The sequence below is a fragment of the Gobius niger genome (assembly GCF_951799975.1).
Source record: "Gobius niger genome assembly, chromosome: 6".
NCBI lineage: Eukaryota > Metazoa > Chordata > Actinopteri > Gobiiformes > Gobiidae > Gobius > Gobius niger.
In genome coordinates, this window is record NC_136857.1 from 15,053,720 (window position 1) to 15,156,188 (window position 102,469).

Below are 102,469 nucleotides of genomic sequence, written 5' to 3' on the forward strand. Positions count from 1 at the left end.
CTAAGACAGCTCTGGAAAGAACATGCAGTGATGCAGGCAAGTAAAAAGATAAATAACCAGTAATTTGTGAATTGTGCCCTGAGGAAGACATTTGAGGTCTTGCTGCTTTTCTTATAAAATCTTTTTGTAATGAACAGCCAGTATGTAAAACAGTTATGCTCGGAGCTTTCACATCTTGACTGTTGCCTTTTCAATGAAAACTAAAATAATAAGGCCACAAACAGAGGATGTTGAGTGCAAACTTTTTTGAGGTCCCTGTAAATCCATGTAATTCTGTATAGTGTGTCATGTGTTTCAATGCAAGCCACAAGGAGTCACTATTCGTGGATGTACCAAGTCCAAATAAATTATGACGGTAGCGTTAAGACAAGCCTCACACCGTAAGGGTGATGAAGATTTGTATCCATAGTAGAAAATAAATATTTGTAATCATGCATTATAAAGAAAACATGTATTCTTTTCTGTGAACCTATTAATATAAGTGTGATGTACATATTTATAGGAATAAACACGTTGTTTCTTTGTTTACCAGGGAGGAAAAGCAAGTGTGTATAGAGACGTCCACAAGTCTCCTCTGCAATGTTATGGTAATGCTAACCCTCAGTCGGAAGAGCAAATCCAGCTGCTGCAAAGTGCTCATAAATTAGATTTGGTGAAACTTGGTGCAGACCCGGTCTCCAGCGTGTCGTTTGCTGTAAAATGCTAAGAGCCGCCGGAGCAATGCAGCTTTCATTAGCCTTACCCAAATCCCCTCAAACTCCAATAACGGGCCATCACAAACTCACTCAGCTTCAGTGACAATTGGAAGGGATTGTAATCGGACTTGCCTGGTCTGTAGCTTCAGTGCTTTTATCTCGAAAACGCTGAGACATGTTGCAACAGTGATAAAATAGCTTCTCCGGTGAAGTGTTTCTGCTAAGAGCAATTCCAAATCACACCGATATTGCCTTAGTTAGTTCAGAGTTCTGCAGCTGCTTCTTATTTGCGAACCTGCAGAGTCATCCAAAACAGTTTACTTTTGATCCACTTCAGCCCCCAAGGTTGTAAACGCTTTCCGCAAAAAAATCTCTTCTTTTTTTTTTTGGCCTGTTCTTCACACATGCTGACACTTCATTCATGTCAAGGTAAATGAGCCACAAATGTTAATGTTAGTAGTATGTTTTAAAATATATATTGTGCAGTATGTTCCTTCACTTATCTGAGGTGGTGAAATCATCCATGAACCATTTAGCTTGAAATGAAATAATACAGACAAAAAAAAAAGTGTCTATGATAAAATGTCAAACTGTATAATTCATTCTTCGACATGTTCAGACTATAATAATGGCTTTATTTCGATCCCAATGTCGTGGTCCAAGCTCATCCCTAGTTTAGAAAGAAATGTCTAGCATCCTCGCTCTTCACGGGAGCAATACTGCCACAGTGATGTAAACAAAAACAATTATTACTATTACTTACTACTGTCACTATTGTCTATTTTTCCACAAATGCTTTTACAATATATTGAAGGACGAAACCACTATGTGAAAAAAGGGCCTTTTTTTTGGAGCCTTTCACGTAACATTAACTGATCTAAAATGTCTTACCACCCTGTCGGCGACCATCGCGTTGTGGGTAAAGGGCTGCATTATAGCAGCGTCTGGGTGGCTGTGTGGGGTCGCGCCTCGTGCCCAGGCCCTCAGGCTCCAGTAGCAGATCGGACCGGAGCATCCGCTGAGAGGATGACCCCTACTTTATCCCAGAGTCGCGCTTGTACAGCTGCATCTTATTGGACACGAACAAAGAAACGCAGGGCCATCCGGGAAGACTGGTATTCAGCCGAGAACTCATCCTGAGACGAGACATAAGACGCAACAGGTTTGCAAATGGTAATGGGGAAACAAACGACATTACATAATTTTATTGTTTTCATTCCTTATGCAGAAGTATTGTATAAAAAATATGGTTTTCCTTCTTTCTTTCTTTCTTTCTTTCTTTCTTTCTTTCTTTCTTTCTTTCTTTCTTTCTTTCTTTCTTTCTTTCTTTCTTTCTTTCTTTTAAATAATGCTGCTTTGAACCTAAATAAAAGAGGACAAATTCTTGCAAAAGAGTTAAAATAATAATAATAATAATAATAATATTAACACTAATTTTGTCATAAATGTAGGAATAAAAAAAATAAAAAAAATAAATTAAATCAAAATCAATCAAAAAATAAAAAAAAACAATCAAATCAAAAATAAAATAAAATTTCAAATGATGAGAAAAGTGTTTGAGACCAAGGGCAAATGTGGGGTTTCAAAGTAACATTCCACCCTATGAAAAACTAAATAGTTATGACACAAAGATCTAAATGATATGAGACGGTGTAATAAGAACCATGTTAGACCCCTCCGTTTTTGCAGGCCTCTATATCCCACTGACGCACAAATCACCACATTTCATCCTCTTGTTCTCAGTTGTGTCTCAATTATTTAAGATATGACTTGGCTTGACTTTCAAACAGAAGCAGCGGTCAATTCAAACGTCACAAAAAGTAAAACCCAATTACCGGAGAAGCCACGTCCGTGTAAGGCCGCCTTATAGGCTACTTTAAAAATAAAAGTCTCTGTTGGCTCTGATTTAACTATAGTGTTGGACAGTGAACAAAAACACTTTTGTCAAATAGAAAACGAGCTGTCAATTTACAAGCAGTAGTTATTACTGACTCTGACGCGCTGCCTTTGCGCAGCGAGGAGCGGTGCCACCGGAGAGCTCCCGCGCGTCAGGACTCTCCGTGATCTGCTGGAGACACGAGCAGCTGCCAAAGCCGCAGTCTGTCTGTCTTACACTGTACATGTGGAACAAAAGCCAAAAATAAAGGAAGATCATCGATAAGACAGATTTTTTTAATGCTTAGACAGTGCGTAAAACATGCTTTTACGCATAAGCGCGTTTTAATGTTGATTCAGTGTTTGCAGTGCCATTTCGCAGTTGTTGAATTGTTAAATTGCTAATTCTTACTGTATAAAATATAAACACGCTACTATTACAGATGTTTCGCTGTTGTTACATGTCAATAAGCAAATGCAGAAAGAAAAATCTTGGAATGAGATACACTGAGCACTAACCGTTATTGTACTCTATAAATGTATGTCCACGATGGCTCTGCAAAAAGGCATTTATGTTAAGTCTCGGAGGAACTGTCAGACCGTCTAGGACAGTTGCTCGCGTGGGGTTTGAAAACGAAAGGGACCTACAAAATTTACTCACTTTTCTGTGATCCAATCGAGAACGCAACACGTTTTCTTTTGGAAAAGAAAAGACATCTTAGCCTAATATGATAGGCAGAGTCTATCAGCAGCGAAGCATATGCTATTGGAGCTGTTGTAATGAGCAAATAAATAAATGTGACATGACATGATGATTTTCACAACATGCTAACGCGTTCTAACTTATTACGCATGCTCATTGAGCAACTCCAGGCCATTAGAGCAGACATTGCCGCTTTCGCGATTCAAAATAAATGTTAAAATGCATACGCACTACGCACGCAACAAGATATACGTGAAGATCCTCGCGAACTCACGGTATAGTCATTCAAATCGAAGCTGCCACTCCACAGAAGACAAAGTAAGTTCAGGCCTATTTTATCTTGGCTTCAGAAAAGTGATTGTTTGCCACTAGATTCAAGGATGTTGTGCACGTGCTGCTTGTGCAAAAAGGTTTTGTCTTTTTTTCATTCTTTTTAGCATAGTCCATGTGTTTGTTTCAGACACACCTTGACTTAGCCTATACAATCACAGTATCTGCAAGAATAACATGGCTAACAATTTTGTACTTCAAGTCTATGGTGAAGTCATAAATAAGTGTTTGTTGAATTTGATTTATGTTTTCTTTCAGATTCATCTCCCCTGGTGTTGTGGCTATGTCCAACTCACTGCTGTCTCGCACTGTGCAGAGTGGGCTCCATGACGCCTCTCTGAGTTCAGGCAGAGGACAGTGGCTGCACTTCCCTTTCCCTTTCAAAACTAACCTCCATTGCTACAGCTTCCCAGAATGCACCTCTCCAGCCGCTGACCCCAGAGGTCGGCAGCTGTCAGTCACAGCCTCAGCTGGCTCTGCTGCTCCTGGACATGACTGGAGGATGTGAGGCCGGCCTGCACATGGGATCATCTCTGTGCATTCATGGTGCCTAATTAAATTAGCTATCCTTCTCCTTTTCTAATGCAAACCTCAGGTTGAATCACCGCCCTGTACGTGAGAGGAAGGCCCGAGGCGTAGATACTACACAAAGACAGACAGCCACACTTGTTCTCTTGGTTCAAGTCTGCATCCCAAAATATTCAAGAAATTGGCTGATCTTATGGGGCTCAGCAATCTACGCTTAACACAGATGTGAGCAAAAGTAGCATAGTAAAAAGATATTACTTTTATCATTTGTTGTTTGTTAGTTGTTAATTTGGGTTAGTGTACTTCACGGAATGATACGCTCGGTTCTAAAGTAGGATCAATGAATCAAGAGGGCTGTTTATTCTTCTATTACTTCTTTGTGTGCCAATTGTCTGTTTATGCATTGTTTAGTGAAGCGGAGTCATCCTCGGCATGTGCAGGCTATTTAGGTTGTTATGTGTGTCGGGCAGAGGTAAGGTGTAAAAGGGTGTGACAAAGCCCCACAGTTGGACGTCCCGGCAGAGAGGATGTATAGGAGGGTGAGGTGGAAGCAGGGCTTTGCCTGAGGGCCGCCGGGTGCTCAGTGAGAGTGGGATCACCTTTATCCTCTTGCCTGTGCCCAGCTCTGAGGGCAGAGAAGGGGGGGGGGGCCCGGACACAACAGGCTGAACTGATTTCCTGAGCGGGGTCATGTCTTGGACAGGTTGGGGGACAAGGGCTTAGACCCCATGGAGCAGAGTGGAGCTGCAGGGACAGTGCACTGATGGGCCTGATAAGGGCCAGATTAAAATAGAAGGAGCTGCCTGCAATAGAGCCATTAACATTGTTTTTAGATACATGCAGACATAGCAAACAGCAAGAATTTAAACAATTTAGGATGATTTTTCCTCTTTGTCCAGGTCTTAACAATTGTATTTCAACTTGAATTGATTTGAGAGTGTGCATATCAAACTGCCAGTTCAAAAGGTTGGTTTTTAAGGTCATTTCTAAACACTCATTTTTAGAAATCACCCTGCTTCTCCCAGTGTGAAAGCAGCGCAGACATATTGGAGACTCCTTTCCAAACAGTGTGTCCATGACTCCACATCATCTGCCTCTCAATGCAATATTCATATAAACACTCTCTACCTGCTGCAGCGCCCAGATCACAACTCTTCCTCTGGGCCACATTTCTGGAGTGCATTTATTCAGCTGGCTCTGTGAATTCAAGAACTCTGTGCCCCCTTAGGCTACACAGGACATGCTTGTCACGACATTTCAAAAACATATCCAATTCCCCCAACTGTTTACGTCCCTCCAGCGTGCCCTCCCCTCTGTGAAAATTATGAGGTTTTTAATGGTGGTCAGTCAGCCAGTTTGATAAATAGTGGCAACTGTAGCGCTGTTTATCTGTGGGACTATATTGAGAGTGTAAGGCTGAACGGTGGCTCAAATTAAGATGACAGTGAAGTCTTTTGAGCCCCACTGCCCTACTGACCCAAACATGCTAATCTAAGTCATGTTACAAGCTAATGTCGTTAGGCCCTATATCTACAGACACTAATCATCTGAACTTGAGTGCGCTCTTCCTCTCCATGTCGAGGTAATTCACAACCATTTCATTTGAGGAAGTTTATTGTCAAACCATAACATAAGTAGATTTCACACTTTGTATTGTATTTGTGATATGACTTTGATGTTTTGTACATTTAAAAAAAGACATGCTTGCTATTATAGCTAAAATGTAATTCCATTAGGCTAATAATAATGCACTCTATTAACATCTTGCCTGATTTGACTTATTTGTTATGCCTTGAACAAAACATCTTTTACACTGGCATAGCTTTACCTGCTGTGATATCCCATGTCTCCAGATTGAATCAGATGGGCCTCCAGCCCAAATGGACCTGTTGTTTACGCACTTGTCCATCAGCTGAAAGCGCGCGACTCAGGTATCCACAGAGATCCACAGAGATGTCGAGATGCCCCCGAACCCGCAGCGCCCTGACCGGACTCGGTAAGTGCACTGTGTTTAGATGAAGTCGGTCTAGATCACAGATAACAGTCGGAATAACAGTCTTTTATGTTTTTTTGCTGAGTCAAACCCATTCGGGGCGTGATGGAATCGATCACTTTGGGTTTTCTATGCTTTACATTAATATTTGCTAAACTACCGCACGTGTTGTTTTATCATCGTCACACGCGCCTGAAAAACTTTGGGGAAATTTGCAACAATAATAGGTCTAGATTTTCCTAAAAAAAAAAAAAAAAGAAAAGAAAAAAAAAATTCTTCGATGCTGTTTAATAGGCATATTTTGATTTTTTTTTCTTGATATTCGCGTTGCATCTCTGAAGTCTGTTTTATTATTTCAAAATCCCGGAAGTTGAAGCGAAACGTTTGTCAGGGCGCGTGCGTTAATTTCAAGCAAATGCAGCATTGTAGCGATAAATAAATGCTGCACTTTCGTTCCAAATAGGCCCAAATAAAGCCGTTGTTATTGTTGAACACACTCGCCGTTTTTTTTTGGGGGGGGCGATTAATTTATTAGATTTAAACGTGTAATAAACCCTATAGAAATGTTGGGCCTGGGCCGTAAATGTTTTTGCTCGTACAACTGCATTAATTTAATCTTATGTCCAAATTAGGTGCGCGTCTGAATCCTTCAAAGCGCTTCTACTACATTTTAGCAGCTTGGTTGGAGTGGACGCCGCACTGGCCTGTGGGTTTTATATTTTCGGGAGAGGCTTGATGCTTTGTAAAGTAGCTAAAGTCTATAAAGTAAAGGATATGCCCAATACGCAAATATCTGATGGTTTAACTTTGGCAAACTGTTCTGTTAGTTTATTGTCGTGCCGTAGGCTATGTACAAAAAAAGGCCTATATATCAGGGCATGATCTTCTTTAATTTAGCCTATTTATTTTCTAATCAAGAAATGATAATACGAGGGGAAAAAATGACATTCCCAAACAAGATGTTCGCGCACAGCCTTGTCCCGGCGCCACATTTGCATAAAGACCATAACGACAAGTGAAATGGAAATTAAATGGTTAATTGAAAGGACACAAACCACACGTGATTGAATTTTTGGCGAATTATAAGAGACTGTTGGAAGCTGGACGGGCCTTTGACGCGCGCACCTCCGCTCTCGCGCTCTCAAACACACGCACGCACACACTCACTCATGCACGCGGTTGGGTTTCACGGGTCTTTGTTTCTGATCTGGTAAATCCCACCCACTTGACTTTTGCAAGTGAAAAAAAAAGCCATCCGGGCGCCCACTCTGTCCGCGGCCAGTCGCCTCTTGCGCCGAGCTGGAGACATGGACACGGACACCTGCTTGTCTTTCTCTTCGCAGAGCAGCAGGCGGACTCCGGACACCCCCCCGAGCCTGGAGCACGGCTCCGGCTCCGGGACCTTCTTGCACTGCGATGAACTGAAAGCCCCGCATCTCGGCCTCCTGTCGCACCGCCTGAGCCTGCGCGGGGACCTGTACGCCACCGCCATGGCAGACTTTGCGCACGGAGGAGCTCAAGCGCCCGCGCCCGGATCTCCAGGAAAACACGGCAAGTTTCTGGAAAGTTTGAGCCAGGACCAAAAGGGGACTGTGATTAGCGGGAAACCGGGATTTTATGACTCAAACTCAGACGGTAAGTTTGATAAGTTCAAAAGTGATTTCGGATACAATGTTACAACGTGCGTGAATTAAACGATGCGTGAGTTAAAACAATAATGATTACATCCTATAAACAGCCTATGACTGATAAATATAGTTCAAAAACAATCTAGAACTAGCCTTTAATATTTGAAAAAACAATTATGGCGTTTTGTGAAGTTCATGAGGCATTTGCACTTTGCAACAAAAATAAAACTGCAAAAAAATGAAACAAAATTTGTTGAAAAATTCTTTGTCATTGAACAGCTCATCTAGTGAAATTGTTTTGTAATTATATTTTCTATATCAAACTAAATGTCAGACGTCTTTGAGCCGCCCCACAACCTGCACAAAATGTTTCCTATGGTATAAGCATTAACGGAAAGTATTTTATTTCACAGACATTGTAGGGAAAGTTCAGACAGGTCAAAGGTCATTGTGGATCTCTAAGTTATACAGACGGGACAGCGTCCGCCACCCGTCACACAAATCACTGCTTAATCACAGCTAAAATGACATGAGGGTAATTATACAGACTCGGCCAGGCGTGTGGTGAAAGCTGTCAGGCTTAATAGTCAATAAATGTCGAACTAAAAGGAAGTTGTATCCTGAATACATTTTGCCTTTCTCTTTATTTGTTAGTGTTGATGATTGTGCAGAGCCGAGCAGGATATGAGGTCTCAGACTTCTCTGTGTCCACAATAATATACAAATGATTCAAGTCCCGGCCAAAAACAACACTGTCACCGCCTGTTTTAATTCCTCTCTTTACTTTTCCATATTAAGTTTTTGTCAGAAAAATAGTTCCTTGTGTGTCACAGTGAGTGTTTTTGCAGTTGGCTTGTTACTTGTTATTTGAACAATTTAATTCATCAAGGCCTCAGGATCTTGGACTCAATAAAGTTTTTTCAAGTATCATTAACCACCGAAAATTTCCTATAACTTATCTATTTTATTTGAAATATTGCTGTCATATAATTTTTGTGTATGTTAATTGAATAAACTCTGATTGAATTGAAACATAATTTCTTCGCGGGACTAAATCTGATGATGGGAAAAGTGAGAAATATCTAATTATGTTTAAGCAATAGTTCAGTGTTCATAAACCCAGTAAATTTAAGGTGGTGACAGAGTTTGCATGCTTAAATTTACTGGCAGTTTGCTGAATTAATTTCGCCTTTCCCGTATGTCCCATAAGAGCTTGTCAGTGCAGCGGATGTGGCTTTTTGACTGAGCCATAGAAACTAATGTCCTGCGGCCCCCGTCTATACTGGGAATATTCGGAGCATGAACTGCAGTGTGAGGTGGCTCTAATGGACATGAGGAAATTAATGTTGCAGCGAAAAGTGCTCTGAGCAGGCCCCGGATTGAATTAGAGCAAAAGAGTTGTGTCTGCAGCCTCCAGAGAGAGAGGAAAGGGACTGAGGGCCAGACGTAATGAACACAGACAGCAACTTCCAAACAATGAGTAATGAAGAGGCCTTTCTACAATCTGAAGAGGTTTTTCTTTAAGATATTGGATGTGAAAGGCAACGTGTCCTCCTGCTTATTGAAGTGGCAAATTGAACTCCGAGCTGTAAATAAAATCGCCCGTATATTCAGTATGAAGAAATACATTTTATATTTTTATGTTTTCAAGGAGTGTCAGAGGGTGGTTCGCCACAGTAGAAGCAAGGTCAAGGCTAGTAGCTTGAAAGTGTTCTTAAAGCTACAAAAAAACAGGTGCTCTGAGTCTACAGGCCTCTGGTGTAGATAAACATAATGTAAAAAATGAGAGAGAAACTGAGGCACTCTGAATGAGCAAATCCACTATTGTATGATCCTGAACATGAGTCGAGTCTTTATCAGGGTACATTTACTGTACGTTTGAGAGTGAATGGTTGTCCCTCAGCCCGGTGACAGTACCGTAGTTGTAGAAAAACAACTATGGTATTGCATTAAAACACTCCACCTGAGAGACGCTATTGTGTTTTTACCTTTGCTCATTCCAACGCTGATCTTCTATCCCAGAGCCGCAGATGACGCAGATGAGCCGATGAGTTCTGCCAATTAGGGGCAATATGAAGAACTAATTAAATTATTTTAACCAAACTATGTGAAATAATAACCATTAACCCTATTGCCAATTAGGGATGGGACGGTATGAGATTTCCACGGTATGATTACCATGACCAAAAATACGGCAATATCCCGGTATACCGCCAAACTGCGTATTTCATACTGATTAACAAAAACAGGGGCCTTATTCAACAAAAAGGGTTCATTTACAAAGGTTTATGGTACATTTTTGTTAGTTTTTGCATTTACATGATGCGAATAATCAATCAAGTGGGATGGTATGAACCAATTAAAATGTTCTTATCCAAATTAACACTTAAAGGATACAGCATGAGATCATCTTGTGTTTTTATGTTAGGCCCATTTTAGTTAAATATGCTATTTTTTGTCTATGTTTTAGTTCTCTATTAGGTCTATATCCCACTTAAGAAGTTTTCCACTTTATTTTATAGTAGATTTAAGTGGGGGAGTAGTGGGGCGGCAGCAGTGAGTACAACTGGACATACTGTATAAAACAAGCGTTTTTTTAATAGCGCCGAACAACAACAAACATTTTAATACCACAGTATATCTCGAAACCGGTCATCATCCCATCCCTCAATACAGAGGACTGATTTGCATTAATTAGGGAAAATAAGCTCTATCTGTTATAAATGTATCTATATATATTTTTTGCCGCTATAATGTGCAAAAATGTCACCCTATGAACAGAAACCTATGCTGCACAATTGAACTTAAATGTTGCCTTTGGTGTCTCCATTAGTCAGACCGTCAGCCTGAAAGCTTGGCCCATGTCCTTAAAAGATGATAGTATTTTGTTTAAAATACTATCTTCCATAAAGAGTTATCGATCTCTATTTTTGGCGCATTGGCACCGAGTTAATCCAATTTTGTTTTCTTTCTATGACTGAACTTAGTAGGTACTTGTTTCTCAACTGTATTTGTCTAATTTGGCAAAATAAATGATGCGTGCTGTTTTGCTCAGACATAACTGGACAGAACTTCCTTTGTACGATGAGAAAAACAACCAAAAGGTTAATGGATGATTTGTATAAAATGGTTTATTTGGTGCTAGGTTTAATCCAATAAAACAAGCTAATGTCTACCACCAAGTTCTCATAACAGCGTACAGTCAAGCGTTTGGAGGTTATTAAGTCATTGGTGCCTTATTTTAAACACACATGACCCTAATTATCAATGTTTTCCAAGAATCACTACAAAAGGACTCAGTAATAGAGTGGATTATCGTGCGATTTTGAGAAGCAACAATAAAACAGTGTAAAGGTTAAGTGCTTTATTTGTACGTTTATCATTTATCTGTTTTTTACTTCAATGTCAAAGGGAGAGAGAAGGGAACACCCAAACCCATGGTGTATCCTGGGATTGTCTCGGACTGCTGTGCAAAGATGAAAGAAGCTGGAGGCATTATCCAGGGGGACTCCATCGCTGACTCCATCGACCTCTCGAGCAAAAACAAAAAACGCCGCAACCGCACCACGTTCAGCACCTTTCAGCTGGAGGAGCTGGAGAAAGTGTTTCAGAAAACGCACTATCCGGATGTGTACGCCCGGGAGCAGCTGGCCCTCCGGACCGAGCTGACAGAGGCGCGGGTTCAGGTGAGCGACGGGGGGGGGGTGTTCACCTGCTTTAAAACACACAATGCAGATGGAGTTCTAACCTGTTGGTTCTTGTTCGGGACAGGTTTGGTTCCAGAACCGCAGAGCGAAGTGGAGGAAGAGGGAGCGCTATGGCAAGATTCAAGAGGTCCGCAGCCACTTTGCTGCTACATACGATTTATCTCTACTGCCGCGCCATGACACTTATCAGGTAAGCACTTCTCTCATGGCAGTATTATTGAGGATTCACTAATACACGTATTTATTTATATATCACATTTACAAACAGATAAACCGCCCAGAACTGCTGTACACACAATCAGCAATAGAAAAATATAAAATACAAAAATATAAAAGATTTCGCTCAACTTGAATCAAAACCCAGTGCTAAAAAGTAGGTTTTAAGCTGCGACTTGACACTCTCCACTGAAGTAGCCGCTCTAATTATAAATCATATTGACTTTATTGTCTTATAATACACAGAATATATCACAGAAGAACTACTTTTGGCGATGAAACCTCTTTTTTCATTTCTGTGAAAATCCCTGACAGCAATAAACCAATTAATTTATGAGTTGGCCATTATTGTGTTAGTTAATCTTAAATTCATTTCAGTCGTTGCCTCTGATACGATCGCCATAGCCCAAGCGAGGTCAGCAAACTCTTTTAAATGAACCACTTGAGGGAGATTCTCCGTATACAAAAGATACTAATTTTGTTATGAGCCATATAAACATAAGAATGGACAGTGTACAAATACAGAGACAAAGGTACGTGCTGAATCAGTCCAATCTTTAAATTTCATACAACGTTCCGTTGCCCCTATAATTGGCAAGAAAATAATAATAATAATAATTTCGCTTGAAAAGGAGTGAGAAGAAGACGAGATTATTTACTCCCACCCCCATTCATATATTTAGATAATAATGTGTTTGCTTCAACAACACAGTTTAGTCCTTGGTGTCTTAATAAAGCAGTTGGTTACATAGGTTGTTTCCTATGTCTAATATATTACCATGTTAGTATTACTGTTCTTCATCATCATCATCATCATCATCACAATCCATATAGTATTATATTGTATATAAATCCGGTATCACTTTAGATTAAGGTGCGCTCATTAAGTATTAATGAGTATTAGTAATCATTTTTAGGGTTAGGGTTAAGGTTAGGGTTGGCTATGAATAAACGTATTATGGCCTATTAGTATGTTAACAGATAAAAGTATAATAAGCAGTGAGTTAATACTTAACAAGCATATTATTAACGCTTAATGCATAATTATAGTGCCTTATTAATACTTAATGAGCACGCCTTAATATAAAGCGTTACCAATTACGGTTATGTATATAGACAGTGCCGTTTTTTAAAGCACACATTTTCGTATTAGCTTCATTCACTTAATAATTGTAATGACATTTTTTGCAGAGAGGAAAATATGAACTAAACATCAAAAAGTAAAAGTAGCAAATATATATTTCTGTTAGTCTTTATTCACACACCAAGGAGAAATTAAATAAAAATAAAGAATATATCCATTGTGTTATACAGGTGCCAACATAGCTTTTATCCAAAGATCTAACCTGAGATCGTTTCTAATCATTAATTGAATTCTCTGTCCAGATGCAGGGTAATCTATGGTCCGGGGCAACCTCAGCCGGAGGAGGGGGTCCAGCCGCTGGTTGCGTCCTGGGACCCGATCCGTCGTCCTGCATGAGCCCGTACCCTCACCCTCACAGTAACTTGCAGAGCTTCATGGGGATGCCCACTTCTCCCACTCACCCCCATCACCACCACCCTCCCCACCATCACCACCCGGGCATCAACGGCCTCTACTCCCTCCACAGCTTCCCCGGGGGACTGGGCTCCCCCACCATGGACGGACCGGAGACGGAGTACAAGCCCACAAGCCTGGTAGCGCTGCGGATGAAAGCCAAAGAGCCGGGCAGCATTCTCTCCTGGCCCACATGACCACAACAGTGCCAGTTCTCCGTTATGCACTGACTGAGCCAAAGCATATTACATTACTGATCTAGTCCCAAATGTAAACAGCCGCGCGGCCTATGAGTCAAATATTCCCTCTTAGCATTTATATAAGCAACATGAAGACATTTCACAATCCAGAAATGACGAAGACTGTTTTAAGAAAAAAAAAAAAAAAATGAGGAAAGACTTGAGCCTCTTCTTGCACGCAAAACCAAACATAATGATAAAAAAGCATCTTTCTTCTCTCACTTTTGATATTATGTCCCCGAAAAGCAAATGGGGACATTATTTAAGCATGTACAAATGTAATTATCATGTTAATCCCTTTTGTGTCTCAGTGTGAAAGTAGTGTCGCCACCCGTAATAAAGTCTGTCATCTTAAGTGTTAAATCTCTATTATAACTTAGATGCTTGGTGATGGTTAACTGCAGATTCTGTATGCTCTGAGAACGGACAAAAAGTTGGTCAAAATGTCTAATTCATTTACAATATATTTGCATAACTGGCTGGATTGGAAATAAGGTGGAAAAGTATTATGTGACTTGGATTCGATAAGGAAATCTGGGCTTCTCCCGCAGACGAACTCTTGGAATTTGCTCACTCTTCTCCTTTTTAATTCCTATTGGTAAAAAACATTAACAACCTCCACAAACTAATGCCAACCTCGTATATAAGGCCTATAGCTACTTGGCTTTGTAAAATTTTCCTTTTGTCTGAAGAGTGTGCTACTTTGTCCTAGCATTGTGTGCATTACTGCGCTTCACCCAAATCTATTTACTCCCCGCTCATGGCAACAATGCGCCGCTTTGCACTGTCTCATGTGGTATCAATTTGGATGCCAACATGTTTGTCAGATTGGCAAACATTTCAATTTTTTTGCAACTTAAAAGACACATCTTGCATTCAGGAAAAATTCAAAAGTCGTGGCGGATAGAGGCTTCTCAAACTTCACATATCTCCCCTGCAGTTTTCAGCGCTTACGGGGGAATATATCGGTCGGCCGCTGTTCCCTTAGAGTCCTGTGTGATAGACCTGACATGTGGTTCCAATAGAGACGCACTCAAACGCCGTCAGAAACTCTCTCCACACCCACTGCCTCAAATTCCAGCTCGGCCCGGGGAGACGGCAGCCTGACTGCAGTTACATAGGCCCTGATTAAGTCCCAGATTAAGTGGACGAGATAAGGAGAGCTGTCAGTGGGGATGAGGGACAGAGGACATGGATGGAATAGTCAAGAAATTCAGACTGGCGTTCAATTTTATCATTCACACTTATACTGATCGTAGCTGCAGAGAGGGAGAATATGGCAAATGTGCTTTCAAGAGTTTTGTAGTTACATTTACTGCTCAAACACAATATTGCCTATACACAGCAACTGAATTATTTACTTTAAGGCAGGGGTAGTCGAGTTTGCTTGGTGGGGGGCAATTTTAGCCAAAAGTAAAGCACCACTTTCTACAAATGCCAGTGCTGTGCAGAATATATGACCTAATTTGGTGGACATTTTTAAGACATTTTTAACAGTACTTAATCCCCTGCCTTTACTGCAGTGGTGGAAAGTAACAAAGTAAAAAGAACAAGTACAAGTAAAGAGTAAAAAGTACAAATTATAATTTACTTAAGTAGATTATATGATGAATACGTTTTACTTATACTTCACTACATTTTAGAGCCTGTATCTGTACTTTCTACTCCACTACATTTTTAAATTGGGTTAAAAGTAAAAGTATTTCATTTTCAAAGTCACCTCTACGATGAATGCTGGTTTAGTCTCAGTTTAGACTTGGTTTAGTGGTTTACTTCTTTAGACCTTGTTTAGATCTGGTTAAGACCTGGTTTAGACCGAGTTCAGTTGGGGTTTAGAACTGATTTAGTTCCTGTTTTTGACCTGAGTTAGTGGTTTATTCTTTTAGACCTGGTTTGATTCAAATAAAAATTAATAAATCCTGCACATTATACTCTTAAATACTTTTACTTTTTACTTATAAACTACATTTTATAATGTATACTTTTACTTAAGTAAACATTTTATCAGATACCTTTACTTAAGTAAAGTTTGGTCCTGTATCTGTACTTTTACTTAAGTAAGAATATTGAGTACTTCTTCCACCACTGCTTAACCGAACACATTTTCTCCAGCTCGACTTTCCCCAAATCTAAAAAGCTACGTAAAAAAAAAAAAGCATCCAAAGAGCGACAAAAAAAGAAAAAAAAAACAGACAAAAAAGTGATGAAAAAGTAGCAAAAAATAACGAAAATGCAACATGAACATGACAAGAAAATCAACAAAAATGCAACAAACTCGCAGTAATAAAGATGACAAAAAAGTGACAAAAACATAAAAAAGTGAATCAAAAATCGTAGATCAGTTTTGTCGGTCTTAGCTTTCAAATGAGGCGTTGCACCTATGGGCTGTAAGCTCCAGTCGAGAAGCTTTTAGATTTGGGTAAAGCTGAACTGGAGAAAATGAACCATTACACCCACATCTTTTTTACTCAAGTACTTTTTCCTCCTATTTGAGTAACATTTTGAAGCAGCAGCTCACATTTCAGTTGGTTTTGATCTGCTTTGAAACATAGTAAAATATTCATACTTGTCGCCCCTTCTTTCTTTTCTGTGGAAATATATGTCCGTTACTTTTTTAATAAAGATACAACAGGCAGCCGCTGACTTTGATGTGCAGACGATATATCAACACCACCAAAATCAAGCCGAGTAAATGAAAAAGGTTGCTCACCGCTCCAGCCTTTTAATGGCCAAATGTCACCAAGTTAAGGGTCAGTGGGTGAAGACTGTCACTGGGAACCTGCTCCTTCCCTAATTAATGGACAGAAATATGATTTAATGCTCATTAAAACTGCAGAGCTGCCACTAGCCTCTTTGATCTGTGCAAGATTTATCCAGCTCTACTGCAATTATCATGGGCTGAAGGATTGCTGCATTTGATCTGGTTAAATTGCAGAACAGTGGTCACACAGCCGACCTCTTCCTTTGGCAATGTTTCTTTTTTAAATCAATTGATTTAATTGTGTAGTTTTCAGACGGACACCAATAAATAAATGAACAGGTTGGCACTATGTATGGTTGGCACTTCAGATCAGATGAGCCATTAACCGATAACCATTAACAGATAAGCCTTTATTGGTCTCACAATGGAGAAATTCACTTGTTACATTCAACTCTCAAAAACACTGTGCAGAATAGACAGGAAGTGTGCAAACAACTAAACAGTAAATAGAGGTATCTTATACACAATGAGTGCCAAAAACTTAAACGGGCAAAAAGTATAAACAATAAAAATAAACATACTATAATAAGAAAAATGTGAGTATTGGCAGAGCAGGCGTACAGTCATAGCATCTATGCGATTACTTGAGGCAGACTATAAAGCGTATACCTACATAAGTACAGCTACTACATGAGCCATAACCGAAACGAAAAGCCATAGGTTTGATTCCTAACCTTTTTATGTAGCCTGAGCTGTATGTATTTTACAGAGCTATTTTGTGCTATGCATGTTGAAATACTGCCACCTCCTGGTGTATCCGCTAAACACAAGATTGCAGCAAGCAACATTCAACTAGTTTGTGAGTGCGCACAAACTGCAGATTTTTTTTGACTATTATTGATATTTGTAAACTTGTAATTTTAAACCATATTTGACCAACGAAAGGAAAGCCTTTAGATTTGGCCAAGATGATTGACAGACGCAGTGTGGCTCCCCTCCCTCGTGTGGACCAATAAGGACAGGGGGCGGGCTCACAGGGTAAGCTTGACAAAATGGCGACTGTTGTTGTTTTGTCGCAGGGTCAGTGAAAAGCCTTTAATAGTTTCCTTTTCAAAGGCATCGTTTTTCAAGAACGTTTTTTTCATTTTTGCTCATACGAGACCCGTGTCGTGAAAGGGGAAATGAAAGGAAAGGAGCGATCCCCGATTAAGAAACGCTCTCGGGCCTTGGACGATATCCGTGACCGGGGAGGGTGCCACCTAAGCAGCAAGAAAATGGGGGTTGTCTCGCTATCCGGCAGCAGCAATAACGGCACCAACTCTGCAAAGGGCGAAGGCGGCTCCACCAGAAGAAGTTTAATTGGGGAAAAGCGAGACAGAGACTTTGATGGCCACGGACGGGCTGGTAATAGTCACGGCTGCCCAGGGGTCGCGAGCTCGGGGGCCAAAACCCCCAACCTGAGCCTCTCGCTGGATTTAGCTGCACCGCGGAGCAACTCGAGGGGGGAGCAGCGGGTCCAGCCGCCCAGCACCGAGAGTGAGTACAAAACTCTCAAAATAAGTGACCTGGGCAACCAGCTCAACGACGAGGACATTGAAGACGGACTCTTTCACGAGTTTAAGAAATTTGGAGACGTCAGTATCAAGATTAGCCGCACAAACGAGGAGCGTGTTGCGTTTGTCAATTTCAGAAAACCTGAAGACGCACGCGCTGCAAAGCACGCTCGAGGACGGCTGGTGCTTTATGACCGGCCGCTGAAGATCGAGCCCGTGTACATCAACAAGAGGAGAAGCAGATCCCCCGTGGAGAGGGACCTGTACGGAGCAGCGCAGGGACACAGACACATGCAAAGGCCGCTTTCCCCCACGGGGCTCGGGTACAGGGACTACCGCCTGCAGCAGCTCGCTCTGGGCCGCCTGCCTCCTCCTCCACCCCCCCTGCCCCGGGAACTGGACAGAGATCGAGAGTTCGCCCTATTCGAGGCCCGGGCACGCCCAGCCTTTCTCCCAGAACGGCCCGCATTTCGCGAGGAGGACTTTATATCTCCAGAGGATGACCAAAGAGCCAACAGGACGTTGTTTTTAGGAAACCTGGACATTTCCATCACTGAGGCGGACATAAGGAGGGCGTTTGACAGGTTTGGGGTCATCACAGAGGTGGACATAAAAAGGCCCAGCCGGGGACAGACCAGCACGTATGGATTTTTAAAGTATGAGAACCTGGACATGGCCCACCGCGCTAAGCTCAGTATGTCTGGCAAAATAGTGGGTCACAATCCCATAAAAATAGGCTATGGCAAAGCCACCCCATCCACTCGCCTCTGGGTGGGTGGACTTGGACCCTGGGTGCCTGTAGCTGCCTTGGCGAGAGAGTTTGATCGATTTGGCACCATAAGGACAATTGACTACAGAAAGGGGGATTCTTGGGCCTATATCCAATATGAAAGCCTAGATGCTGCACAGGCCGCATGCACACACATGAGGGGCTTCCCCTTGGGGGGTCCTGATAGAAGACTCAGGGTGGACTTTGCTGAGAGCGAGCACCGGTACCCACAGCAGTTCCTGCAGCCTCTCCCTCTTCCCCCCTTTGACATGGTTGCAGAGTCCTTTGTCCACCGGGCAACTCCCGAGCCCCTCAGGATCCGAGAACGAACTCCTCCGCCTCTTCACTTCAGAGAAAGGGAACTTTTTCCGGGCAATGACTGGCCCAACCCTGGTATTCGTGAACGGGTCAGAGCTTCGCCTTTTGAGCCTTTAGAGCACTTGGACCGGGAGCGAAGAGTGCGGGAGTCCTGGTCTTTGGAGCGAGAACTGCAGAGCCGTGAACAAACCAGGAAACGGCGCCTCATGGAGGACGGGCGGCATTTAGATCACTCTCCTGACAGCAGTGAAAGGACAGCGAGGCGCAGACGTGTCTCTCCAGAGGGTAGCCCTGGCGGCAGCAGCAGAGAGGGGGGGCGCTTCAGTGATTCAGAGCGCCCCCTACGAGCTGACAGACCCTCACCACTCAAAGAGAGGCACAGTAGTTTGGAGCGAGTCGGGACTGAGCGAAGACTCAAAAGTCACAGTGTCTCTGAAAAGTCCTCCAGCAGTGTGGCTCCTGTTGAACGCAAACGTAAATCTGGAGAGAGCAGCAAAGGCAGTGCTAAAAAAGAGCGCAGTGACAGCAGTAAAGGCCAGCTCTCCAAACAGGACAGTAAACAGAGCCAGGCCTGGAGCGGCATGCTGCTGCTGAAGAACAGTCACTTTCCTGCACACATGCACCTTCTGGAAGGGGACCACAGTGTGCCCAGTGACCTGCTGCTGGACGGTTCGGGACGACCTGTGAGTGAGCTGAAGATCACCCAGCGCCTGCGTCTGGACCAGCCCAAACTGGACGAGGTCTCCCGTCGGATCAAGGTTGCCGGACCCGGGGGATACGCCATCCTGCTCGCTGTTCCTGGGAGCACCGAGGAGTCGTCGTCTGACGCCGCGTCCACTCAACGTCCACTTCGGAACCTGGTATCCTACCTCAACCAAAAGCAGGCAGCCGGTGTCATCAGCCTGCCCGTGGGGGGGGGCAGGGATAAGGACAGCACAGGGGTCCTTCATGCTTTCCCTCCCTGTGATTTCTCCAAGCAGTTCCTGGATTCCTCTGCTAAAGCTTTGGCTAAAAGTGAAGAGGACTATTTAGTCATGATCGTGGTTCGCGGAGCATCTTAAAAAAAATAAATAGACCTGTCGATTTTGAAATTGTAAAAACAAAAAATAATCTGCTGTGTCTGAGTAACTATTGCATGCTGTGTGTTCTGCATTAAGGGGTGCACCATGATTCTCCAGTATTTGTTTCTTGCCATGACAAATGTTTAGGATTTCCCCCAAAGATTGTGTGTTTAGAAATACACTACCAGACGCGATTTGAAAGTGAGTCTTCTGATAGTTTTCAATATCATGGCTGAAAACCTTCCCGCCCAATAACATAAGATTGGGGTTTTAGTCAGCAAAAAATCTCAAATGACCAAGCCTAGCGTTAAGCGGGAGAAAACTTACTAAATCCAACTGATCTGTTAAGTTAAGTAATAAATCAAACTGGGACGGATTTTTAAAATGTTTTTAGTTTTTGTTTTGTGTGTGGCGTTGAGACAAGTTGAAGGGAACCGTTGAAGGTCATAGGTATAATTACTCCAAAGTTCACAAGTCCTACAGTTTGGTCATAATGTTTTGCATATATGCTCATGTTTTTTGTTCAAATTATTGTTGTTTGTTCATAAACTAAAAACACAATAGACAACGGACACTTTGCTGCTGGTAACACTAGACTGGGATCTTTGACCAGGCAGCAGACTATAACACATACACGATAACACTACACGAGAGGAAGTACTAACTGGTATTGTTAACAAGGTGATTTGTGCGTCTCTGCTCCTGACATGTGAAGTGTGACCTATAAAAACTGCAGTAGTGACTCATGCACATCTGAGGAGTTTGTGTTAATATCCTGACGACCTTGTTTTTCAGGTTTTTGAATAATTTTCTAATATTTGAGTAACAGTAACATGTCTGTGCAAAGTAACCAGTCCCTGATATTTGGTCATAAAGTTCAGATCGGTCAAATTTGATATTTTAGAAGTACTTTTTTTTTAATGTTTAGATTTAATTTGCAGAGAGACAGTGTTACATTTGCCTGTCATGTTCCTAAGGCCTGTTACAGGGGTTGGTTTCATGCATCAGAATGTCCCCCTGATTTGGAGTTACTGTGTTGAATTGTATTGAAGACACTGATGAACATGTTCTACTTGTTCTACACCAGCTCCACTCCGGACTCTGAGGAGACGACTGCAGTTCAGGCATCCTACTTTATGTTTGTTTTTCTGCTGACGAGGCTGCTTTTACTTGTGTTGCCCTCTGCACCTCACATGAGCTCTGTTTAAATGGAAAAGTGAGCACTGTACACTTTGATCTCATGGCAAAGGAAACCATGCCCTGCAGCTGTTCCTGCAAGTACACGTGGCACTTTCTGTGACCCATTATCAATAAATTGTTCATGTGAAGGAAACATGTTTCTTCGATGGATGTGATTGAAGAAACAGGCTGCCGTACCTTATTGTGTTTCGAGGAGTTGTCACTTGTTTCTGCTCAGGAAAAGGGAGACAGTTTGATTAGCTACGAGGAACACAGACCACTGTTTCAATAGAGGATCGCTTTTTGTTGCAGGCCTGTTTACAGCTGCTAACATGTTTACTTACACTGAAAACTTGTTTCACTGCTGCCGTGATGCTCACTGCTACTCCTGGAGCCGCTTTAGGAGGAGCCTCTGCTTCAGTCCAGTGCAGACGCACAGGAGGCACTGACCTGCCTCAGTTCTGTGCTCTGACCTTCTGCATCGGAGCCAGCGGCTGCCACACACTCCACACTGGAGACTGTGTGACACGGGCCCTCTGCATCTGAAGTTGTGTTTTTGTGCTGATCTGATTTGCCTTATACACCACTCAGAAGAGGATTGGCCCCAGACTCCAGCTAGGAATACGGTTTTCTTGTGATTGTGCTTGTTGTTAGTGTGACCTGACCTTTAGGAGCTGCTGCACTTCCACACCCGTCTCCGCTCCAGGACGGAAGTGATTTGAACAAACCACTTACTTTGTTTGTGCTCCTTTTCGCTGCTCGGAGGAATCCACGCTGGAGACCAAAGCCTTTCCACGAATCCTCGTCATCAGACCCTTTTGTTCTACCTAATTCCAGTTACACAGGAAATAGATATTTGAGTTACTGCTGCACCGTAATGTTGTAAAGACAGCACTTATTGAGAGGAGCCTCCTCTTCACACACGGCTGAGGACCACCTGCTCCACTCACTCAGGCGCCCCACACTCCTGACAGAAGAGCCCTCTGTTTCAGACGTCCTGGTGAGTATGAAGATGACATGCTGCGCTGCCTGCCAGCTCTGTATCGATGGCACAGGCAGCTGGGTAAGTGTCAGGTGTCAAAAACACATGTCCAACAGTGGGACCAAATAGTGACATTTGTTACAACAAGATCAAAGCATCAGTGACTCTAGCAAAAAACAAAACAATTTCAGACACTAAACTGTTGCTCTAATAGGTGTGGTGCCGACCAATGAGAGTGATAACACTAATATTCAGACTTTTGTGCATCAGTCACAAAAAAATACATTAATTCTCATTTTCTAAAATGTTGATAAGTGAAAATAGCAACGTTGTTGAGAAGAGTACAATAATAATGCTATAACTTAATTTAAATCACCCTTTTAGTTCAACTTGGTGTGTGCAGATAAGTAAGTCGATTGATTCGACAACAGTTCAAATGATTGATTGCGGCAAAACTAATGAAGTCCACTGTGCCCAATAGGTTTAAGGAGCCCTCTCTTCTGCTGAGATAACCTGACATGATCTATGTTTTGAGCTATGATCAGGAGCATTGTCTGCTGTGCATGTTGTTTTTTTAGGGTAAAATAGAGACCCACATTGACATGGGTAAAACATGTAAACTCCACACAGACGTGCACCACCTGACCTGAACCAGGGACCTTCTGCTGTGAGGCAAGAATGCTAATCTCTCAGAGATCATGTCAATATCTCATATCCACTGAACAATGTTTAATTGACATTAACCTCCCACCAGCACATACTGCACTTTGTCTCTAACCTGTCAAGTATTACTCCAGAAATGACTTTAGAGCCCAAGACAAAACAACAGGTGGGTAGAGTAGCAAAACATATTTACTCAAGTAGGAGTAACTTAAAAAAAAAAGGAATAAGTCAGTAAGAAGTAGCAAAAAGAAAATACTTGGAAGTAAAATACTGTTTAAGTACTGAGTGTAAAAGTCTGTTTAATGGTTTAGTATTGATGTTAATTGAACAAACAAAACATTTAGGAACTTGAGGAAAAAATAGATATTTTTTATATATAAGTGAGAACCAGCCAGCCAGTCAGTCACCAAAATGGGATTAGTCAGAAATGTAATTTTTACAGATATTGCACTGGAATAGATTTGGGTCTAAACCATGACTAATGATGTACTGAGCAATGGCCTCAAACACAGAACTTTACTGTATTTGCATAAAGATGAAATAATAATAGGCCCAAGGTGTAAAAAATAAATAATAAAACTGTAAAATAAAATATACCACCATTTGTTCAGGACCCACTGTCTGAAACATTGCACGTCTTGTATTTCTTAATTACATTTTTGTTAAACTAGGTCAAATGACATGACCAACCTAATCCCTACGAGATTATTAAAAAGAAAAAACGCACTTTCTGTCTAAACTGAGTTATCCAGGTTGTCCTAATGTAATTACCATGTCTTTACCTTTAATTAACAGATTGGGCATTGCTTCAGCCGGAGCAGAGAGACCACATGATGTGAAGAGACCTCTTTACTACGACCCCAAGCTAACAATGTATTTATCATTTGAATGTGATTTCAACCAATTTATAACTATCAATATTTTTCTATTTCAGTTTCCCTTCGGCCTGTGTTCGACTGTGGTCTGTCTGCAGATGCTTCGCTGAATGTAAGTAAAAGTCAGTACTTACTTTAACAATTATCTAAGTGCATGTAACTGATAACTGCATGGATTGGATTCATTATTTGTTATTATTTGTGCAATGTTTCCTTGATCTAATAAATGTGGAAAAAGAACAAGTGTGTGTGCGTTGTCTTTAGAAATCAGGGTTAAGAAATGAAAGGGCTCATGACCAGACATTGAGAAACAAGTCAGTTTATTATAGCTGACAATGCACTGTTATATAAACTATGGGAACGGGAGGCCTTTGATTGGTTGAAAATAATCTCTAAACTGTAACACATACAAAGCGGTAACGAAATATTGCTTTAATTCGGAGGTGCAACTTCTACAGCAAAAATAGTGATCATTCACAAAGAGAGGCCCTTGCTGTAGTATTGCTTCTATACCACTTTAACCAAAAGACTGACAAAAGATCCCCAAACAAGGCAAAGTTTTAAAGCATAATAAAGGTTTCAGAAATCGTATCTGTTACAAAAATATTCCATGGCCCTTAATGTCAATCAACAAATTAAACGGTCGAGCCAAAAGAGCTCTTGTGCTGCATGACCCCGTTGAAACAATGTACAGAATCCTGGTCAATATGAGCGGAGGGGAAACAATATGGTGCTAATTTAAACCACATTCTTTGTGTACAAGTCCATTGAGGCCACAAGAGGGCGCTGTCGTAAAACAGTTGGCCTTGTGTTACTCTTATCTCTCAGGGCAAGAGGGTTTGTGTCACAGACTTGACATGGTTAGCAACTATATTTCAAAAATTAGGCAAAGGTAAACTTAAAACAGATCTAACGTGTCTTTGGCTGACATCACAGGAAATTCAAAAAATATACAATCCAGTACTTTTTTAAGGCAAACAGTGGTGATAAACAAAACAAAACATTTACTCCTTTAAAAAAAAAAAAAAGGAAAAAGAAATCAACCTTAAGTAATATACAACATAATATGCGTCACTCAGCCACTTGATGGCTGCCTGCAGGCACTGAGGAGGCTGTGCAACAGTTCACCACAAAGAAGTCCAGTCTAGTCAGTGCACCATAGAGGAAACTACTAATGTTCAGATTAGCAAAAAACATTTTTTTGTTGTAAAGACAGAAAAAAAACATTAAGCTGGTTGTTGGCCACTGGTGTTAGATAAAATGTCATGAATGCAAATGGCCAAATGTGCAGTTGTGCGTCGCGTACCACTGATAAACCAATACCATGTCACATGATAACCTCTATGTCTTCAGTGTTACTGAGGTTCATCATCGCAAGTGTCATAAATGCTTACAGTATATGCCTCATTTTCGAGCAATGAGGCAACTTTTTGGCTTTTGCAAATTACAACACTCTATGTATTCACTACTAGCAGAGTGACAGAGCATGCAGCATTATCAAAGGTGGCCCAAGGTGCATAAGCACAGGCTTTCAAAAACGTGTGCTATCTGAGGTTAAAATGCATAGCTAGTCATCAGCCATATAATGTGCGTACAGGTTATTGTATGTTACCCACTTGCAGCTTAGTGACAGCCGTCAAATTGTGCTGATGTAAAAAATATTTCCATCCATGTGCCTTTGAGAATAAATGAACTACAAAGTTCATAGAGAGTAGACCCTTGCAAAAATGTTTGGCTTTTAGAGTTCAACCCAGACACTTGTGCTGTAATGCCCCATTATGTAGAGTATAATCAAAACAATCATGCCAGTAGAGTCTCATTGTGTGTTCATTTTGAGCATCACTGAGGGGTCTGCTCCAGCTTTGACCTTACAACTGAGCAACATTCAAGTTTCAAGTCCTCATGCCAAAGGAGAGGTCTGAGCTGGTTCCAAATCAAAGGCATTCCCTGGTTTTCAGAGATCTACACAGCCCCGTTCTGCAGCCGGTCCGGACTGAAGCAGCCGTTGGTCCTACAGCTGCTGCTCTCAGGTTTTGGGGTCTGGACTATCCTCCGGGTTTTCCAGCGCTGGGCGAGGGGCTCCAGGAAGAGAGACACAGAGGAGAGTAGGTAACACAGGCCGGCCAGGTAGAAAGAGCAGTCGTATGTCTGTGTGTAGTCATACAGGAATCCTGGAAAACAGGATAACAGACTCAATATGGCACTTTCCATCCCATTCATGATACTATCTCTATCAGCATTACTCAGCAAACCTGGGACAGTGAGTCTGCCCAACCCCTTTGTGACTTGTACTAATTGATCACCATGATACTAAACTACTCTAGCATGAATTCACCAGTACACAAGAAGCCCCCTTCATGTTCATTTTTGTTTTGTTTATATATTTATAGTCTGCTGGATGTAATTTAAAACTTCTGAGTCTGTATTGTGCTGTGCATGGATGGGCTTTGTGGTTCTGCAGTGTAGAAAAGACTAAGTGGAGATTTTCCAACATATGTTTTCAAGATATGTTTTAACCCCGCAGACTTCATTTTCCCCTGTATCAGAAATGTATAGTATTGCATAAAAGGGTGGGCGGGCATTCAGATTGAGATAGTCATTGAGTGACAGTCTGCGCCACTTGGGCCAGGTAGCTCAAACAGTCTTTGACAGTGGGGGAGAATTTGAGTGTATATGAACAAAGTCAATTTCAGCCTGTGTCCTCATTCCACCCAAACACAGTTTAACTTTACATCTTTCTGACACCAATCGAGGGGAACGTAAACAGACCGCCACGCTCTTTCCATACCATCCTAAAGTGGCTTTTTGGTCATGTTTCAACAAAATCCTCCAGTCTTTAGATTGCCTAATCCTGGTCATAAAGGACCTAGTCAAGAGGTTCAGGGGAGCCCCAACCACAAATATGTTAAGTGGGGCCAAATGCTGCTGAGAAAGAGCACACATTTCCAGGAAAGCCCTCTGCAGAAACAAAATATTGCATCAAGTCTTGCGTTAGGAAGTACCTGTAAAAAAAAACATTGACCACTGCTAAAAAATATTATGATCTTTTACTTCGACTGCTTGAATATAAAAACAAGCGTCATTATTCAAACATCACACATTAAACCGTTGTATGCATTTTTTCTCAGCAGAACTAAAACCAGCTTACAAAAAAGCAACGATTATTTATCATAGTAGTAACTGGTCTGTTAAGTTTCCCCTGTGTTTTTAGTGGGGCGTATCTTGTCTGAAACAAACAACAGCATGTAGCAAGTTTTCTTGCCTTCACCTGCCCATCAATCTTTCTGTTACAAGGTGAGGTTTGTTTGTCTTGTCATAACCTGTCTTTAATTTGTCTGGAACTAATCTGTGTTTTTCTCAGTCAAACTGACTTGCTAATGGGAAGAGGGAGTGAAATGTGACCCAGTAACCTTTGGGCTGCACCTAACGAAAGCTTGTTTTTCTCCTCTCTGTAGCATTTTTCACATATCACAGACGTGTTAAAACTGTGCATGGAATCTGGGGGCCCAAGACTACAGTGCTGCAGCACAAAAAGAAATGAATGATCAAAACAAAACAAATGGGCCCCTTTAATAGATTACTCAAACACGCAACCTAAGGCTGCAAAGTCCAACCTTACCTGGAAATCACAAATAATTTCCAAGTAAGTTATGGCTGCAATATAATTGTACACCACGTAATATTGGACGTACACCATGTAAAACTGATGTTTCCCTCCTGTCACTCACCTGCTAAAGGAGGCCCTGTGAGGCAGCCCAGTCCAACAAAGAACATGGAGAAACCCATAGAATTATTGAGTTTGTCAGCTCCCACCAGGTCCACCTGCAAGACAGAAACCAGATAAAAATGATCTGGGCTGAGATCAGTGTTCCTGTAATAATAAACAAGAATAATAGGAATAGTCACCTAAAACATATCTATTATGCTAATGTCAGAACAAACTCCAGAAAGCTTGTAATAGCACTCAAAATCATTCATTTAACATTTCAACATTCCTGCCTCAATGTTTTCACCTGCTATAAACTGTAAATTACACAATCATTTCTAATTTGTATAAACATATTGAACCTGGATTTGTTTTTCAAACACAGGTTGAAGTAAAAGTTATTCTGGCTGATCTGTCATGACATGATGTCATGAGTTTGTATTGAGAGGGTTCATGTGTGCCGTGTGCCTGACACTGGCTGGATCTGGTTTGTCCAGCTGAAAATACATGATCGTCGTGTCGCCGTTTGAGCCAGAGGCACATCCTGACCTTTGAGATCACTGCACTCCAGCCTTAGTTTGTCTACAGGAGATATGACCTCAAGACACTGGATATGTGCTGAAGTAATTCACGATCACACCCATAAACGGATGTTGAGAAGACTCTACAATGGTCTGTTCAGAGGATACCTTTCTCTGCCGTGTGTGACTGGGTGATGTAATGAAAGCTCCTCAACTGTACCTGTGTCCCACCACACGCAAACTAAAAATAATCCCTATTCAATGCAAGGACAGACATGTGCACCAGGGCTATACACTGAGGTCATGGCATTGGTCCAAAGACTGACAGGCATGCCACATAATCGTGTTTACATTTTAATTGCCATTGTTGAATGAATAACTCTATTTAAACTTTAAAAGAAAATTGTGTCCCAAAAACTGGCTGGAGGAAGGGAGGTAAATGAGTTAATTTGCCCCTACAGAACAAAACCAGTTTCACCTCTGTTTTGCTGTCATGACTTAAGGGCTTCCCACCTTCTACCTGACAGGAGTGGAGCAAAGAGGTGTTGGTTTGGAAACACTTTCTCATGATGTGACACAGGTGCTTCAGGTGATTTGTCGTAAATGTTCCTCAAAGATTTTTTGCTTTGTTTTGTTGTTTTGTTCTGTTTAGATTCCACTATTCTATTCTGTGCTTCCACATCAGACATCGATATAGGCAACACTCATCTCTATTGTTTTTTTCAACTGTTGATAACAAAATTGTAGAAACGTGGTCAATATAAATAACATTAACGTCCATCCCTACATTATAATTCTATCAACCTAGTTTGGACCTTTTTTGTCTTTTTAGAAATATTTGGAGCGTCAATTTGAGTCCTAACCCCATAGATCAAGATCTGAGGAAGCCCTGAATGTCTGCTGCTCTGCTTGAGTCCCCACTGTTTTCTTACAATGACAAATATGCGACACACCAAACATAGGTCAACGTTGGTAAACACTGTTGAACAATACCAGTATAGTATAGAAAAATAAAATAAAAGCAGGTTCCAAAAAAAAAATTAAATCTTTAGAGACCAAGTTTTGATGACAGTTGGTCCAGGGACAGCATTAAAGAAAGTGACTTGGTTGTTTCAGCTGAAATAAATTATACAATTTTAAAACAAATAATCTTTTATGGAATAAATTCTAGATGACAAGTATTTGTGTATATTTATAGGAAAAAAGTATTGGTATTGGTACAGGTATTGGTATCGTAAACGTAAGTATTGTTTAATGTAACAGTACCCACACCTTTATAGGTGCATAATTCTTTTTGTGGTATTGGATATCCCTACCAAACCAAAGCCTACCTTTCAGTGAAGTGATACTGTATTATAATCAAAAGCAAATACAAACTAAGGTATTGACAAATAAGCAGTCAACACAAAAGGGGTCTCCATATTTGATTTGGCAAAAAAAAAAAATGTTTCTTGCTTGATGGAGTGCAATTATTCAAGTGTGCACAACACAAACTCCAACAACTGCAGTATTTCATACACACAGACTGCTAATACTACTGCGTAAAGAGGAGTCTTACCAAGACAGGCAGCAGCAGAGCCATGTATCCCCCACAGAAGATGGCGAAGAAGACTGCATAGACCATGAGCAGGATGTAGGAGGTTGCCAGGGGCGACAGCAGGTTGACCACGCCGCAGAGGATCAGGTAGGCCTTGTGGTAGTGGTACTTGTGTAACAGGTTTTTGTCAGCGACCCAGCCCGAAGCCAGCTGAGCAATGGTCTCCGTGATACCTACAAAACACCTGGATTATGATGCCAATCTAATCCACAAACAGGTCTTTCTTGTTAAACACACCTTAAACGTAGACATTTTTGGCCTATGTTTGTTATCTTTGTCAATTGTAAGTTGATCAAAACTCAGCCCTCTCTAAACCGCTCTTACTGGTTGTTCATAAGTAAGTAAGAGTGGATCCAAACAAGACTGGATTGTCCAATAACAAAGCAACCTGCACTTTAGTCTTGAGCAGCCTTTCTTTAAATACAGTTTATAGGGTTTTGTAAGTACAAACTAGCATAATGACTGAATGGTATCTTTTATTTCAGTTTTAAGATTGAAATGGAGAATTGCAAAGTTCTTCTGTCGGTCTGTGAGCAGCTTCGCAAATGCAGCAGGAAGGGTCTGAAGTCACAGTGGGAGCGAGCACAATGAAATATTCAGGTTGTTACAGGAGGCTGCTCTGGTAATGGAGTTTGGCTGGTTCCAAAAAAACTGTGAGCGTCTGCACAGTGCCACCTCATCTTTAAATGAAGATTCCTTAAATTTTCCAACGGCATGTTCAGAAACTAGACGTAAGAACTACAGTAATATAACTATTCATTACAAACAATAGCAATACAATCATTTTGGTGGTTCCAATGGCCTATTGTAGCATTTTCTGGGGTCACCATTACTTGCACAGCCTCGAATATGCAAAGAAAGGCCTCATCTGACCTGGGAGGCAAACCCGAGACCTTCTAGCTGTGAGCACTAACCACTGTGCCATAGCGCCATGAGGATGACTGAGCTTAATGGACTGTATGTCTGCACAATGCTACACAGAGACTGGTTGGTGATTATAAATCTAGAGCAGCAAATATTATTATTGCGGGAAAGAGCTGGTTTTAAGGTTTTAAGCCTAAATAAAGGTGTGGAGCACGGGTTGAAACATCTGCTCTGGGGACTGCGATGTCCTGTGGCTAGTCTACATAACAACCTGAAAGTACACAAGTAGGAACATGTCAAGAGCGCACTTGATTTGAGCAATTATATTGGGTTCTTAACATAAATTATTGACATTATTCTCATCCCACTCTGTGTTTCCATGTTACTTACTAATGACATGGCAAAGGACAGAATGGCTGAACTGGCAGTGATGGTTCACATTAAGAGTCAAAGTCACAGAAAGTCAATGGTAGCGTTGCCCCCCAGGAGACACACTTTGAGCCTGGGACACTCATTTAATGTCAGTTTGAGATCATGCTACCCCAATGTGCATGCAAACTCTTCTTCATCTAAAAAACAGGTGTAGTCTGGTCTTTAGTTCAAGATCCCAGCCCTCCCCATCATGCGTCCCATTGCAGTCGGTGAGACGACGGAGCAGTGCACATAGAGTATGCTGCTTTCTCTGCTGAGGTCAACAGGAATGTGAGAGGCGATGCGGAAACTGCAGCGCTCTATTGACTGCTGCAGGAATAGCTCCAGGCATGCAACACTGAGCCTCGGATCAATGAAACAAACTGGTTCTAGGCAGCGCACTGTCACCCATCCCTTCAGCCTTTGCACCAAAAAACAAAAGCACATAGGCTAAATTTAGACACTGCAGGAGACTGGTCTGCTACTATTTTTATCCAAAGACTGGTGTCCTTTTGTGACCAACTAACAGGTAAGTATTAATTATCCATCACTGCACATTCATCTGAGCACAGCCCCTAAAACAGCAGGAATGTTGGTGGAAAAAATGTCATGGAAATTAAGTACGATTTTTAACAAGCCTATTGTTGCTTGTGACTTATCTCACTGGTTATTTTTCAAGTCATATTGCCAATATTTTGTTGTTTGGCCATTCAGTATTTGTAGGCTATAAATATCTTAGGACTGAAAAAATAAAATAAACTACACTGCTCACAAAAACTTAGGGCACACTCAAAAAACACATCCTAGATGTCAATCAATTCGATTTTTCGGATGAAAATCTTTATTCATAGTGTAGGGCAATGTGTTGAGAACAAAATAACATAAGAATGATCAAAAATCAAATTCTCAGCCCCTGGAGGTCTGGATCCAAAATTATAGTCAAAATCAAAGTGACAAATCAGGTCACTGGTTGATCCAAATTCTGTAGAAATTCCTCAAAACGAGTCTGTATCATCCTCAGTCGTGTGTGTGGCCTCCACGTGCCTGAATGCACTCCCTACAACGCCTGGGCATGCTCCTGATGACACCACGGATGTCCTCCTGAGGGATCTCCTCCCAGACCTGGATTAGAGCATCAGTCCGCTCCTGGACAGTCTGTGGTGCGACGTGGCGTTGATGGATGGACCGAGACATGATGTCCCAGATGTGCTCTATTGGATTTAAGTCTGGGGAACGGGCAGGCCAGTCCATAACATCAATACCTTCATCATGCAGGACCTGCTGACACACTCTTGCCACATGTGGCCTGGCATTATCAGGCATCAGAAGGAACCCAGGGCCCACAGCACCAGCATATGGTCTTACAATAGGTCTGAGGATCTCATCCCGGTCCCCAATGCCAGTCAGGGAACCTCTGGCTCGCACATGGAGGGCTGTGCGGCCTCCAATGAAATGCCTCCCCAGACCATCACTAACCCACCACCAAACCGGTCATGCTGGATGATGTTGCAGCAGCAGAACGTTCTCCAGGGCGTCTCCAGACTCTGTCACGTCTGTCACATGTGCTCAGGGTGAACCTGCTCTCATCCGTGAAGAGCACAGGGCACCATTGGCCAATCTGCCAATCGCTGTGTTCTCGGGCAAATGCCAATCGTGCTGCACGGTGTTTGGCAATAAGCACCGGCCCAACTTGTGGACGTCGGGCCCTCATATCACCCTCATGGAGTCGGTTTCTGACCGTTTTTTTTGAGGACCAACATGCACATTTGTGGCCCTCTGGATGTCATTTTGTAGGGCTCGGGCAGTGCTTCTCCTGTTTCTCCGTGCACAAATGAGCAGATAGCGGTCCTGCTGCTGGGTTATTGACCTCGGTCGCCCCCCCCCCCAGGTCTCCTGGTGTACTGGCCTGTCTCCTGGTATCTCCTCCATGCTCTGGACACTGCGCTGGGAGACACAGCAAACCTTCTTGCCACAGCACGAATGGACGTGCCATTTTGGATGAGCATCACTCCCTGAGCAACTTCTGTGGGTTGTAGATGCTCCTCATGATACCTCTAGTGGTGAGAACATTGGACAAATGCAAAAGTGTTCCAAAAATACGGTACAAAGGATGAAGACAGGGAAATGGTCTGTGGTCACCACCTGCAAAACCATTCCTCTTTTGGAGTGATCTTGCTAATTGCCTCTCATTTCCACCTGTTGTCTGTTTAATTTCCACAACACCAAGTGAAACTGATTCACAATAAGCGTGGCTTCCTAACTGGACAGTCTGATATCCCAGAAATTTGACTGACTTGGAGTTACATTGTGTTTTTTGAGTGTGCCCTAAGTTTTTTGTGAGCAGTATATAACAGGGTTAACAGGATGCAAACGTTAAAATGCCCAGACAGGATGGCTTTCCAAGATCAAATGTCAAGTAGATGAATATTGTGGATTTTTTCCTTTATTTTACCGCACTGCATCCAATATACTCATTGTACAGGCTTAAAGGTACTTAAATTATTATTTAGTTAACAGTTACCCACCAATGTTTACATAACATATTGGTTTTCCACTTTACAATACATTTTCATTTTGTTCAACTGTTCAGTAAAAGGAAATAATTCATCTTTATATTTATTTTGACAAAATATGTCAAAATCTCATCTCGTATTGTGTAAGTTATTTGCAAACAATATTGTGCTGCTTCATTGATTTGCAAATTGTAACAATTCAAGTTACAACTTCAATTCAGATAGCATTAATTGTGCAGCTCTTGATTTCAGTTTATTTTACATATGATGAAATAATGTCTGGTCTTGGCTTTGGTCAGCACCTCTGCATGTCTTATGTAATACAGCGGGACAATTCCTCCGACTGAGGTTCAGCTGTGCAGTGTTTGTCTGTGCTCCAGGCCCGACCCGCGACTGTGGCCTGTGGTGCCTCAATACACTCTGTTTATGTGTTTAAACTCAGCAGGTTCATCCGAGTCTGCAGCTGTCCCTGCAGCACAGCCCAACCACTTTCAAATGTGCATCTATAGGTAGCACACTGAGTCAACAATAGTGCACAAATATGAGCTTGACCTACACGTGTTTCAAATCATCACTACCAGAGAAGTGATCGATAAGAAATCACAAAAGTCTCTATTGGATTTGCTGGTAATCCCAACAGGACCACTAGGGCTGGACAAAAAATTAAATGAAACAAAAAAACCCCGAAAAACATAAGGCGATGATGTTTTGTTTAATCAAAAGGTAAAGGTGGTTTATTTGTCATTATACAACAAATGTACAACGAAATTTGTCCTCTGCATTTGACCCAGCTCCGACGCCGTTGGGATGACGTGTAAGGAGCAGTGGGCAGTGGCAGTACTGCGCCCGGACCAATCTCCAGATGTGGAGCCAGGCTGATGGTGAGAATCACCTGGCTGACACGGGGAGAGCATGCAAGCTCCACACAGAAAGGCCTTGTCCAGGTGGGAATCAAACCTCAAGCTGTGAAGCACGAGCGCTAACCGCTGCGCTACCGTGCCGCATAAAATAATATTACTATAAACTATAATATACTAGAATAATATATACTACAATTCTCATTATGTAATATACTATGGCATCATGGCTACGTGCAAACAAGCAGCAACCTCCTTCTCTCTTGGTTGAGCTGTGTTTTTTTGGCCTTTTTCTGCGAACTGCATCTGTGTTGCATTGAGTTGCCTTGTGTACGAAATGCGCGGTATAAATAAAGTTGCCTTGCCTTTATGTGTTCCACATAGTATTACTGGGTGATTTTGTACGTCTTTGCCATGTTTTTGTGGGGTTCGGTGGATTTTTTTTTGCTGCAAAGAGCCCATGGTGGTCCTGGCAAGGGCAGCTTATTTAAAGTAAACAAACAGCTAGCTTATGAGCCAAAGACATTTGAGACCTACACATTTATTTTTCTGACACACTGAAGAGGCACCAAGAGCCCCCACACCTGCTGCACGGAGGAGGTGTCACAATTGGTGCTACAGGAAACAAGAAAGAGACAAACGAGGAGGAGGTGACAGACAGACTGCTGTGGAACGGAGGGAGCTGCGCAGGAGGACGTGGAAGGAGGTGGAGCTGACTAGTGCAGGACACCACACTCTGAAATAGGGACAAACGCAGGAGGCTCTGCACCGTTTCAGAGGATCAGAGGAGACTGAAGGCAGCCAGACAGGTTTCCTCTGGGTGCTACAGTTTCCCCGACCTCTAAAAACATGCTAGCAGGTTGGCCCACAGAGGCAGCTTGGCTCAGTGGCAGCAGCTCAGGACTAACACCTGAACACTATCTCGTTGTACACTTTTACAATGACAAATAAAGCATAGTAAGTGTAATTGCAAAGTCAAACAACTCTTGTCCCAGTCCATAACATTTTCAGACCAAATCATCGCCTGTGTAACAAAACAGTTGGTGTTTTAGACCAATACTGAATATTGTGAGAATGTATTTCTTATATTGTTTACCGTGAGGAGTAGAGCTGGTTATAAATGTAGAGCTATGCCACACTGAATTTTCCAATACTACTTAGTTATCTCATTCATTATTCATAATACAACTCTCAGAGCTTAACTTTCACAAACTGGGATCCTTTTTTCTTGGTGTCGCAATAAAACATGGTGTCGGTTGCTTAGTGACAGTGGTGGTTTCACATTGAGTAGATGTGGCTTTAGGAAGAGGCCGCCCCAACGATAGCAGCCTGCCTCCATCAGTGACACACAAGGGCCTCAATGATGAGAGCTCGCCAGCTAGAGAGGGTGCACAGCAGGGCACTGGAGAGGAACTTTGTGCTGGAGCTGCCCCCTGTGTCTACAGCCCTTTTTCTCTTTTTTGTCTTTTGAAAGCTCACATGACAACACCAGCATGTCTGAATTAAAACTGGCTTAGTCCCATTGACACCCCACTGTCAATGGGACTGTGTCGAGTGCACATATAGAATATCCTTATATATAGCACCATGAGGCTTTACCTAGACGTGCAAGGGCACCATTCAGAATAAATTGTGTTTATTTTTGTGTAATAAAAATCATGTCTCGATTATGTACAGTTGGCTTTTAGAATCAAAGATGAGTCTGTATAACTAAAAACAATTGTCATATAGTTTTAAGTCGTTCTATATGAAATTTATTCTCAGATGAGGCTGTTTTGTAGACGTTCACCTAACTTCCTGTTGATGTTTGTAGCTTTTGAGTTCCTCAACACGTGTTCGCACACACTTAATGCACATGTGGTCGAAATGTTTTCTTTTTTCATTTGAGTGGCCTCATTGGTGGCATGCAGCTAAACTCACTCGCTCTGACCAGTGGATCAAAGTTCAACATTTATGTAAGCAGCACATTCATTACATAAGACTGCAGTCTGAGCAGCTCACAAATTATTAATGCCGAGAAGTTGAGGACTTTTTGCATGGCTTGTAGTCTCGAGGGTCTCAAGGACCTCTCTCGGCCACTGTCTCTGCACAGAAACCCTGCTCTGTTGGCACACAGCGGTGAGTGCATAACACTTCACGTTCAGAGAGTGAAGTATGTTTGAAATGGCTAAATATTTGTTCTTTATCAAATGCAAGTGTAGCTATGAATGTTGACTGTGTGGCTCACCTGCAACGGAGATGATGAATGAAGCATCCATGGCGTCAATGCCCAGATTCCTGGCGCGTGCTGATAAGTGGAAATAGGGGATGAAATAGGCCAGCTGACTGAAGACTAAGGACCAGGTGTAGATGCAGAAGAACGGATCTTTTAATAGTGACCAGTCCAGTACTTTGGCTCCTGTGGTAGACGCCTCTGTGGGTGTACTTGCATGTGAAGATAATCCAACTATTGTCGACCCGTTCAGGCTGCCGTTGAGTTCAGAGGTGTTCTGAGGAGAGCACTTCTCCTGATGCGGCTCGTACCCATTCATTCCATTCAGGACCAGTCGAGTCAGCTCAGGGTTCACCTGGTCAGGAGGGCCCTGTTTCTCACAGTCTGTGGTGGGACAGGGGGGAGGTGGGGGGCATTTGGAGATGCCGTTGGAGGACATACCATTTGAGGAGATGCTGTTTGAGCAGTTCCTGTTTGAGGCCACACCGTTGGATAAGGATCCGTTCATGCAGGTTTTAGAACAGCCTTTATCCTCTGCGCTTCGGAGAGACACAGCGGGGCTCCTTTGGACTGTGGATGTGGAGCTGGGGACGGCAGCTGGCTTCACTTTGATGGGCCTCAGTAACATCCCAGAAGCCACCAGGTTCAGCATCAGTCCCCCTAGGATTAGTAATGCTCCTGTGGGATGAACACAGCTAACATTCATATGCAACATATACAACATTCATGCATTATGTCAATGACATAGCCATCAGATGTGATACCTTGCCAAGCATACTGGTCTAAAAGCAGCTGTGTGAAAGGAGCCAGAGCAAATGTCAGACCCATCCCTGACCGGCCAATAGCATATGCCGTTGCCAACCGCTTCTTGAAGTACATTGCTGTGACCACTGAGAAGGACTGGTAGAGTAGTGCAAAGCCCATTCCTACAACAGTAAAAGTATTACTACAGCATTACAACAGCATCAATAAAAAGTGCCATCTTTTATGTTTTTCAACTCACCAACAACAACTCCCATGCTGATGTAGAGGTACACGACGCTGTTGGCAAAGATACTCAGGAGGAAGCCCCCACTGACCAGAAATGCTCCAACGATAGAGGTTACCCTGGTCCCCACCTTGGCACAGGCCACAGACGCAATGGGTGCTAAAGGGGAGAGTATAGAAAGATTATTTAAATTACATGAAACAAAAATCAAAATGCTGCATTCTGCAAATAAATACTGAAATAAAGCGTAGATTTACCTCCAGACAGTCGCAGGCTGGACATGATGGAACCAATCCAACTGATGCTCTCTGAGGAGCCTCCAAACTCATCTTGAAATGCCACAAAGAAGATCCCAAAGCTCTTCAGTGTTCCCATAACAAGAACATTCACCTGTATTGTGAGATAAGCCACACAGTCAGTTTAAAGACCAAGTTTGATCTAATCAGCAAATGGACAGACACAAAACACAGACCAAGAAGCAGTGCAGGACCACGAGCCATCCCCAGCCTCCATCTGGAGGGTCCTCATACTGAACCACCTTCTCCTTCTTAGTGCTCATGGCGTTTTTCCTGAACAGGTTCATGGCCAGCCCCTAGTAGCTGAAGAAGCACAAAAGCGGTCACATGACAACTTTGATGTCTGGCCTTTCAGTAAAAAAACGTTCATAGCGAGTAGTGTTAAAATACTATTATTCATGCATGCTTTTGTCACACCTCCGTTTTCTATTCTAGGTAAATCACATGTCCATCGTAGCCCATGGAGGACAGCGGAGGAACCTCTCACATGCAGTGACCTCGTGTTGCTTGTTTTGTGGGAAAAGATCCACTTTATGAATATAAAAATTGTGTGATTTTACGGCATTAAATATTTGCGCAAATACAGGTGCCTTTGACACCTGCATGGCCCATGTTTGAGTTCTAATTACTTTGCTTTACCTGGGATTCCAGGCTCTACCTCTGAGGGTAATGCAGCTTTGGTCACTAGAAACTCGACATGAAACTTTCTTTTGCTACACAACTGTGATTAGTCTTAACACCAAGAAGTCTAGTTTTTGGACTGGAGAAGACTATTACAATAAAGTATTTATTTGACATCTTGTGCTTGCAATCATTTAGGCAGTACACAGAATATTCATGCATTAAATCTTACTATCTATAAAAAGCTGCGAACGCTAGATAAATGTGATCAATGTTTTAGTTTATCTGTTCACATAATAAAACATAAATTGCAAATCCAATGGCAATCACAATCCCTGTATGCGGGAGAAAAAAAGCCATTAGATGCATTTCCTGTGCAGCCCTACAATAAACTAATCCCTGCTGAAAAGGGTTTACACACAGTTTACAGTAGTCAGATTGCACTCTCCGCTCTCATTTTATCGGTGATCTGCTGCCCTCAGCGGAGCAACAGACACAAATGCTCCACAGCTATCAGCTCAGTGGCACAGTCCAGAGATAATACAGTGACAGTGTGAATGGGCCAAATCTGCATCAGAAGGCATGGCTTAAAAAAAAAGTACGAGAAAGGAATGTGTGGATTAATTTTGATTGAATGTGTCAGTTCTCTGTCAAATACAAATTGAGGGTTACAGGTAATATTTAGTCGACTGGAACATATAATTTGGGATTGTTTGGGCTGTTTTTGCAGTCTGACTTAGCCTGGAAGAAGAAAAATATGTGCATTTACTGGCCCTTCATGAAAACCGTTTAAGAAAATAAGAGTGAACGTTTTTTGATGGCAAATGATTCAGGTAAAAAGTATAAGGATAGGAGCGCATGTTTTAAAGTGCCAAAAGCTGCATCTCGGCGTGACTTAGAAATACATAAGGAGTCGGGACCAAAGCTGTCAGGGAGAACAGAGCGGATTAAATGTGAATGAATTGGGCCAGTGTACTGTGAGGAAACTATTTCCCCATGTGCTGTTCAAAGGCTGTCCTCAGAGTTCAGGTTTGTGAGTGCGTCGAGGGTCCGTGCCTCTGTGCCAGGCGTAAAATAGACCTCGCACCCCAAGACACCAAATACCGACATAGCTCTGCTCACCTGGAAACCCTCACGTAAAGTCGATTGATGTGACAAGTAGCAAACATTGTAAAAAGCTTATAATGAAGGCTGAATCTGCCTGTTAACTGTCAAAATGGTTTATGGATTATGTCACTGTCAATAAAACAGAACAATAGTGAATAAAATAAATGTGTGGATTTTCTGTATCGTTATTTCTTTCATAGTTTCTCATAATATTCACGGGTTTGAGTCACATTTCTTTTTCAAAATCCTGGAAATACTTGAGCATTCACTCGATTCAAAGAAAAGAGTCAAAGCGATGGAAGGCTATAACTTAGGCCTACTAAAACCTTTGTAATTATTAGAGATGGCAGGGCAGGCCTGTGGCAGGTCTGAGCCAGGGCTAAACTAGGACTTGGACTAAACCCAGAACTAAATCAGGACTGAGTAAGAAACTAGAGACAAAGAGAAGAGCACAACATGGCATTGACAACCAGAAAGACTTTTAAAAAATCTAAATTCTTACCTACACGATGCAGACCGGCGGAGACATAGAAACCTGACTGTTGTTTATCAAACACCATGCAGCATCGGTATTAAGAGAAAAACGGTATAGGTCGCAGTGACATTAAATGATGGGAATGGGGACAAATAACATTAATATAATTAATATCTAAACCAGTTCCTCCACTATCAAATGGCATAGGCTCGATGAATAGGCACGACGTGCTTATTAAGCCAGCAGCAGGCGTCAAGCCCAATTGTGCCTGCTGCAGCCAACTACAGACTTTAATGTAAGTTTCAAACAATCCCGGATGTGGGTGTTAACAGGCCAAATGACACAGTACTAAGCCAACAGGATTTGTTGCAGGTCAAAGCCTCAGACTTGACCAGACTAGTAGAAGTGGATATTATTCTGCTCTCCAGGGTGTGAAATATGGCTGTATTCATATCCTGCACAGCGTGAGGTAAGTCATTAGTTCATTAAAATTTTACAAAGGTCACACAAGCACATTTTCGGCACCTAAAAGCATCTGAAAGTCATATGTTGTCTGTAGTAGACAGCCCAACTTGTTTGACCTCAGGGGAACAGCATGTAACTATGAAATGACAAACAACAAATCAGTCATCACTGCCATTCATAAACGTAACGGCTTATGCTTGTAAAACCTGTTGAGAGCTGACGGAGACACTGATATGAATGTAGGTCATTATTGTTTTTTTTTAATGTCAGCTAGTAGTTGGTAGTAGAGGTTTTTTAGACCTCTTTTAACCTCTTTACCCCCACCAGTGATGATGAAAAAGCAAAAAAACGCAACAAAAAGAACAAAAGAGAACAAAAAAAAGGTGCCGGAAAAGCAACAATAACAGAATGGAAAGTGTCAAAAACACGACTAAAAAGTGATAAAAAAAAAACGTGACAAAAAGTGCCAAAAAGCGAGGGGAAAAAAAGCATTGAAGAAAGCAACAAAAAATGACAAAAACACACACACAAAAAAACTATGACAACACAACAAAAATAGTACTAAAAAAATGTACTAAAAATGTGGAGATCAGTTTTGTAGGTCTTTGCTTTCAAATGAGGCGTTAACACTTAAGCTTAAAGCTTTAGGATTTGGGTAAAACTGAACTAGAGAAAATGAGCTTCGTTAAGGCGGGAGGTAAGAGGTTACTTATGCGTATTTATTACGTAACAACGGCAGCATACAAAAATCCTATTCATATATTTTGAATTGGTAGAAAAATCCATACGTTCATAAAACACTATGAAACAATGACAACCGTGTACTGCTGCAGAACTATACCAGTGCTGCCAAATGATTAAGTGAACTTTCATAAGAGTTTAGGGGTGTGGGAAAATGAATTAATTACCGATGATACAGAAAGCTACAGCCACTATATAAGAGTGTCGATTTCTTAACCTGTTAAGTGCCACCTTGGGGTTAGGGTAAGGGTTAACAATCATTTATATCCAAATCTCAAAGCATATTGACTGTAGAGCTTACAACCTAGATACTGTACCAGTGTGATACCTCATTTGAAAGCCAAGACCTTCTAGTTTCTAAAATGATGTGTGAGATCTGTGTGAAGTGAAACACAACTTACATTACATTTGCCTCGGTTTATCTAAACCTAGCCCCCTGATCGGGGGGGACAGCAGGTAACAGGTTAAGATTGATAATAATCACAGCAATGATAAAAAGTCAGCATCAGAATTTAACGTAACATAAAAAGCGGGTTGCATAAATACATTCATAAAAGATTGTAACTGGACATGAACGCCAGTTGAGGAAGCTAATATTGACCACGTTTCTTTTGGAATTTTTACTACTTGCTTTACTACTACAAGTTGTGCTAAGTGAGCAGCATCCCGGAGTCTAAACGCTTCAGGGAATTTATGGGTACTCCTGTAACTGGTTACAAGCTTTTAACTCACTGTTCAAAGGCGACCTGAGATAGTGTGGTACAAAACAATAGTTACCCAAAGACTATGTTCTCAATGTTTGTTCTTTCATACCTACAATGACAAGTTAAGACACTGATGATGAGGACGGGACCCAACACATCTGTTTTAACAGGCCGTATGAACTTACATAATTGTCATTCTAAACAGAACCCAGTCAACAGTGCCACTCAAACAGATTTTGGATGCTTTCTTACTAACTTTCATTGTTTAATGCTTCTGTCATCATAAATCAACCTTAGAACACTCAGATATCACACTTAAAATACAACCACTTGGTTTCAATCATCATCTTAACCTTGAATTCTTTGCCTGCGTTCTGACAAGTACGATTACTCGCTGTGCACCCTGAGCGCGCCGATCTACACGCTCGACTAGTTAGTCCCAGATGTTGCTCCCTCCGTCCCAACTCCTCCACACCTGCTCCCGCCAGGACCCCGTGCCCCTTCCTGCATGCCGCACATGGCTTTTTTCACAGCTGCGCATTATAAAACTTTCCAAGTCAAGCGATTTCGGGTCAACATGTTAAAGAGGTGACGAGTGAACATTTCTTAGGAGACTTTGAAAAAGGCTCATACTGTCTTCTTAGATTAAACTATTGTTTACCTGCTTTACTAGTTTCAATCACTAGTAAAGCAGGTAAACAAACCGTCTGTCTTACTAAAAGAACAATCAGTAATATTTCTTAGGAGAGATGCTTTACTATGTGTTAGGTCAGGAGATGTATAAATGCAAAACTTATGGAATCAGTTTATTTATTCATTTCTTGTGACATAGTTTCACATTTTAATTAACTCCAGAAACATTAACTTTTGAGAGAAAACTGAAATACTGTCAGTCATTTGGCTGATCCAGTCGTGAAAAAAGCCAAACCAGTTGTTTTCACTGGACGAAAATGGGATGCATCACAGGCAGTAGGACAGGCCGCTACCCGACTGAAACACCAGGAGGTCGTGGGAATGGTCCAACACGGCAGAGCAGGCCTCGGATGGGGAACAGCCACCAAGATGTGGTCAAAAGCCAATGAGACAGAGCGGAAAAAGATGATTGTTCTGGAGGTCACAAAGGAGGAGGAGGAAGGCTACAAGCTCAAAGCAGTGAGCCAGTCTGTGCAAGGAAAATGGACGACATGGGAGGGTGTTTTGGAAAAGACCATCACTTGGGCAGAACTGTGGAAGCTGCCCCAAGCAAGGCTAAGCTTCCAGATTAGGGCTACATACGACACTCTTCCAAGCCCACAAAATCTGCATCTGTGGTATGGCACAGAAGAGCTTTGTCAACCCTGTGGCCACCAAAACCTAGGCCTCCATCACATCCTATCCGGCTGCAAAACAGCCTTGACACAGGGTCAGTATGGATGGCGTCACGACAGAGTCCTGCGAAAGTTGGCTGAAGTGATTGAGGTGCGCAGGCTCCAAGTGAACAAGGCCAAACCAACATCCTCATCATGTCAGCCCATCCAGTTCATCAGGCAAGGGGGAGAAGCGCTCAGCAGCTTGGTTCGTGACAGGTCTCTCTTGTCACCAGGAGGGGAATGGGAGCTGAGAGCAGACCTCGGTCGACAACTGAAGTTTCCTGAGCACATTGCCATAACAACGCTTCGTCCAGACATCGTACTTTGGTCGAACTCCTCCAAGTGTGTCATTATGGGAGAACTGACCATACCATGGGAAGACGGGATGGAGGCAGCGTTTGAGAGGAAAAAGGAGAAGTATGCCGAGCTTGCCTCAGAGTGTCGGGAAGCAGGATGGAAGGCATACATTTTTCCAGCAGAGGTCGGCTGCAGAGGCTTTACTGGATGTTCCACTCAGTGGTTCCTCAAGACGTTAGGGATCAGAGGACCCATCTTGCTTAAGGCATTAAAAGACCTGGCAGGAGAGGCGGAGCAAGGGAGTTTTGGGCTCTGGCTACGCAGGAAAGACAAGTCGTGGGGGAAAAAACGGGTCCTAGGGCAGCTGCAGGGGGCAGTGGGGAGACATCCCTACTGCTGCTCCACCACCCAGAGATGTTCCAGGATTAAAGGAGTGAAACACCTATAAAGGGTGGCTCCCGGCTGATGACCCTGCAGCTGTCCAAAAGGCACTGGCTATGCTATGCAGGTGGTGACACCTGTGCTCAAATCTGGATTCTGCAACCATTAAAATTACAAAGTGGATTTGATTGAGATTAATTCTGTAATATTGTAATATTTAGAATACTATTTCTCTCCTTGTATCTACAGAAGTCATCTGGGATTGCATCGCCTCCATAAATATGCTGTTCTTACATAGTGTAAAACAAAGCTGCTGGAGAGAAAAGAGGCTATTGTTACTGTAATAGATCTGATAGACAGTGTGCCGTCATTGATACTCATAGTAGCCTACATCTATTGCACCAGGAGTATTTAGTCCTTACATGTGCTCAAACAATGATGAGATGAAAACGATCTTTCTTACATTAAAGGATCAGAGCGTTCAGTGGCAGTCATTTACCACAGTGTAGACATACAGTAGATGGCTGATCGTATAAGTTAAACAATGCCAGATGAAGAGTTTATTCACTGATATAGTAAATGTGTAGAATTACTAAGTGTCCCAGGTCAGTCATTGGCCAAATTCTGTCAACTTCCTAATAAACTATAACACAGACAATATTAGAGGTTTTGACCTTTGGGATTATAACAGGAATTTTGACACTTAAGATGAGATAAGAATGTATCAGTTCATGAAGTGTAAAAAAGTTGTTGTAACATCATGTTGTAGGATACTAGACTTCTATGGATGAATATTACAGAGAAAGAGGATGAAAACAATGTAAAGCTGAATAATTTCAATGCTGCAAGCCACTGGTTCTCAAACTGGCTGTACTTCTTCTGGTAGGAGATGTGGGTAGAGAAGCCAAAACATTTATTCAAGTAAGAGCAACATTTACACTAGTATATTACTCAATTAAAGGTACAAAGTAGTGTAACTTTACTTGAGTACTGTTAAACTGAGCATAAAAGTCTGATGTTTTATTTTTTTAACACAAGCTTGAAAACCGCAATACAAGTGTAACATTATGATGATTAAATGTAACTGAGTACTACCCACCTCCTAGATACTGCTTTAGGAGCCTTCAGAGGTGGGTAGAATAGCCAAAAGTAAGAGTAATGTTAGAGTAATGTTAAATCATCAATCATTTTACTGAAGTATAAGTAAAAAGTAGTGACCACAACTAGGTCAAGAATAAAAAAGTACCGTATTTCTGGAAAATGCTACTTGACTTCTGATTTATGTTTCAGTCAATCATAAAGAAAAAGGAAATTATGTGAAAATTAATATGAAAGAAAAATATATTATACATTATATGTATGTAATAGATTTCCATATCTCTGCAGTTTGAGCTTTTAGACCTGCCTGTAGGAAAGTGATAATATCACTCTTTAGTAGAGTTACTTGAAGAAAGTTAGACAAGTCCACGTACTAGAGTAAATGTGACTGAGTACAACTCATCTGTTTCATACAATTTCATGGCTTTCGTAGCCTTATTTATTAAAGTTTTGCCCTTTCTTGGCTTGGATCTGCTTTACAGTTTAATTATGAATCATGATTCAGTCCAAGTTTGCTTTAGTCCAGTCTTTGTCTATTTGGAAAGAAACATAAGAAATGCTATTTGGTGTAGAAAGTTTGAAATCCACTGCTGTAGGAGTAGGCCATACAATGTGTGAAAATGTCCCAAATGTGTTGCTTTTTTTTGTTGCTGCTGTGAGTGGAGGTCCAGAACTGAGAGAAAGCCACATTTTTTAGTTCATGAGATTATGTAGTAAATGCTGAGGGAGCTTTTGGCTTAGTGAAAGAACGCACAAAACTGCAACACTTGTGATGTAGTAGAGAGAAGTAAAAGGCGTCCTTACCTTATGTCACAGGGCGATTATCTCCACTTGACAGATCTGTTGCATTCTGCTACCAGATAAATTAACCCTGGGATAGAAAAAACAATAAACAAACATGTGTTAGATGGTTTGACACTGTTAAGAATAATCAAAATAAGTCACTAACAAGATCATATGGAAAAGAAATACTGTAAACTTGCTTCAATTTGACAAAAACAACAGCATCATTGGCTACCTTCAGTTTTTGACCAAATAAATTGGCTCAATTATAGCAAACTTGTGCTTTTCCGGCGTTCAAGATCCTAAAAACACCTGAACTTCAGCAGTCGATGGGGAGATGATGAGCGCTGGGACTTGTGGCTCGAAGAAAGAGTCCAGGGGATGTATTCCGGGGATGAAGGAGCCATAACTTGCCTCTTTTCGCGAGTGTGCGCTCTCTTCTCACATCTTAAGAGCCCCCATCGTAGGCTGCACTGAGGAGGCGCTCGGAGCAGCGGCAGCATAGAGGGGACACGTGACCTACCCGAGCAAACTGCTGCTGAACTTCATCCGAGGGCCCAGGGGAGAACTAGAGAGTAGAAAAAAAAATCTCCGCAGTTTGAGCTTTTAGTCCGGACCTGCCTGTAGGAAGGCGGTGCCCTAGCAAGATGCAATGCTGCGCGCTCGGTACCGCAGAGGATCATAGAACTATGCACGACAATTGAAAGCAAACATCAAAACACGCAACTTTGAAAGGGTGTTTGCTTTCAATTGGACTGTTTCTGAGTCAGCGGACAGGCCACCGTTGATGCACAAAACAAACACTTGACAGGGGACTAGTTGACCCACCAGTGGATACGCCTATGCGCTATCTTTGTACGTGTCAAACTCAGGCACCAAGGTATCAGACAGTTGACAGCAGAACCCCGCCCTACAACAAATAAACAACAAAGCTTTAACTAAAGCCGTGTCAACTTCTGTTGTGCAATGCAGTGATGACTTGGACTGCAGCAAAAATTTAAATGAATAAAAAGTAGTTTCAAAGCATTTAATGTCAGGTTTATTACACACAATCACAGGTAAATCTGTTAGACTCCAAAGTACTCACTGAAACAGAACAGTTAATCAGGTGTTATGACAAAACATGGCCCTGATTACAAATGAGGATTGTTCAATACACACCTGTAACAGATATTGCTATTCATATTTACAGAAAAAAACATCTTTTCCCCGTGTGTTTCAGGATTGATTTCAAGGTTAATGTTTTTTTTAAGATCTTAATGGTCTTGGTCCATATAACACAGCGGACTGGATTCAATTGAATCATTCAAAACTGCTTTTACCCATTGACCCTTCATTCTACATGCTCCTCTAGCAACTGTCTCCTTGTTGTTCCAAAATTAGGACAGTCACCTACAGCAGGATATCTTTCTGGTTACAGCTGCAATTTTCACCTTTTCTTTTTTTTTCTTAGGTTTTCATGGGATTTGTCCAAAAAAAGTAAATAGAGTGGAGTTATTTTTAAATCTAGAAGATTAACCGTGTGGGTGATGGAGAATTTGCTCCATCTTAGGTTCTCCCAATGTTTCTTCTAAGGGAGCCCTCTGTGTCGGGGGCAGTGTGTTGGCAGTGGCTGCCTGAGTGCTGTGCTGTGGGTGCCTGGGTGGTGATTCGATGTCTCTGCTACACTTCCTCTAGGCGTCTTATGTCGGTGCCCTTCCGGTTGCAGCCGATGTGCTCCTCCCGGTGCCGATGATTCCTCTGGTGGGGTTTCCTCTCCTGGTTCCTCTGCACTCAGCCTCATGACCATTATCTTATTGTGTGTGTGGATTTGTGAAAGAGTGACTGTAGGGACAGGGATGGGGTGAGTATTATCGTGTGTTCTATATTGCGTTACAATGCTTGTGTGAAAAGCACTTTATAAATAATAGTTTTATTTGATTTTGCCAACAGCACTCAATTATATTTGTCTTTTTTATAACACAAAACAGGTGTTCTTGACTGTTTCAAGATGCAATCTTATGTACTGCCACTGTGATGGTACCGTGACTCCTAATCAGAATATTCCTGAAAAAAAAGAAAGATAACATATTGATTACTAATAAAAATAATGATAATAATAATAATAATAATAAAAAAAATAAAAAAAATAATAATAATAATAATGATAATAATAATGATAATAATAATAATAATAATAATTAATAATACAGCATTAGTCTTAACTAGCTTTTCCAGACACTCAAAGTAGCTTTACAATTCTGTGCATTACTCATTCGCTCCATACTCTGTGGCGGTAAGTTATACTTGCAGTGAAGGCAGTATGGTCTTGTGTGATGCATAAATAAGCAAGCGTTTCCATTCACACAATTTGTCAACCATGAAATTGAACTACAGTTTGAGGTAATGATCTTCATTACACTATTTCAATCCATGTTCAAGATAAACTGAGTAACTTATTGAAACAAAACAAAAATGTCCAGTAGGTGGCAGCATGGTCACACTAACAGTCATGATTGATCATAGACTCTATTGTGAATTAGTGGTTACTCGTTTGAATCAAATCAAATCTTATCTAAACTGCAGATGTTGTAATGATACTGAGATGTGTGCCAGCTGTGCCTTACCCAGACTCAGACTCCAAACACACTGTGGGGCTGTCCGTGGGGTCTCGGGTCAGAGCTGAAGCTTGTTTGGCCAAAACTGAGATTACACCTCCATGTTCATCTGACAGTGAACCACGGCCTGGGGATAAGGGAGAACAAAGAGGTGTTTCATTTATCTTTTATTTGACATGAAGCAGCAAAGATATATTGCATCTGTTTATGAACTACACATTGACTTAAAAAAATAAAAATAAATGTGAGAATGATGATGCCTGTCTACCTTACCAGAAAACATTGTGAAAGATTTCTTGACACAAACGTTGCCAATGACTCTAAATAAGATAATGAAGTGGATAATCCAGTTTTAAAATGCACGTATTTACAGTTCAGGACGGGAGAAAGTCATCTACAAACCGCTGAATTACTGTTACTTTGTATCTGTTTTGATTGAAACAACATATTAAGTTTAGCTTTCTATTTTTCCATGACGATAAGTGGAAAAAGATACTATATTAAAATTGAGTAGCTAAATGCATAGTGTCGAGCCGGCTTCATAACAATCAGCTGGAAGACATAAAATTGTATTATCGCTGCTCTGTTGTGTTGAAAGGTCAAAGGTTAACTCATCTCGGTAACTTGGGCATCAAAATTATCTCCCGGTTTGAGTTCGGGAAAATCTACAGTTACCATGGAGATCCGCCATCTTTGCAGCGGTTAGCATACATTTCCATTGTCTAACATTAGCTATAACAGTATAAAAAGTGGAGAAAATAGCCGTGGAACAACTCCGTAAGCTGTTGAGTAACTGCTGGTAAAAACATCTAACACACTGTGTTGTCCAAGTGTTTTAATGTGAACAATGACTCCAGTATTGTAACTTTAAAAATCTCCATTAGTTTACAATTGCTGCTAATAATGATAATTGCTTAGTGATATGACGTCATTTGCAAATTTTCTACTAGGCCAATGGTATTTACCATATTACCAGATGAAGGCAGCATTAGCAGTAATAATAAACGAATGGAGATTTAGCTTTTGTTCACGAGTGAGGGACGGATGGAGCGTGAGATCGATAGACGGATCGGTGCGGCGTCAGCAGTGATGCGGTCGCTGTATCGGACTGTCGTGGTGAAGAGGGAGCTGAGTCGGGGGGCCATGCTCTCGATTTACCGATCGATCTACGTTCCCACCCTCACCTATGGTCATGAGATTTGGGTAATGACCGAAAGGACAAGATCGCGAATACAAGCGGCCGAAATGAGTTTCCTTCGCAGGGTGGCTGGGCGCACCCTTCGAGATCGGGTGAGGAGCTCAATTACCCGGGAGGAGCTCGGAGTAGAGTGGCTGTTCCTTCACGTCGAAAGGAGCCAGCTGAGGTGGCTAGGGCATCTGTTCCGGATGCCTCCTGGCCTCGTGGAAGGCCCAGGGCACGCTGGTGGGACAATGTCTCCGAGCTGGCCTGGTGTCGCCTCGGGGTCCCCCAGAACAGCTGGAGGAGGTGTGTGGATCGGGAAGTTTGGGCATCTCTGCTGAGACTGCTGCCCCCGCGACCCGGCCCCGGATAAAGCGGAAGAAAACGGATGGATGGATGGAGATTTTAAAGGTGAAATAGAGGAGTTATCATTCACATCAAAACACTTGATGTATTTGCCAGCAGTGAGTCAACAGCCAACTGCGACGTTCCAAGGCTCTTTCCTCCACTTTTCAAACTGTGTTTTGCCCATATAAGTCTGACGCTACGCTAACAGCCACAAACATGGCGGATCTCCATCGTAACAGTGGATTTTTCCCAAACTCTATAAATTAATGGGGTAGTTATACTTTTTACTGGTTACTGTTTTTGGAGAAGTACTCGTGAAACTACTTTTACATCTATAATAATATTTTTTTTTAAAACATACAATAACAAATACATAAAGGTAGCCTCGTTTTGCAAAAGTGTAGCATATAAAAGAGTAAAAGAACGCTTACATCCGAGATTATGTCCCTGTTGGTCCGTACAGAGCACTCCAACGACCGATGGGGTTTTCATGCTGCAAGGAAGTATAAATAAATGTTACAGTTAAAGTCGAGATAACTGCCGTTCAGATTTACCGTCAACTTACGTGTCGTCTAGATGCTGTTCAAGCGTCCACTCCATCTTAAAAAGGCTAATTATTCCCTTTATTAGATATAAAAGGATGATTTCTATGTTGTTGTTTATGATCCGCGTCCTCCTTCCTTCCGCTTGGAGTCACCTGACTGTCATGTGATCTACGGAGTCCGGGAAGGTTCCTCACGGTTGGTTGAAATGTTGATAATTTCTGCTCAAACGAAATAAGGAAACATATTTTTATTTAAGGTTTATAAAATTGCATGGAAATAGTGCAATTATTTTGCTTTTAAAAATGATTAATAGGCAGTTCAAAAGTATAACTTAGTATAATTTAACCATTTATTATGTGGGCTAATATCCAGTCATAAAGACCCAACAAAATATTCCTTAGAGTCATTTATATACATCCATTCTAATTCTTATACATTCCTGTGTGTACTGTGACGCTCACATTTATGGCTGAATAAGGTCATTTCGTCATCTCAATGTGTTTTGTCATTCGCATGCCACTTTCTGATTCAATTATTTAGAGCTGCATAAATATGAAATGAGATTACAGGAGCTATTTTTTCCTGTGAATATGTGCTGATAATGATCCGGGCCAGAGCACACAAGGTCACAATCAAATGAGTAAAGGGCCCTCAGAGAGCTGTGTGTCTTAATCTGTCAAGTCCTTCCTCCAGTATCCGTTAATAAAGTTTGATGTTCTGCAATATTAAACTAAGCCTATAACACTATCTACAAGATCATGTGTGGACACTGTTAGCTGTGTATTTTACTTATCAGGATCAGAGATAGCCTGCATAATTTATCCCCAAAGGGAAATGATTTTTATTTCAAACAAAAAATATTTTCTTTGACACTAGGCAAGTCAAGAAGAAAGAAAAAAAAGAAAGAAAATAAAATAAACATTTTGTTTAATGTTAGCACTTGAGGAAGGTAAAGGTAAATACTGTACCAGGCAAATAATTGATGTTATATTTTTCCAAGATTAAAAAAAGTGACAGTCTAAGTGTTATGATGTGTATTTATTTTTATTTACTTTTGTTTTATGTATTACAATTTTCTGCTGAACATGTACCGAAATTAAATACACTTCAGTTCTTATTTGTTTTAATCAAAATGTGCCTATAAAAACAATTCTTACATCTTGTGGGTGACCCGTGTCTATAAAAATGTTCATACTAATTCCCCTTTCCCCTTAATGTCAAAGTTGAAATCTTATAGCAGTATTTTTGTGTAAATAACAGTCATCGTCAGAAACAAAACTCTTGTTACAGACATTTGTGGATGTTTTTAATTTAATCAAACTTATGTTCAGGCCCCTCTCCTTGTTGGATGTCTGGTCCTGAGGCTGGTGCTGACGGTGCAGAATTGAAGGGGTGTAATTATGGGCTGAGGCGCCACTGAGATCCATCACCTTAACACCAGTGTAAAGCCCGCTGACTAACCCACGAGGTACACTCTGCTTTATACGCTCCTCTCTCATATTTCTCCCTCACACCTTAAATCAGAGTTTTGCTGAGGGTGCTGACAGACCCCTCCTCGTCACTGTCCCATGCACGTAGGCAAGCACTGGGCCACAGCAGCCAGCTGCACGGGCGTATTAACTGTCCAATGTTTCTCTTCTAATAGAGGCGTCCCATTCAAACAGATGACTAAATCTCTTTCAAGTGGAAAGCTGGCATACATTAAGTGGTAAAATTTACTGCAGATGGCTTTTGAAAATGACCACAAACCTAAAAGAAGTGCGAGCCAGATATAGTCATCTCTCCAACTCTGTCCATGCTCAGCACTGTAACCTTTTCTATTGGAATTAAGCAGAATACCAAAGTTTAAATTTACAATGACTGATTGTGTGTTAGGGTATTTCATTTTAAACATAGCAAATGTGTAATTTTTAGTATGCACAGCATAATATTTTAATTAGAATTTAATCTCAAATATAGTACAAAATACTTCATACTTTACATTAATTGTTGTGTTTCTTCAGATTCTATAAAAACTCATATTGGCCCACAATTTGCTGAACTGCATCACTTTTGAGATGCTTTTGGGTGATGCTTGTGAACTTCAGTTTTGACTCTGTGTTTTAGAATTTCATTTTTAAAAAGACCCCCTACAATTATAAATCAGTCACAGATTAAAGTATGTTCGTAATTTAAACCCAGAGTACCATTTGTCTTGTGCTGACTTATTGACTACAAATGACGCAAATTTGTGACGACTGAGCTCCAACCATCGTCATCAGTTTGAAGATGAGGGATCTTGCTTTGAGATGACCCAGGAGATGGCGAGGGGCGTGGGGAGATGAAGCAGCAGGGTGTGGGGGGTCTGAGGTGGATAAAGGCAGGGGAGGGGAGTGTGGCTACCCCTTTAGGAGGAGTTTTGGAGAGCCGTATGACACAGACAGGATCAGAGGTCCGATAGAGCTGAACCAGACGAGTCCTCCTCCTGTTGCTGCGATGGGCTTCAGGGCCGCGCTGCTGTCCGTGCTCCTGCTGTCCCTCCACTGGAGCAGAGCGGCCGTCATCACGGGGGTGAGTCCACAACCTCTCATTCATGCATGTACAGGGAGCGCACATGCTCAAGAAATATTAGTTATGACAAGTTTATTGGTTAAAGTCTGTCAGTGCCTGTGTTTCTCGCAAATTTCTAATAAAGACCAGTTATATTTATTTTCTCCAGTAAATATATAGTATATTGCAATACTATTTTCTGCATGGAGCAAAAAATGTGACCGACTATCAATAATATATATTTTTAATATATACATATACAGTATATACACATACAATAATATACATTTACAGATACTTTATGTGTTTTATCTATACTGTTCACACAAAAATTCTTCAATTATCTTCCAGGATTAACATTGTTTGACAGCAGTATTAACTAAGTGGTACATTCTTCAGTTAACAATAGAATAATGAACATTCTCTAAGCAGCAATATCAGAAATAAAGTGTAACATCTACAAATTATTTTCTTCTTTATGCTCATGCTTACCTATACGTAGATGATGCACTGACGTGGTTTGAATTCTCTATCGCTGATATTTGAACAGTTTAAGTTCAGCAACTTAATGTAACTGCTGATTATTTCTAATTGGAAAATAAATGACTTTGACGAAGCCCACATCCTCCTCCACTTCAAGGACACAGGAGGAAATAATGCCATGGCACTGAGTGATTGTCATTACTAACTGCATTACAGAGATGACAGGCAACGGCTCACAAGTATCTGTACATAAGTGCTGTTATTTCATTATGTTGAAATGATATGCGTGTGCTGCAGGCTTGTGAGCGGGACATCCAGTGTGGGCTGGGTCTGTGCTGTGCCGTCAGTCTGTGGCTGAGGGGGCTCAGGATGTGTGTCCCGAGCGGAGTGGAGGGCGACGAGTGCCATCCCTTCAGTCACAAGGTATGGACAACTTTCCATAAATTTTAATTCAATTCTTAAAAACTTAATATTCAGAATTAATAGCCATGCAATTTAACATTTAGCCCAGTAAACTGAATAAGATTTACAGATATATTTATCATTGAAAAATCCCCCAAAAATAAACAAATATCTGTGCATGCGGCTCATCACTTCTTAGACCTGACTTTACTGGGACTGGGGATGTGTCCAGCTCGTTTCCATGGAGATGTTGACTGAGGGAGGCAAATATGAGATTTAAATAGGTTAGTCCTCATCCAAATCTATTCTGTGATTACCTACTGCAAAAACAGCCTTTTCTGTGTTGAGTTGGTCATTAGGAGCATGCTTTGTATTACTGGCAAAGATACAATGTAAAATGTTTCACAGTGTGCCTTTAATGGGCAGCACAGAGACAGTCATGTTGAGGTTTTGTGGAGATAGATAGAAGTGTTTTTTTGTGTGTTTTTTTACAGATTTAACAGAATCTCGGTTTTCAAGAGGAACAAACAGATCAGCAAACAGATTGCATAGAGTCGAGGCAGCTCGCTATATACACCAGCATGTTGATACCATAGGTTCAGTTAGGTCAGCTGTATCTGATCAAAGGTTGAACCAAAACATGATAAAATGTAGTTCTCTAAATTGAATGAATGTGAATGAATGCTTGTACTGTATGTATTCATATGTTGCATTTATATATTGTTGATTTCATAAGATACTTGATCTATCAGGTAATCCATACAGCGCTGGTATCACAATGTTTATTGTAATTTACAACACAAGTCCATTGTCAGTCCACTATCACTATCACTAACTGGTTCCTCTTTAAGGGTCTCAAAAACAAACTAACAAGAAAGATGTAATAATTAATGTATGTATGATTCTATTGTATCCTGAAAAAAGGAAGAAATGGCAAAGCTGAGTGTAAGGAATAGACACCTTACAGCTATACACAGTACAGTACGTGTAAATAGAGCTGTTTGAAATAAAATTAAGCGACAATAGTTTCTGTCGAAACTCCTCTGGCCCATGCTAGAGTTGGTGCTGGCAGGATTCTGCTAAAGCTTGAGAAAACTTGCTGATAACTGCAGAGGCTATTGATCGTCCCGGGGCAATCAGTGCTATGAATCAGGAGTAACACCACATCCGTCTCTCAAAGGCGCCGTTTAAAGAGCTGCTTTCTTAGATCTGCCTCTCTGCCTCTCTCTACACTTGATGAATGGGCTTTAACTGCCAGATTATACGTCACCATATTGGCTTTCTGTATTTCAGGCTCCCTACCATGGGAAACGACTGCATCACACCTGCCCCTGCCTCCCTCACCTGGTCTGCACAAGATACGGCGACAACAAGTACAGATGCACCGAGGACTTCAAAAACCTTGACTTTTAATGCAAGCCAATCTCTTAGGGAGGCTCAAAAGACCATTCCATCTAAACTAATGACATGTCTCTATGCACTAAAGTTTTACTGTTTTACTATAATTCAGAAGTGCCACACATTCAAACTATAGACACTTTATTTTTGGTGTATAAATATACCTATCCTTGTTTTCATGATCACTTTATTTATTGAGAGAAGTGTATAATTAAACTACAATAAAATATTAATAATATTATACAATGTGTGGAAAGTCTTTTTATGAAATGAAACATGGGATTGATAAGTGTCTGATTGTTACAGAAGGAAAATCATAATGGCATCCGAATGTATGTGCATGCACTGATGTCCACACATGAAACACTTGGTTTAGAGGCTTTTGGCCATTACCAAAAGCCTTTATCATGAAAGATTATAGGTGGATGCTGAGAAATCGAAAGTGGCATATAAATTGAAAATTTGATAACAAAACTAGGAATAACATTTAGAGATGAATGTATCTCGTGCAATTATAGCAAGAACGAAAAAGTAGCTGTCATTTAAATATTTTAATAAGATAACACTGACAATGCCTATGCTGTAAATCATTAACGTTAGCATTCAGCTAATGTTTAAATACTTGCATAACATTTAAAACAAAGGCATGCTGTACAAAGAAGACTTTAGCTCAGCTTTACAAGCTGCCCATGTGAGATGAGCCTAATCTTTTATGTGTTCAATTAGCTTCTGTATATTAGTTCCTTTAGAGTTACTATCTGTGCATGCTAATGAACTGAAATAAACTCCCCCCTTCCAAAACAGAACAGCAGCACCAATTTTGCGCTTATTTTAAAATAAATTATTTGTGATAAATATACTGTATAAACCATAATAAGGTTTCGGTTTCTTTGTACTTTGAAACATTTGTGTAAAGTCAAACAAATTCTCTCAAAGTCAGATTGTGCCTTTATATAACTTCTTGTAAGGTTTGGTACACTTCCAATTAATAAATATGTTTTTTTCCACTAAGCTGACGCTTAAACAAGGTGACCTGTTCAGTGAGTTTTGGTAAGTGCTTTGATAAGAGCTCATGTTTTACCTTATCACGTCTCTAACTGATTATGTATCAGACTGGATGGAGACCTCACGTGTAGATGCAACATTGGTGCTTTGTATAAAAGGCCTAAAGCCACAATAGACTCCATCAGTGTCCAACAATGAAGTGTCTGTTGATTGTCCTCTTTGCCCTTGTGGCTCTGTCCGAATGCCTTTACAGGTCAGTACCACATATTTAATATTTAATATTATCAATTTCTTATTGCAATATATTTGTGATTAGAATGCCACTGATTAAGGGGAAGACTGCCCGAGAACGTCTGATGGAGACAGGTAAATGGCATGAGTATAGGACGAAGCATCCGTTCAACCCGATGGTCAAATTCTACCAGACTGGAAATGAGCCAATGACCAATGATGCCGATGTGAGAGCACTTTTATATACAGGTAATACTTTTCAATCTCATGCAGTGGTTTGTGGTGTGACCGATATGTTTTTGTGCAGCTGTCCTACTATGGGGTGATCTCCATCGGCACCCCTCCACAGTCCTTCAGTGTGATCTTTGACACTGGTTCATCCAACCTGTGGGTCCCTTCAGTTTACTGCAGCAGCTACGCCTGTGGTAAGCACTCACTCTTACAGAATACGATTGAGCTATTGTTAAAATATAGCAAAAGTTAATTGTTTTAGTTTTGTCTTAAGTTCATTTTGCATTTTCTATTCTGCTTGACTAATAGTTAGATGTGAAGGTCCAAAACAATACTGGAATAGAACATACATGAGCTACAAAACAACCCAAACTATGAGAACAACATTTAAAAATAAAATGAACTTGAGCTGCTAAATGATAAATTACAATGAGTTTACTTGGACTGGACTGGTTTCTTTTCACTTTTCTTTTTCTCATTCCTCAGAGAACCACAAGAAGTTCAACCCCTCTCTGTCGTCCACCTTCCACGGGGGGAACGAGCCTCTGTCCATCGAGTACGGCACTGGGAGCATGACCGGATACTTGGCCAGTGACAATGTTGAGGTAACAAATTCACTGAAAAGACTTTCAGCGTAGGACTGTAATATATATCTATAACAAGAAAGAGAAACCAGGATCGATCAGATTAACAAATACTTGACACATTATCTCAAATCTATTTGTCTAGTATCTTGTAATTTTGACATTGTAATTGATGTAAGTTTTTGAACAATTCATTAATTACCAGTAATTGATTAATACATTTATTTCAATATATAAATAAAAACATACACAATGCAAGAAAACAATGAAAGCAGTGAAATGATCAAGTCCTCTCCCCCATCGCTGGACAAATGACACAGTATTGCGATAAGTGAACGAATTGTGGCCTTTTTTACAACATATTTAATAATTAGTGCCCCTCTGAAGCAGTTTTCGCATCTCTATGTTGCATATCCAGGTTGGAGGCATCACGGTGAGAGGTCAGGTGTTTGGGGTGAGTAAGACAGAGGCAGACTTCATGGCACAGATGACCGCAGACGGGATTCTGGGCCTTGCCTTCCAGACCATCTCCTCAGACGATGTGGTTCCGGTCTTCAAGAACATGGTCAAACAGGGATTGGTGTCAAAGCCGCTCTTCTCTGTCTATCTGAGCAGGTGTCCACACACTTGCAGCAAACACTTTCCATTACAATAATAACACAAATCATGCTCACTTCAACATCAGTCAAGAAAATGAATGAATGTGTAATTGATTATCTACAAAGCATAAATTCATCATCAGGTCATCAGTGTATTGTTGCAGTGATACTTGAGGATCTATAATGGTTTATTCATAAATCATTGTTCCTTAAACTGTATGTGTGTGATTTATAGGCTGCCAGTCACCCACTCTGGCCTCTACAAACTGACATATTTGATTTGTTCTGTGTTGGTGACGGCACTTCTTTCAAATCACTACAGTGCATGATTGTCATTGAGTCACTGTGGCAACTGTAAAATATTATTGTTGTATTAGATTTAAGTACATAAACATGCAATTCATTTAAACTGTGATCTTTTTTCCATTTCTAGCAACGCCCAGCAGGGCAGTGAGCTGGTGTTGGGAGGAATTGACCAAAGCTACTACACTGGAGCGATCACCTGGATCCCCCTGAGCTCTGCTACTTACTGGCAGATTAAAATGGACAGGTATACACAATGAAAACCCACGCCTCAAAAGATACCCATTAATCTTACTCATGCACTCTTTGTGTCAGTGTGACCGTTAATGGGCAGACCGTGGCCTGTGCCGGCGGTTGCCAAGCTATCATCGACACCGGCACCTCCCTCATCGTTGGACCAAACTCTGACATCGGCAACCTCAACTCCTGGGTCGGAGCATCACTCGACCAGTACGGAGAGGTGAGTCATCCCATTATACCAGAACGCTGACCACATTTTCCAGCTTTCCCAGCCCCAAAATAAGCAAAAAATCTCTCCTTTGACGTCAGAAGTTTCAAATGAAAATAACTAATGTGACCTGGTAACTTGTGGTGGAGCTGGAAACTTGAAACTACAAATAAATACGACAAGTGCTTTAATACAGGGATCTTCTGTGCTCCATGTTACAGGCCATTGTGAACTGCCAAAATATCCCGAACATGCCCGATGTCACTTTCTCTCTGAACGGACATGCCTTCACTGTGCCTGCCTCTGCCTACACCACCCAGGTAAAAACATGTTCACCATCAATTGATTTCATGTAATTTGATTTGGATTAGTTTTTGCAGTGCTGGTTAAGATCTGGTGGTGCTGTTTTAATATTGTACCAGACAGACTATTCCCATTTGATGCTTACAGAGATAGTTAAAAAATGCTTATGCTATTTAATTTAACTTTGTCTTTTCTTCAGATTTCAGATGGCTGCTACACTGGTTTTGGCCAAGGCGGATCTGAACCGCTCTGGATCCTGGGAGATGTCTTCATCCGGGAGTACTATGCTGTCTTTGACACTCAGTCTCTGTCCATCGGTTTGGCCAAGTCTGTGTAAAGTGTTGATTATTATTCATATCACCAAAGTAAAATTCATCAAATAAAAGCATTATACCAAGCCTGCTGTCTGTTTGAATGTGAAAGAGATACTAAGGAACGTCTTTTGAAATCTTTTATCACATTGTGTTGAAATGTCACACAACAATAAATTCAGTCTGGTCCAAAGAGACAACCACCCTTCACCTCAAATACATAAAGCCCCGCTATCAGATGTTTGCTGCAAAGAAAGACAGACCAAGAAAAGACCATAGTGTGTTGCTTTACGAAGCAGCTTCCAGTGCATTTCAATGCTGAGATTATAGATAAGTCAGATGACTGAGATATATACTTTATCTCATGCCGTCTTTGCTCTGCCCGATCCCGCCAGATAGCGGAAGCTAAGGAGGGCAGGGCCTGGCTGGTACTTGGATGGGAGACCATTTGGGAACACCAGGAAGCCTGGGGGAATGTAGTGTGTGAGGTTGGTGGTGCTCGGAGGGGCCGATGGCACAGACTAGTTGCCTCGCTTCCGTCAGTTTACCCCAGGGCAGCTGTAGCTACAATAGTAACCACCAAGTATGGAGTGAATTAATAATGACTACAGTCGAGCGCTTTGACAAACCTGGTGATAAAGGCTTACAAGTGTACAAGTGTAAGGCATTATTATTATTATTGTTATTGTTATTTTTATTATTATTATTATTATTATTATTATTACTATTATTGTTGTATGATTATGATTATGATGATGATGATGATGATTATTATTATTATTGTTATTATCTTGCCCTAGAGTGGTCTTGCCTACTTCAATACATCTAAACAATACTTCCTTAAAAATGTCGTGGTTAGTCGTATATGATGTAGAATACTAGTATTAGTAGATGGTGGTGCATGTCAAGTTTCGGCCCCATATAAATCAAAAGTAAGAAGCTCAACAAAATGCATTCGGAAGAGGATTTAATTAATTCAAACCTAATGTTTAGCTACTAAGTATTAGTAGCTTGGTATTTTCACCAACAAAAACACCTGTAATAAAATGCATAATTTTATTTCATTCCATTAACTGGGTGAAATGTTATGCAGAGTGGCTTTTGGACCAACTTAAACTAAACCAGTAATTGTCATCCAAAAATCCTCTATGCTTCCACAAGAAAGTTCCTTAAGAACCATGGATCCAGAGACAACACAACTCATGGATGTCGATGGAGGGCTAGTGTAGAGTACTCCACGTTGCCAGTTTGCTGCGGGACATGGTGACCTTGTTTCTGGGTCACCCTCAAGTTTTCATATATCTCTGAGGGCTTTTGGTGAGGTTTGAAATCCACTGTAGTATATAGGATTGTACTGATCTCCTGAAAGAGACATACGGTGTTGTCAGCTGACTTTTTGAACTGTAAATATAGCACTCATGCATGTGTTTTTTGGTCAAATGATCGTGACTCCCACAGACCACATGTTCCTGTTTCACACTTACCGGGGCTCTGTCTGTCGGTGGTGACTCAGCGTGTTTGGTGTCTAGAAAAAAAAACAGAAAAACAGTTCAGCTGCATAAGTGCCAATGGAACTTGAATTATTTTGTGACAATCTTCAAACTATGAGTGTACGTTTTGCTTACTGGACTGTTTCTGTTTTGCCTTCACGCAGCAGAAAACCAAAGCAACCAATGGAGAGATACAAATCACTGCAGCCACAGAGACAACAGCAGGCAGTGGGAAGCTCCAGGGGTCTCTGCGAAAACAGGACTTTTTAAAGACAAACACAAATTCACATTTGGCCAATATTTTGTACAACATTCATTTATAAACACACACAAACAATCAACACAATTAATTAGATGAATCAACAACTATATAACATAATGGTATCAAATGTCTAAAAAGTGTATGAACAACATTTGCAAGCTGTGATTGGACATTGGGTCTTTTAGCTTTCAGATTTGCTGGACTGTTTGTTATTGACTGAAGGTTCAAGCTTAAATGGTAGGCAGTTCTAGTAGTAGCTGTAGTGGTGAGCAGTGGTAGTATAAGTAGAAAAACAAAATACCTGGGAGTGTCACTGTAATCCTGTTCCAGAACTGGATCAGTGGGATTTAGGAACACTGCAGAGCTGCCCTGAGATTTAGTGGTTGTTTTTTGGGTTAACTGAGTATGATAAGCCTCTACAAACAAGAAAGATATTAAACATGCAAAATAAATGAGTAATTGCACACACACATACCCACCTTACCTTTAACTTCCACGTAATAGTCGGAGTAGATCGGGGTTCCCATCACAGTGCACCTGTAAAATCCCTGGTCATTGAACTGTGCCTTTGAAATGTTGAACTCAACCCATCCATCTCCGAGGCTCTGTGTCACTCTGCCTCTGAGAAAATCACATGTGTATCCATTGCTGTGCAGAAGCAAGTAACAGCCGCCTGGATACAGCTTGCAGCAGGACTTGGAGTAAGAGTTGTATAATGGAGGGAAGATCAGTCTCAGCAAAATGTTCCTGGACTCCTCAATGCTCTGCTGTCCTTGTGTCTGAGAGACATCTACGCAGGAAAACACAAGAGACAAGCGTGTACTAGTACCAGATAAAGAATTAAATAGGTTCTGTTTATAATCCATACATACCCAGTAACAGAAGTAACGCAAAGGCAAACTTCATCTTGATGCTTCTGTTTTTCTGTCCCTTCTCCACTGCCTTTAGTCTGCCGAGGCCCCTCCTAAAAAGATATTAACAGAAGTACAGAGAGCACAACCACAAAACACTGCAGAATATTGCTGTAAGACAGAGTAAACAAGAGAGTACTTTTCATACAATTTTAGAATCAAGTTTATTTCCCACAAAAAGGCCAATTATTGATGATGACCATTAACAAGCAAGACATGTCTCAAAGATAATGCCACTACCCACAAGGCACACTATTGTGAAAGCTCAAGGGAAGGTTGTTTTTTGTTTTTAATGTAGCTGTCCTTGGTTATCAATTTAAATAACTACTACTAACTACTTAAAAAACTACTTATCACATGTTTTGCCTGAAACTTCCTGAATCCACCATGTAACCAAGTACAAGAGTGTAGGTGTGTGTGATCATATAGACCAGGGGTCCCCAACTAAATCAGCTCGAGGTCCACAAACTTTTCTTTCATAACTTTCGACATATGTCCAGACATATGCAGTCATTGCTCTTGAAAATGTTAATATGAGCACAGGTTGTCTATTTACATAGCAGAGCTGTTCAAGTAATTAATTATTTTGCCATTTTATTTCAATGTTATTCAAATTGGTTAGATCATTTTTTATTCAGCCATAGAAATTAAGTACAATGAGAGGATGAAAAGCCTTTGTGTCCAGCTCTGGACCCAGGCTCGCCAGTTGGGGACCCCTGATATAGACTATTACAACATGTCATAGTATTAATAATATAATCAGTGTTTTATAAAATATTTGTGATGTGCAGAACCATGCGTTATACAATACATAGAGCCATTTGTCAACTCTAAATGGTTTATTTGGTGCCAGCTCTCACGCTTCAGACCAGTATGAACTAACTGAAAATGTAGACTCTTATCTGAGATAAACCAAAATGCAAACAGTATGTACATGATAATTATTAGACAAAATCAGTGCTTAATGTGATTTGCCATTTGGGGGAATGCGTTCCCTTTCTGAGGGTATAGGATGCAGCAAACATTATATAATCCTGTTTAATAGGAGCAATCCCGCAACTGTTCCCCTGATATGAAACCACTAATTACAAATTAAGCACTGGACACATTAATCCTTTTGCACAATTAACATATATATTCTTATTATAAATCAAAAATAAACACTGAAACCTTTTCTCTTTTTGAAAACTAAAAAATCTTAAATAGCCCATTTCTAAAACATTTAATTTCCATTCAAAACATTGTCTTGCAAATTAAATCCTGAGGCACGTGAACACGTCATTCATTAAAAACAGATTAAATCATTGAGCCCCATGATTTAGAGAAACAGGTTCAATCATCTAAACGTACAAAAGGCGATTTATGTCGTAACCAGTGCAAAGCCCCCACAGGTGTGGAGGAGACCAACAGGTTCACAGTTTATTAATGCATAAATAAGACAAGCCCGTCGCTCCAAATATTGATCATTCCTCTGTGAAGGTGATGACGTCGTAGTGGATGCCCTGCTGCTGCAGCTGCTCCAGCTGTTCAGGAGTGGCTTCTGTGTAGACAGTCTGTGTCTGAGCCATGGCTGCATCTGCCACTGCTGCAAATACACACAAACATCTGATTGGCCATCGAGCATAACAAAGTGCTCCCACTGAGAGCAAAGATCCCCTCTTTTCTTTTAGGGTTTCCATCCTGAGACTGACCCAGACACAATTTATCTGCCTCATCGTAAATGGTCACGTTTATATAGTGCCTTTCTACCTACTTTAGGCACTCAAAGCGCTTTACATCAAGGAACCAGTCACCCATTCACTCTCTCATTCATACACCAGTGTATGCAGAGCAGACACTGGAGGCAAGGTGGGTGAATTGTCTTGCCCAAGGACACAACAACAGTGTGTCCTTGGGTCGAGACAACCCGCTCTACGCTCTACACCGTCACCTAACATTCATTTGACTTCATAAAAGTGCATTTATTGCCACATGTCTTTCATTATATTTTTTTCTCAGAATGGGATTGGCTGAAAGTACTTGCTGGCGTCATAGTGTGATTACAAGTCATGTCTATTTTTTGTAAAAAAAAAATAAAAAAAAAAGATCCATGAAAAAAAAGACCGATAATTTAAATGAATGATTCAGGCCAAATTAATAAAACAAACACTGCAGCTCTGATAAGTAGCTGCCATAACCCACCAGTGACAGCAGAGTGCGCGGCAGCCTCCAGATCCTCTGCACTGATGATGTGCTGCTCGGTGCTGACGGGGAGATACTGGATCTGACCGTTGTGACTCACAGCAATCTGAACACAGCCACAACAGCACTAATGATGATTTCACTTACTTACAATATTATTTTTAGATTTATTTTATCTAACCTTCTGCTCTGGTATAAAAGCCCCTTCATGTTCTGAATATTGAATAATCTGTCCATCAGGCATCTGAGAGACAACAACACAGTCAAATCACAGACACTTGACACTGAAGTGAATGTTTCAAGATTAAGCCTAACCTGTATGTGGTTCCCATCAGCTACTACAACATACTCCTGAGGAAGTAGGTGTGAAACTCCGTCTTGTGCAATAATATACTGGACCTGTAAGGAAAAACAGAACGTTTTTAAGTAAACATGTAGAGCAATTATTTTCTACCCAATGAGGAACAGTTACACACCTCAGTCACTTGGTTGTCATCAGTCACGAGGTGCTGAACTGCCTGTCCATCAATAGTTATCTGCTGGATGTATGTGCCCTCCTCCTGATCACAACGACAGGATCAAAGAATTTCATTGCATTTACAATTTTTCTCTTTTTTGCTACGTGTTAATAATGAGTTGTTCCATACCTGGTCAGATCCAGTGTGTTCCTGAGAAACAATGATGTGCTCCTCTCCCAAAGTCTGAAGCCGCTCCGGGGAGATCACGGTCTGACCCTGCAGCGCTGTTTATGACATGACACAGATCATCATTCAAAGCAGATTATGGATCCAAGTTATTTAAAGTAATAAAATGCCTTTCACTGTTCTTACTCTGAAGAGTGGCCAGAGCTTCCTCATCGCTATTAACAATTATTGTCTGCGAAGTACTGTTAGTGCCCTTGCTTTTGGGATTGTCTTGGTTGTGGAGACGTTCCATGTGAAATTTGAGATGACCATTACGTTTGAATCTGGGGGACCAAAATTCATATTAGCATTTTGACACTTTTATTTTATTTATTTCATGTCTGTTCGTCAACATGCACTCTCTCAATCAACTAAATACATTAAATAAAAATCATGTTGTATAATATTTGTTTAAACTCTATTAAAGTTTTTTTTTTTTTATAGCAGATATTTACCTTTGCCCACACTGTTTGCAAGAAAAGGGTTTCTCATTTGTGTGAGTCAATATGTGTCTTCGTAGGTCTTTCTTGTTCTTGGAGGCAAAGCTGCAATTGGGACACTTGTGAGGGCGCAAGTAGGAATGGAGCTCCATGTGACTCTGAAATCAGCAAAATACCAGTACATTTTACTAATTACCTAATCATAAAAAATAGCTACAAATAATGAAGCCAGACCTTGACTTCTTCCCATGAGCCAGATGTGAAAGTACAGTCTGGACACTTGAATGTACTGGGGTCTATGTGCGCCCTCTTGTGGTTCTCCATGTCAGAGCGCCCCACAAAGGTCTCCATACAAATGCGACACGAAAATCTTTTGATGTTGCAACCTTGCGAGCTCACAGCGGAAGGCGAGGCTGGGGCATCGCTGCTCAGCTGTGAGAAGAACATAAACAACAATGAGGTTAACAAGTTTGATCTACACACTCTTGAACAGACTTAGGCTTGAAACAATTAAATTACCTCAACTTGTTGCAAAACACCTTCTGGCAAAGCTGAGGTGATGTAGTACTTTTCACTTTTTACATTTTCAGACCCAGAGGTTTCAGATGGAGTCTCCTCAATTCTACTGAAACAATATAACAGTAAAAGGTTCATAAAATAATAAACCTCCATTACATCTTCAATGAGAGAGGCGGCTCACTCCTGACTGTGGACATCCTCAGCTGCTTTCTCCACCACACTGTAGTTTCCTTCACCCTCGTAGTCTGCAATGGTGATCTGAGTGACTTGTCCAGACTCAGGGTTTGTTGCTTCATAGGCTTCCTGTAGCACTGTCTCACCATTCTCTGACACATGGACTGTAACGATCTTTGGTGCTGAAGCGGAGTCTGTCTCGGGTGCTGAAGTTACTGTCCACGTCCCCTTTTCTTTACCATCTGGATTTAACACAGCTACCTACAAAAGAGCGCCAGCATTACACAATGATGCCCTTTATATAATTGTAAACAAAAAAATGTGTCTGTGTGACCTGTAAGGAGTTTCCCACCAGCTCTCGAGCATTACTCATGTTCAACAGCAGGTCCAGGGCGTTCTGGGCTGAAAGTTCCCCAGATTCACCTGAAAATATTGCTATATTAGAATGTACCCGTATATAAGACTTTTTAAAAGATTAAACATGTTTTTAAGCACCTTGTTCATAGATAATAGTGTTTCCTAATGCGTCTTGAGTAACAGCTGCATTCTCCATGCCTTGTATTGCCTGAAGTGTAGATGGATCTACTGCAACCTACAAAAAGGTAGAAATATGCCATTTAAATGGGCAATTAATTAAGAAATTTCTGTTGGATGTGTGCACTCACAATGGTATTTTGCAGACTTTGAGTGTTCTCGTGATTTTGTTTAAGCTCCTCAATCTGCTGGACGGTAAAGGGCTTACGGCGTTTTCGGAGGGGCTCTTCGGGGTGAGCTTGTGACCACTCTTCAAACGCCTCTGGGTGACGGCACTGCACATGCAGACGCAGGTTCTTCCTGTGTCTGGTCATGAAGTGGCACATGCTGCAGGAGAAAGGTTTCTCCCCTATATAAAAAAAACATTTTGTTACAGCATAAACAAAGTAAACAGACACTTTTTAATCAGCAGAATATTCCATGCACTCACCTGTGTGTTTGATAGCCATGTGAGACACCAAAAACTCCTCTTTAGCGGTGGAATATTTGCAGTAGTCACACTTGAAGGGTTTGTCATTGGTGTGGGACAACTGATGATTGAGAACCAGCTTCTTGTTGTCACACATGTACTCACAAAACTCACATTTGAACCTAAAAAGAACAGTCAAAGGTTTGGAGCATTTAAAAAAAAAAAAAATATATATATAATGCATTTAAATATAAATATATATAAAAAGTCTAACTTGCTGTCTCCAAGAGTTTGGATGTGTGTCAGAAGGTGCATCTTAAATGTGTAGCGTTTCTTAAAAGATTTTCCACACTAAAAAGATAGACAAAAGACTAAACAAATGTCGCATTTGTAAATGCTAAAATGGTAAATTTGTCTTATTGGTTATAGAACCTTATCACACATATGAGGCTTCTCAGAGCTGTGAGTCTTCATGTGCTGAGTTAGTCTCTTTTGCAGTGGATACACCTTGTGGCAGATAGGGCAGGGGAACTCGGACACCTTTGGGGCCTGTCAAGGTTTGGACAAACATGGCAGGAATGTTTTAAAACATGGTCACATAACAAGAGAAGCTCTGATATTGCTGCAAAACCGAATCATCTTACCTGATCTGGTCTCTTTTTTCTGTCAAAATAGACACAAGTGATCAATGCCAAACAAAATAAAGTGAACATTTCTAAACAAAATACTGGTATAGTTATATAATTATGTTATTACAATTTTCTGTGGACAGCTGCGTGCCGGATTACATCCTTTTTGTAGACACTTGTATAATCACACTCGTCACATTTGAAAGGTTTCGTGCCTTCATGATTAAACATGTGCTCCTGCAAAACAATGCCATGTTAGATACTGTTTATTGAGCACTTAAAACAGAGGGAATTAATGGAAGACCTTGAGAGATGCCCAGCGTTTGCTGTGATAGTTGCACTGAAGGCATTTGAACAACTCGGGATCATTGCCTTCATGGGAGTCTACATGAAAACGCAAATCTTCTTGAGTCAGGAACCGCGAGCCACAAATCCAGCAGTTGTGAGGTCTCAGCAGGGGTTTTAAAGATTTGTAATAGCGACTGGAAGATTGCAGAAGTAGTCAAAACATAAACGTCCCATGAAATTTGAGTTAAAACTTATCATTTTAAACTCACCTGCGATTTATATACTTTTTATATTTCTTTCGCAGAAAACGTTTTGAGGGGCGACCTCGTTTCCTTAGATATAACTCCTCATCTGGCTGTGCGTTGGAGGAAGGGTCTTTGTTCTCAGAGTCAGACTGGCTTACAGCTGTATCTTCTTTAATTAGTGCAGCAGAAACATTTACACCAGAAGAGCTGGCCTCCTCGGGGGCACTACCTTCTGTATCTTTTGGCAACATAACAATACTTCCTGTTTCTGTAACAAAGGCAACAGGTAAATCAAACAATGCAAAATAAAAATGTAAGCTTATTTGAAACCTTAACTTACCATCACTGTTGCAGCCCTTTTCCAGTGGTGTGTACTTTCGTGGTCGTCCAACTTTACGTTTAGGCCGGCCATCAGGGGAGGATAAGGGAGATGTTGGCCTTTTTAGGAGAACAGGCGGTCTTCCTTTACCATCTTCATCAACAGGGTTATAGTCACTATCCTCTGAAAGACAGATTTATGTCATATAGACATGTGTAAATGATCAAGTCACATTAGGATACAGAGTCAAAACCCTAACCTTCAGAATCATCGATGGCACCAGCATCCACAATGTCATCATCCTCCTCCTCTGTGGGCTGAGGCTGAGCTGCCTGCTTTGCCTTCATCTGCTCCGCTTGTTCCAACTCGGCCTGACGTCGGGCCAAAGTCTCGCTCTTTGGGGGACGCCCACGTTTGCGTTTCTTTGACATGTCTCCTTTATATCAGATATGATAAAAGAGCATTAACAATTGTGATGTTATTATCTCATACAATATATAATTGCTTGTTTTTACCTGTATTGTTGAAATGCTTGTCACGCATGTGGTTAATGAGCGTGTTTCTGGAAGTGCTTTTGTAAGGGCATATTTTACATTTAAATTGTTGTACAATCACAACTTCCATCATGTCTTCAAGGTTAAGTTCGTTGTATGGCAATCCCTGTGTTGCTGTGGATGTGTCCATCTCCTGGTGTACACCAGCTTCATGCTGAGGTCTTTGGGGGTCCTGATGTCCATCTTGACTGTTTGAGCACTGAGGGGTGGCCTCTAGCTCTGTTTGAGAGGTATATGTGCCACTGCTGCTGATGTAAGGCCCTGACTGACTCTCACTGCATTCAAGTGCCTCGGGCAGGCCAGAGGAGCCGGCCGTGTCAGCCACAGGATGGTCTGAGGAGGAGCTCTCGTCAGCATACAGTGAAGCCTCTGGACCATTGCTATTCTCAGTGTAGCAGGAGTGCTGTGGCGGCTGCTGCGAGTGCTGTGGTTGGTCAGGGTCTTCAATTTGCTCATCATCATCATCATCTTCATCTTGAGCCCCGTAACGTGAGCAGCCTGGCTGCTCTGAGTCCACACACCCCACACCGTATTCAGATCCATACTGCTGCGTAGACTGGGCATTGTGGTCTGCACTGCTGTCAATGTAACTGCGCAAAGTCTGCTCTCGATACCCACCACTACAGTCTACTATATAGTGACTGCGGCTAGTTGGGTTTGAGTCTGCTCCACTGCATTCTACATATCCAGGCAGGTCCTGGTCACTGTTGTCTCCGCTATAATCTGCAAAACCAGACTGGGAGCGGGTCTGGTCTGGCTCCTGACCTGAACACCCCACATAAGAAGAAGATGACTCTCCAGTCTGATCAGGGCCATCGATGTACTGGGAGGGGTGAGAATGTTCCGGCTGGTCTGGCTGATTACTGCTGTCCTCTGGGTAGCTTGAGTGTCCCGGCTGGTCGTCTGAATGGTCAGGCTCCAAGTTTCGCTGCAGGTCTCTCTGGTCTAAACATGTGGATGTTGGACCTTCACTGAGAGCTTCTATGCTTATGCGACCTGATAAGGCTGATGATGACATCTGGGCTGCCATAGGAGCACCTGAGTAATTAAAAACATGAAACAACATATAGCTATCAAGGTTCCCAGAAGAATATCACATTGATACAAAAGAATAAATCAGAAAGTGTTACGGAAAAAATAATAATCACACCATCATCGGGTCCTTGTAAAATTAAATACTGGGTTGTTTCTGCAGCACCATCTTCAGCACTAGTGACAGCAATGCAGCCTTTAAGACAGAAACAAAAGAAAACAGAAAATATTGAGATGAGAACAACAAAGACCCATATTTAATCTCCTCATACCATTCATAATGTCAGGGCCAATAGTGGACTCAATGATCTTGTCAATGGCAGAACCCAGGTCTGATGAGGTAGAAGCAGTTGAGTCTGAAACCATCATTGCGCCATCAGACACAGCACTGGAGTGGACAAAGACTTGGGGCGACTCTGACACCAGCACTGACTGAGTAACAGTGGAGACACTGGACACACTGGTGGACTGGGCGACCGAGGAGGAGTCTGGGAGGTGCACTGATGACACCCGGGCATCTGTACTGGAACTTGTCTCTGGTATAAACACCTGCACAAAACAGTAATGATTTAGCTACACTCACAACAACCCTGTAATATACTGTATTTTTAAGCAAATGATTTGCTTACCACAAGACCCTCTGAGCTCTGCCCCACATGGCAGTCGGACTCTGGGGCTGGTGTATGAGACGCAGCTGCATCACTACTATCAGCAGACATGGCTTCTGACGACTCAATGCCCATGCCACTCTCGGATGGCTCCTCCATCCCAGAAGGGCCTGCATCACTGCTGCTCTCCACTTCATTCTCCTCTGAATCCATCTCTGTCAGAAAGAGTAAACCTCATGATTATTTCTGTGTGTTGATGTGAACATAGCATATATATCACGTGCCATTTGATTTATATCTGTATTTGTATTGGTTTCACATTTTTAAAGCAACTGAACTTCATAGAGAAGTTTGATCACACAGCACTTTTATTTCTACTTGAGTTCTACATGATGAAGTCCTCTTACTTGAGAAAAAAAGTCACCCTTATCCACTGTGAGTATATCTTTGAGAAACAAAAGCTTTTATGTTGACATAAAATAGATGTAGCTTATGTTTCATTTCTTCTACAATAATAGGATTTTCAATATTATTTCATGTTTTGTTTGTTGTTTTCACTACTGAGACACACATCCGACTTTAACGCTGAAATAGTTAGTCATTACTCAAGTAAAATCACTACTTTTTACGTCTACTTGAGCAAAATAATTTTAAAGTGACGTTGTTCTTGCTTGAGTGAGTTAATAGTTTTGCTACTCCACGGCCATAGTTTATATGGATACAAACTTTGAGTAGTGTATTGTAAAGTCTTCATTACCAGTAAATTGTTCATTTGTCTATTGGACAACAACATGGGTTTGATTCTTTGTTTGTCTGACGAGACCCTGCTATGACACCAGTACAGTTAAAAGTGCTAAACGGATGGTTAGCCTATAGCTTTTAGCAGCTTTGTTGTTTTGCTGTGTATCGAGAGCTCGAAACACGATCGGATGATAACAAGCAGCCAAAGACAAACACACAATATATTTAATGTCTTGTTCACGCTGTGTGTGCTGCTGTCTGTGAGGAGTCAACATACTGACAGACAGTGCGCAGAGAAGGGGCCTAGCTGCCCTTCACCCTGCCTGCTCCGTGTCGCCATTTTACGCAGCGTCTTTTACACTCAGGCAATCGGAAAGCTCTACTGGGGACCTCAAGGGCCCGAATGAGACAACACACCGCCCAAATTCTGCCCCTGATGAAAACGAAACGCTCTTCTCTTGCGGACACTATAATCACCAGTCTTTTATCTTACCGTGTGTGCAAAGCTCGGGTGATCCGTTGAGTAGAAAGGCGAAATCCCATGGATATTTGTTAAAGAAAAAACTTGCTTCTTTCTAGTCGGGCGCCATGAGTATCTCCTAGCATCCTCCGTGCATGTAGCCGGATCTTATTTATGACTTCTACTTACGCCGCCGCAGTCATAAATACAAGAGCTGGTTTTAGCACATGGTTCGTTAAAACATATGTGTATGAAACGGAATGCTTCTTACGGTTTTGAGAAAAGGTCTAAATACAAAATAAAGGAATATCGAGCGGACTATTGTTTTTAGTGGAAGACGAATGACGCAATTGTTTGCGGAGTAATACTACCATAGAGCTTTACATCCTAAAGTCAGGAGGCAACTTGTCTGTTTCGGCTGTTTCAGGTCGTTTCCCTTTTGCATTTTTTTTTTTTTTACAACCTGCGCCCTATGCCTGTGCCGGACAGCATTTAGAAATTCATACATGACCATAATTTAAACTAACACGGGTAAGGATTGTATACAAAGTTCAGGAAATCACATTTAAATTCATTCCAGGGAGAATTATATAGTAATAAGGTTTTTTCTTATAGACTTTGGACATTTCACATTGTTGGATCAAATGCAGAGAAGAAATCACGTATGGGGACAATAAAGCGCCTAGGGTTTTTTTAGGCCCACACTTTTTAAGGCTTTGAGTGATGGGGAGGTGACCTTCTACAAACAGTAGGAACTAATAGATGCATATCATAGTCCTAAGGGGTCTTTGGCAGGGGGCAAATTGAGTGGCATGCTTTTCTCACTAAAAATGTGTGTCCCAAAAGCACAAAAAGTGAAATATTTTACATAATACAAAATGGAAAATTTATGGTCTAGCTGTCTGTGAAATGTGACCCAAAGGATTTATTTCCAAGTAAAAAAAAAAGAAAATGAAGGATTTATATATTTTTTGTAACCTTTTCTGTTTTGATAGTCTGACTCTTCTCTTTTCATGCATATAAAAACTATTATACTTTAAAATGTTTAACCCTTTCTGACCCAAAAAACACACACAAAATAATATTTTCAAATGCAAAATGGGATGACCCAAAGGATGAAGTTAAAATGTGTTTATGTAGTGGCAAAAACTCCTGTTGTGGGTGCTTTGACACACAAAAATGTCTTTGTAAGCTATACATTTTTTTAAAGAACAATATTTTTTAAAACTTCCTTTTTTATAACAAAGGTTTAGCTCTCCTCTTTTCATACATACAAAAATAGTATAACTTTTTAAATATTGTAACACCCATTTTGCGCCTTTTATATGATCAATGGAACAAGCGGCACCTTGAAGCCCATCTGCTACACTGCACACGTCATATGTGTTATGAAATACTCCCCCCCCCCCCATTTATTACACCAGCACTTGTCCTTTCTTACCCCTAAATGGTCTTTTTTTTTTGACATGTTGGAATTCTCCAGTCGTCTCCATACCCCCATACAGTCATCAAGTCTGAAAGTCTTTGCCTCTCCAAAAGTTCCTTTTTTTGTACAAATACAGTTGAAAAAGCTCAGATCCACTCTGATGCATAAAGTCACAAAATAGGTAGATTGAGTAACAATTAAGTATGCAGTTGTTTACTGTTTACTAACATGCATTTTCTTCCTCTTGCCATACAAGGCAAAAATTACAGAAAATATGCAGAAGTTTTATACAGTTTTATAGAAGCGGTTTGAAAAATAGTTTACAATTATTATAATGTCAATCTTTGGAGTCAAGGGGCCCACAATGGCAATACATTTTTAGTGACTTTGCGACAGAAAGTTGGCAAGAATTCAAATATTTAAAAAGTTATATTATTTTTATGACAAGAGGAGAGGTAGACCTTTAAAAAATAAAATAAAACATTCCTTCATTTTTTTTTTATGGCTTACAAGCACTTTTATTTTGTGTCGAAGCACCCACAACTGGAGTTTTATTTATTTATTTATTTTTTACAAAAATTGCCACTACATAAACAAATTTTAACTCAGAAACAAATTATTCGGGTCATATTTCACAGACATCTGGCCACACCAGCCAGATTTCATTTTTTGCAGACTTTGGGTCTGAACTTTGGCAATGAAAGGGTCAAACAAATTTAAAAGTAATATTATTTTTTATATGTATGTATAGAGGAGTGTCAGACCTTAAAAAATAAAGAAAGTTTATAAAAATGTCAATCCTTCATCTTTTTATAGCTTTCTAAACCTTCAAGCATGTTTTTGTGTCAAAGCACCCACAACGGGAGTTTTTCAAATGGGTGTTTACAATGGGATAAAAGTCCAAATGACATCAACTTATTTTAGATCACCAAAAGATACACCCCCTGAGAAAATGTCACTCAATTGGCATAAAAAATGTGTTGCAAAAAATAAAACTCCAAAAGCACAAAAATATGCGTTGGTGTGATTAGAGGGTTTGCTGTCATTTACAATAAGCTGACCAGAAAGGGAGCATAAAAAAAAAAGCATAAAAAAAAGTAATTATTAACGTTATAGGGTTTTTATTCATCAATGTTGATGTTCATTAATTGAACACACTGAACTTGTCACTGTTCTTTTACATTTTTGCCTTGCATTATAGCCTAAGTATGAGAATATTCTGAATAAAATATGAATAGGCTATTTAGAGCTTATTGTGCTCCTGAATTAGAGGGAGTTTAGTTAAACAAGTTGGCATTATTTGTGCTTTGAGGCTGTGACATGTGCAGCGGCTCCTCAAACTCTGATATCTGTTGTGGCCGAGAATTGGTTGGTCTGCTTTTTCTTGCTAATATTAATATTATTATTAATATATAATTCAGTATAATTCAGTTGAATGCTTGGGATTATTGCGTTCATAACGATGCAGTATTTCACACTGTTGGATCAATGGCTGTGTTAATTCAGCTGTTTCTGCCGTAGCCTTATGTTCGTGAAAAAGATTGTTACATGGTGAAAACTGACTGAAAGTGCATGATGTGTAGCGTGCTCTTATAGACTCCTTACTGTTCCCACAGCCTTTTATTTCTTGACATGATGCTGTGAATGATTATGGATTCAGCCTCTGCCTGTCCATCTAGATAAGTCTCTGTAACACCCTCCATGGCTTTTGGCAACAGCCTGGTCTGATCATAAAGTTAAATAGTCGTAGGCTATTTGAACAAAAGCTCAGGATGCAGAGCGGCTCGATCTGTCAGTTTACATTCAACTGTCCCACTCACATGTGAGAGAGTCTGAGAGGGAGAGGGGGAGGGACAAGGGGAGGAAAAGGTAGTGTAAATCTTGGTAATCTTGTGTTTTATAAAAGGAGTGCTGGACAACTGTACTCATTATAAAACTTTTATTGCAGTGAAATGTTTCATTTCATAGAAAAAAATGTTTCATAAATACATTGAAAGGAGACACACACATTGCCATCCAGTGCAAATAACAGGCATCTGCCAGAAATATACATACAAAACACAAGCTGCAGAACTCAATAATATTAATAATTTCCTGTTATAAATATTATAAATCTTTCAATACTGTTTAGTCTGAACCTGTCAGACAAGTAAGTCCAGTTAGACCAGCATTTACTTTATATAAATAAGGGTTTGGAATTGTACTTTAATGCAGCCATATCCATTGGCTTCACAGATGATCAGATAGTGGGAACAGGAATTTGTTCACCTGAAAACGTGTTTCTTCTCAGTTTCAGTTCTAGTTTTAAACACTTTGTCTGTTCACATCTAAGAGTAAACACAAACACACACATAGAAGTGCTTTACATTAACGGCCGTACATTCTCACAGTCTCCTACTTATTGCAGAGAGCTACACAGTGTAGACAATTGGTCTGTTAAGCCCCCCAATATTGTCTTGAAGGATCTGGGCACTGGAGCAGGTCATACTTCACGTAGCCTACACGGTCCACCTGTCTACGGGAGTTCATGCGCCAGTAGAAGGTCTGGCGGCAGAAGTAGAAGTGACCTAAGAGGGAAAAAAATGAATTTGTTTTCCGTGGACATGTACATTACATGATATTCATGATTGGCCAAAGAGAAGCAATTTACCTTTGTACAAGAAAACATCATGTGCGTCATTGGGAACACCACCAAAAACTGAATCAGTGTAACGTGGGTAGCCTTTGTCGATCTTCTGGGCCTTAACGTCAAGCCTGGAGCACACAGCAAAATAACATTTCATGCAGCAACACATTTTAATTGCCATTGGGATATTTTACAACATTATAACAACTCCTTACCTCCAGAAGTTTTCTCCACTGAACAGCAGAACTTTCCCTTTGCCCCTCTGCAGTGCACCTTCAACCTTTTGGATGCTGTTGGGAAGGCCGAGTTTCTCCAGGCTCCGTGGGCCATGACCTTCCTTTCCAGTGTACACCCAGAACTGCTGACCTACACGCAAAAGGGTTTATATCTTTAGATCCATTATGTAGCGAGCCTTGAGGTATACCAGATTTGTTTTCCTTTTAATCATTGTACCTGAGAAAAAGTAAACTTTCTTGGTTGTAATGTCTTCAAAGGCCGAGTCAATAACAGCTGGCAGTTTCGACCATCTTTCAGAGATACGAAACGGTCCCATGAGCTTTCCTTGTTTACTGGACATTTTCCAATAATGTCTGTAAATAAATAAAAAACACACGTATCACAAATCTGCAATGCTGTGTTTAACGTAAGAAGAAGTTGGAATAAGTTTTCTCACCCATCGTTAAAGAAATGCAAGTCTCCCTCGATCACAGTGATGGTGTTGAACTTGGTGAGCTTGCAGGCGTCCAGCGTAGGATCCACGGTGGAAGCGGTAGTGGTGGGCTCTGTGGGCTCCTCTGTGCCCTCCGTCTCGTCAGTCCCATCTGTATCTGGGTAGTCTGTGGTGGTGGGTGTCGGCTGAGGAGTAGTGGGCTCTGGGCCTGTTCTACCGCCTGGTCAGGAAACAACACAATTAAGTTTACATTACAGTGTTTAATTAATTGTATTTTGATATAGGTGTTCTTGAGTATACCATAGAGGTACTGTATGCCTTCGATATCATCTTCGTGCAGTGAAAGGTCCTCCACGTAGCTGTACATGGGGTACATGAGTGCCTCCCTGATGTTGGAGTGATCCAGACCTAGAGCGTGCCCAAACTCATGGGCTGCCACTAGGAACAAACTGTAACCTGCAAAAAAGAAAAATCCCACAATCAATATTTCATCCTAAAAGTGAAGGACAAATGACTTCTAAACAAGGTATGACATGTGTTTTTAAACTGTACCCTGATCTGGACAGAAGCCCCACTTCTGGTCTTGGTCATAGCTGTTTGTGGTAGCGCACCACAGTTTACCATCAGAACGGCCTTCACTTGTGCAGGAGTCATATTCTTTTCCCAAAAATACAAACGGGAAGTGGCATGGCTCTCCCTCAGCATTTCCGCCGATTACAGCAGTGTCTGCCAAAACAAAGACATCAACATAAAGCAATTTAGCAACTGTGACAGCCCCCAACTGTGTGTACATGTTGTGGTTTCTGGCACTCACCGCGATTGGGACAGAACCCGTATTTCTTGTCCTTGTCAAAGTTGTCAGTGGTTGCACACCAGCGGTAGCCATCACTGCGCCCCTCTGTGGTACAACTGTTGTACTCTTCTCCCAAAAAGACAAATGGAAAGACACACTCTTTCCCATCTGAATTCCCTCCAGTTGTATACAACACTGTCAGGAAAAAGAAAGTTCAGATTGTTTGAAAATGGCTTACGTATCATCCATAAGACCTCTGATCGACAAACACTTACATTCACTGGGACAGAAACCATATTTTTTGTCCTTGTCGTAGTCAGCTGTGGTGCCACACCAGGGCAGATTATCTGTGCGACCGTCAGTGGTACAAGTACTGTATGGTTTTCCTTCAAATACGAAGGGAAAATGGCACAAGGCACCATTGGCATTTCCATAACTTGTCTTCACCACTAGAATGGAAAAATTTGTAAATACGGTTATTTTAGATAACATAGATGGATACACCTATTTGTGTATGTTTTGTTCTCTTGCCTGTTCCTTTGCCCAGAGTCCAGAGCTCATCATCATCAAAGTGTGCATCTCCTTGCACGCCTTCACCTGGAGGATAAGCATGAGCCAGCAGGCCGTCCTTTCCATCAAAGGGATATGGGTCTCCATGGTCTGTGCAAAAATAGCCTCACAGTTACAATTATCCCCAAGAGTAATGAAAAACAAAATAGTCTCATCACCAATACATACCTTTTTTCCCAAATGAGATCATAATATCTGCTGTCCCATCAAAGAGCCGAGTGAAGGTCAAAGGGGTCACAGCACTCCACACCTTAAAGGCTCGAGCAAACGCATCATCGATCAGAGGGCTCGCCATATCCGGGGAATAGTTCAGGATTCTACGGGTTAACAAAATCATTTACCTCATGCCTGAATAATACTGTTGTTGTTCAAGATGCAGTGGATAATGATTTTCAAATATTGAAAGCTGTCAAATTATGTGCATGCTATATTGCTGACCTGTAAGTGATGTCGTGATGGTCCCATTTCAGGTCTCCGTCGAAGGTCTTGTAGTTGGCAACATCAGGAACTCCACAACGGGGTCTCTTCATGCTGTCCATTGTGGCTTTATCCAGCTCTCCTGTCTCTTCCAAACCCATCTGCCTCTGCATCCTCTTCAGAGCTTTTGCTGTAGACACTATCGACTGGAAACCACTGCGCTGCAATGACTCCATGTAGCCAAACCGGTTCAGGTAATTCTGAGGAATTTAGTTAACGGGCGTTAATGTAGATTTAATTTGGGGCAAATTAAATCTATTTTCTGCCATTCTAATGCAGCTTTGCCTGTTGACACTTGAAGTATCGTCTATCTATGCAAACTACTTTTGACTAACTCCCCATATCCTATGTCCTACTTACCTCTGCCAGCTCCATATCCGTCATGTTTTTGACGATGTCTCCAGGGAACTTCACAAAGACAGACTTGAGAGGAATTGTCCATCCATTCTGCAGACACGCTCCCAAAACTACACACACAACTAAAGCAGAGCACCTCATGGTGAGAGGTAAGGTTCACCGCTGAATGTTCAATATCAATGTCTTCTGAGTTTAACAGTTGTCTTGACTTGATGCTCTGCTTGTGAATGGGGTTGTGGTCCTTGTATTTATGCTACACAACATCTTAGTCACTTTACACCCTCCTCCCACAAACCTCAGTCCTCCCACTGCATCTCAAACACTTCAAGAAGTGAGGGAATTTCCAAAGTATCCACATAATGCTAAACCAGGTAGTGAGCGTCACAACTGATTTAGCATAAATTTCATTGGACAGGAAGCTGTACACATTTGAACACAAGGTGTTTTGACCAAACATGGCAGAGTATTGCTGCTTCTGCAGAACCTTAGTCAACATTTATTTGGAAATGGTTGGACACAAAAAACATGACGAAACATTCTGCTTCTTGTGAAATTAGTAGGATTTATATTAATTTCACCAATTAAATCAAATTCCTTTGATAGATAGTGGCCATTAATGGTCTAAGTGTGTCTTATGATATGTCTGTTATGTCTACGACTTCATTACTGCTTACTTGCAGTTGTTCATCAGCCTAATTGCAGGTAACAATTATTTGCAAACGAATCTAAATTCTCAGATCTCAAAGACTGCAAATATTTAGACAGCACATTATCTTCTGAACATGTTGTCTCCGTGTGGTTTTATTATGTATAACACCTGTATCAAACCTGCACCCCTCCATATTTTAGTCTGCTCTCAAATATTCATAATTTTCAGTGATGTTTACACTGTTCTCTGAGATCTAAATCTTTATTTTAAGACATACATTGAATCTCAATAGCTGTACTTGTAGATATTTTACCAAAATTGTGGAGCAAACAGAAAATAATAGAAATGCAGAATGTATTAGTAAAAAATGTCAGGCTTCAGCTGCCTGATTTGGCAATCCAGAGCCCTAACACGGTGGAAGTGGCTGCGTGTGTTGATGTTTTGAGGCGAGCTCCAGCCTCTCTGTGGGCTGTGACGCTGAAGCCAACACACCCTGAGTCACTCTGACATGAAGCTGCACAACGGGGACTTTTCAATGAGCACACTGCTGATCTTTCTATTTCAATCTCAAACATGCTCAAACACGGGTTTATAGCTTTTGAACAGAAATACATTCAGCAGCAATCAACTTCATTAAAACCTAGCTTTGGCTTCTTTCTTGCATATACAACTAGAAACCAAAATCTTATTGACGAAAGGTGTCAGTTCTCAGTTGTTTTCTTTCTATAGTCCCTTCCAGGAATGTCCAATCAACCTGCATTGGTTTTTATGCCAGACTCACCTTGTGATACAGCCATGTTTAATCTGGAGTTGAGATCTGAATAAATGTTATCACAACTGTTAACTGAATTTCTGCATTTGTTACGACAGTTAATGCTTAATATGTACATACAGTATGTTAAATTGAGTTTAGATCTGTTGACATTTGTGCAGAGGAAATCAATAACAGTGATTTATCTCTTTTGTTTTGTTTTATCTCTTATCTTTTGTTTTGTGCATTCGTGGATTGACATTTGGATTGTTAGTCATTGTACATTTTGTCACTATAATGCACTATTTACAGCGACCACTTACAAAATTAAAACAACAGATAAAGGAAGTGATTCAAAGCTTAATTTGACATAAAATGTATTCTTGTCAGTTGCAGAATAATTTATCACTCTTGAGTGTTTTTCCACGGAGCTCAAATGACGTTTATACGCACTAGATTAATGTCCTAATAAAGCCTGTTGTGAAGTAATGGTCTGCGGTGTTGTTGAAAATGGTGTACTTCCTTAAATTTGTGTGGCTTCCCTATGTGGTCTGATTCTTCACTGTATGGGACTAAAGCGTCACTGATTGCAATTGTTGACTAATTTGAGATGATGTCATTATTGGATTATGTACAGCCTGACCACAAAAGTTGTTTTACAGCCCGTGTGAAAATGATGTTGACATATCACTAACTCCTCTAACTTTGTAGCAGACACTGAGACGTTGATACTATGTCTCATTCCAACTATTTTTTAGGTTATAGTATAATTGATCTTAAACAGCGTTATTCATGTCTTTTACCAAGCAACCAACTTTAGCAGCAGCCTCCAGAGAAGCTCCAGCCCACCTCTATAATATGGCCATATTTTTAGATTGACAGACAATATTTGACACCACTCTTTCCATCTTCAAGCACTCACACAAGCTCCTTTTCCTTTCCCTGCCCTTTTACGCTTATTCAGACACAATCCTAATGTTATGTATGTTTATTTTTGGCTGCTCTGAGGATCCCGAGGCACCCTTTGAAAACATCTGCCTCTGATTTTATATGGCGTCAGCGCCTTAATGAATACGACTCCATGCATTTTAACAAATGCCACATTTCATTTGCCCTCAGTGCCTCACTCCCAGAAAGACGTCTGGCACTAAAGTGGCATTCCTCCCAGAATCATATGTGCTTTCTTGACAATCCTCACTTTGCTAATAAACTGGTCCACTCCAGCTCTCTCTCCATGGACTCTGATCTCTGCCCCTCCCTCTATTGTTTATGTTGTGTGCATACTGTATTTGTGGATGTTTGATTTTGCTCTACTTTTTCACTAATGGTTTCTATCATAATTTCAATTCTTTGTGTCCAAATTAAAATAAAATCTATTTTTTGGTCTCTTAAGCACTGTAACTCGCCGCTCCCCTAGAAGAGACATACTTGATGTTTCAGTTGATAAAACTTTAATCAACATCATTTGCTGACACAGCATAACCAAGTCTAACTGTCCTTTTTTGGACTTGGCCTTTGAAGTATAATCAAATGAGTCAGCACACAAGCGGCTCACCATGCTTTTATTTGATCCAGCAAAGATACTGGCATGTTTTTACTTAGTGACTCATGCAGTAGTAGTAATAATAGTAGTAGTAGTAGTAGCAGTAGTTGTAGTGTTTCTCTATTATTTTCCTCCGCCCTGTTGGCACATTTCCATGGTAGTGCTGTGAGGTAAATGCCTGTGTAGAAACCACACGGTTGGATAAGATCAAAGTTAGGCAACAACCACTGCCCAAGTTTCGCTGATCTTCATGGATTATTACCCCATAAACATATCTAAAAGCTGTCATCTTTAACCTTTTTGTTTTCCCTCAGGCGTGCGTGAAGAAGAAATACTGCTGTACAGTGATGCAGGGTTTGCGATAAAAAAGTTTTCCTCAAGACTTCCCACTAAACTCCTGGCCTTGTTTTCTTGGCCTACATTTCTTTGTTTGTTTGGCAACCTCGGATCCACTTTTGCAACGTTGTGCTGCTGCTGCTGCGCATTGTGACATGGCCTGTTTAGATTTAAAGTGTCTCGTTAAAGAAAAACTGTTTTGGTCTCATGGTATGCTGAGAGCAGCCACTTATAAATGCAAAAATCACTTCCTGTGTCTGCCACAGTTGATGTGGTTCTCGAGCCAAACCTGCTTCCTCAGCTGCGTAGTTTTACAGTGACTGGTTTGTTGACTTTGTGGTGGGACACAGAGACTGGATAGTAAGGGATTGTAACTGAGTTAGATGTGGATTAAATGACAGCAGGCAGGTACTTTACTCATGCCCTGCAGTCATGAAGGGGACTTTTGGACCCATGTGGTTAGCAATCCTCGGTCCGTGGACTGACCGGTGGTGGATGAAACTCTTCTGGTCTTTTCTGTCTTTGACTGTTTTGATCATGGATTGTAGCCCTGATATTACAGTTTTATGCATGATCTACTTTTGTGATAAGCCTGCCATTCTTTTAGTCTTTTTCTATTTTTTTGTGCCGTCTGTGCTACTTTCGTCCAGTGGAGTCCTGTTTTGACACTGGTTTACTCCAGATTTAGACCTGAGTTACTCCAGCAAAGTTCCCTGATTTACAACAATTTTAACAAAATTTGAAGTTTAATCCAATGATAGACCCGTTTTAATTATTTTTTTGGTCTGGTTTGGTTATTTACACGAGTTCATGCATTCATTTTTAAATTGGGGGCTTTTGCCTGTTATAAGAACTTTTTTTCAGTTCTAACGGAGTGTATAAAACAATTAAAAACAACCAAATTCAGATGACTATTATAAACCCTTGAAATGATGACACGTGTCTTGATCATGGTCATACCGCCTTTGCGATGCCCAATCCCGTCAGACCTTGGAAGCTAAGCAGGGAAGGGACTGGTTGATACTTGGATGGGAGACCGTTTAGTAACACCAGGAAGCCTAGCAAATGTAGTGTGTGAGTGAATGGTTGGTGATGGTCGGAGGGGCCGATGGCGCAGACTGGTTGCCTCGCTTCCGTCAGTCTACCCCAGGGCAGCTGTGGCTACAATAGTAGCTTACCACCACCGGGTATGGAGTGAATGAATAATGCAATGTAAAGCGTCTTTGAGTGTCCAGAAAAGCGCTATATAAAAACGATGCATTATTATTATTATTATTATTATTATTAATGAGGCCTTTAATTTGTTCTTGTTCTGCCTCTTATTCATAATCTCAGTTATAATCAATTGATTGGATTCATTGTACATAACTGTTACTTAAAGGCACACTGTGTAACATTCTGGATTCTACTGTTGCCAAAACAAGTAAAGTTATGGTCAGTTCTGAGGAGCTGAGCCGCTCACAGCAAACACACAGGCTTGTTTGTTCATCTTTCCATGATAAAAAAAATCTGTAATAAAATAAATACTCGCATTTCCTTCTATTCTTTGGGTGAAATGTTACGCGGTGTTGCTTTAAGGCCTGGGCGCCCCGTCATAGAGTTAACGCTCTTACACTTGGTGTTTTGCATCTGTTTTACATTATTCAGTTTGACCATAAACAATGCGACCAAAATAGATGTGTTTGAGCAATAACTCCCTCATAACATTTTAATTTGTCGACAGATATGCAAACATGTGGGCGAGGCCGTTGGCATACAGACAAAACAAACACACAAACCAAACTATTCAGAATCTTTGGCCCTACAAATGTTACTGTCACCCATATGGAGCAATGTCTATTAGTCATAAGCCGGCATGATAAATGTCCCATAATGCAAAGGGCAGTCATCTGAATGGGAGACGGATTCGCTACTTCTGCTTGACTGTTAGAGCGAGACTGTTACTCACATCTGGAAAGAAATCAGGCTAAATGTGTTCGACAGTAAAATATGTGCCACAGAATAACAAACCGTAAACAGCTTGGCACAAGAGACATCATGAAATACACGCTGTAATTCGTGAATTTAATGTGTTGGGGTATTCTTGGGGGGGATGCTTGCTTGCTGCTGTAATGATGCCTAAGTGACACAGACGCAGAGACTGTTGGTAAAATGTTGAATTAATTTAAACATCACAATAAGATCCAACCATTTTATTTACATTTAGTGTCCTTTCAGTTTGCAAAGTTATTAATGAGTAGTGTCTCTGTCATTGCAACCATTTTTCAAACAACCACATATTTCCTTTTCTTTGGCATTTTTAGAGCAAAGTGTAAAAGTTAAAAACATAAGAAGCTGAACAGTGAGAATACATTTGTCACATCATAGGCCAAGTTCATCTGTACTTTTTGTGTGATAATCTTTGTTTGGCAGCAGGCTGAATACACCGATCCTGTGGAGGGGTTTAAAGTGTATTTGACATATATAACACACAATATTTTTTGCTTGAACATAGTTAACACAATTATATTTAAAATTTTGCTTAAGATTCTACCCAGCTTTCTTTAGTTTGGCCATTTTTGTGATGTTTATAGTTTCACCTCCGCATCTCTGCCCATATATGGTCATGTTTGAAAAAAGTTAAGGGGGAAAACAAATTGGAAAAAAATCTAAACTTTCTCTAATTATTGAAAAAATACTTTAACAAAGGCCGAATTATGAATGTAGTTTTATACTAAATACAGATATTGAAAGGAGTAAAGTGGTTCAACACCCCATAATTACATCAATAAGGGAAAAAGAGATGCTAACATGATACTAATGCTAACGCTAGCTACAACTGTTGTTTTTTCGCTTCTACTGAACAATCTGCTGAGAAAAAACATCCATATGGACCCGATTTAGACTTTACTTTATTTGTATGTGATAAATAGCATTATATCTCGCTAGAAAATAGCTAAAAAAGAGTGAAGAATGGTGTTTCCCAAAAGATTGTATTTTCCCCCTCGGCGAGGCCACGTCCCCTCCTATGGCGCGATGCCGTCTGTATCTATTGGACACCGACAGGAAGTGACATAGAAGAAGGTAATCAATTTTAAACTGTTGCGTGCCAACCATGTTAAGTCACTGGGATATCAGTGAGTCTAACTGCTATGTACCTTTATCTGTCACTTTCTGTCAGCAGCTGAAAAATTCAAATAAAAATGACTTTTCTGCCCAACATTTCTTCCTTAAAATTGCTGCTTCACTGAAATAAAATGATAATTATGGAACTGATACCTGTCATATGCACTTTAACATGCACCTATAGCTGAAGGTGAAGGATAACCCTATACTGTGTCTGTTTTGGATTGTTGGGAAACCTGCCCAGACACAGAGAGATATTGCCGGATATCCTAATGTAAGGTACTCTACAGGTTTGGCACATTTTGGAAGCCGGGCCTGACAGGATATGACTAAAGGGACTATGCATCCTCTGTATATTGCAATGCCCTTCAGTGTGTGCTTTATGATGCTGCTGTTTTTTTTTTATGTTGTACTTTAACTGATATAGCAAAATATTGTACAATCGAATCTGACCTTAAGTTGATAAACATGAAACCAAGAGGCGGTCTGAATCCAGAAAGAGCACGGTCACGCTGTGGTTGGTCTTTGACGTCAAAATCCAAACCCACAAGTGCACTCCAGAGACATGTCATCGGACTCAATAATACATTTGTCAATCGTACGAGAGATTTTTTCTTTTTTTTTGGATTATGTAACATGGGTGAGAAGAAGCAGGCGCGGAGCTGGAGGGCATGAGACGTGGGCTGGCTCAGCTCCGTGTTGACTTTATGGACTGCCATCCCTCACCAGCACTGTTAAAAGCTAATTACCAACACCCTGCAGCAGTGGTCTCTTTAGGCGTGCCCTCCAAGTCTCCGCCACAAGGCCTGATGGGAAATTTGACTCGACCAAATATTGTTATTGCCTTTTAACTGCGCAGAGAGCAACGCCTTCAGGGGTTTGCAAAGTTATTTTTAAATCAGACACAAAAAACACAACATTACTGTACGCCGAGGCACAAGGCAAGTTCAAAGTTGGCATTGCAACTTACTCAAAATACTGGAAGATCATGTGCACAGACGTCCGTTCAAAAACATAGACAGAGAAGTGGGATTTTCCCTGTGTGATAAGGAGCAGCAGCTGATAGCAGGAGGAAGTGACTCAGCCTCCGCGCTGGAGACATGTAGAGACCAGCACTTATTTACCTTTGATGTGTCTATACACTGTGGTTTGGGCTCATCATAAATGAGGTTCACCAGAGGTCAGCTTACAGTAACATCAACTCTAACATGATTTGTCCTGTGCTGGTGGGAAAATCTTTGGTCATTAAAAACGCAAAACACACTGTCATTTTCCTGTTCCGGATCATAGTCACTACGTAGTCATCACTTCTGATTTGTATCTTCTGAGGATAATTTAGCCACTAAAAAACAACTCTCAAGAATGACTACAATGAACAAACAATTGATTAAATAAAGCACACATAGATACTGTTTAGAACTTTCTGTCTTTCTGTCAATGTCAGCTGGAGGGCAGGGACAGACAATAGTTCATGAATGAATAATGTAGTGAAAACATATTTCACCTTGGTTTTTTTCATGTGGAGACCAGAAACAGAGTCAAAACATCAGCATTTTGATGCAAATTCAAACTGTATCCATTCCTCCAAAACAAACAAGAGGTTGCTTTAATCCTGTCGTTATTTTTTGTTGTTGTGTTCATTTATTTAATTCTGTATTAGAAATAGGCACAGGATGTGACTTAAATGGGCCTTGACCTTGACATAAGGGCCCTAAGCGGGTCCCTGTTCTGTCCTTGGAATATGAAATTCCCCCTCTACATCTCTAGTGTCTTATACATGTCTAAATAAAAACTCCAAACTTTCTAAATTACATTTGCCTCTTCGCTGGTGTAAAACTGTGATAATTTATTTACCAAAGCTCAGCCAATCATTCATATTAATAATGTAAACCATATGCACATAAGGCATAGGGCCCTAAGTGCATACGGTTTATATAAGGGTGACTTTAGGCCAGGGGTGTCTAAACTTTTTCGGAGGGCCGCATATTGAAGTGTACATGGGGTGAAAGGCCGGTCAGTAGCGTGAAACCTTCAACTACGTGTGTTTAGCAGAGGTTTAATTGTGCCCCACACCTTTATTAATGCCTAAAACTTTAATGTCAGCTTTGTCTCACAATAAAATGTAACTTGTTATGATTGTGTAGAAAAGGACCATCTTAAGTGAAGTGTGCTGATTCAGCAAGAAGGCCAAGGGCCACCAAAAATGGCTCATTAATCCCTGTAATACAGGTTTTGTTTCACTGAAAAAGACTCTTTGATACAATTATGAATAGATGATGTTATGTCAATACATGCAGTTCTATTAGCTGAGAATCAAAACCTGTTAGACATTTGCACACTACACATACCCTGTTTAGATTGCATTCAATATTATTCTGTTTCCTAATGTTAAAATAAACATAATTGTTTTAAAAAACACACACACTCACACACCCATTATAATCTCGTTTTTGTTACTGGCTGCATTGTCATTAAGACTGCAGAACACAATAGAGGCCACCCTTTGAATTGCATTTGATCCCAGCTTTTGACCCATTTCTCAGAAGGCCACAATTATCTTGCCTAAAATAGCCAAGCAGTTGTTTTTCTGCACCATCAAAGGCCCCTCTGAAGTTATAAAGCAAGACTGACCTTGCTGGTTCTTTCCTGTTTTAGGCATCATCCGCAGAAAGTACACCTGTCGGCCAGCAGGGGGCACCCGGCACTGTTAGTTGCAGTGTGTGAAGCAAAGCGCTGAGGTGGAGGGAATTACTGTCAGGGGAAAGAGAGCATTATCAAGCCCCAGCAGCTACAATGTATGCCGAAAATCTCCCACATTCCTCAGGAAGCAAATAATGCGACTAGCACAACACAAAACCATCTGCCTCATAATGGCTTTCTTCTTTGGCATGAAATTCAAGGAAGATTTTTTTTTATAGCCTTTTCTTGTTGGGTTGCAGGTTCACATAAAAGTCACTGTACTCTGCGTCTGACAAGCGTGCGTCAGTGTTTACGTCCCCGGGCAGTAATCTGATAATAAAAGCAGATAAAATATTGATGTTGGTCTAAGTTTGTTTTATTTGTGGTGCTTTACTGAGTGTTCAAGGGTCGGTTATTTTACAAAGCCTCACTGAGAAACAAATAGCAGAGAATTTAAGATAATTGATCTCAAGGTCCTTTAGGTGCAATTCCCAGTAACTGCTCTGAAAACATGTGCAGGGTTTATAGTTCTTTTTACTGCATGTGCATAATTCTAACCTGTACTACGTCTTGTAGATAAATGCATGTTTCACAACTTTTAATCACTTAAAGAAAACGATTTCGATTAAAAAAACATGATCCATTCAACTCTGTTCAACCGATACAGACAAACAAGACTTATTGAAAGGTGTCATGTTACAACAAAATAAACACGGCAGTGAGAAACCAGTGGAGATGGTGTTTTTGTGTTATGGAGTAGAGCGGACTTCTTGGTTGATCAGTGCTTCATGTGATCTGTGAATCAGAGCGTTGAGGCCTAATTACTTAAAAAACATCTCCAGAAAGGTTTTTGTGTAATGAACATCATAACTTGGTTGTTATTGTGAGCGGTAAGGAGCCTGCTGTTCCGTGTGTGCCCGTGATAGTGTTTTTCTTCTTGCATGGTTGCACTAAACTGCCAATCCAGAGTCATGTAAGAGCTGTTACCTAAGACACTTCTTTATGGTACAGTGTACAGCGCACTGACAGAGAGCTTGTAGTTCACCGCACTGGAGGCACTAACCTGGTTGCTTATTCATGACCTCTGATCAGAGCTCAGGTGGATCAAATTGCTCTTCCATAAGAGCCTTCTGTGTGACAGAAATATCATAGCGTGCATTTCCTCTTGAGCATGCTTCATATGCTTCAGTGTCTCTTCAACAGCCTGTGAGGGCCAGACTGAGCGGAGCTGCTGCCAATGAGAGCAGGACATTGAATAGAAACGAGGTTGAAGCACAGGTGCATTTAAAACGGGGGAGGTCAGGCTTCTACAGAAACATATCCAGCTGGTTATCAAAACAACATATTCTAATTAGTAGTTGGCAATGTATCATCTTTGCAAAGTTACAGTATTGAAATGATTATTGATGACAAGAAACAGGGGCGTCGGACTGGGGGGGTAAAGGATACTGTGTACCCAGGGCCCATAGCAGGGCCCCACCCTGCCCCCCTAAAAAGTGTATTGTACTTTCTAAGTTTCCTCATAATTGATACTATAAGAATTGAACACAACCGGGCTGAAATACAATGGTTGCTAGACAGAATTTTGCACAAACAATAATGATGGATGAATTTAAAAATGTGCCAAATGGTTCAGCCGGCTTCAAATATGGTGCAAGACTAAATGAGGCTGAAGCCCTTGAGCTTTTTTGTTCATGAGACAACATATAGTATAATATTTCTGCAAAATAGCATTTTAATGCCTACTTTAAAGTCACACATTTGGTATTCCCTGCACAAATATCCCATTTCCCTGGTGCAGTCGTCCTGTTTAATGTGGTCTGCTAATAATCATTATGCATGCAGAATATTCCACCACCAATTTAAATATCTATATCACTACCGGGATTGAAGGTAATTCAATTTCTGTAACTGAAGCCAATCCAGATGAAATTTCAAGTCAAACTTCGAGTACACAACAAACAAAAACAAAACAATGAACTAAGTATCCAGGACTAATCTAGATTTTAAGGTTGCTGTATATAATAAAGTTATAATAGAAAATAAATCAACTGCACTGTCAAACCACTGTGATGTGGTTAAAGAACAAGAAATATGAGGGGGGTCCAAAAAGATAGTTTGTACGTAGGGCCCAGAATTTGGTGCTACGCCCCTGACAAGAAATAAACCAAAATTAAAAAAATTAAAAAATGAAATATGATGAAAAATACTTGCTGCATATTCTTTGAAAAAGGATTATATTCCTGCACTTTTGTCATTAATGTCTCTTTTTGACCAATATACCTCTGAGACATTAACCTGCAGTGCACATTTTTTGCACACTTTATCAATTCTGATGGTTTGCAAAATAATTGTTAATGCATTTATTAGTTGTTGCTGGTATTGCCCACTTATGCACAATTCTAATATCAAACTACAAAATCGTGTGTAATGATTTGTGGTTACTAATTGTTTTAATATTCAATAGGTTTGTAACATACACCATATGTGCCACGTTGTGGGCGTTTTCATTATTTGTTATGGACAGTACGAGCTGCATTTGTCTGGCAGAAGCTATTTTCCCTGAGGATCTATTGTTAACACCATCTAGAGGCGCAAGGACAATGGGTGGCAGTGAGGAAAGGTCACCTCTGTTACAGCAGCAGCAAAAGTATTTTCTTTCCTCCTATTTCAACTCCTTATCTCACTCTGTGGCCACTTGATATTTAATCCAGCACCTCAGCATCTCTTCCCGGAAAATGCAAACGGTAATAATAGCTTATAGATCACCCCTGGGGTCAAACAGAAGCAATGTTTTATACTTACACAGTGAGATGTCTGGGCAGCATTATGTGATATGGGTCGATGTGTAGAAGTGACGGAGTGGTACAATTAAAGATGTTAAAGATTGTGAGAAAATGCAGGACGAATGTGCATCTGGCCCCTGGATTTAAGTCTTTACAAGAATTTTCTCCAAAAACCCCCAAAACAAAACTACTAGAAAAGCAAAGTTTTTTTTATACAGCAGTGATGACTCTCGGCGTTATCTGGAGAGCACTCACTGCATTATTGCACACAGGTAGTAATAAGGAATCCACTTCCTGAGCCGCTTTGAGAGCCTCGAGCACAACGGATACAGGCCTGGTGGAGCTATCACGGTTTGGTGAGCTTGTGGCCAGTAACAACTCACACAGTAATAGTGTTTTACCTATAGCTTTTTAGCACAAGCGTTCCCTCTTAAGTGCAGCTTCATTCAATATTAATATTGTATACCTTCTTGCGGCAATGTTCACAAATCTTTTAATATATTATAGGCTTCACAAGCTTACTCGTGGCCAAGGATAACTACGGAGAATTTATTCCAACAATCCTTGCTTGGAGCTCTGGGTGATGCTTTACTTGTGGTTTGGAACCAAAAAATGGATTAGAGAAGTTTAATGTTGTTTCAACCTTCAGTTTTAACACAAACGTGGGTTATGAAGTGGGTATTCATTTACATCAATAACTATGGATTCTTTATGCTGTTGTTTCCTCTGGATATACAGGGTGCAAATTAATCTGGGAGATTTTGGCATGTACTTATATCAAATAAATGTAAACAAAGACAAAAAAGATAAGGAAAAACATATGTGGGTGACATTTAAAACAATAGAGGCATTAAATCTTCTGAAGTGATTTGGGCTTGGGAACTGCACATTTACATGAGTTCAGAATCATATGCCCCCGGCGTGGTATTAATGTATGTTACTCTACAACCACTATGGCTTTACAAGACACAGGAGCAACATGGCATTCATAGTATCTTTTCCCAATAAAAAAAATCTAAATCTATTGTCCGGACCAGTGTTACTTGCAGTCAGACTAAGACGTTCAAACAGAAAAGTGCCAACCTCCATGTTCTTCTTATCAAGCCTTTTTAGTAAGACGTTTAGCTGCAATAAACTAATGTACGCCAAATTAGCATACACCTGACATCTGTTTTTTGCCCACTTGGGAATTCAGTCGTCAACCCCGAAGCCTCATTAGTTACCTTCCTGGCTGCAGCACAGGCAGTCCGTAATCTGTAAAGCTTTTCAACCTTTGTCCTCTCTCGGGAACAAAAAGGAAAGAAAATTCCCAAATACGGCAAGCTTATCGGAGCAGAGGAGGCTGTCAAAGAAAGATATTTAGCCAAGCTCCACAAACCAAATCCAGACACAAACAGAGAAAGGCGGTGCAGGCTGTTCAGTGTGGCTAGGAAAGCAGCGGCTGGAGACAATGGAGACAAGGGCAGCCACTGCACAAGAGCGATGGCCCAGTGGAGTTCAGACAGGAGTGGAGGCAAGACTATACACTGCATGCACTTTTATTACGCACGTGAGCTGAAAGGCTGTTGGATTGAAGTGTTCCCGGTGATGCCGATGTTTGTAATGAAAGGAAGTGTGGTCCACTCTCCAAATCAAGTGCGCAGAATTATTAGGCAGCTAGTTTCCCTCACACAAAATGGGAAGGGAAAAACATCCGAAAAGTCACAAATTGTTGAGAGCTGGTCAGAGAGAGAGAAAAGAAACTGGGACGGGTCATCAGAACCATCAGACGTTTTGATAGCAAGAGCCAACAGGGTTATAAGAAGTGAGTTGTCAGGAAAAGACGCTAAGTAACGACATCAGGAATCCATTATCTACCAGTCATTTTCAGGAGCTGTGACCGACATGAAGTGTCCAGATGTACAAGGTGTTCAGTGCTGCGAGACTGAGATTTCCAATATGATCAAAGTGTAAACTAACACAACCACTATTGATCAAGACACATAAGCTGACATGTTTAGACTGGGTGATAGAGACCTATCTTTCAAAGGTTTTGTGGACCTTTGAGTTCAGAGTGGATGGACTGATGAACGGGCGCATGGCTGGATCAGTAATGTGCATACAGCTTTACTTTGATTTTGGCGCCAGCAAGATGGAGGAGACACTCTGGGGTGGGCAGATATCATTGAGGATCTCATCAGTCCATAAAACCTTTGAAAGATCTGGCTTTAGATCATTCCTTACCCAGTCGGAACATTTTAGCTTATGTCCTGATCAATAGTGGTTGTGTTTACACTTTTCTCACATTTTACTTCTTGCTAAAGAATTTTCTAGCCCCCGCACAGCCTAGGACCCATTTTGTGCTGCGGCATTGTTGTTCCTTATAAAAATCTCCATCTGTGCCCGGCGTCATCATCACAAACACTTATCCGTTTCCCTTGGCATAACATAGCCTTACAGCTTTCTGCTATGCACTAATTAAAGTGCCTCGACCAAGTTGTCTCTTACATCTTGGCCTTCTTTTTCTGTAGGACTATTTACACCCTCTTTTATGATAGACTTGAATGACCAATATGTAGGTACCACCACAAAGTGTTGAGAGTTCATGTCTTCAGGTCTCATACTAATGGTAAATAAACTTCGGTAACACTTTATTTTACTCATTGTACCTGTCAAATGTCATGTACAATGTAACAAAGTGTATAACTTGTACGCGTGGGTTAGACACACAATGGAATAATATGTGTTTGTGGTTTAGAGGTACATAATGTAATAAGACATAAGACCCTAACTCTGCAAAATGTTATTAGGTACAATATATCAAGGTAGTGTAATATAAAGTGTGACCTAAACTTGTGTTAGACATCCAGCGTCTCCTGCCTCTCTTTGCAACTTATCGAATATCTCCACTTCTAGAACCTTGAGACTGGTTACAGCTGCTGAAAATGGCAGCATGGATTTTTTTTCCCCCTGTCAAGTCACTTCTTTCAACCCTGTTAGCTCTTGGCAACAAAGCGTTTCTGTGGTTCCATTCCAATTCTTTTTTCTTCAATTCTTTATTCCACTGACTGGCTTTTGACATTTTTTTTTAAGTACCTTTTCCTTCCCATTTTGTGTGGGAGAAAATGGCTGCATAATAATTCTTCCTTATTCCAAGCACGGCCCTTTCTTTCGACCACACTTCCTCTCATCACAAACATCGCCCTCACCTGGAACGCTTCAATCCAACAGTCTTTCAGTTTTACACCGTTTGTAGTTTGAACATGAAAAACTAAACTTGTGTAATAATTGTGGACGCAGTGTAGTGGAGCTACATAAACAAGTGACATCATATTCGTTTCTGTGTCGTTTTCCTGTACATTGATCAACTTAAAGGAATTGATCAAAGGTCACAAAGAATAAGAACATCACAATGAATCACCATTGAATCAATTGCAATTTGTACAAATGCAATAAGCGAGACTGCATTTACTTGCATTTATAAAATTGCAAATGTATTTTTTTTTAAATGCAATAATAATAATAATCATAACTTTCAAAAAAATGTGCAGCTGTACGAAGAATGACCCAAAATAGATCAACAGAGAATATTTCAGCATGTAAAACTATATTTAGTATTCATATAGCATTACATGTACAGTAGAAAGCACATTGTTACAGTATCATAATACAGTGAAATATCCAAGTATTCATCCTTTTCACACTCCACTCTACACTGTGGTAAACATCCGAGTACAGCTAGCTGCAGTATAGATTTTGTAGATATACAAGCATAACACAATCCCTGTCTGAACCTGCCAGAAGTTTGATTAAATTTAAAATAAATAAATCCCCCACGGAGATTGTCTTATACTCAATAGAACATGAATTGTAAACTCAAGTCCACACGAGAGACGAACCAAAAGTAATGTACATTCTTTTGAGGTGGCTACGTGACTACAACTAGATGCCCTATGTGGCACAATGCAAAATTAAATGGATATACTCACACAATCACGTTTTCATCTCGGGGCTTGCACAAAAGAGTTGAAAAAAAGTAAATGACAAAGAAAAACGTCTTGTCTATTGGTAAACAGATATTTGGAGCACCGCGTCCACTCGTATAATTGGATGGATATGATCAGCAGTTTCGACAGTCCCACGGGTCCATCACTGAACTGCCTTGTAAACTGCAGTCACATTTCTTCATTTGATGAGTGTTTTTTTCTTCATTCGCCATAATGAGATAAAAGGTGTCGGCTAGCTAAAAGAGATGTAGCATTCCTGTAAACGTCCACGGTCAGAAGTAGATTTTGTGTTACGGTAACCTTTCCAGCATCGCGGACCAACTTTCCTACCAAAACAACTGGCAGCCATATTGGATCTATCCTCCTGTTTTATAATAGACTCACGCTCTTACCGCCAGCTGGCACCAGGAGTAGATAAATCGAGTCTCCTTAAGTGCATCTTGTTTGGTGTTTCCCATGAGTAGCTGTCATCCTTCCAGGCATGAGTCTCCCGCACGCTGCATCTACAATATAAGCGCCAAGGCAGTTGTAGCCCCCAGCTGCCACATCCTTATCCTTGTCCATCTTCTCCATAATGGATAGAACGCTGGGAATTCTCTGCTCCACTGGTGTTTCCGGATTAGACCTTTCCATCACCCCCCCACCCTTTTGCTAAATAATCTTTGCCTTTACATGTGTTGTGCGAATAGACCCTGAAAAAGCCATTTGGAGTCTATTTACATAATTACGACATTCAATCCGCTCCAACCTCCAAGTGTAAGACCTTCCAAAGTGCAAGCCATGTAAATCGTTAGCATTTTAATACTGACTTCACGCTACACTGCATCTGACTTGGGTTTTTAGTCTTTTACTAAGAATTGCACACATGGAGATTGTACAAAGCCACTGTTGGAGGAAATCCATTACTCCTGAGTATTGGCAACTTTTCATTTGCTTTATTTGTCATGCCTGCAGACCATGGCAGACATTTTGCCACCCCCATTGTAACAAATGAGGTGTTGATCAATGCACCACCGATAATGAACCAGCTGGTTACAAAGGCCTACACTGCATTCTGCTCCAGTACTGGTTCTTTGGACTCTTGTGCCTCCTGGACCATCTTTTCTCGCTGCCCATTCTGAGGTGGACTATCCAGTTTGAGCATTGGTTTCTGCATGGAAGGAGGCGACTGGGGCATATCCTTCCTGTCACTTGGCTGGATATCCAGTGCTGGGAGGTCTTTGCAGCAGAAATACTGCTGCCAAATTTTATGGAACGCCGTGCGGAACTTTTTGATCCGGAATGCGTAGACGATGGGGTTGACTGCGGAGTTCCCGTGAGTTAGGAATATGGCGACATAAAGCAAAGCGATTGGCTTGTTGCACTCAGGACAGAAGAGGGTGATGCAGTTGATAATATGTAAGGGCAGCCAACAGATCGCAAACAGGAATAGCACAAGCGCTAAAGATTTTGCGAGTTTCAACTCTTTGTCGTAATACTTATTGGGGTCTGAGTGGCTGGTGTTGATCTTCTTGTTGTTGAGCTGCTTGTGGATCATGTAGAAAATCTCTGCATAGATAACAAGCATGAGGACCAGCGGAGGCAGCACCCAGCTGAAGAAGTTGAAGTACACCATGTAGTCCATGCTGATCACGGTCTCAAACTGGCAGGTGATGACCAGGTCCGCGGAGATGCTGGAGGAGTTCTGCTGCAGGCGCCAAAGGTTGTTCCAGCCGAGCATCGGAGTCAGGCCCACGATGAAGGCCACCATCCAACACAGCACCACAGCCATCCCAGCTCTGCGAGGAGTTACCACCCGCTTGTACCTATGTAGGACAAGAATATATGATTAAAATCACAGAGGTAGCAACATGGGATATGAACGGGGAAGGAGTCATTTTTCATCATTATACCTGACACAGAAACAGCTCTGCATTAAGATCCCTGCAGACCTGTTTTGTAAAGCAGCCTTAACAATTATAGAGCAGCATTATAGTATTGATTTGCTCCTTAACTGAGCAGATGATGAGACTTGTCACTTTTTATTTTAATTACCTGCTTGATGTTACTTTTATGTCCGACATCAGACGTGACTCACGCTGTCTTCCTGATGTCCTCATTCCTATTCCTATCCATCCTTGTCATGAACAATGGAAACATCAATATCTTAAGCTCTGCCACCTCCAGCATTGAGCCTCTGCCTCTACGCTATAGAACACAGTCCTAGCTGCACTCACCTCTTGTACTGATGATGTCCAACAACCAACATGCAGGTACATGTTTTCCTGCCAATTTGTACCAACAACAAACCTTTCTGACTCCAATGCCTTGACCTAAAGACCCCAAGCACTTAAAATTCTGCACATTCTTCCTCTCCTACTATTTCACTGGAGAACACGGTGTTATCCAAAAACCAGACGGAATTAAGCCGGACTGGTTTGTGCAACGAATCCCACGGTGTAAGGCAGACTCTATGGATACGAAATGTTCATCTCAATTTTAAAAAAATGAATCAGTACTTCAGCCTGTCCTTGTCTGGAGAGCATTGGATTAGTTTGAACCAGACGGTAGCTTTTTTTTTTTTATCATACAGCCTTGTGTCGCCTCAGCTCGCCTCAAGAAACATCATATTTTAGACATTGCTTAACCCAGATATCCGTCTTGAAAATTAATTCCAAAATCGTTACCTACAACAATGTGATTTCATGTCATTCTCACTTATCAATTTCAACAACAATGAGTGGAGAACCGACATTTTTTTCTTATTTAAGTGATAGCCGTCTTAGCCCATCACCAGAGCACTAACACAGCGAGGCTCAGTCTAATCCCTGCTTCAGGCAGGGATGAAGAAGTTATTTTATCTGTTCTCACTCTGGGTAGGGAGATCAAGATATCCACATTAGCTGACATTTATTAGCTGTAACACGGCTAATTGCCAGAGAACTGCTGGCTTTACTACGTCCTGACCTTTGATGGGAAGACGCCCCCGGCAAAACAAAATGCTCTGAGTTATCTGACCATCGGCAGACGATGTAGTCCTATTGATTTTGGGATGTGTTTGTAAAAGTAGGCAGAAGAATTGTAGTGGTGAGATCGTTATTCTCACACTGAGCTGGAGCCGAGAAAGAAATCAGGCGTTTCAGACAGGGAGGAAAGCAAAGGGGCACGTAACCAGCCGTGTGTTTTAAAACTTACGTCAATGTAGAGACAATTTGCTTTGAGTGAAACATGTATCGCCATCATATTACAAAACGCTGTCCCACTTAAGGCTGTGAAGAGGTTGGGAGTGGCAGCTCTGACTCCCTGGTGGGGGCAAGTGTATTTTAAGAAAGAGAGGATTGAGCTGAAGTTTAAAATCCATATTCAGTGAGTTACCAGAACTTTGGGCCCTCGCTCTGCAGGGCTATTGAGGATAGTTTTTGGATGATAAACTGCTCTCTTAATTAAGCTTATCAGTGGGTGCTTCTGTCCCAGCGCAGTGGCTTTTGTTTCAGGCTATGATAAATGCGACCAGACATAAAGCTGAACATGAAGAAAGTGTCTGCTTTTTTGCTGTTGTTGTTTTTTTTAGAACCTTTTAGGCTGCTATACTGTACATTGAACATTCACAACAACTAAGCACTGTAATAGGCAATCTGTTCACCCATAATTCACGGACCATTATGAGTGTTCTTGTACTACTATTTGACCCTCCATTACAGCTCTTTATTGCAAAAACTAGTTAACTGTGAAATATAGGGCTGCTTACAAAACAGACAGAATGAGCCAAAACAGGGATTTTAGATTCCGCGCTGACCCGATTCACTGAGCTGCAATATACAAACAAAATAGCACAGAGGAAGTTGATCATAATTTGCATCTAATTTCATGACTGTGTGTTTGCGTCATACGTCCACTGCAATAGGACACGTTTGAGGTCTAGTCTAGTGTACTAATTGATGCTGCAGCTCGCTGAGGCGCGCTGTTGTGTCAGTAGTTAGTGGTGAGTCCCATACTGTACGCACATACTATGACAGGCCTGGCACACCGCGGAGGCAGGGAACAAGACCCATGTGAAAATCAATGTATATTCACAGAGTAGCAACTTCTGCCGCGTGAGAGCAGAGGGGGATGTGGGGAAAACGATCCATCCGCTATCTGACCAACGCTGCATATGAGCTCGCCTTATACACATAGGTATGATGCTGATGATGACAAGGTTTATGATGATGATAATGATGGTGAGTAATAGTAGTTGTAGTGACATGAACCCATCAGAAGAAATTAATGCCTAAAATAAATTTCAGTGAGGGGCTCTTGTTACTGTAAAACATTGCTTGTTTGACATTTAAAGGCCCACGAGATTACTGAAGGGTCCATGCTGAATGCCAGTCATGTGATGCCGATGCCAAACACACAATCGATACAGCATGGCGTGGTTGCACCCCATACATCCCATTGCGATCATCCAGCATGGCGTCTCCAGTCCCTGAATGTGACATCACAAATTTTGGTGACATGAAATCAGTTTTGTCCTTACTGCAAATGTTGATGTTTGTTGATGTTTGTACAATAAAACTGTGAAGTAACGCCGACTGTGAGATTAATAAAGGTTTATCTTATCTTATCTTATCTTATCTTAAAAACAGACCTTGGTGCACTACGCATTTTATTACATCAGTTCATATGAGTGTGTGTGTGTGTGGTACACTTCAATATGCGGCACCCCTGGTTTATACAGATGTTACGGCCCCAGGCCTCCAAGTCACTTTGTGTGCTGAACCCTTGTTACTTTGAGTTTAAATCTGGCTGTGGAAGTCCTCTTCAGCCATTGGTGGACTGTCTGTGAGCCTGGCTCCAGATTGGCTAATGGTCCTACTGCTTCCCTCGCCTGTGACTGGTGCACCGCCCCAGAGTCGGGCCAACCCTGGGATTCCGCCTGAGCAGCCACACCCTAAGAGGACCTGCCACCCTGCCATTCGGGGCTGTTGGGATTTACATTGAACGGCATGCCACTTTGCTCTGTGTCTACTTCTTGTGTTTTGTCACATCGTTCAATAGTGACCTGTAATTTTGTAGTGAGACACTCGTAGTCCTTTGTGACTTTGTTAGAGACTGGTTTTGCTTTTGCACCTAGTTTAGTTATTAGTTTGTGTTTTTTGTTTTATTCTGTTGAGCTTTGTTTTGAACTTTTTTACATCCTTTGTTCAATTACCCTGCATTTCTTTTAAAATAAAATATAACTTTAGTTTTGCCATTTTACATCTTGGTTTTGTTACTTCCCCTTCCCCCTAGCAGAGCTGGGTCATAACAATAAATTGTTTACAGTAGCAACTATTGTAGGCTATTCATTGTAGTTTACATTACCGTGACCGTATTGCTCCATGAAAGTTGTGAAAAGTGCTTTTAAACTCATCCAACTGAAGAATTAGAATGTTACAAATGCATCAGGAAAGGTAGGAATGAGTTTAAAAATGACATGCATTGTTTGTTTATAGAAATAGGCCTTTAAAAAGTAAGCTTGTTTTAAGGAAAGTAAAATAATGGCCAAATATGTTTTAAAATGGAAGGAACCAACCGTTTAGAAAATTGTGAGTTGTACTTTTGTTGAACTTTGGTGTTTACCCCAGATGTTGGAAAATGCGGTTTGGTTGTGAACTGTGTAATAGAACTAACACATTCTCAATCCTAAGCAGACAGTACTTTCCTTAGAGAATACAGTATGTCAACTTTAGTTCATGGGTACCCGCAGTGCCAGTGTTCAGTTATTATACTAGATTTTAAACTGTTTTAACTTAATAATAAATGGTGGATGCCTTATCTTGAAATGTGGTCTAGGACTCAATTCTGGATTTGATCAATTCTTTGTCTCAAGATCTTCCCATTGTTCCTGTTACCTACAGGAGGAGGAGCAGATGAAGTGAGTGGTTTTGTAATTCACAGCCTACGGGCACAGACCATTACTGCACAAGCCATTCGTCAACAACAACTAATCTGCAGCAAACCTATTTCTGTGCCCAGAGGCATTTCACTATAGGCCCATATCGCATGGGAATGGTGCATGCGGGGTTACATATGCTTTGATCTGAAGGGTTTCTTTGTGTGACATACCTGGTAGGGATCTTGACCCTGAGGTATCGGTCAATAGCGATGGCCAGCAGCGCCAAGATTGAACTTTGCGTGAGCACCAGCACCGTGCACGCCACGAGCAGGCAGCTGTAGAAATGAGTTTGGAGTCCGATGCTGATAGTGATTGCGAGGGGTATCACGAGGGCTCCTACTGCGATATCCGCGAGCGCGAGAGACACAATGAAACAAAACGTGGTGTCTCTGAGCGACTTGTTTATCTTCACTGCCCAAACCACCATCACGTTCCCGATCACGGCTGAGACCGCGATCAGCACCTCCATCCCGATGTAGAAGGACTGCGCTGCCGTGAGTGTCCCGGGCATCCTGACTTCTCAACGGGCGCTCGTGCCCTTGATCAGATTTTTTAAAGCGAGTCTTTGCTTTTCGTCTTCTCCAAACGCGCGTCCACGTGCGTCACGATGTCCACATTGCTGCTCGACAAGTGCACTACTAAAGTTTGCGGGTTAATCCATGAAGGGTCCTTGGTTTAACTGCATCCCGGGATGTGACCGTCTTCCCTTGTGGAGCAGGTGGCTATTGTGCGTCGCGCGTCCCCCCTTCGCATCACTACACCTGCTCCCATGGAGAGCTGGGCATCCTCTCTGGCGCACGGTCAACACAGGCTGTCAGGGAATTGGATAGCAAAAGCGAAAGTCCGTATGTTCTGGATAAAACGCACTGAGGAATGCATCAGTGCGCAGGCGGCTTCGCTCCCTTTCCTTCTCCGTCTTTCACTCCCTCTTCAGCGCGCTCTGCACTCACCAATAATGCAGCCGCCGAAAATAACTCTGATACTTGCCTTCTGCTGCTTGTCAGTTCCAAACTACTGCCATCACTTTTGTGGACCATTTTATGTTCCCCTTACTCTTGTGCTGCTTTGGCACTACACCGATCTCTCCGCAGGACTGTCCCAAGAAACACTGCTGGTGCAGAGGTCACAGCGCCACACACGCCTCTCTCCCACGCCCTTTACATGCTAATGGACCTTGCTCAGTTTCTCATTTTTCTGATAAGAGGCACACTGGCATACTGTAGCTTTTGTACAGTAAAGCATCTGTTCCTTTTCCTTTCGGGACAATATGGAAATGATTGGATGAGCAATTCCACGATTAGCTCGAGAACATTCTAAATATATCAGCAAAAGACTTCAAAGACCTGCACTCGATGAGCCCGAGGCCAACCCCAGATCTCCCCCAAAATAATGAGAAATTTTTAGCAACATTGTTAGAGGCATGGATATCTCCATCTCTGTGCATTACTGCATTGGCACTGTAACAGCTATGAAACAGTTTAGTGGCGGCATCAACATAGGCTTAGTATCAGCAGCTCTATGACGTTCAAAGGTCATCTTACTGGGACATATTCACACAGACACAGTGTCAAGTCAATATACAGTCCTTTACTATGTTATAGCAAATCATTTGAATGTTCAGTCTTCATTTGAATTACTCATCAAAATGATGTAAGAACAATCTGAAACTAAGATAATCCACCAAAATCCTGCCTTGTCCCTTTCTAAATCCTTGGACAGACACTGCACGTGGACAAATGTCAGGTTGCACTTCACAGAATTAAGGATTATGGAGATGTTGCCTTAATCCCAATACTGTATTTACAAAGAATAATGAAATCTTGGGACTTGAAGTATTTCAGTATTGTTTGTGTTCTGTCTCATCATGTCAAAGCTCACGTGAAGGGCAGGGCCTGTGTGTGCGCGAGGCAATATTTAGCCACCAGTTTATGTTGAACTGAATAATTGTTTACAAAGGAAAAAAGAGGGTACTTCATGGACCTCCAGGCAGTAATGAAAAATGCACTCTGTCAAAAATGAGTTAAAAGCTATGGCATGTCTAAAATAGTGTTAAACCCGAACACGCTTCAGCCCACAGGCCTTCTTCACACAGATAATTGTTTGATTGGCCAACAATCTCACTATATCATTGTTGTAGATCAGAACTCTTCTGCAACACCAGGTCAAGGTCAGTCAGTTGATTTTATGTTTGTTCATTTGAGCAGAGGCGATGCTGAATTGTACGCTTTTACTGGTTTATATAAATCAATACTTGCAGTGATTTTGGCTACTACTTGAATACTACTCTAAAAATGATATAATA

General features: G+C 41.1%; 10 protein-coding genes across 12 annotated transcripts; 4 read left to right on the forward strand and 6 right to left on the reverse strand.

Annotated features, from left to right (window-relative positions):
- Positions 1-7,431: 7,431 nt before the first annotated feature.
- On the forward strand, positions 7,432-13,409 carry alx3 (ALX homeobox 3; the record flags this gene model as incomplete). Its single annotated transcript, XM_079558650.1, has 4 exons — positions 7,432-7,759; positions 11,164-11,438; positions 11,524-11,649; positions 13,062-13,409. The coding sequence occupies 4 exons, from the start codon at positions 7,432-7,434 to the stop codon at positions 13,407-13,409; spliced, it is 1,077 nt and encodes a 358-aa protein (XP_079414776.1).
- Positions 13,410-17,180: 3,771 nt separating this feature from the next.
- On the forward strand, positions 17,181-22,180 carry rbm15 (RNA binding motif protein 15). The gene has a single exon (XM_079558661.1). It carries the CDS (start codon positions 17,334-17,336, stop codon positions 19,851-19,853), a length of 2,520 nt encoding a protein of 839 aa, XP_079414787.1. The 5' UTR covers positions 17,181-17,333; the 3' UTR covers positions 19,854-22,180.
- Positions 22,181-22,929: 749 nt separating this feature from the next.
- Positions 22,930-46,084, reverse strand: slc16a4 (solute carrier family 16 member 4). 2 transcript variants are annotated; one of them, XM_079559112.1, is made up of 10 exons: positions 45,774-46,084; positions 45,560-45,626; positions 37,694-37,820; positions 37,479-37,611; positions 37,237-37,380; positions 36,998-37,159; positions 36,249-36,911; positions 29,338-29,549; positions 27,281-27,374; positions 22,930-25,723 (listed from the first exon to the last, which is right to left on the reverse strand). In XM_079559112.1, exons 3-10 carry the CDS (start codon positions 37,802-37,804, stop codon positions 25,515-25,517), a joined length of 1,728 nt encoding a protein of 575 aa, XP_079415238.1. In that variant the 5' UTR covers positions 37,805-37,820; positions 45,560-45,626; positions 45,774-46,084; the 3' UTR covers positions 22,930-25,514. The 2 variants fall into 2 exon arrangements, with proteins under 2 accessions (XP_079415238.1, XP_079415239.1); XM_079559113.1 differs by having other exon boundaries at positions 45,953-46,044.
- Positions 46,085-47,078: 994 nt separating this feature from the next.
- lamtor5 (late endosomal/lysosomal adaptor, MAPK and MTOR activator 5) lies at positions 47,079-50,350 on the reverse strand. Its single transcript, XM_079557913.1, has 4 exons — positions 50,229-50,350; positions 50,095-50,156; positions 48,145-48,262; positions 47,079-47,584 (listed from the first exon to the last, which is right to left on the reverse strand). Exons 1-4 carry the CDS (start codon positions 50,261-50,263, stop codon positions 47,524-47,526), a joined length of 276 nt encoding a protein of 91 aa, XP_079414039.1. The 5' UTR covers positions 50,264-50,350; the 3' UTR covers positions 47,079-47,523.
- A 1,991-nt stretch (positions 50,351-52,341) lies between these two features.
- prok1 (prokineticin 1) lies at positions 52,342-55,171 on the forward strand. Its single transcript, XM_079559129.1, has 3 exons — positions 52,342-52,758; positions 53,518-53,643; positions 54,916-55,171. The coding sequence occupies exons 1-3, from the start codon at positions 52,684-52,686 to the stop codon at positions 55,033-55,035; spliced, it is 321 nt and encodes a 106-aa protein (XP_079415255.1). The 5' UTR covers positions 52,342-52,683; the 3' UTR covers positions 55,036-55,171.
- Positions 55,172-56,195: 1,024 nt separating this feature from the next.
- Positions 56,196-59,061, forward strand: LOC306964527 (pepsin A-like; the record flags this gene model as incomplete). The annotated part of the gene is made up of 9 exons (XM_079558548.1): positions 56,196-56,278; positions 56,342-56,483; positions 56,564-56,681; positions 56,974-57,092; positions 57,490-57,686; positions 58,104-58,220; positions 58,289-58,433; positions 58,643-58,741; positions 58,924-59,061. Exons 1-9 carry the CDS (start codon positions 56,220-56,222, stop codon positions 59,059-59,061), a joined length of 1,134 nt encoding a protein of 377 aa, XP_079414674.1. The 5' UTR covers positions 56,196-56,219.
- Positions 59,062-60,163: 1,102 nt separating this feature from the next.
- LOC306964296 (uncharacterized protein) lies at positions 60,164-62,087 on the reverse strand (the record flags this gene model as incomplete). Its single annotated transcript, XM_079558289.1, has 7 exons — positions 60,164-60,397; positions 60,520-60,560; positions 60,661-60,773; positions 61,089-61,203; positions 61,272-61,577; positions 61,660-61,751; positions 62,065-62,087. 7 exons carry the CDS (start codon positions 62,085-62,087, stop codon positions 60,236-60,238), a joined length of 852 nt encoding a protein of 283 aa, XP_079414415.1. The 3' UTR covers positions 60,164-60,235.
- A 364-nt stretch (positions 62,088-62,451) lies between these two features.
- On the reverse strand, positions 62,452-71,699 carry LOC306964975 (zinc finger protein 335-like). Of its 2 annotated transcripts, none has more exons than XM_079559156.1 (28): positions 71,548-71,699; positions 70,335-70,528; positions 69,978-70,254; positions 69,824-69,901; positions 68,635-69,711; positions 68,379-68,555; positions 68,141-68,302; positions 67,825-68,068; positions 67,572-67,749; positions 67,395-67,504; positions 67,283-67,301; positions 67,071-67,187; positions 66,913-66,989; positions 66,660-66,820; positions 66,361-66,578; positions 66,191-66,287; positions 66,030-66,118; positions 65,703-65,956; positions 65,522-65,627; positions 65,237-65,434; positions 65,018-65,160; positions 64,710-64,846; positions 64,527-64,621; positions 64,356-64,439; positions 64,195-64,278; positions 64,061-64,123; positions 63,880-63,985; positions 62,452-63,283 (listed from the first exon to the last, which is right to left on the reverse strand). In XM_079559156.1, exons 2-28 carry the CDS (start codon positions 70,524-70,526, stop codon positions 63,162-63,164), a joined length of 4,665 nt encoding a protein of 1,554 aa, XP_079415282.1. In that variant the 5' UTR covers positions 70,527-70,528; positions 71,548-71,699; the 3' UTR covers positions 62,452-63,161. The 2 variants fall into 2 exon arrangements, with proteins under 2 accessions (XP_079415282.1, XP_079415283.1); XM_079559157.1 differs by having other exon boundaries at positions 65,522-65,624; positions 71,548-71,698.
- Positions 71,700-74,886: 3,187 nt separating this feature from the next.
- Positions 74,887-78,764, reverse strand: mmp9 (matrix metallopeptidase 9). Its single transcript, XM_079559089.1, has 13 exons — positions 78,437-78,764; positions 78,038-78,276; positions 77,768-77,916; positions 77,561-77,689; positions 77,305-77,478; positions 77,051-77,224; positions 76,789-76,962; positions 76,537-76,692; positions 76,240-76,456; positions 76,020-76,156; positions 75,782-75,932; positions 75,591-75,694; positions 74,887-75,507 (listed from the first exon to the last, which is right to left on the reverse strand). The coding sequence occupies exons 1-13, from the start codon at positions 78,572-78,574 to the stop codon at positions 75,377-75,379; spliced, it is 2,073 nt and encodes a 690-aa protein (XP_079415215.1). The 5' UTR covers positions 78,575-78,764; the 3' UTR covers positions 74,887-75,376.
- Positions 78,765-93,856: 15,092 nt separating this feature from the next.
- Positions 93,857-101,382, reverse strand: adora1b (adenosine A1 receptor b). Its single transcript, XM_079558178.1, has 2 exons — positions 100,338-101,382; positions 93,857-96,073 (listed from the first exon to the last, which is right to left on the reverse strand). Exons 1-2 carry the CDS (start codon positions 100,676-100,678, stop codon positions 95,311-95,313), a joined length of 1,104 nt encoding a protein of 367 aa, XP_079414304.1. The 5' UTR covers positions 100,679-101,382; the 3' UTR covers positions 93,857-95,310.
- Between the last annotated feature and the right edge of the window lie 1,087 nt (positions 101,383-102,469).

Coding starts and splice junctions, on each gene's coding strand:
- slc16a4 (XM_079559112.1), bottom strand. CDS start 37,804: ATGAACCTGTTCAGGAAAAACGCCATGAGCACTAAGAAGGAGAAGGTG. Junction 37,612..37,693: donor TGGTCCTGCACTGCTTCTTG/GTCTGTGTTTTG, acceptor CTCACAATACAG/GTGAATGTTCTTGTTATGGG. Junction 27,375..29,337: donor CTCTGCTGCTGCCTGTCTTG/GTAAGACTCCTC, acceptor TCTGTCTTGCAG/GTGGACCTGGTGGGAGCTGA.
- prok1 (XM_079559129.1), top strand. CDS start 52,684: ATGGGCTTCAGGGCCGCGCTGCTGTCCGTGCTCCTGCTGTCCCTCCAC. Junction 52,759..53,517: donor GAGCGGCCGTCATCACGGGG/GTGAGTCCACAA, acceptor CGTGTGCTGCAG/GCTTGTGAGCGGGACATCCA. Junction 53,644..54,915: donor GCCATCCCTTCAGTCACAAG/GTATGGACAACT, acceptor TCTGTATTTCAG/GCTCCCTACCATGGGAAACG.
- rbm15 (XM_079558661.1), top strand. CDS start 17,334: ATGAAAGGAAAGGAGCGATCCCCGATTAAGAAACGCTCTCGGGCCTTG.
- lamtor5 (XM_079557913.1), bottom strand. CDS start 50,263: ATGGAGTGGACGCTTGAACAGCATCTAGACGACAC. Junction 48,263..50,094: donor ACAGGGACATAATCTCGGAT/GTAAGCGTTCTT, acceptor CCTTATCCCCAG/GCCGTGGTTCACTGTCAGAT. Junction 47,585..48,144: donor TGTTTGGAGTCTGAGTCTGG/GTAAGGCACAGC, acceptor CTTTTTTTTCAG/GAATATTCTGATTAGGAGTC.
- mmp9 (XM_079559089.1), bottom strand. CDS start 78,574: ATGAGGTGCTCTGCTTTAGTTGTGTGTGTAGTTTTGGGAGCGTGTCTG. Junction 75,933..76,019: donor GAAAGTTTACTTTTTCTCAG/GTACAATGATTA, acceptor TTTTGCGTGTAG/GTCAGCAGTTCTGGGTGTAC. Junction 75,695..75,781: donor AGTGGAGAAAACTTCTGGAG/GTAAGGAGTTGT, acceptor TGTGTGCTCCAG/GCTTGACGTTAAGGCCCAGA.
- LOC306964975 (XM_079559156.1), bottom strand. CDS start 70,526: ATGGATTCAGAGGAGAATGAAGTGGAGAGCAGCAGTGATGCAGGCCCT. Junction 68,069..68,140: donor AAAGGGCTGCAACAGTGATG/GTAAGTTAAGGT, acceptor CCTTTGTTACAG/AAACAGGAAGTATTGTTATG. Junction 64,124..64,194: donor CTGATGGGAACCACATACAG/GTTAGGCTTAAT, acceptor GTTGTCTCTCAG/ATGCCTGATGGACAGATTAT.
- adora1b (XM_079558178.1), bottom strand. CDS start 100,678: ATGCCCGGGACACTCACGGCAGCGCAGTCCTTCTACATCGGGATGGAG. Junction 96,074..100,337: donor AGGGTCAAGATCCCTACCAG/GTATGTCACACA, acceptor TGTCCTACATAG/GTACAAGCGGGTGGTAACTC.